This window comes from Stegostoma tigrinum, chromosome 39, assembly GCF_030684315.1.
Source record: "Stegostoma tigrinum isolate sSteTig4 chromosome 39, sSteTig4.hap1, whole genome shotgun sequence".
NCBI classification, from domain to species: domain Eukaryota; kingdom Metazoa; phylum Chordata; class Chondrichthyes; order Orectolobiformes; family Stegostomatidae; genus Stegostoma; species Stegostoma tigrinum.
In genome coordinates this window covers 19075641-19219819 of record NC_081392.1, presented here as the reverse complement: position 1 = coordinate 19219819, position 144179 = coordinate 19075641, and the positions used below count along the sequence as shown (strand labels likewise).

The 144179-nt window shown below is 42.8% G+C and overlaps 2 protein-coding genes across 7 annotated transcripts; one reads left to right on the top strand and one right to left on the bottom strand.

Moving 5' to 3' along the window:
* Positions 1-33271: 33271 nt before the first annotated feature.
* LOC125447785 (glia maturation factor gamma-like) lies at positions 33272-49945 on the bottom strand. The gene is made up of 7 exons (XM_059640932.1): positions 49635-49945; positions 45341-45437; positions 44056-44105; positions 42477-42525; positions 40336-40419; positions 37231-37304; positions 33272-33426 (listed from the first exon to the last, which is right to left on the bottom strand). The coding sequence occupies exons 1-7, from the start codon at positions 49635-49637 to the stop codon at positions 33355-33357; spliced, it is 429 nt and encodes a 142-aa protein (XP_059496915.1). The 5' UTR covers positions 49638-49945; the 3' UTR covers positions 33272-33354.
* Positions 49946-55955: 6010 nt separating this feature from the next.
* Positions 55956-132999, top strand: LOC125447729 (protein Smaug homolog 1-like). 6 transcript variants are annotated; one of them, XM_048522373.2, is made up of 14 exons: positions 55988-56054; positions 68313-68379; positions 69269-69804; positions 89471-89986; positions 104872-105138; positions 111972-112081; positions 112804-112890; positions 114741-115050; positions 117031-117116; positions 118642-118757; positions 122331-122532; positions 125048-125174; positions 126471-126554; positions 129135-132999. In XM_048522373.2, the coding sequence occupies exons 3-14, from the start codon at positions 69609-69611 to the stop codon at positions 129161-129163; spliced, it is 2130 nt and encodes a 709-aa protein (XP_048378330.1). In that variant the 5' UTR covers positions 55988-56054; positions 68313-68379; positions 69269-69608; the 3' UTR covers positions 129164-132999. The 6 variants fall into 6 exon arrangements, with proteins under 6 accessions (XP_048378328.1, XP_048378333.1, XP_048378330.1 ...); XM_048522374.2 differs by lacking the exon at positions 55988-56054 and adding an exon at positions 57188-57248; XM_048522371.2 differs by lacking the exon at positions 68313-68379 and having other exon boundaries at positions 55956-56054.
* The last annotated feature ends 11180 nt before the right edge of the window (positions 133000-144179 follow it).

The following is a 144179-nucleotide window of genomic DNA, read 5'->3' as shown; positions in this document are numbered from 1 at the left end:
CGCACCTCCATTTCCTACCTACCACCTCATCCCACCTCCTTGACCTGTCCGTCTTCCCTGGACTGATCTATCCCCTCCCTACCTCCTCACCTATACTCTCCTCTCTACCTATCTTGTTTTCTCTCCATCTTCGATCCACCTCCCCCTCTCTCCCTATTTATTCCAGTTCCCTCTCCCCATCCCCCTCTCTGATGAAGGGTCTAGGCCCAAAACGTCAGCTATTGTGCTCCTGAGATGCTGCTTGGCCTGCTGTGTTCATCCAGCTCCACACTTTGTTATCCTGGATTCTCCAGCATCTGCAGTTCCCATTATCACTCCCTCTAAACCCTTCCTGGTCATATACCCCCACCTTTTAAATGTTGTAACTGTTCCAGCCTCTATCACTTCCTCTAGCAGCCCATTCCATACATGCACCACCCTCTGTGTGAAAAAGTTGTGCCTTAGGTCCTATATACATCTTTCCCCTCTCACCTTAAACCTTTGCCCCTCTAGTTTTGGAGATCCCCACCCTGAAGTAGAGACCTTGACTATTCACCCCCTCCATGCCCCTCATGATCTTATAAACCTCTACAAGGGTCACACCTCAGCCTCGGCCAATCCAGAGAAAATAGTCCCAGTCTATTCAGCCTCTCCCTGAAGCTCAAACCCTCCAAACCTGGCAACATCCCTGTAAATTTTTTCTGCACTCTTTCCAGTTTAACAACATCTTTCTTATAGCAGGGAGACCAGAATTGAACACAGTATTCCAATAGTGGCCCTAACCAATGTCCTATATGGCTGCAACATGACCTCCTGACTTAAATGCTCATTGCTCCGACCAATGTGTACCAAATGCTTTCTTTTCTACCCTGTCTCCCTGCGATTCCACTTTCAAGCAGATATGAACCTGCGCTCCCAAGTGTGGCAACACTCACCAGGACCTTACCATTAAGTGTATTTGTCCTGCGCTGATTGCTCTGCCAGTGACAGTAAAGGATATTCTATTTGCCCTACGTGTCAGCACATGGGCCTCCAGTTTCAGAGGGACATGGTAAAGACACGAGAGACAGGGCTGGCTGGGTTTGTAATCTACCTGAGGCTCTGTGTCTTCCAAAACTCCCAGCATCAGTGCCTCCAACAATCCTTCCACAGCGGCAGCAGTCTTCAGAAAGGACAAGCACTGTTTGGCCGGCACACACATGTTGCCTCTTCACAGGGGCCTCACTGTGCATCGCTTTGAGTTAGCCTCCACGTCTCTGCACTCAGAAGACAACTGACAAGAAAAAGACAGCAAGAGGGAGAGAGTTCTGGTTGTTAACCATTTGTTATCTGGCTTGAATCCGTTAATGAACTAATCTGGTTTTATAATTATTGATTAAACAATTAATAATGGATGCACCATTCACAAGTAGTTAAGGGTAGTATCAAACAGAAAGACAAAGCATACCATACCGACCCTTTGAAGCTCAGAGAGCCTAGTCTCAGTTTTGTGAAGGCTTCAGGAAGAGGCTATCAGATTCTCAAGCAGAGAATTGAAGCTGCTGATGAGATGTGAAAGAATTTTCTCTGGTGTGAGTTCTGTTAAGGAGTGCTGTTAGGATTAATGAGATTGTACTTCAACCTACATTTTAAAATGTTTAAATTTGTGTTATGTTTAAGTAGTCTGCTTTATTTGATTTTATCCTGATTCCTTTGGAGTAATGCACCTGTTTTATTGTTAAATCTGAATCTGCAGCATAGTCAGTGGATATTCCAGTGAAGGCCACCTGAATCAAATAAAACAAAAATGATTTATCAAGCCATAAAACAGCCTGAGATCTGCCTTGTCCAGTAGTGACAGCTGGGATCATAACATGAGATCTAGAATTGTTTTATCTGTGGTTTACAGAATGTTCCTCAAATGTATATATTAGCAATGACTGTTCCATCATTCAAGTATTTTTATCTTGAAATTATTAATTTTATTATCTGATGGTTTTAATTGAATGAGGAGAAAATGTTATTGTCTGCAATATTTGCGAGCAGGTATCTTTTGCTATTGGGCACACCATTGGCCATCTTAAGCTCCTTAGTGAAAGTTGGCCCTATCAATCTACACGAGTGCGGTATCTCTCCTGTTACAGCCATATTGTAGCGTCAGCTCAGACAAGCTCAGGTCAGAATTCTAAGTCACTCTTAAACAACATTTATTAATAGACGGTACATGGAGATAAGGCTATGGAGCAACATCCCCTGTACTCCAAAGCTTTCACCCTTCTAGCAGAGTATAAGCACATAACTATTGAGATCAAAGTTCCTCAGAGCCAGCTCTCAGAGTGAGCAGAACCGCTGACCCTCCTGTTTCTAACAGCCAGCCAGGGCTCCCTGATTGGACCAGATTGACAGCCCCAATTCGGGATCTCATATTCTATGAGGGCCACCTATTGACCTGGTTACAATCCAGGACTGTCTCTACAATCTTCACCTTCATATACTTGTAATCACATTTGTTTAAGTTTAAAACACTAGCTTTAGACTGAATAGTTGCCTTCAAAAGGGAACTGAATGTGTATGCACAGGAGAACATTATTAGGCTCTGTGTAAAGGTTAGAGAGATAGCAAGATTAACTGAGTGGCTCTTTCAAATCCCAGCACAGACATAAGGGGCTGAATGGACTCTTTCTGCACTGTAACACTCTTCCATTCTCCAACCTGGCCAGAACTGACCATCTGCTATTGGAGCATGTCCCATGGAAGTTTGGAAGTTTGTGGGAATTTGAGTCGAGGTGAAACGTGGCCACTGGCCCCAGGGAGAGCTCAGGGCGAGTTTGTTTCATTGAGGGGATATTCACAACACCAACCTCGCTTGAAATAAATTGTTGGTGCCTGAGGCTGGGGGAGGATGGGCAGTGAGAAAGGTAATCAGATTAAGGAGTTTGATTTGCATCAAAATGCTAAGAAAATGCAACAGAGAGAAGTATTGACAGAGAAATGCTGGACAAAGTAGAGTTTGGAGAGTGTTCAAATCTGGCCGGCCATTCATTCCCAAATCAGACAGAAGGGGAATAATCATTAAATCATTGTCCATGACCTAACTACACCTGGACCAGCAACGTCCCTTTTTCTGGTGATATTTCCTCAGTGATTTCACAGACTTCCTTCATGTGGTGTAGTGTTTTACTAAACTAATCCTTTCATTGATAGTTTTAAATTATCATGCTGAAATGTGTTATCACATATACCTCAAGCTGAACAGAGGCCATTATCTCAAACTAAAGCTAACAAACATTTACAAATTACAGTAACACAGAGCACAGAAAAATGACAAACATTTTTAATATGGATAATAGGAAATGCAGATGCTGGAGAATCCGAGATAACAAGGTGCAGAGCTGGATGAACACAGCAGGCCAAGCAGCCTCATAGGAGCAGGAAAGCTGACGTTCAGGCCGAGACCCTTCATCAGAAAATTAAAACATTTTTAATAGTTGATGTAAGTTGCACATCAGTTGAGAAGCTATGTATGGTTTGATTAGCATTACAATGTACCACTGCACACATTCTCTCAGAAATGTATCTGGAAATCTGTTCCATGGCTCATTGCAAATGTGCACATCACTCAATCTTCTCCCTAGCTCCCATTTTCCCTTCCACTGGTCTCCCTGTCTCCCCTTTCTCCTTACCTCCCCCTCTCCCTAACCACCCGTCTCCCTACACGCCCCTCTCCCTAACCCTTACTTCCCCCTCTCCCTACCACCCCTCTCCTTACTTCCCCTTCTCCCTACCCACCCATCTCCTTACAACCCCTCTCCCTACCCCCTCCCTCCTTACTTCTCCCTCGTCCTACCCACCCGTCTCCCTACACACCCCTCTCCCTACCCACCCCTTTCCTTACCTCCCCCTCTCCCTACCCAACCCTTTCCTTACCTCCCCCTCTTCCTATCAACCCCTCTTCCTACATCCCCCTCTCCCTACCACCCCTCTCTCCAAATCCCTTCCCTTAGTGGAGACAGGGAAACTATCTTCCACTACTAGGTCTCCTTTCCACTAGTCACCCTCTCTCCCTGCCTCCCCCTGCCCTTTGTTATACCATGCTTCCTGCCACTTGCTCTTTCTGTCTCTCCGCACCTCACCCTAATTCCTGTCTCACCCTCTCACTGTCTCTCCTTTTGCCACTCAATATCCTCTCTCTATCTCTCTGTTCCTCCATCTATCTCTGTGTTCCTCCCTTCAGTGTTAGGGGTTGAGTACTCAAGGGGAAAGTACTGACTGAGTAAACAATGCAATGAGTACTGCGGGTAAAGAATGCAGGAAAATCCTGATCTTTCTGTCCATTCTTGGCCTTCCTTGCTGGCTGTGGTTTGCAGTTTGTGCCTCCCACACACCAACGCAGTGGAACTGTGCCCCTTCTTGTGAGCAGTAGTTTGAAGGTATATGTTGGCTCTAACGGAATCTCAGTCTGAGATGTGATGTTCATACCAGGATTGCTGAGGTGTAAGATTATCTGACCGCAGTCCGTGTGAAGTGTAAATCTAGGAGATATTCACATCACAGAATATAATAAACCCTAATGCAAACACCGTTCTCTATCTGCAACATCCTGGCATCAGCTCAGCTCGTACATTCAATAAATGCTTTCCTCCTGGAGTCAATTGAGTGGTTGAGAATCTGTCCGTAATGAATAGGTCAATTGTCTGGCTATTATCTTATCAAGAGATTACTTAGTGAATACTGTCACTGTATCACAGAACTGAACTTGCTTTGCACCTTTTCCCTAATGTTTGCAATCTTCCTGAATATCAGCTGTGAAACTCAATCACTGCTCCATGCTCGTCATGAGGGAGGGGTTGCATAGCAACCAGAGTGGAGCTGCAGGCTTACAACCTACAGGGTAATGGATCAAAACCATTCCCAGCTATTTGCACTTTCTCATGGCCACTGGGAACATGCATGGGGCTGATCCTGGGAACGTTACACTATTGTGCACATGGCATTTTTCTTCCAGTTCTGTCATGGTTATCGCATCCATGTTACACACGGAAACCAGAAGGAAATATTTACAAGAGCTGCTGGTGGTGAGGCGGTAGTGTCCCTACCTCTGAGGTCACACTGGTGCACAAGCGTGTCTCTGAAAAGGTTGATTAAAAGATAAAACCCTTGTCTATGCAATCTATTTGAATGGCCCCAGTTGTTATGATTGTAACGAGATCAGTCAAATGACCTTATAGAATATGAGTTCCCTGATTGGGGGCAGTTAACCTGGTCCAATCAGGGAGCCCTGGCTGACAGATATAAACAGGAGTGTCAGAGGTTCTGCTCACTCTGAGTCCTGGCTCGGAAGGAGCTGGATCAGTGTCAAGGAGTCTCCCTGTGTAAAAAAATGGTGACTTAGTGATGGGATATGAGGCAACTATAACTGGCTTTGTTGCTGGATATTATTTCAGTGACGACGAGGGAAAAGAAATTTACAAGCAACAATCATCTTTGAGTTGGGTAAACATTTCTGGCATCATCATTATTTGGAAAGCTTGACTTAATCGATCCTGCAGGAGACTGGGCCCAGTATATGGAAAAAATGCACTAATTTTGAGGCAAATGGCACTGAGGCAGATGCAAATCCATAAGTAACTCTCCTGACAGCTTGTGGGTCCGCAGCTTTTTCAGTTATTAGGGCCCTAACTTTACCAGCTTCACCAAATGCTAAAACCTTTCCAGAATTGATGGATTTATTTAAGGAATATTATGATGCCAAGATTTCTCCAATTCTGAGATATCCTCAGTTTTACTCAGCAATTCAAGAACCAGGAGAATCCATGTCGTGATTTTTGACAAAGTTAAGACAACTGGCAGAAGCATGTGACTTTTGTTTAACCCTTACAGAGATGCAGAGAGACCATTTAATATGTGGGATTAATGATGGAACCATGCAAAAGCACCTACCAGCTGAAGCCCAGCTGGACTTCAAACAGGCAACTATAACTGGCTTTGTTGTTGGAAAATGTGGCCAGTGGAGTGTATGAGTTGTAGAGCATTCCAATGGAAGAGGATACCCTTGCCAGACCTACAGAGCTTGGGGGACACCACTCGAGTGAAGTTGATTGCATATCCTCACTCGGGGCATACCCTGAACAGAGCATCTCTAGGTGAACCCACAGCAAAAACCCCAAAGCCAAGCCAAGCCTCAGCCAAACCGTGAACATTCCCTTCAGGATCCAGGCCAGCAAACCACTGTAGTTGCTGCCAGTAGGCAAACTGAAGACGGCTAGAGAGTCCTACTACACTTAAACTGAGTAAGCGAACTCATAGGCCAGTATCCAGGGGAGTACACAATCTGCAAAGTACACCTACATCTGGTTTAGAACAGCTAAATTGCTTAGCAACGTCCAAATCAGAACGCACTTCTAATGGCGGGTAATACCAGAGTGACTGTTTCAATAATCATAGAGCCGGTCTTTAACAATATTCGTTCTGGACTCCAATCTTTAAATTTGTGCAAGATCTCAGTTCAACTGAAAACCTATAATGTGGAATAGATTAAGGGGCCACTTTGGGTGCAGTCCCTTATGAGAAGCAGCTGGTTCAGTTACCACTGATTGTAGTAGAAGGCTCGGGCCCAAGCCTGATGGGGAGAAATTGGTTGAGAAAGATTCACCTTGATTGGTCCAACATTTTTCAATTAGAAAATGGCTGCCTGAGTGAAGTCCTAATTAAAAAGTAGAGGCAGAAACCAGGGGGCTGGAAAATGAAGGAATCATCTAACCAATCCAGTCTGCGGAATTGTAAAGCCCAACGGATCAGTTTGCATTTGTGGGGATTTTAAACAAATAGGAAACCACTACTCATATCTGGATAAATGCCCCAGTCCCTCACTTAGAGGACTAATTCACAAAGCTGGCAGGGGAGGGACTTGGTGGGGAGGCTGACCGTCACGAAGCTGGACATGAACCATGTGTATCTACAATTGTAATTAGATGAGGATTCCCAGAAATATGCTACAAATTATAACCATAAGGTTTTGCACCAATATGTGAGACTGCCATTTGGGGTATCATCAGCTTGTGCGATATTTTTTAGTGGACAGTGTGATAAGATCTACCCCAGGTCATTGTTTATCTAGATGACATGCTAATAACAGGGAAATCCAATAAGGAGCATTTAGAGAGCTAGGACACAGTCCTTAGATGTTTCTCCCATGCGAGCATGCACCTTCGAAGGGAAAGATGTGTATTCCAGGTACTCCAAGTGACCTTCTTGTTCACAAAGCAGGTTACACCGTTGGAAGATAAATAAGGGCGATGGAAGCTGCCTTCCTCCTCTGAACTGGGCCTTAGGTCTCTTCTTGGGCTGGTGAACTATTGTGGATAGCTCATACATAACTTGACCTCTATCCTTGCACCTTTGTGTCAACACTTAAAAAAGGGTCAACCTTGGAAATGGTGGCATAGCTCTCAGGGAAGTAGTATAACTATCATCCTCTAAGGCGTTGGCGCACTCTGATCCCAACCAAGATCTGGTGTTGACACATTAACCTCCCCCATAGCATCAGGGTAGTACAGGCTCATTCGTGGCCCAATGGAGCTGAATGCCCAATAGTGTATGCATCCAGGATTTTGGCTATTGCAGAGTGTAAATATTCCCAGATAGAGAGGGAACATGCGGCAGTTCTATTTGGAGTCAGGAAAACTTCCACCAATACCTTTGCAGACATAAATTTGTCATAATAATGGATGACAAACCCCTTCTAGGGCTGCTGAAAGAGGGCAAGGCAGTGTTGTTCATAGCTTCAGGCCACATTCAACAGTGCGTTTTAATACAAGGTGCATACGAGTTGGAACACCATCTGAGAGGACAAGTAGCGAATGCAGATGCATTGAGCTGCCTCCTGCTGGAAGAATCTGTTCTGGTTTTAAACTTTCTGGACACACTCCCTGTCACAGCCGACAATATCAGAGTTTGGACGCAGAAAGATCTGATCCTGGCAAAACAGAAACAGCTGGTGTTGATGAGGAAACCAAAGGGCCGTCACAACCAGAACAGAAATCCTTTTGGGCCCGGAGCAATCAGATCATGGTAGAGGACAGTATATTGTTCCGGGGAGCAAGAGAGATTGTCCCGAGCAAAGGTCTTCACCAGATTCTGGCTAAACTCCTTCAGGGGCAGCTCAGGGTTTCCAAAATGAAGATGTTGATGAGAAGTTCTATCTGGTGACCAGGCTTTGATGCAGACACAGCGTGTTGGTGGGGAAATGCCCAGCGTGCCAACAAGGACAAAAATTATCGCCAGCAGCTCCCCCACATCCGTGGGAATGGCCGGGTAATCCTTGGACTCAGTTACATATCAGCTATGCAGGTCCTTTCATGGGCTCAGTGTTCTTAGTCACTATGGACACCCACTCAAAGTGGCTAGATGTGTTTGGAGAATGATAATGGGAACTGCAGATGCTGGAGAATCCAAGATAATAAAATGTGAGGCTGGATGAACACAGCAGGCCCTGCAGCATCTCAGGAGCACAAAAGCTGACGTTTCGGGCCTAGACCCTTCATTAGAGAGGGGGATGGGGTGAGGGTTCTGGAATAAATAGGGAGAGAGGGGGAGGCGGACCGAAGATGGAGAGAAAAGAAGATAGGTGGAGAGAGTATAGGTGGGGAGGTAGGGAGGGGATAGGTCAGTCCAGGGAAGACGGACAGGTCAAGGAGGTGGAATGAGGTTAGTAGGTAGGAGATGGAGGTGCGGCTTGAGGTGGGAGGAAGGAGAGGAAGAGCAGGTTAGGGAGGCAGAGACAGGTTGGACTGGTTTTGGGATGCAGTGGGTGGAGGGGAAGAGCTGGGCTGGTTGTGAGGTGCAGTGGGGGGAGGGGACAAACTGGGCTGGTTTTGGGATGCGGTGGGGGAAGGGGAGATTTTGAAGCTGGTGAAGTCCACATTGATACCATTGGGCTGCAGGGTTCCCAAGCGGAATATGAGTTGCTGTTCCTGCAACCTTCGGATGGCATCATTGTGGCACTGCAGGAGGCCCATGATGGACATGTCATCTAAAGAATGGGAGGGGGAATTGAAACGGTTTGCGACTGGGAGGTGCAGTTGTTTATTGCGAACTGAGCAGAGGTGTTCTGCGAAGCGGTCCCCAAGCCTCCGCTTGGTTTCCCAATGTAGAGGAAGCCACACCGGGTACACTGGATGCAGTATACCACATTGGCAGATGTGCAGGTGAACCTCTGCTTAATGTGGAAAGTCATCTTGGGGCCTGGGATAGGGGTGAGGGAGGAGGTGTGGGGGCAGGTGTAGCACTTCCTGCGGTTGCAGGGGAAGGTGCCGGGTGTGGTGGGGTTGGAGGGGCGTGTGGAGCGAACAAGGGAGTCACGGAGAGAGTGGTCTCTCCGGAAAGCAGACAGGGGTGGGGATGGGGATGGACCAAATGCATGTTCAGCTGTCCAGCACTAACCCTGCCAGCATTACAGTGATCAGTGAACTTTGGTGATGCCAAGTTAGCAGTAAGGAAAGGCAACCCTGCATTTGTATAGCGCCTATCACAGCCTCCGAATGTTCCCAAGCACTTTGCAGTCAATGAAGTTAATCCATTGCCTTGTAGTTACTACAACAGGCAAGCTGAACCCTGCAACCAGCCAAACACAGCAATGAAACTGAACTGTTGACCCTGTTAATGCTGGTAATGAGTGGGCACCTAGGTTCAAAATTGAATCCAATAAAAATCTGGAAGTAATAGTCTAATGATGACCACGATTCCACTGTTGATTGAAACCTTATTAATTGCCCTTAGGTAAGGAAACTGCAAACCTTACTTGGTCTATAATATGAAGGCTAAGGTAAGGGAACAAGTAGCATGGGGCTGAATGATCTTTTACTGCTGAATATTCTACATGGCACACAACATCCATGGATCCCAAAGATGGGGTTGAACAGCACTGAGTTTGAAGTGTCAAGGGAGGTGAACACTAGAGAGAAAGCTAGAGAGAGAAGTCCCGTGAGATTTGGGATCAATAATCCCAGGTCAATAATTCTGCTAACTCTGCGTTCATCTCACACGTGGAGAATGATCCGAGGAAAGGGTCAGGAGAATTCCAGGCAAGGCCACCCTGGGATAAATCATTGTTATCAAACAAGCTAGTGCTGATGGAGAAGCTACAAAGAAAATCAATTCACAGCTTTTTTAAAAATAAAATTTATCTTCATTGCCAATAAGCTGCTAATGAACTGAGAGAGACAGGTAATCGGAACACAGCAGGGTTTGTCATCCCCGCCGCACAGTTTAATACTGCCCTAGTTGTTTCTCAGCTTGTCTACCTTATTGCTTATAGCAGCGTGTCTGCTGAACTCTTCACAAACACAGAGAAACTGGACGGACTGCCCTCCAACTGATCCCCTGCGTCAGGGTCACTCAAATAAACAGACAGCACATTCTGATCTTTCTCAAGATCACTGATCACATTTCCCAGATTCTTCATCAAGAGAAACAGAATCAAAGCATCAAAGTTGTTATGGTGTGGAGGCAGACAGCTGAACAAAATTGGCCTTTCTGCCTCTGTATTCACAACATAGTTAAAATTTAACTGTCAAGAACCCCACAGTAGTGGCTCAGGAGGTCCCGAACCAGGCTTTTCAACAACCAATCCCAATTTATATAAATGATTAATTCCAAATTGCTGTTTTCTGTCTTAAACAAGAGACTTAGCAATTTATTAAATGCACAATGACTTTAGCAGAACAGAATTAAACATCATCGCAATGTGATTAATGTCCATGTCTTAAACCCGAAAAGGTGTTCAGTCCCCATTCACACAAAAGACAGACAGACAGACACAGTTAAGGGATAAATGAAAGAAAACAAAACAGGCCTGATTACTTAAATTTTGCAATGCTTCATTCCCACTGAATCACCTTTACCCTATATCCTCAATCCCCCTGAATCACCTTTACCCTATATCCTCAATCCCCCTGAATCACCTTCTCAGCAAATCCATCAATCCTCCTTAATCACATTTTCCCCACCTCCGTCAGTCCCGCTCAATCACATTTTCCCCTCAATCACATTTTCCCCACCTCCATCAGGCCTCCTCTATCACATTTTCCCCACCTCCATCAGGCCCCCTCTATCACATTTTCCCCACCTCCATCAGTCCCCCTCAATCACATTTTCCCCACCTCCATCAATCCCTCTCAATCACATTTTCCCCATTTCCCAGGTGTCGATGTAAACTCCTTGGTTCCTTTTCTGGAAACATCCATCAGGGCCACCCTCTTAGTTTGCTCAGGATCAGGGAGTAATATTCCAAACTCAGCATTCTACTCTCTGGGTTTTCCAAAGCTGGTGTGGGAGGTTAGACAGGGAGCTTTCACATCCTGTCATCAGCAGCTAAGCTCATCTCCTCCAGAAAACACAGTTAATAAAAACTAGTTCAATAAAAATTCAATTCTGGTTCCACCCTCAGAGACTGACCATCGCTTCCCAAGGCCTGAATTAATATTCAACATCTGCCATCTTCTGGGCCAGAAGGTCTCTTCCAGGCTTGCCGGAACCAATTCCCAGGTATTGACCTTACTCATAATCAACTTCTGCTATGGGTTTAAAGTCAACTCTTGGGGCTACTGTGTCTGTAATCAATAATCAGGCTGCAATTAACCTCCAGACCATGACCCACAAATAAACAGAATCGTTTTTAGATCCATTCTTTTTCTTACACCACAAATTTTCACAAAGTTCTCATCATCCTCAGCTCCAAATTGATAAAGGAATGAAAATTTAAAAATCAAGAAAATTCAACAAATTATGTGATAAGGTGGAGGTCGGAGAACATGGCGAGACGGTGGGGAGTAAGGAACAGATTAAGGATGTAGCAAAATCAAGACAACACAAAGAAAGCGAACGGGAAGCAATAGCAAGAAGGTCAGTACATAGGATTGAGGGGTATTTATGTTATTTTCACAGTTTCACATTCCAGTCAAGCCCTTATCTGAGCTGCTGCTTTTTTGGAAATCTACATCACTAACTCAAAAGTACACATATGGAGCAGATTTAAATTAGGCTGTGTCAATGAGGGACTGGGTCTCCAATAAGACAGATTCTGCTGGAGGGCGATGAAACCTGGAGGATTTTTATGAATAACTGTGCAAGGGCAGGCGGGATTTCCAATTGCAGCAGCATGCCGTCAATCCTGACAGACACTGCATACTACAATCTGCCCCAGTTAATTAAGTTGTGTTCACAAACTGGCCCATTGTCTTCATTTCGAGCCTCTGCAGACTTGATGAGAGCTCATCAACGCTGATGGGGATCAATGCGGATTCTCAAACCTCCCAAAAGGCGTTGGTTCAATTCCCAGCCACGCCTTCCTTTCAGCTCCATCATCATGTAGGGGTGAGAAATCTCCTCTCTGTGAGCATTGGTGCCTGTTCAAATGTCCAGCTTTGACATCCTCAATAAGTGAGCTTCTCAATGAAAGCCGGGATGGGCTATCTCTGCCACTCAGAGAGTGGCGGCCAGTGCGTTTCACTGACACAGAGATGGGACAAAGAGGTTTCTAGATATTTTCTAACTGGCCTATAATGACCCCCACCCCCTGGATCAAGTGGGGCTTGAACACAGACCTTCTGTCCGAGAGTTGGGGACACTGCCACTGCACAGGGCCCTGCAGAACGATCTGTACGGCATGCTGTGTAACAGATCCAGCATGTGCTGCGTTTAGCCACATGAATGAAGAATGTAACATGCCTGCTTGCCACACCCTGAGTCCGTTGGCTGTGTCTGTAATATTAATTCTTATCACTCTCAGGCATTAAATTAAACATTTCACTTCTGCAATCGATATTGTGTGTGGCAAGGATTTCCATGTGGGTGCATAGCATCACCAAGTGGCAGTGCCCAGGATTTCTACCAATGATCTCTCACAATAGCAACTGGCCCAGAGTGTGGTGGGGCTGGGGAGGGTGGGATATGGGGCAATGCAGGGATCAGGGGCTGAGGGAGAGAGAGAGAGAGAATCTGCTTAGAGCAAGTGAGCAGCATTCTAGAAACAAGAACCTTCATTTATATAGCTACCCTAACATAACCAAAAGCCCAAAGGCCACTGCACGGGAATGTCTCCAGGTAAAATTTGATACTGAACCACGAGAGATTTTGTTGGGTGGCGGGGGGAGTCATAACCTCAAACTGAAGCAGCTGATGACACTACTCCCAGTGTCGGAGTGATTACAACTGAGCCAAGACAAGAAAGCGGAAATGGAGGGAGTGTAGGTCAGAGGCTGGGAATCCTGCAGCGAGTAACTCCCCCTCTGACTCCCCAAAGCCTGTCCCACCATTGACAAGGCACAAGTCAGGAGTGGGATGGAATACTCCCCACTTGCCCTGGATGGGCAACCCTCAAGAAGCTCAACACCATCCAGCACAAAGCAGCTCCCGCTTGTCTGGCAGCACATTACATTCAGCATTCGCTCTGTTCGAAGCTGATGCACAGTGGCTGTGATGTGAAGGGCCCTCTCTGTTAGCACTGTGAGCTTTCCTATTCTCCCAAGATTGACAGCAGTTCAAAATTGCAGCTCAGCACCATCACCTTCTCAAGGAAAACAGGAGGAATGGGCAATGCATGATGATGCAGTGCACAATGCCCATATCCCCTGAACAAATAAGAATAAAACCCCAGGGTCACAGAGATTGCTGGAAGAACTCAGCAGGTCTGGCAGTATCCGTGGAGAGAAATCAGAGTTAACATTTCAGGTCCAGTGACCCTTTGTCAGGACTGGATATTATGGGACTGAAGAAAGTAAGAGAGATAGAGTGAGTGATGTAGTGCATAGGTCAGAAAACAAGATGAGAATTTTAATACCCAATTTTTTTTGTTCTTTTATATGATGTGGGTGTTGCAGGTATCTCCAAATGCCCCTGAACTGAGTGGCTTGCTGGGCTATTTCAGAGGGCAGTTAAGAGTCAGCCACACTTCTGTGGGTCTGGAGTTACATGCAGGCCAGACCCTGTAAGGATGGTAGATTCCCTTCCCTTAAGTGAAACCAGACGACGTTTTACAATATTGCAGAATATTTATAGAGTTGCAGTGGGAGAGAGATCCCCTGAGTTTTGTCCGGAGGGAGGAGGGTAACTTCTTCAGGGTAGGTATCCTTAGAAGAGGCTTCGCAGTGGGGTTAAAATTGTATCAGAGATAATAGGAACTGCAGATGCTGGAGAATCTGAGATAACACGGTGTAGAGCTGCATGAACATAGCAGGTAGAGCTGCATCAGAGGAGCAGGAAAGCTGACGTTTCAGGCTTAGACCTTTCTTCAGAAAAGGGGCTAGGCCGAAAACATCAGCTTTCCTGCTCCTCTGATGCTGCTTGGCCTGCTGTGTTCATCCAGCTCTACGCCTTGTTATCTGAGGTTTTACAATAATTGATCGCAGCCAATGTTACTGAGACTCACTTCCAGATCTCACAGTTTCACAATTAACCTGTCCAGGGATGGAATTACGTACCTTTAGCTCAGGTTGGACTTGAACCTGAGTCTCCTGGTACAGGAATAGGGACACTAACGCTGTGCTACGAGAGCCCAGCTTTTAGTTTTTAATTCATTGGATTTAAATTTCTCTGGCTGTCATAGTGGAGTTTGAACTCAGGGTCCCTGGATTGCTAGCCCAGTAACACTTCCATTATGTACTGGTGACAGAGTTATACTGGACCAGGAGCCAATGCTGGGTCACTGAGCAGACTTTGATGGGAGACCAAGATTCGGTGTGAATTATTGAGGAGTAGTTTAGCCCATGGTTGACTTATGGCCTGCTTCCCAAAACAGGAAAAGTGGGATAGTTGCGGAGTGGAGCATGTTGGTGTTAGGCTGTTTTCTGAAGAGCTGGACTGCAGATGGTGAGGTACTGATAGGGAGAACTTGGTGTGTAAGGGAGAACAGTGAGGAAGACAAGCAGGGAGTTTGAGTGTGGGCAGGGTGGGCACAAGTTAGGGAGGAGGCTTCAACACAAACTGCACTGAAGATCCGTGCCCCGAGCAATCTTCACACCCTCAAGAAGAGTAGCGTGGATCTGCAAGCTGTAGCTGTGACACTATATGAGAGAGTGAACATGCCCGTGGCTCTCAGTGTTGCATTATGGCCCATCCCTCTCTTCAGATCATGTGTCTACACAGAAAGTCTTCTGTGTGAGCGAGTGTAGAGTCACCGTGTTAATTACACTGCTGAGTGTTCACAGTCTTCACAGGATTATCGGAAATTTAAAAATATACATGATGCATCTTACACTATGAGTTTATTCTGAGTTACGCTGATGATGAGAAGTATTCTGAGGTGTTAGAAACTGCCAACACTTTCACACAGCAATTGCTACTTTAAACAAATCTTCCACTTTTGTAAATGTTCTGTTAGCTTCAGTCTGTAAGACCTGCATTAGTCTCTACACCTGCAGCCAGCAAGGTGTCTCTGAGGTAGCTGGGTTGGAGCAGGGTGGGGCAAGCAGGTTGGTCCATCTTGTGGGTTTCATCCCCCCCGCTGCAGATCCTGACCAAGATGGTGCCGGCACCAATGCGCTCCTGGTAATGGTAATGGGTATTGCGGCTCTGTACACAGAGTGGCATTCACTGATCTTTCCACTCCTCGTGTGTTTTATGATGGAACATGGGTCTATGTGCCTGAGGGAGGATGGTGTGTGACATGCAGCTGAAGATTTCCTTACCCATGTTTGACCTGATGTTGTAAGATGTCACAGGATCCAGATTCAACATTGAGAGCTGCTGTGGATCAACTCTGTGCTGACAGCTGACCCCTCCCTGAGGGGGCCAGTACACATGGGGAATGGCAATGGTGGAGCCTGGCACATTGACAGTTAGCTCTCAATAAGTAAGGGTTCGGTGAATTTTAAACAGGTTGGGATCCAACTGATTTATTTCCTAAATAAAAGCAAACAAAAGAACTACAGATTTTGAAAATCTGAAACAAAAACAGAAATTGCTGGAGAAGCTCAGCAGGTCTGGCAGCACCTGTGGAGAGAAATCAGTGTTAGTTTCGTGTCGCGTGAGGAAAGGTCATTGGACCTGAAACGTTAACTCTGATTTCTCTCTACAGATGCTGCCAGACCTGCTGAGCTCTTCCAGCAATTTTTGTTTTTCTGATGAACTTCCTGGTGTTGAATTCTCATTACCTCCAGCTTCTACATTACCCAGGGGCCAAATTCCAAACTAGGTTCTTAATCTGGGCTTCTAGGTCAGGCCTGTTCAATCAATGCCAATCAATCTGTCAAACCCACAGGCTGATACTTTGAACCTTTATATCAATTATTCCTCTCTCCCCCACCCTCCCTTTCCTGGAGTGGGGTTTGCTTTTATCGAATCCTGGCCTCCCTCCAGTACCAAGTGTTCGGTTCCAAGCCCTGGTGTATCACAGCATGGCCACTCTCAGTCTGCGTCCCCAATGTCCTAGTGTGTCAATTTGGATGTGATTTTCATCTTTCATCAGTGACAACTGCAGGCTGTTGCTGACACCACCCCTCGAATACTGTGTGCCATTTTGGTCTCCTTTTAGAAATGCATCAAATGTGATTCTGAGGAGGATTCCTGGATTGATCCCTGGAAGGAGTGGGTTGTTCGAGGAGGAAAGGATGGACAGACTGGGTTTATTCCCACTGGAGTTTAGAAGAGTGAGGGGGTGATTTGATTGAAGTGTATCAGACCCTGAATGGTCTGGACATGATGAATGGGGAGGGGATGTTTCCTGGTGTGGGTCAGTCCAGAACCAGGGGGTCACTGATTTAAAAATGAAGGGTCACGCTTTTAGGACAGAGGTGAGGAGAATGTTATTCTCTCAGGTTTGTGTGACTGCCTTACAGGCAGTGGAGGCAGGCCAATGAATATTTTTTAAATAAGTTCCTGTTAGAAATCAAGATCTATTGGCAGGAGGTGGCAATGTGAAACAAACAGATCAGCCAATGAGCTTATTGAATGGCAGAGCAAGCTCAAGGGGCCGAATGGCCTACCCTTGACTCCTATTTAGTACGTTCATATCACATGATCTTGAATCTCTGCTCGCCCCAACCAAATATTGTCACCTGTTTCTCCAGCTCCAATGTTTATAAAGAAATCAAAATTTGCATTTACATAGCATCTTTCACTACTTCCCAAATCCCAACACTTTCCAGTCAATGCAGGACACCTTGAAGTGCTGTAATGCAGGAAATGCAGTAGCCAGTTTGCCCATAGAAAGCTCTCGGCTGCAAGGTGACTGCAAGGTGAATTCAGTGTTTGAGAGACTGAAGAATAAATGGGGTGATGGGGGGGGAACCAATCTCCCCTGCTTTCCTTGGAATTAGTGTCACATGATCTTTTGTAGCCGTCTGAAATGATTTCAGTTTAACATCTCATCCAAAAGACAGGACCTTTTGACAATGTCATACCCCCCTCATTGCCGCACTGAGAGTGTCAGCTAAACACCAAGCCAGGAAACAAATAAATAAAACAACAACAACCTGCATTTAGGCAGTACCTTTAACAAAGTAAAGCATCACAAGGTGCTTCATTACACAAACGTCATAGCAAGGCACATTAGATACACAGACAGGTGGCCATTCCTTGGGGTTCGGTCTTAACGAGCGTCCAAAGGAAGGAAGGACAGATGGAGAAGCTCATGGTGGGAATTTCGGAGCTTAGGGCCCAGGTATCTTGAAGCTTGGCGATCAGTGATGGAGAGGTTAAAATCAGATTTATTGGGTACACTCAGTGATGTACATTTTTGTCTCAAGCCAGGTTACCTTCCCCAGTGTGGCAATGCTCATGTTATCCCTCATAACATGAGAACTAGACATGGATGATGTGGTATTAAAGAATCCAACAAAATGGTTAGTAGAATTTACAGCCTCCTGCCTTGGGCATGTCATGCCTCAAGTGCCCAAGGTAAGATGGGCTCTGAGAACTTTGTAACCTCAGTCACATGCTATGACACTGTGACAATGTCACCAGCGCATCTCTTCAAGGTATCCTGACATGATGTACCTCTTAAAGGTACACTGACTGTGAGCCACAGCTCAGCATCCAGTCGGTCCTGGCAGAATCTATGGTGAGAGGAATAGAGTTAAGGTTCCAGTTTAATCTAAAACATTGCTCCAGCTGAGCATTCCTGGATTTTCTCTGCTCCTACCTTCCAGAGTATTTTGCTTTTGGTTTAAAATTGAAGATGTTCAAGAGGCTAGGTTTTAAGGAAGGCAGTTATCTCAGCAGGGTTACAGAGAGGTAAGGTCATGGGAGGGTTTCAAAGCAAGGGTGAGAGTTTGAAAATTGATCTGTTACTCAGTTGGGAGCCAATATTTGACTTCTTCCTTTTCTGAAGATGTTTCTCATGTGGTTGCTGACTTGCTCACTGAGCTGGTAAGATTATTCACAGACATTTTGTCACCATACTCGGTAATATCATCAGTGCAGCTCTGGTGAAGCGATGGTATTCTGTCCCACTTGCTACTCATTTGTCAACCCCATATACCAACTAGTTAGAAACAAATCCGGAAGTGGTACCTCCCACAAGAGACACATGAGTAGCATCGCTTCACCAAGAGGTGCACTGATGATGTTACCGAGTATGGTGACAAAATGTGTGTGAATAATCTTACCAGCTCAGTGAGCAAGTCAACAACCCAAGCTATAAATCTTCTCAAAACCCCTGAATTGTTTCTCAAACAGTCATAGAATTAGCCAGTCATAGAATCAGTCCAACTCGTTCATGCCAACCAGATATCTTAAACTGAACAGGCCCCATTTGCCAGCATTTGGCCCATATCCCTCTAAACCCTTCCTATTCATGTCCCCATCCAGATGCCTTTTAAATGCTGTAACTGTACCAGCCCCCACCACTTCCTCTGGCAGCTCATTCCATACACACACCACCCTCTGCGTGAAAAAGCTGCCGCTCAGGTCCCTTTTAAGTCTTTCTCCTCTCACCTTAAACCTATGCCCCTCTAGTATTGGACTCCCCCCACTCTGGGGAAAAGACCTTGTCTATTCACCCTCTCCATGCCCCTCATGATTTTATAAGCCTCTACAAGGTCACCCCTCAACCTCAGACGCTCCAGGGAAAATAGCCCCACCCTATTCAGCCTCTCCCCGTAGCTCAAACCCTCCAACCCTGGCAACATCCTTGTAAATCTTTTCTGCATGGTTTCAAGTTTAACAACATCTTCCATATGTCAAGGAGATCAGAACTGAATGCTGTATTCCAAAAGTAGCCTAACCAATGTCCGGTACAGCTTCAAAATGACCTCCCAACTCCTATACTCAAGGTCACTACGCTGTCCACCTGTGACTTCACCTTTCGAGGAACTATGAACTTGCACCCCAGGGTCTGCTGGAGATACAGGGTACACAGAGTTAATATAAGCTGCATACAGAGTCAGACAAGGCTATACGTCACAAATACAGAAGCTGGACGGGCAGGAATGACCTACAGCTATAGGGCCACTGTAAAAGGACTAAGCTAATTTTTAAGAGATAGTAAGAACTGCTGACGCTGGAGTCAGAGATAACAGTGTGGAGCTGGAGGAACACAGCAGGCCAGGCAGCATCAGAGGAGCAGGAAAGCTGATGTTTCAGGTCAGGACCCTTCTTCAGAAATTGCTAATTGCTAATGATGGTTAACATTATCAGAGTTGGTATTACGGACAGAAGTTGCCCTACCAGAGGGAAAAAACATGGCGCAGTTACTGGGACTGAATTCGCACTGAGCTTAGTGTGCTGCCAGACATAACAGGCTTCACACTTGTTAAGGGTCTGTGACAATGATGGATTCTCACTGTAGTGAATGTGTTCTTGCGGTCGTAACATTATAATTTCTGCAGCTGAGGAAGGAACGGGACCTCAACCAAGCTAGCTGACTTGTTAGAGATGCAGAAACAGCTCTAGTCTTCCTCAATGCAGCTTTCTCTCCCTTATTTTTAAGGAAGGCTCTCCACCATTTAAATCAAGAATTTAATTGAATCCCTCAATTATTGAGGGGCCGAGACACCATCCAAACATGAAGAGATACTGCCATCTGATGGGCCATTGCAGTCATTACACCTCATCCACCTTAGGAAAAATCACGAAAATTTCTCCATCAACACACACTGACCTCTCACTGGGATACAGTTCCTGAAGGAGCTGATTCTCACTGGGATACAGTTCCTGAAGGGACTGACCCTCACTGGGACACAGTTCCTGAAGGGACTGACTCTCACTGGGATACAGTTCCTGAATATGCTGACCCTCACGGGGATACAGTTCCTGAAGGTGCTGACCCTCACTGGGATATAGTTCCTGAAGGTGCTGACTTTCACTGGGATACAGTTTCTGAAGGTGCTGACTCTCACTGGGATACAGTTCCTGAAGGGACTGACTCTCACTGGGATACAGTTCCTGAATATGCTGACCCTCACTGGGATACAGTTCCTGAAGGTGCTGACCCTCACTGGGATATAGTTCCTGAAGGTGCTGACTTTCACTGGGATATAGTTCCTGAAGGTGCTGACTCTCACTGGGATACAGTTCCTGAAGGTGCTGACCCTCACTGGGATATAGTTCCTGAAGGTGCTGCCTCTCACTGGGATACAGTTCCTGAAGGTGCTGATTCTCACTGGGATACAGTTCCTGAAGGTGCTGATTCTCACTGGGATACAGTTCCTGAAGGTGCTGACTCTCACTGGGATACAGTTCCTGAAGGTGCTGACTTTCACTGGGATACAGTTCCTGAAGGTGCTGCCTCTCACTGGGATACAGTTTCTGAAGGTGCTGACTCTCACTGGGATACAGTTCCTGAAGGTGCTGACCCTCACTGGGATATAGTTCCTGAAGGTGCTGACTCTCACTGGGATACAGTTCCTGAAGGTGCTGCCTCTCACTGGGATACAGTTCCTGAAGGTGCTGACTCTCACTGGGATACAGTTCCTGAAGGTGCTGACTCTCAGTGGGATACAGTTCCTGAAGGTGCTGACTCTCACTGGGATACAGTTCCTGAAGGTGCTGACCCTCACTGGGATATAGTTCCTGAAGGTGCTGACTCTCACTGGGATACAGTTCCTGAAGGTGCTGACCCTCACTGGGATATAGTTCCTGAAGGTGCTGACTCTCACTGGGATACAGTTCCTGAAGGTGCTGACTCTCACTGGGATACAGTTCCTGAAGGTGCTGACCCTCACTGGGATATAGTTCCTGAAGGTGCTGACTCTCACTGGGATACAGTTCCTGAAGGTGCTGACCCTCACTGGGATATAGTTCCTGAAGGTGCTGACTCTCACTGGGATACAGTTCCTGAAGGTGCTGACTCTCACTGGGATACAGTTCCTGAAGGTGCTGACCCTCACTGGGATATAGTTCCTGAAGGTGCTGACTCTCACTGGGATACAGTTCCTGAAGGTGCTGCCTCTCACTGGGATACAGTTCCTGAAGGTGCTGACTCTCACTGGGATATAGTTCCTGAAGGTGCTGACTCTCACTGGGATACAGTTCCTGAAGGTGCTGACTCTCACTGGGATACAGTTCCTGAAGGTGCTGACTCTCACTGGGATATAGTTCCTGAAGGTGCTGACTCTCACTGGGATACAGTTCCTGAAGGTGCTGACCCTCACTGGGATATAGTTCCTGAAGGTGCTGACTCTCACTGGGATACAGTTCCTGAAGGTGCTGACTCTCACTGGGATACAGTTCCTGAAGGTGCTGACTCTCACTGGGATACAGTTCCTGAATATGCTGACTCTCACTGGGGGACAGTTCCTGAAGGTGCTGACTCTCACTGGGATATAGTTCCTGAAGGTGCTGACTCTCACTGGGATATAGTTCCTGAATGTGCTGATTCTCACTGGGATACAGTTCCTGAAGGTGCTGACTCTCACTGGGATACAGTTCCTGAAGGTGCTGACCCTCACTGGGATACAGTTCCTGAAGGTGCTGACTCTCACTGGGATACAGTTCCTGAAGGTGCTGACTCTCACTGGGATACAGTTCCTGAAGGTGCTGACTCTCACTGGGATATAGTTCCTGAAGGTGCTGACTCTCACTGGGATACAGTTCCTGAAGGGGGTGACCCTCACTGGGATACAGTTTCTGAAGGTGCTGACTCTCACTGGGATACAGTTCCTGAAGGTGCTGACTCTCACTGGGATACAGTTCCTGAAGGTGCTGACCCTCACTGGGATACAGTTCCTGAAGGTGCTGACTCTCACTGGGGTACAGTTCCTGAAGGTGCTGACCCTCACTGGGATATAGTTCCTGAAGGTGCTGACTCTCACTGGGATACAGTTCCTGAAGGTGCTGACTCTCACTGGGATACAGTTCCTGAAGGGGGTGACCCTCACTGGGGTACAGTTCCTGAAGGTGCTGACTCTCACTGTGATACAGTTCCTGAAGGTGCTGACTCTCACTGGGATACAGTTCCTGAAGGTGCTGACTCTCACTGTGATACAGTTCCTGAAGGTGCTGACTCTCACTGGGATACAGTTCCTGAAGGTGCTGACTCTCACTGTGATACAGTTCCTGAAGGGGCTGACTCTCACTGGGATACAGTTCCTGAAGGTGCTGACTCTCACTGGGGGACAGTTCCTGAAGGTGCTGACTCTCACTGGGGGACAGTTCCTGAAGGTGCTGATTCTCATTGGGATACAGTTCCTGAAGGTGCTGACTCTCACTGGGATACAGTTCCTGAAGGTGCTGACTCTCACTGGGATACAGTTCCTGAAGGTGCTGACTCTCACTGGGATACCGTTCCTGAAGGTGCTGACTCTCACTGGGATACAGTTCCTGAAGGTGCTGACTCTCACTGGGATACAGTTCCTGAAGGTGCTGACTCTCACTGTGATACAGTTCCTGAAGGTGCTGACTCTCACTTACTGTTTGATCATGAGCACATTTGTATGACCATTTGTTTACATCTGTGCTCGTTCATGTCTCAGTGGTTGTTATGTTTTGTGATTCCTATCATTGTAATCCCAACAGGATGCCATACCAGTCTGAGATGATGGGTCACTGGGCAGCCCTGCTCCCTGCACTCCCTGGGGCTTCCGAAATATTAACAACCTACAGCAGGAACCTCGAAACACTGGAGACATTGCTGTAATGGCACCTTTAAAAAATCCTCCAACTTGCTGATGGGAACGACAATCCATCACAGTGCCCTCTCCCAAGCCAAGAGAGAAATTCCTGGCTATCATTTTGGCTGGACGGTGTGTATTGTGGGAGTGCCTGAGCCCAGACTCCTGCAATCAACAACCCATCTGGGAACTAGCTCACAGCAGGAGATCCCAGTGCGGTTGGGAATTCATTAAGGACATTGTCAAAGCTTGACTAAAGGGACCAGCACATGTGGGATCCTGGCTTGCAGCAGATCATCATGAAACAGGTTCATTCAGGGAGGCACCAAACACTTTGAGAGGCTAGGTCAAGAACACACAGAAAAGTCAATGTGTCCGAGACAAGGACACAAGCTTCAAACAACCCACAAACAACATTTTCGAGCTTCATTTTGCCCCCATTGGGGCAGAACCTCTAGTTTGTGCATTGAATGTACCAGCCATGTCAACCCTAATCAAATGGAGTGATTCTCGATCCTGAAGGTCTGCCCACAGGAGTGTGCATGGATGAGTATGAGCCTGTCAATGTCTGTGTCCATCTAAATTCAGGATAAACCTTGTATTTTGAAGCCTCCTGTGAGTTGCTGGCTTCCCAGTAAAGCACAAACACTGGAGCTAATGAGGGGACTGTTTCTATGAAATCACCCTCTCAATCAGTTCACCCAGACCAGCTCTATGTTCCCATTAAACTGACTGTCACTCAGTCACGTCCCCAAAACTCAGAGAAACCGATTATTAAAGTCAGCAGGCAAGAAGATTCCAGAGTGTGGAAGCAGTCCCCATGGCAACCAGTTTCATTCTGCCGTGAGCAACATGTTAACCTGTATAACACAGTGATAATGACTTGAGTTTCTGTTACATCTGATGCATTCAGCACTTCCTAATAGGACGGAAAGTCCACCCAAATTTTACAAGTTTCATGATTTCAATGAATGTGATTAGCAAACAGGCATATAACAAGTGGGGTGTAACATGTTGATTTGTAACAGGTGGGCAAGTAACAAGTAACTGTGTAACAACTGAGTGTGTGATAGCTGAGTGAGTGGGTGGGTGTAACAGGGGGATGTGTAATGTATAGGTTTATAACAGGTGACTGTATAACAGGGCTGTGAAATGAGCAAGTGTGTAATGGATGAGTGTGATAGGCAGGTGTGTAAAGGGCTGCTATGGGCTAAATGTCAAAAGGGTGCTTCCCCCTCCCAGAAGAGCCTTGGACTAAAAAGCATAGTCTCAGAATAAAAGTAATCAATTTAAGACCAAGATGAGGAACACTTTTTCTCAGAGGGTTGTGAGTCTTTGGAGCTATCTTGTTTGAATTTACTGATCAGCCTGTTATTACACACTTCTGGAGCAGGTGGGACTTGAACCCAGGCCTTCTAGTCCAGAGGGAGGGACATTACTACCGTACCACTCCTTTAAGGGACAGAGCAGGATAAACAGGATGAAGGATAGGGTGAGATGAAGAAAGGTGTGGAGCAGAAATTCTAGCACAGTGCAGATTGGCCAAATGGTCTATTTCTGTTTCAGGGATGGTAGGAACTGCAGATGCTGGAGAATCCGAGATAACAAGGTGTAGAGCTGGGTGAACACAGCAGGCCAAGCAGCATCAGAGGAGCATAGGAGCTGATGTTTCGGGCCTAGGCCCTGCTATTTCTGTATTGTGAATATTATTCTATTGCAGAGGTTGTGAGAAGCAGTAAGAAAAACAGAATGTAGAATGGGGAATAAGATAAAGATAATCTAAAAGCTCATTAAATTAATTGAGAAATGTTATGCCATCTGTACACATCACTAAAGCTCTCCCCAGTCAGCTAGTAATTGGTCGAATGCTGTCTGTCTCTTAGTTCTGTTACAAGAAGGACTGAGTGTGACAGTGAGAAAGAAAAAAGAAAACTTCCTTCATCCTTCCCTGGGATGTGGGTTTCACTGGCAAGACCAGCATTTGTTTCCATCCCGACTCGCTTCTTGAACTTTTTTGTGTTTTGTTTGGCCATTTCAAAGGCCAGTTAAGAGTCAATGGCATTGTTGTAGGACTGGAGTCACTTGTATACCAGAACAGGTAAGAAACTCCAAACATGCTTCATCAATGAATAAGAAATAAAAACCTATTTATTTTAACAAATATAGCCTCTCACATGAGTCAAAAACAGACGATTAATTACTAATACAAACATATCTTTACCCCCTTCCATTCCCCATGCACATGCATTTGCTCACATTTAGGAAAGCCAGATGGATGAGACAAACAATATTTTTTATGAATACCTGATGGGAAGGTAAGCGATATATAGAACCTCGTCTTGGACAAAAGTCCAAAAGCTGAGAGGCTATTTCCCCTCATGGGAGAGTCTAGGACCACATGGGCATAGATTCAGAATAAAGGGGTGTCAACTTACAACTGAGATGAGGTAGAATTTCTTTTCTCAGAAGGTTGTGAGTCTTTGGAACTCCTTGTCACAGAGAGCTGTGGGGGCAGTGTTGTTGTTCATATTTAAGGCTGAGATCGATAGGTCCTTGATCAGTCAGGGAAATTGGGGTTGCGGGGAAAAGGCAGGCAAGTGGACAGGAGGAATGTGGGGTCAGCCATGATCCTATTGAATGGCAGAACAGGATCAGGAAGCCAAACAACTTACTTCTCATCAGAAGCAAAAACAGAAGTTGCTGGAAAAGCTCAGCAGGTCTTGCAGCACCTGTGGAGAGAAAGCAGTCTTAACGTTTCGGGTTGAGACACCCTTAACGTTTCGGGTCGAGTGACCCTTCTTAAAAATCTGAGGAATTCTGAGGTAGGGTGTCTCGACCCGAAACATTAACTCTGTTTTTCCTTCACAGATGCTGCCAGACCTGCTGAGATTTTCCAGCAATTTCTGTTATGGTTTCTGATTTACAGCATCCGCAGTTCTTTCAGTTTGTATTTACCTTACTACTTATGATTTTATGGTCGAGCCAAAATGACTTTGTCATCGTTCTTTTTGGAATTTTGGTGACAGCACCTTGTTGATTTCGGTGACCCTAAATTCAGTTGCTGAACTTAAGTCTTGGCTGATTTGGACATTTTCTTCTTTTTCACAAAGTCTTCAATGTTACTTCATTTCCAAAAAAAAAGGCGAAGAAGTGCAACTTCACTTACTACAGGTGTTTGTTTTTGCAAGTCTGTATCCCAAACGAACTCTCTCCGTCCACTGACAGCCGCGTACAACTAATTCAAAGCCTGATGATGTGAAGCTTCTTCATTATTATTCTGATAAACCTGGTGCAAGCAAGTAAACTAAATTATTGAAATCCAGTTTTTTTTTAAATACATGCCTTTGTATAAGCAATAATTGACAGAATTACACTTTGAGCTCTTAGAAAGAACTCACCCATTCCCTGCTAAGAGCAACTCGGGACAGGCATTCAATGCCGGCCAGCCAGCAATACCCATACCCCCGAGTAAATAAAAAAAAGCTAAACACTCCAAATTACCATTTAAAGTAAAATATCTGATACCTTTATGATGGAGAGAATTATAGAGATAAAGAGAAATGTTGTAACTAACAGAATGCAACAGAGTCAGACAGATAGACAGAAACAGAGGGGAATCACTTCCCTCCTTGTAAAGAAATTTTGGATCTTGCGAACTTTAACTTTCCCCATCAGCAAGACACAGATGGAAGCTTATCACATAGAGTCACAGAGACAGAGAGCATGGAAACAGATTCTTCAGCCCAATCCATCCATGCCAACCAAATATCCTAAATTACTCTCATCCCATTTGCCAGCATTTGGCCCATATCCCTCTAAACCCTTCCTATTCATATACCAGAGATAATGGGAACTGCAGATGCTGGAGATTCCAAGATAATAAAATGTGAGGCTGGATGAACACAGCAGGCCAAGCAGCATCCCAGGAGCACAAAAGCTGACGTTTCGGGCCTAGACCCTTCATCAGAGAGCTCTCTGATGAAGGGTCTAGGCCCGAAACGTCAGCTTTTGTGCTCCTGGGATGCTGCTTGGCCTGCTGTGTTCATCCAGCCTCACATTTTATTATCTATTCATATACCATCCAGACGCCTTTTAAATGTTGTAACTGTACCAGCCCCCACCACTTCCTCTGGCAGCTCATTCCATACACGCACCACCCTCCGTGTGAAAATGTTGCCCCTCAGGTCCCTTTCAAATCTTTCCCCTCGCACCTTAAACCTATGTCCCTCTAGTTTTGGACTCCCCACCCCAGAGAAAAGACCTTGACTATTCACCCTATCCATGCCCCTCATGATTTTATAAACCTCTATAACCCCTCAGTCTCTGATGCTCCAGGGAAAATAGCCCCAGCCTATTCAGCCTCTCCCTGGAGTTCAAACTCTCCAATCCCGCCAACATCCTCGTAAATCTTTCTGAACCTTTTCAAGTTCAACAACATTCTTCCTATAGCAGGGAGACCAGAATTGCACACAGTGTTCCAATAGTGGCCTAATCAATGTCCTGTACAGCTGCAACATGACCTCCCAACTCCTACATTCAATGCACTAAACAATAAATCAAGCATACCAAATGCCTTCTTCACTATCCTGTCTACCTGGGATTCCACTTACGAGGAACTATGAACCTGCACTCCAAGGTCTCTTTATTCAGCAACACTCCCCAGGACCATTCCATTAAATATGTAAGTCCTGCCTTGATTTGCCTTTCCAAAATGCAGCACCTCACAATTATCTAAGGAGCGAGGAAGAGACTGCACTGTGCCACAAACCGTGGTCAGAACAATACTAATCGTTGTACCAGATTTTCAGAATACTGACTGATGAGAAAAGCAAGGAAACCTTTCAAAGGTGAATTGGGTGAACACTTGGAAATCTTTTAGCACCATGATTACAAAAGGCAGGGATTAGCTGGATAGCTCTTTCACAGGACTGGCACAGGTACAATAGTACAGTAGCTCTCCACTGTGTTGCTCAATGCGTTTTTGCAGCTGGATTCTAACTATGCAAAAAAACCCCTCAATCTGTGCTTCATGGAGAATGACAGATATCTCACTGCAGCCAAATTGAGAGACTCAGTGGAGAGTAACAACACAATTGCATGGGCTCATGTTGTCTAATTGAAAATCATTAGACTTTGACATTTGTTTTCTACCATATTAATTAGATGTGGGAGAAAGACATGAACTCGTCACTGATACTTGTTCCCAGAGCAAGCACAGGGCCAAATAATGCATAAATGGAGAGACACAGTCTGCCAGTGCATTTCTTTATTAAGCAGTTGCCCTTTTGGGGAAGATCAGCAGTAATCTGATACAGAGACGCAGAGAGTGGCTGTGTCACTCAGCTAGGCTTCTGGCTGTTTTTCACTCTACACTCAAACCGTAATATTATCATCAATTAATGGCTAAATCTACAGGTACCATGAACACACCATGAAAACCAGCTGATTCACCAGTCATACGGCACGGAAACAGAGCCTTCGGCCCAACCAATTCATGCCGACCATAATCCCAAAATAAACGAATCGCAGCGAGTTTTGAGAAGATTGGTAGCTCAGGTTGAGTTTCTGGATGTAAGTTTGCTCATTGAGCTGGAAGGTTCATTTTCAGATGTTTCGTCACCATTCTGGGGAACATCATCAGTGAGCCTCCGGTGAAGCGCTGGTGTTATGTCCCACTTTCTATTTATCTGTTTAGGTTTCCTTGGGTTGGTGATGTCAAAGTGGACTTTGATTGGGACAACACATCCATCCTAGGACAAGCCAAACAGAGACACGCACGAGAATTCCTAGAAGCATGGCATTCCAACCGGAACTCCATCAACAAACACATTGATTTGGAGCCCATCTACCACCCTCTGAGAAAAAGAACAGGAAATGATATCACCAACACGGGAAATGACATCAACACGGGAAATGATATCACCAACCCGAGGAAACCTAAACACATAAATAGAAAGCAGAACATAACACCAGTGCTTCACCAGAGGCTCACTGATGATGTTACCTAAAATGGTGATGAAACGTGTGAAAACAAACCTTCCAGCTCAGCAAGTAACCTAATCCCACCTGCCTGCACTCAGCCCACATCCCTTCAAACATTTGTTATTCATGCACTTATCTAAATCTCTTTTAAACATTGTCATTGTACCCACATCCATTACGTCCTCTGGAAGTTAATTCTACACTCAAACCGCCCTCAGTGTAAAAAAAAATTGACCCTCATATCTTTTTTAACTCATTCTCCTCTCACCTTAAAAATGTGCTCCCTAGTCTTTAAATTCCTCACCCTAGGGAAAAGACACTTGCCATTCACCTAATCTATACTCCTCTATTTAACAAACCCCAATAAGATCACCTCTCAACATCCTACGCTCCAGTGAATAAAGCCCCAGCCGATCCAGCCTTTCTTTATAACTCAAACCCTCCATACCCAGCAACATCCTGGTAAATCTCCTTTGAACCCTCTCCTGCTTAATAATCTCCTTCCTCTAACAGGACGATCAGAACTGGGCACAGTACTCCAGTAGAGGCCTCACCAATATCCTGTACAACTTCAACATAACATCCCAACTCCTATACTCAAAGGCCTGAGCAATGAAGGCAAGCATGCTAAATGCAGTCTTAAACACTTTATCTGCATGTTGCCATCGTGACAACTTTCAGCAAGACCGTACATGCTGGCACTGCGCTTATTTTGTTAATTCAGCACGAGAACAGGAAAAGTCAATGCACTTTGCATCCGAAGCTACGTATGAAGCAATGAGTTTAAATCTTGCCAAGACCTCAGGCCTCTCTACCTCTGCACCCTGCTCCAGCCCCACAATCCTCTGCCATCTCTGTGAATTCTAGTCCCTTCAGGTTCCCCAATTTCCATTGCTCCACCATTCAGCTGGACCTGGGCCCTGGCTCTGAAATTCCCTCCTTCAACCTGGTGGTGGTGAGCTGCCTCCTTGTACCACTGCAGTCCTTATTCTGTGAGTTGACCCACAACGCCCTTAGGGAGAGAATTCCAGGATTTTGACCCAGCGACACTGAAGGAACAGTGATATATTTCCGAGTCAAGATGGTGAGTGGTTTGGAGGGGGACCTGCAGCAAGTGGTGTCCCCATGTATCTGCTGCCCTTGCCCTTCAGGATGGAAATGGTCAAGGATTTGGAAGGAGCTGTCTGAGGACCTTGGTGAATTTCTACAGTGCGTCTTGTGGGTGGTACACACTGCTGCGACTGAGCGTCAGTGGTAGAGGGAGTGGATATGTGTAGATATGGTGTCAGTCAAACAGGCTGCTTTGTCCTGGATGTTGTTGAGCTTCTTGTTTGATGGGGGCAGTATAGAGGGGGCTTTACTTATACTTTTATCTAACTCCATGCTTTACCTGTTTTGGAAAATTGCACAAGCAGAAATTATAATATATTTTTGTTGTTGGAGCCGCACTCATTCAGGGAAGTGGGGTTTATTCCATCACACTCCTGATTTGTGTCTTGTAGGTGGTGGATGGGCTTTCCAGAGTCAGGAAGTGAGTTACTCGCTGCAGGATTCCTACCTTCTGACTTGTTCCTGTAGCCACTGTGTTTATGTGATGAGCCCGGTTGAGTTTCTAGTCAATGGTAACAACAAGGATGCTGATAGTGGAGGATTCGGTGATGGTAACACCACTGAATGCCAAGGGATGATGATTAGATTGTTTCTTCTTGGAAATGGTCATTTGTGTGGTGTGAATGTTACTTGACACTTGCCCAAGCCTTGATCATGTTGTATTTGAACAGGGGCTGCTTCAGTATCTGAGGGATCATGAATGCTGCTGAACATTGTGCGATCATCAGCGAACATCCCCACTTCTAACTTTATGCTGGAGAGAAAGTCATGATTAAATCAGCTAAAGATCGGGCACTACCCCGAGGAACTCCTGCAGAGATGTCCTGGAGCTGAGTTGACTGAGTCCCAACAACCACGATCATCTTCCTATGGGTCAGATATGACTCCAGCTGGTGGAGAATTTGCCCCCAGTACCCATTGATTCCAGTTTTGCTCGGCCTCCTTGATGCCACACTCAGTCGAATGAGGCCTTGATGTCAAAGCTGTCACATTCTCCTCACCTCTGGAATTCAGCTCTTTTGCCCATGTTTGAGCCAAGGCTAAAATGAAATCAGCAGCTGAGTGGCCCAGGCAGAATCCAAACTGGGTGTCACTGAGCAGGTTATTGCTGAGCAGGTGCTGCTTGATAGCGCTGTTACTGACACTTTCCATCACTTTACTGAAGATCATGAGTAGACTGATGGGGCAGAAATTGGCCGGAACAAAAACAGAAATTGCTGGAAAAGCTCAGCAGGTCTGCGGAGAGAAATCAGAGTTAATGTTTCGTGTCGACTGAGCCTTCTTTAGAATGGAAATTGGCCAGGTTGGATTTGACCGGCCATTTTGTACAGGACATACCTGGGTAATTTTCTACATTGTTGTATAGATGTCGGTGTTATAGCTGTACTGGAACAGCTGGGCTCAGGGAGCAGCAAGTTCTGGAGCACAAGCCTTCAGTACTATTGTGGAATGATGTCAGGGCTCGTAGTCTTTGCAGTGCCCAATGTCTCCAACCATTTCTTGATATCACGTGAAGTGAAAGGAATTGGCTGAGGACTGGTATCTGTGATGCTAGAGTTTACTGGAAGATGCTGAGATAGATCATCCATTCAGCACTTCTGGCTAAAGTTTGCTGTGAAAGCTTCAGCCTTTTATTTTGCACTGATGTGCTTGGGCTCTTCCATCATTGAGGATGGGGATATTTCTGGAACCTTCTCCTGCAGTGAGTTGTTTAATTGTCCACCACCGTTCATGATTGGATGTGGCAGGACTGCAGAACTTAGATCTGACCCACTGGTTACCTTTATCACTTGCTGTTTTCGCTGTTTGGTGTGCAAGTCGTCCTGTTTGGTAGCTTCACCAGGTTAACACCTCATTTTCAGGTATGCCTGGTGCTGCTCCTGGCATGCCCTCCTGCACTTTCCATTGAACCAGGGTTGATCCCCTGGCTTGATGGTAATGGTTGAGAGGGTGATGTGTCAGGCCATGAGGTTACAGATTGTGCTGGAGCACAATTCTGCTGCTGTTGATAGCCCACAGCGCCTCATGGATGCCTGGTGTTGAGTTGCTAGATCTGTTCAAAGTCTGTCCCATTAGGCATGATGATAGTGCCACACAACATGATGGAAGTTATATTCAATGGGAATTCTGTCTCCACAAGGACCATGTGGCGGTCACTCTTACCGATACTGTCTTGAACAGATACATCTGCAACTGGCAGATCGATAGAGATGAGGTCAAGTATGTTTTTTCCTCTTGTTGGTTCCCTCACCGCCTGCCGCAGACCCAGTCTAGCAGCTATGTCCTTTGGGACCTGACTGGCTCGATCAGTAGTACTGCTGCCGAGCCACTCTCGGTGGTGGACATTGAAATCCCCCAACCAGAGTACATTTTGTACCTTTGCCATCCTCAGTGTTTCCTCCAAATATTGCTTGGCACGTACGAGTATTGTTTCATCAGCTAACGGAAGGTCATACATAGTAATCAGCAGGAGGTTTCCTTACCCATGTTTAATTTAAAGCCATGAGACTTCATGGAATCCGGGATCAAATGTTGAGAATTCCCTGAGCAACAACCTCCCGACTGTATACCAGCTGCCATCTCTGCAGGGTCCATCCTGCCAGTGGGACAGGACATATCCAGGGATGGTGATGGTGGTATCTAGGACATTTTCTATAAGGTATGATTCCTCGAGTGTGACTCCATCAGGGTGGTGCTCGATTAGTCTGTGAGACATCTCTCCCAGTTTTGTCACTAGGCCCCAAATGCTAGTGAGGAGGACTTTACACAGTCAACAGGGCTGTTTCTACCATTGTCTTTTCCACTGCCTGGGTTAATACCAAGAGTTCATTTCTTTGTTGAGATTTCATAGCAAATGATACAACTGAGTATTTATGAGGGCAGTTGAGAGTCAGTCACATTGCTGTGGGTCTGGAGCCACATGGAGGTCAGACTAGGTGAGGATGGAAGATTTCTTTCCCTAAAAGGCATTACTGAACCAGACAAATCTTTCTGATAATCAACAATGGTTTTGTGGTCTTCAGTTGTTTCTTAATATCAGATATTTTTATTGAATTCAAATTTCATCATCTGCTGTGGTGGGATTCAAGCCCAGAACATTAGCTGAATTTCAGAATGAATAGTCTAGTGGTAAATTGTGTGGTTTTACTTGTACGGGTACAAAAATACAGGAGAAAAAAAATGTAAAATTCATTTAATACATCTTCACCCAAAAAATCAAATTTTCAGAAATGAACACCTTTAAAGACTGTGCCAGTAATCAACGAAAGAATGCCAGTTTCTCACACAACCAATCCTCGGTGAGTTCATCGATGTTCCGAATTTCAAACACCTGTGTCCAGTCAATGAGAGAGAAAGGGGAGTGTGTAAGCACCATTCGTAGACACAGCTTCTCACCAATCACCAACAGCTTACCACTGATTTTGCAGAGCTAAAATCAATTCTCAGTTAGAAAGAACTAAAGGTTTGAATGCTTTATCAAGAACATCACTTGTACATGAGGCTTTTATCATACCATGTTTCTTACCCGGAACTACAACACAATTATTTTGGCATAGGCTGGGGGTGCAATGATATGGTCACTGGGCTTGTAATCCTGAGCCCCAGGCTAACAGTCTGTGGGCAACATGTAAAGACCATACCTTTTCATTTTTCTGTATTTTTGGAATGTGGACTGAAATGGGATAAGAACTGCCTAACAGAGAAGGACGGAAGAAGGAATTACTGTAGATTTGAAAAACAAGTCATTAAATCATTATATGTTGTCTTTACTCTGCGACTTTGTTCAAGCAATGGAAAAAGCTGTTTGCAGATGGGTTGCAGATGACTTGTGTATACGGTGAGATTTGGCCAGCAACAAGGTGCTGATTGGGTAGTGGAGTTGTAAACAGTCGTGCATGACAAAGGTTATTAGCCTAACAACAACTATCTGATTGGCTCCAGGGTAGCTGAACAGCTTGTGGGTGCGCACAATGCTGGCAGAAGCTGCAAGACAGATGACCTATCTTTTTCTCCAGTAAAATACCTAAACTCTAAAGGAAAACAGTTTATTTTCCCTAAACAGATAAAAAAACCGAAGAACCAAATCAGAAACAAAAACAGGAATTGCTGGAGAAACTCAGCAATTCTGGCAGCATCTGTGGAGAGAAAGCAGAGTTATTGTTTTGGGTTCAATTATCCTTCTTCAGAACAGCGTGCTGAGCTTTTGCAACAATTTCTAAGTTTATTTTCCCTCACCAGTTGTTGAAACTGTGCACTTTAACCAATAACTAAGAGACATTGCAGTTGGTTAAGCAACCAACTTTGCCTCCTGCAAATTATTGAAAGGAACCAGAAGGAGTGAAGACTAAAAATGTCCTGACAAGCAAAAGTATCATATCAGCAAACACTGTGGGCTACGAACTCTGTGGGCCATGAACCCTGTGAATTGAGAACCCAGAGGATTTGGAGTCCAGTGGATTGTAAACCCTGTGGACCAAGAACCCCATGAACTGAGAACCCAGAGGACTGGGAGCTCTGTGGGTTGGGAACTCTGTGAATTGGGAACTCTGTGGACCATCAACCCTGTGAATTGAGAACCCAGGGAATTGGGAACTCTGTGGGTTGGGAACTCTGTGAATTGGGAACTCTGTGGACCATCAACCCTGTGAATTGAGAACCCAGAGGATTGGGAACTCTGTGGATTGAGAACCATCTGGACTGGGAACCCTTTGGATTGGGATCCCTGTGCTTCCCCAATTTATTTTTCATTCTATCCAAAACACCATTCTTTTGTCTGTTTGTTTGTGTGGATTTCTTTTTTGTTTGAAGGGGGTCCAAACGTATCTGGTAGACTTATAAGTCAAAAGTTTGTAGTTGCTTACTTGTGTTTAGAATCTATTTACCTCTAATAAAAGAAGAAGACTCTTGTTAAAAAAAAACAGGTTTTTAGTGTGCCTTTTCTGTTGACTTGGGTCTATGTGTCAGATAAATTGGAGACTGCACGTTTTGATAATAGTTTTAACTGTTGTTATAACGCCAGGAAAGCTGGGCATGACTTCCAGTGCCTTCCCCAGTGCAATGTCACAATGAAAGCTCATGGAATTGGAGTTCACTTAACAAACTTGGAATTAAAAGCTAGTGTCAGCTAATGGTGAGAATGAAACTACCATCAAATATTGTAAAAATCCATCCAGTTCACAAATGCGCAGGGAGAGAAGGAACTTTGCTGATCAAGCCACTCTATCCACTATCAACAAATGCCGATATTGTCAGTGACACATCCCATTTATAAAAATCATATAGATAACCCCCAAAGTTATAGGCTGTGTTCCTCATATTCATTTGGATTAGCCTCAAGAGGCGTAGACCTGTGGGGCGGGTGGTGAGAAAACACCCAGTACAGGTGGGCTATTCATACAGTGAGTGAGTACCAATACTACACAAAGTGAATAATCTGTCAACACAGCAACCCGAGTGAGGTCCCAAATCATGATGGAATATGGAAAATGTCAAGTACGCCAAGAAACATTGCAAGTTAATGGAACTGAAGGCTTGTTTTCAGTTCCTTTTAATGATGGGGAAAGGATGTTGACATGACCAGAGCAGAAATACATATTTTCTATTTGTTTCTGGGATACAGGTGCCACCAGATGGCCTGCAATTGTTGCATTTCCTAAGACCTCAGAGGGGTCTTAAGAGTAAACTGCACACGCTGGAGTCACATGTAGGCCAGACCAGGTAAGGACGGCAGATTTCCTTCCCTAAAGGACAGTAATGACCCAGATGGGGTTTTACAGTAATGATTACATGACCACCCTTCTGGGTTGCTATTGAATTCAAATTTCACCATGTTCCAGGGGGAAATTCAAACCCATGAGCCCAAAATATCAACCCACTGCCTCCCCAAATATAACAAAATAAAACTGAGACAGAAATAAAAGTGCCAAGAACTGAGAGAGGACTGAGTGATGTACAGAAGGAAATGAGGTTTGAAGCAGTGTTGAGACATGTTCAGATGCTGTGATATTTCTGTAGATTTTGTGCAACACTGGGCCAAATCTGTTTGTCATGTTCAACTCCTTATGATGTCCTGGTTCTGGCATTTACGAGAATTGTTGTGGTTGAGACCCTGATATTTTCAACATGACACATGACCTCAGAGTGAATTAAAATGCAAAGCAATCCGTCCACTGGAGCACTAGTGTCTGTTTCCAGCCCGATGAAGGAGACCACTGGGATCTATAGGGAGTCTAATATAATCACAGAAAAATCCCAAAGCAAATCAAACAAAGTAAATTGATTTACAATGTGTTGACTGCTGGATTGTGCACAAGATCCCATAAACTATCATGTTTGATGGTACTAACTGGTAGGAGAGTTGACCAGAGGAATTGATGCTTCATGTTCAAGGTGATGCCACATCTCCCTGAACCCCAGCAGAGCAGGGGCCTCCATCAGATTGTAGCTGAAGGATTGCACCTCTGACAATATGGTACTCCCTCAGTCTGGCAAGGGAGAGCCGCTCTAACAATTTGGAAATACTAAGTGGGGTTTACTCCCAGGGTTTAGGACTCTAACACTGGGGCCACAGGCTGAAAAAATTCAGTCCATGTTTCCTCTCTGGCCGCAATGTCCAGGAAAGTTCTTGCTTTGATTACCGGCTTTGTGTGAGTTAGTTGATCTGAACTGGGTCAGCTGTGTAGTGAGGGTGTACACTGGGTTATGGTAAGGAGGCTCTTTCCTCTAACTGACATCCAATGGCCACCAATACATGTAAGCATTGAGAAAAAGTGAGGATCTTTGGATAATCTTGACGATCCTTTGACAAACTTTGGATAAGAATGTGAAGCTTGGTTGAGAATGGGATCGTTGAGTGAGAATGGGAATGATCTGCAGGTGATGGGATTTGCTGAAATCCACCAGACTTTCTCCCCAGTCATTCCCAGAATGGGCACAATTTGTCCATTCAATGGCCCCGCAAACCCATTCTCTTGCTTCAAACTCAAAGAACAGGTTAGGTGTCACACAGCATCCCATGAAACTGCACCCAATGCAAATCATAATCTCCCCAAGCAGAGTAAGCTAATGGGAGTCTTCAATTATAAATGGTATTGGACAGTGTATTGAAAGGCCCCTATTACAGAGGTGTACCCACCTTGGTGAGCTCTCCAAGTTGCACCAGTCTATTTTTACTGCCAGCATACATCATCTGCTGTTGGGGGTTACATCCTGCAACCAATGGTGAGAGCAGTTAGGTATGTGTTTCCAGCCAACATCATGGATTGTTACTTAATGAGTCTAATCAGGATATTGAGAGAGGGAAGGATGACTCCAGGGCCATAGAAGAATAGAGATGGTACCTACTGCAATGGCCATAGAGGAGTAGAGACAGTACCTACGCATGGGACAACATGGGATTCTGGGAATAACTCCACTCTGTAAACCAGCAAGTATCAATAGTACACAACCCGCAGCTGAGTAATGGTTGATTAGTGACACACTTGCATCTCATTCACTCAACAACTGATAGCCTCATTCATGCTTTTATTATCTCTAGACTCAGTTGTTCCAATGCTCTTCTGGCCAGGCTCCCAGCTTCTGCACTTCATCATATCAGGATCATCCAGAAACACTCTCTGGATCCTGGTTTGCACCATGTCTCATTCTCCAATCACCCTGTTGTTCATTGTTCTGCAAATGTTCACAGTTCTCCTATGTCGCATTTTTAAAATTCACATCATTATGCTCAAATTTCTTAGTACTCCTTTTCTCTCCAGCCTCTACACCCCTATATCTGCAACCTCCTCTGTCCCCTACTCCCCTCCCTATCTCTGTAACCCCTGTAACCCCTAGAACCCTCCCTATCTCTATGATCTCACCAGCCCCCAAACCTCTCCCTATATCTGTACTTCCTTCAGCCCCTATACCCCTTAACTCTATAACTTCCTCCAGACCCAACACACTTCCCCAGCTCTGTAACCTCCTCCAGCCCCTATTCCCATTCTCTATCTCTGAAAGGTCCTCCAGCCCCTACAGCTCTCCCTATCTCCACAACCACCTCCCGCCCTACACACTTCTTTAGCTGATTGGGCCCAAAGTGCTGGAATTCACTTCTTACACCTCTCCATTGTCTAGACTGCTGTGATATACCCTTATATCAACTGGTGATGCTCAGGCCTGAATCTAACTCACTCAAAACACGATCAGAGAACTAAAATCTGACCACGTTTTACATGCGAGCTCACAGTTATCTGAGATAAAACAACAGAGGCCGACACACACCAAGTAATTACAACCCCAGTATTGGCCAACGTTCTTTGCAATACCACAACTTTACTTTGAACCAGAGTAAAGCTACCTCTATAGATAACAAAGTGTGAAGCTGGATGAACACAGCAGGCCAAGCAGCATCTCAGGAGCACAAAAGCTGACGTTTCGAGCCTAGACCCTTCATCAGAGGTGATGAAGGGTCTAGGCCCGAAACGTCAGCTTTTGTGCTCCTGAGATGTTGCTTGGCCTGCTGTGGTCATCCAGCTTCACACCTCGTTATTTTGGATTCTCCAGGATCTGCAGTTCCCATTATCTCTAAAGCTACCTCTACACTGTTCTTATCAAACATTCCTAGACAAGTGCAGTACAGTGACAGAGATAATGGGAACTGCTGATGCTGGAGAATCCAAGACAACAAAATGTGAGGCTGGATGAACACAGCAGGCCAAGTAGCATCTCAGGAGCACAAAAGCTGACGTTTCGGGCCTAGACCCTTCATCAGAGAGGGGGATGGGGTGAGGGTTCTGGAATAAATAGGGAGAGAGGGGGAGGCGGACCGAAGATGGAGAGAAAAGAAGATAGGTGGAGAGAGTATAGGTGGGGAGGTAGGGAGGGGATAGGTCAGTCCAGGGAAGACGGACAGGTCAAGGAGGTGGGATGAGGTTAGTAGGTAGATGGGGGTGCGGCTTGGGGTGGGAGGAAGGGATGGGTGAGAGGAAGAACAGGTTAGGGAGGCAGAGACAGGTTGGACTGGTTTTGGGATGCAGTGGGTAGAGGGGAAGAGCTGGACTGGTTGTGTGGTGCAGTGGGGGGAGGGGACGAACTGGGCTGGTTTCGGGATGCGGTGGGGGAAGGGGAGATTTTGACACTGGTGAAGTCCACATTGATACCATTAGGCTGCATGGTTCCCAGGCGGAATATGAGTTGCTATTCCTGCAACCTTCGGGTGGCATCATTGTGGCACTGCAGGAGGCCCATGATGGACATGTCATCTAAAGAATGGGAGGGGGAGTGCAGTACAGTGTTAGATATAAGGTAGAGCTCTGTCTACCCTTTCAAACTGAGCATAATGCTACCACTACAATATCCCCATCAAGCACTCCAAGGAAAGGAACAGCAGGGTTTAGATACAGAGTAAAGCTCCTGCCTATCTTTTAAAGTTAAAGTAAAGCCACCTTGACACTACATCCATCAAACACTCCCAGGACAGGTACACATGCAGTTAGTTATGGAGTAAAGTTCCCTCCAGAGAACCATGATCTGACTGAATTTGGTGATATATTGCCCAGAAGAGCAGCCCTTTAGCGTCTCTGAGTGCAATTAAAGATTTGTTCCCAATTTGGGACTGGCCTGTTCACTCGTACCACACCTGCTGAGTGACAGATGAGAATACCCAAACACATTGCCTTTAGAGTAAGCACAACAAGAGTTTCTGAGGTCAACCAGATTCAACAATTATTCATAGAGTCTTACAGTTGTACAGCATGGAAACAGACCCTTCGGTCCAACTCGTCCATGCCAACCAGATATCCAAATTAATGTAGTCCCATTTGCCAGCATTTGCCCCATATCCCTCTAAACGCTTCCTATGCATATATCCTATCAGATGCCTCTTAAATGCTGTAACTGTACCAGCCCCCACCACTTCCTCTGGCAGCTCATTCCATACACGCACCACACTCTGTGTGAAAACGTTGCCCCTCAGGTCCCTTTCACCTTAAACCTATGCCCCTCTAGTTTTGGATTCTCCTACCCTGGAAAAAAGACCTTGGCTATTAACTCTCTCCATGCCCCTCATGATTTTATAAATCTCTATAAGGTCACTCCTCAGTCTCTGATGCTCCAGGGAAAATAGCCTCGGTCTGTTCAACGCCTCCAAAAAATTCAAACCCTCCCACCCCAGCAACATCCTTGTAAATCTTTCTGTACCCTTTCAAGTTTAAAAAGATCTTTCTGATAGCTGGTCCAGGAGATGAATCTGTGTTCTTACCTTGGGGGCTGCTGAAAATCAAGCACATTGGATAAGACACCCTCTTGTCATGATGCACATACTTATAGCTATAAACTATAAATCTGAACCGTTGTCAAGGAAACAATAAAAACCTGTCTCATTACATGTGGAAAGGATAAAAAGAAGCATTGTTCATTGGGTCTTCAATAATTGTAATCAATAATTACACAGATAATTAATAATACAGTCGCGGCCCCAACAACTGGAAGCAAGAAATTGCTTGTGTTTAAACATTCATATTCTCCACTCGTCGCAATCCAAGCAGTCAAATTGTTCCTCAGTCAATTATCCAGAAATCCTGGTCATACATGTACAGCCAAACTTGACAGTGAATTTGAAAACAGCCACAAGAGACATGAGTAGCTCATCTGCTTTGACGCCATAGTTTGAGCAGACAGGCATCAAACACTCCCAGGACAGGTATAGCCCAGGAGTAAGATACAGGGTAAAGCTCTTTCTATATTGTCCCATAAAACACTCCCAACACAGGGACAGCATAGGGGTTAGATACAGAGTAAAACTCCGTCTACACTGACCCTATCAAACACTCCCAGGACAGAAATATCATGGGATTAGATACAGACTAAAGCTCTCTCTGCATTGTCCCTCATCAAACATTCCCCGGACAAGGACAGCATGGGGTTAGATATAGCCTAAAGCTCTCCCTACATTGTCCCTCATCAAATACTTCCAGGACAGGTATACCCTGGGATTAAGATACAGAGTAAAGCTCTCTCTATATTGTTCCATAAAGCACTCCCAGGACAGGGAAAGCATAGGGTTAGATACAGAGTAAAACTCCGTCTACACTGTCCAAATAAAACACTCCCAGGACAGAGACAGCATGGGGTCAGATATAGACTAAAGCTCTCTCTAGTGTCCATCATCAAATACTCCTAGGACAGGGACAGCATGGAGTGAGATGCAGAGTAAAGCTCCGTTTACTCTTTTAAACAGAAAATATAAATCGCTTACTCTTTTAGACAGTGGAGCAGGTGTTGTTTGAAGAGAGGTGTAGGTGGGATGCTCAGGTTATGAACGTAACAGCAAGAATAGGCCTTTCAGCCCCTCCAATCCACTGTGCCATTCAATGAAATCATGGTAGATTCACTAGCAAGTTGAATTACACATTCCCATCTTCCCCATAAAATATTTAATTCCCCTGTCCAACAGGAATCTACCTACCTCAGTATTTAAAATACTGAATGACATCTCTTCCACCACTTTCTGAGGCGGAGAATTCCAAAGTCACGCAACTGTTTGAAAGAAAAAAATGCATCTTGTACGTGTCCTGGCACAGGGACCTCTAATTTTAAAACAGAGTCCCCTTGTTCCAGACTGACCCACAACAGGAAATCACTCTCATCTCACCTCTTTCTTCCAAGATTGAACTAAGGTTGTGATGCGATCAAGGGCTAAGTAACTTTGGTGAAATCTGACCTGGGCATCAGCGAGCAGATTGTGATAAGTAAGTGGCACTTGATAGCAGTGTTGATTGTTTCCAACACTTTACTGATGTTCCAGAGTAGACTGACGGGGAAGTCATTGGCTAGGGTAGATTGTCTAGGAAACATATTTTCTCCAAACACCATTCAGGATCTTATGCACTTCAATCAAATTACCCCCTCATGATCCTAAAGTCGAGTGGAAATGAACCTAGTCCCATCAAACAACCAACTCCTTTCAGGAATCAATCCAGCTGACCTCCTCTGAACCACATCCGCTACATACACAACCTTCCTTAAATAAGGAGACCAAAACTGCATGCAGTATTCGAACTGCAGCCACAACAAAGTCCTGTACAACTGAAGCATAATCTCCTTCATTTTATCTTCAATTTCTTTCATAATAACGGATAGAATGCCACCAGTCTTTGTGATTACATGCTGTACCTGCACACTAACTCTTTGTGACTTATGTACTAAAACACTCAAATCCCTTTACACCTCTAAATTCTAAAGTTGGACTCTACTTAAATCATACTCAGCTTTTTAAATTCTTGCCGCTGTAGTGAACCACTTCACATTTTCCTACATTATCATCCACCAGCCAGAATGTGCCCATTCACTCAACCAATGTATTTCACAATGAGGTAGGTTTTTTTGTGTTGAAAGGATATCGAGGCTGTCTCTCCGGAAGTTCATTCCTCAGTTCATCTGGAGAAATATCCTGAAAGGAAAAGACTTGAATATAGAAAAGGATTACCACCCTTGCAGTCTTATAACATGCACAAAAGATACCTGGCTGCAGACCGGTGCACACAATTACCCTCACATTATACATTTTTATCTTCATTCATTCACAGGATGAGGGTATTGTTAGCTAGGCCAGCATTTATTGCCCATCCCTAATTGCCCAGAGGGCAGTTGAAAGTCAACCACATTGCTGTGGGTCTGGAGTCACATGTAGGCCAGACCAGGTAAGGTTGGCCGTTTCTTTCACGAAAGGACATGAGTGAACTAGATGGGTTTTTCCAACGATCCACAATGATTTCATCATCATCGTAAGAATTTTTTAAGTGAATTCAAATTCCATCATCTGCTGTGACAGGATTGAACCCAGGTCCCAAGAACATGTACACACAATTCAAATTTACAATGTCTGCTTTGGACACACACATAGCGGCCACTAAAGAATCAGGAAGATCCCTGATTTATTCTAATCTGGCACATCTCACCCAAGATAGAGCATTGCAACACTGGCAGTGGGAAAAACAGAAGGAACTCCTGCAGTGAGGTTAAGTGCTTGTGGGGATCAACAGAGGAAATCCTATTAAGATGTAATTCATTGTCTGGACTCACATGTGAAGAATATTGATTAATCATTAAGTGGTAGAATCAGTGAGATCGCGACTGGGAGCAGAAGGGATAATTCTGTATCTCCATCTTCTGTTGATTTTCCAAATGCCAGAGTGGGAATGGGAGATTGTGTTAGTGTAACAATTTGACACTGAATAACATGGGTTAACAAATCTAAAGGGATGTCTATCTATCTATCTGTATGGATACAGATGTAGAAATAGATATAGATATACAATGTGTTGACTGCTGGAATGTGCACAAGATCCCACAAACTATCATGTTTGATGGTGCTAGTTGGCAGGAGAGTTGACCAGAGGAATTGGTGCTTCATCTATACAGGATATCTATCCTCCTGGATACAATCTGCACTTTGGGTAGCTGACTGCTTGTTTCATCTTCCAGGGGTTTTATAGTTTGATTGGTCATATGACTCCAGCACAATTTCCATCTACAACAAGAACTTGTATTTACATCTATCAACGTAATAAAAAAAAACTGAAGCACCTTCTAGAAGCATCAGCAAACACTATTTTACACTCAGTTACATAAAAACGTGACCAAAAGGTTGGTTGAAGTTATAGGTTTTAAGGAGAAACTTGAAGGAGAAATGTGAGAGATTGGGAGAGGTTTAGGCAGGAAATTCTCAAGCTCAGGGGGCCCAGGCAGCTGTCCATGGTGCAGAGATGAAAATTGGAAATGCATTAGGCCAAAACTGGAGGAGGGCAGAGATTTCAGAGGGTTGAGGTTGGAGGTGATTTCTGAGACTGGGAAGGATGAGGCTATCGAGGGGTTTGAATAAAAGGGTGATAATTTTAAAATCACTATTGCCAGTGTAACACGCACTCTAACATTCCATATATTGTACAAATTGTTAGTTAGATTGCTTCAAGACACTTACCTCGTGCTCTTCCTCCAGCACCATCTGTTGGTTTTCTCTGTCAACTTTGACTAGAGAACAGGAGATAAATGAAATGTTGATACTTGTAAAAGATGAAGTGTCTTCAAGGGGATCAGGGGCAATTGCATAGCACAATACAAAGTGATGTATCATGATTTTAAACAGAACATAATTTTTGCAATGTGGACCTGGTTGACAAGGTGAGTTACTATCCACACTGGTCAGCCCTGAGAAGGTAGGACTGGGCAGTTGGAATCCCAATGCTTACAGCTCTTAAGACAACTGAGTGACCACTTCAGAGTCATCCAGGTTTGTGTGGGACTGGAGTCACATACGGGTCCAGAGTGGACAAGGACAGAATTGGGAATTTTACAAAGGACCTCCTTCACTGCAGATTTAATGCCTGTGAACTTGAATGTGATATCTGAGTGAGATGATGTGAATTTGGACCTCTGGCCTCAGAGTAACCATGAACTCACACACAAAGGGTTCAAGGATTCACTGACTTGGGTAAAGAGGGTGATTTAAGGGTTCAGTTGCTTCCCCTGTCTATTTTGTATGGAAACAACTTTTCCAGAAGCCAAATTCGGAAGTATTTTTCTGGCAATGACCTAGCCTTTGTTGTCCTCCCAACAAACATTACTTGTGTCTTTGGGAGGGACAGTACCCCTCTCATTCATCCTGCACTTCAATGGGCGGCAATATAGTGGTAATAGCATTGGATTAGTATTTCAGAACACAAGGTTAATGTTATAAGTACATGGATTTGAATCCCACCATGACAGATGGTGAAATTTGAGTTCAATGTAAAAATCTGGAATTAAAGCTAATTTAATGGCAATTGTCACAAAAGCCTTTATCCTCCACTGACCTACATGTGACACCAGAACCATAGTGATGTGGTTGGCTCTTAACCGCCCTCTGGGCAGTTAGGGACAGACAAGAGATGGTGCCCTAGCCAACGATGCCCTCATCCCTTGAGTGAATAAAAGAAAAATTTACAGAGGACCAAAGTGCACGCACTCAGGGATACACAGTCACTGGGCCAGCTCCTTCACCCCACAAGAAATCAAGTAGCAATCTGGTAGGGGTAAGGGGTTGAGGGCAATGGGGCAACCCATTACCAGTTCTTCAGATCTGCTCCATTAGCACAGGTATAAAGTGAAGAGGAGGAATCCCTGCTCACTCCAATGGAACACGAGGAGATGCCCGGTGTTGGGGAGAGGGGCTGTAGAGGTAACTGTACGAAGGCCTGGTTGCCATGGCACCGGGAACTCTTACTTACTGATGATGGCGGCATTGGCTGTCTCTTTGCGGAAGCGGAACTTCTTCAGCTTCTCCAAAAGCTTGGGGTCTACTTCACACACAACCAGTGAGTCCGACTAATAAGAAAGAAAGCAAGGGGGCTTACAACAAACATAGCATCGCCCACCATGCACAGAGTATGGGGATGTACATGACATCCATTCTATTTTATTATGTTCTGATTACGAGATCGACTCTCAAATTTCAAAGCAAAATAAGGGGATTCTCCACAGTATTCTTGCCAACATCTCCCTAACCCACATCATTAAAAACAAATTGCCCTGACCTAGGCTGCATGATCGCTCAGTGGTTAGCAAAGCTGCCTCATAGCACCAGGGACCTGGGTTTGATTCCACCCTCAGTCTGAATGGAGTTTGCACATTCCCCTGTGTCTGTGTGGGTTTCCTCTGAACGGTCTGGTTTCCTCTCACCGACAAAAGGTGTGCAGGTTTGGTGGATTGACCATGCTAAATTGTCCCATAGTGTAAAGAGGTGTGCAAGCTAGGTGGCTTAGCCATGGGAAATATAGGGATAGGGTAGGGGAATGGATTTGGGTGGGACACTCTTCAGAGGATTTGATGGGCTGAATGGCTTGCTTCCATACTTAGGGATTCTATGCTTATCACATTGCTGTCTGTGAGATCTTTCTGTGCACAAATAGGCTTCTGTGTTTATACCCGAGACTACACATTATATAAATAGTTCATCAGTTTGGGGTTTCCTGAGGTTGCGAAAGGTGTTATGTTAATCCAAGTTCTTTCTTTACATGTAACTATTTGCCCATGGGAAATTGGTCAGGGTGCCTCTGACTCAGCCCCGACATGTTACACATATAACCTCGCTAGGGACTATCTGTGGTGAAAGGAGCAGAATCAGTCACATCCAGAAACATTTTTCTTCCATTCTTTGTCCTGTTATCATCCCTTCTGCCTCAACTACAGCATCCTCCCTTTATTTGTTTAGTCTCTCCTTCCTTACATGCAATCTCACACCTTCCCTCTTATTTTTGATCTCCCTTTCCTCTTCCTCTGTCCACTTAAAACCTTATTTTCAGGCCATCAACTTGAAACATTTTCAGTTTCTCTCTCCACAGATGTGGGCAGGCCTGCTGAGTGTTTTGATTGTTTTTTTGTGCTTATAGGTGTGATGGCCTGACTGCTGAATTATGGGGAGAGAGAGTAAAGGCATTCAGGGCAGCATATACAGGAAGTGACTGGGTGAACTGTAGAGGGGAGGGACATAAACTAAGACTCGAGAGGATATGAAACTGTTGCTAAACTGGGGAGGCTAGAAACAAATCTGGTTCATTGAAAACAGTAATGACAATGGTTTTTGATGCACTGAAATACTACCTAGTGAGCTCCAAGTTGCATAGTTTCAACAGGTGAAGAGAATTAATCAAACTTTTGCTTGCACTTTCAGCTTAGTCAATTCAGCAAATCAATGCATTCTATAAATGACCAAAACCAAACACATGGACAACCCTCAGTCCTCAATTCTGCAGATGGAGCGTGCAGGCAGGTCAAGGGTCTGTGTCCATGGCCTCAGATTTTCATCCTGACTGTTGCTGATCATTTTCTGAAAGTCTGATTGGGGAACGGATGCTAGAAATGGGAAATATGAACTTTTTTTTAAGAAAGCCGTGGATATTTTAGAAGACTCTGGACAGTTGGGGATCTCTGCCTCCCTAAGCCCCCTGCAATCCTTAACCCTCAAAAACATATACCCCACCACACCACAAACAGTGATTGTATCAAAGTTAGCCAAGTGGAACTTCATAGAATATGAGTTCCCTGATTGGGGCTGTTATTCTGATCCAATCAGGAAGTCCTGGCTGACAGATATAAACAGGAGTGTCAGAGGTTCTGTTCACTCTAGAAGCGGACTCTGAGCTAACTAGTTCCTTATCATGTATTATGCAAGTGTAAATAAAGTGTGACTTGGTGATAGGATAGCGGCCTTTGTGGAGTTATTTCACCAGCCCCTGTATGTATTGTGCACTGTTCACTGTGGGAGGTTCATCACAGACTGCACCCCACCCCCAGACTTGGCACCAAACACAATGAAACACATTAAAATTCAAAAGCCCACTGCTCAATATTTTCATGCAGCATTTGAAAGACCTCCTGTGGTTCAATTCATTAAAACACCAAGTCATGTGACAGTGTGAGCTGCTCAGAACGGGACAGTCTTATGTTCGACTCCAGTCTGTGTTGATCTCGGCTGAATGTATCCAAATCTCTGAGAACAAAGTCCTCACAATCTCTGCACCTGATCACTTTGTGTAAAAGGTAACATTGCCATAGTCCCAGAGGGCTGCTGTCTCATTACAGAGAGACAACCAGTGGTGGTTTAACTTGCAGACCACCATACAACAGGCAAGGGGGGAGGTTGAGAAGGTGAAACCGTAGCCATAGAAGGAATTGAACCCACACTGCTGGCATTGTCCTGCACCAGGAAACCGCTGTCCACTCAAGTGAGTTAGCTGCTACATGCAGTTGATGGTGTAATCCTCGTACAGCCTGTTCTAATGGGAATGTCAGAGTGATAGGGAGCCATAGGCCATTTTCTGTGCCTTTTCCTGAGCTGGGAGGAAGAGGGAGGGAAGGGTAGCAAGGAGCAACAGAACAGGGCGGCACAGTGGCTCAGTGGTTAGCACTGCAGCCTCACAGCACCAGGGACCTGGGGTCAATTCCACCCTCGGGCAACTGGGTGTGTGGAGTTTGCACATTCTCCCTGTGTCCATGAGGGTTTCCTCCGGGTGCTCCGGTTTCTGCTCACAGTCCAAAGATGTGCAGGTCAGGTGCGTTGGCCATGCTAAGTTACCCATAGTGTTCAGGGATGTATAGGCATTAGCCATGGGAGATGCAATGTTTCAAGGATGGGGTGGGTCTGGGTAGGATGCTCTTCATAGGGTTGGTGTGGGCTCAATGGGCTGAGTGGCCTGCTTCCACACTGTAGGGATTCCATGTGAGCAGGGTGGCAGGGCCAGAATCAGATCTGTCTGTGATGAACCTTCCCCACTGGACAGTGCCCAATACATACTATAGGTACAGGGGGTTACTGAAATAACTCTACAAAGGCTGGTATCCTGTCACCAAGTCACACTTTATTTACACGTGCATGGTTCATGGCACTGACCCAACTTGATCAGTAACTCACTGCCTTCAAAATATGCAGCACATATGTGGAGCCACTGGTGTTGGGGGAAATGGAAATTTATTATCAATTACAGCACAACATATCATAAATATATTGAAAGAAATGAAATTGAATTTTCTACAGGAGCTAAGTAAAGAACTTCTCATCTTTGAGCAAGGCTCAAGGACCTGATTGCACCCTGGCAACTTTCTGCACCTTTTCTGGTCAACAATAACAAAGCTGAAATCTTCAATGCTGCAGAAAATCCATAGTGTGTTTCTTTTGCAACTTTCCTCACTATTCATCCCTGCCAGAACTATCCCTTGCTCCTTTGTACACTATGTGCAGAAATAAAAAGAACTGTTTCAAAGAAGTTATGGTCTAAACTTAGCTGCAATCTGTGAAATATACAATAAACATATGAATTAGGAGCAGGAACAGCCCATCTAGGCTGTCTCATCATTCAATAAGACCATGGCTGATCCAATGACTCCATGTTCCTGCCAAACCCCCAATAACCTTCCACGCCCTTTGATTATCAAAAATCTACCAACCACTGCCTTAAAAATATTCAAAGATATTGCTGCGGCTGCCTTTGGAGGAAGAGAGTTTGAAAGACGCACGACCTTCGTATAGCTGTCTTCAATGGGCATTCCCATATTTTTAAACAGTGACACCCCCAACACCCTCTTCTCCAAGTTCTGGACTCTCCCATAAAAGGAAACATTTTCATAAACAGCTTGTCGAGGTTCCTCAGGATCTGACATGAAGTAGGACTTCTGTAGAACTCGGAGGAGGATTGAGAAACATTTGACACAATTAACTCATTATATCAAAGCCATAAGTCAAATGGAAGAAGGGTCTAGGCCCGAAACGTCAGCTTTCCTGCTCCTATGATGTTGCTTGGGCTGCTGTGTTCATCCAGCTTTGCACCTTGCTAACTCAGCAGGTTATAGTCTAACAGGTTTATTTAAAATCGCAAGCGTTCAAAGCACTGCTCCTTTGTACTACTTTTGCGATTTCAAATAAACCTGTTGGACTGCAACCTGGTGTCGTGTGACTTCTGACTTAATATCAAAATATTTCAAAAGCGGTGAGGTAGCCCAAAGATTTAGAAAATGCAAACTGCTCACCATGTTGTCTTTATCTTCACCTTACGGCCTTGACTGCTCAGGATCACACTGGTCTTGTGACAGGATGCTCAGGCAGCTAGTTCCTCAATAAGTTTGACAGTAGATACGTGAATTGCAAATTTGCATTAACAAAAATGCCTCCAAGAAATAAAACTATGGTTGCAAATTTCCAAAACCATTCCACAAATTAACCATCTGCATTTGTAATCTCCCTACATCTCGCAATCAAGAAAACTGTAGCCAGTTTAAATTTGTCGGTTTAGCAATTGTGCCGAGAGTTGCTCCTTCCTGGCATGTGTTAGATAGAGACAAGGCTTGCACAACATCCTGTTTGAGCCACCACAAAGTTGCTTCAAAGAAATTCTCCGGAACAGTTGAAAAGTCAAACATCTCTCCTTAGGGCTTTAGAGTTTTAAAATTAAAAGTGCACTTTCAGCAGAGCAGGTGATAAGAAGAGAAAAACTGGACAGCAATTTGGAAGATAAAAGAAAAATTCTCATTTCCTCTCTCCCTTCTTGGAGGGACCTGTACAAGAAGGACGGATTGTACCTAAACTAGAGGGGTACCAATATCCTGGCAGGGAGGTTTGCTGGTGGCACTTGGGAAGGTTCAAACTAGAGTGGCAGAAGACAGGAACCAGGGGAATAGGTCAGCAAGTGGAACGATTGAGGAGAATGTAAACGTTCGGTAGGTCTAATAGGAAGAATCAATAGGGCAAGCTTAATGAACACGGCAGGACTGGCGGTTTGAAGTGTAATCATTTTAATGCAGGGAGAACAGGTGAAAAGTTAGATTGCAAGTGCAGCAAGTAATTAAGAAGGCAAATATTGTCCTTCATTACTAGAGGGATGGAGTTTAAAAGCAGGGAGATTATGCTGCAGCTGAATAGGGCACTGGTGAAGCCACACCAAAGTACTGTGTGCAGTTTTGGTCTCCTTACTTGAGAAAGGCTGGACTGGCAGATCTTTGTATTCTCTTTAGCCACAGGCAAGGTCCCAGAAGACTGGAGAATAGCCAATGTTGTTCCTTTGTTAAAAGGCAACAGGGATAATCCAGGAAATTACAGAGCAATGAGCCTTACATCAGTGGTAGTGAAATTATTGGAGAAGATTCTTAGGGACAGGATTTACTCATGTTTGAAAAAGAATGGACATTTTAGAGATCAACAGCATGGCTTTTGTGCAGAGGAGGTCTTGTCTCACAAATTTGATTGAGCTTTTTGAAGAAGTGACAAAGATAATTGTTGAGGATAGGGCAGTGAATGTTTTCTACTTTACTGAAGCATTTGACAAGGTTCCCCTGGTAGGTTGATCCAGAAGTTTAAGTCACACGGAATCCACAGTGAGCCTAAGTTGGATACAAAACTGGCTTGGTCATAGAAGACAGTGGATAGTTATGGAGGGGTGTTTTTCTGAGTGGAGATGTGCGACCAGTAGTGTTCCCACAGAATCAATGCTGGGACCTCTGTCATTTGTAATAAATGATTTGGATGAAAATGCAGATGATCTAAATTAGTATGTTTGCAGACAAAATGGGAATTGGTGGAATTGTGGATAGTAAGGAAAGTTGTCAAACAATACAGCAGGATATAGATCATTTTGAAAGTTGGGCAGAGGAATGATAGAGTTTAATCTGGCCAAGGTGATATATTTTGGGAGGTCAAGTGCAAAAGGAACGTACACAGTAACTGACAGGACCCTTAGGTGCACTGATATACAGAGGGACCTTGGTGGACAAATCTATAGCTCCCTGAAAGCGGCAACACAAGTGGATAAGGTGGTAAAGAAGGCACATGGTTTGCTTGTCTTCATTGATTGGAGCATTGAGTATAAAAGTTGGCAAGTCATGTTGCACCTGTATAAAATGTTAGTCAGGCTGCATTGGGAGTATTGTGTGCAGTTCTGGTTGCCACATTATGGGAAGGATGACAGGCTTTGCAGAAGGGCAAAAGAGAATGTTGCCTAAAAGTTGCGTTCTAGCTATAAGGGGAAGTTGTACAAACTTTGATTGTGTTCAGTGGAGCGTCAGAGGCTAAGGGACAACCTCATACAACCAGATAATATTATGAAAGGCATAGATAGAGCATACAGTTGGACTCTTTATCCTAGAATGGAAATTAAATACTAGGTTTTTAAATAATGGTTTAAGATAAGGGGGGAAAGTTTAAAGGAGATGTTCGAGGAAAGTTTTTTTACATCGAGGATGATAGGTGCCTGGAACATGCTGTCAGGGAAGGTGGTACAAACAGATATGATAGCAACGTTTGAGAGGGATTTAGACAGCCACATGAACAGGCAGGGAATAGGGGCATATGGTTAAAGTGCAGGCAGATGGGATTAGTTTAGAATGGCATCACGATTGAAGGGCCCGTTCCTTGTTGGCATTGTTTTTACGTTCTATGTTCGATTGTACAGAAGAGTCTTCATTCAAACTCAGTTCTTCACCTAGTCCAAAACAATCAAAGTGCAGTAATCTACGTGGTGACAGAGAAGAGTTCAATGCTGAGATTAGGTTGGACTGTTCTATGATTGCAGCAAGCACAGATAGAAGGGGCTAAGTGGTCTCTTTGCGCTACGAGTGTTCAATATTCCTACTTTTTTTCTACATTTCTACATTCTTCATCCAAACCAATGAACCTTCATCACTGAAACCAGTCAACTCCACTGGAAATGAACACTTCTTATAGAATTTTAATTAGAAACTATCATCTTCATCAGGGGCAAAGAGTGTTTGTCATCAAAGCAAAGATTATCAACTCAAACTCAAATTAAAACTAGAACCGGTGCATTGTTATGATTTGATTTTATTTTAAATATTTTTAACAAACCTGTTCAACGATGTTGTGAAACGTCTTAGAAATAGGTGAGTCTATAACCATGCATCCCGGCCAACAGATAAGGATACTACCATTGTAACACAACAGTCCTTTTGATTTTATGTTTGCTTAAATGGAAGTCAGCTTAATGTGTGCATATAAACTCTAAGCCCTGCCAAAATCTGCCCACAACAGACCACTGAAGAGTTAACTGGCAATTCTTTACATTTTTGTTTGTGAGATCTTACTGTGTTTATTAAATTCACTCGCAGGATGTGGGAATTGCTGGTTGCCTGTCCTTAGTTGCCCCTTGAGGAGGTGTTGGTGAGCTGTTTCAACATTGATGTTCGTGCTATAGGTAGACCCACAATCCATTAGGGAGAGAATTTTATATTGTTGAACCAGTAACAGTGGAAGAAAAGCGATATACTGAATTTCCAAGATAAAGAGGTGTAGAGCTGGATGAACACAGGCCAAGCAGCATCATAGCAGCAGGAAAGCTGACGTTTTGGATGGTGAGTGGCTTGGAGGGGAACTTGCAGGGGGTGGTGCTCCCGTGTATCTGCTGCCCTTGTCCTTCTAGATGTAAATGGTCATGTGTTTGGAACGTGCTAAGGGGCATTGGTGAATTTCTGCGGTGCATCTTGTAGATAGCACACACTGCTGCTACTGAGCATCACTGATGGAGAGAGTGGACGTTTGTGTATACAGAATGAGTTCCTCCATTGCTATAATGTGCAGTTACAAATATTACCTCAAGTAGAGAGAAGCAAGGAAAGTTGTTTTATGCAGCAAGCTGTTGTGATATGGAATGTGCTGCCCCAAAGAGTGGCTGAAGCAGATTGAATAGGAACTTCTTAATAGGAACTGCATAAATACTTGACAACGAAAGTATTGTAAGTCTGTAGGGAAACAGCAGAGGGAGTGGGCATAATTTGTAATGCTCTATTAGAGAACCAGCACAAACACAATGGGTCAAATGGTTTCCTTTTGTGCTAGAATTAATTATATCCAAAGTGATTTTGGATGCTTGTGATACTGTCAGTCACTGGGCAAATCCAATCCTTATATTTCTTTACTGTCATTGGAAGAAAGCCGGCAACTCAAATTCTCCACGGTACACACTAAATACGTGGCAATGTGGCTCTCCTCTGTGTCACAGTTGCAACCAGCTAATTTTAACACTTCCCATTTTAGCTTCTTAAAATTTTGCCTCAGGCAGCTTGCACCTGAAAGTAACTCCCACCTGGGATTAGTTTTATATTATCTGTTCACTAAATCAGGCTTGTGTTCTCCAGTCACACTTACATTGGGACCTAGCTCACTCACACATGTACCAGTCAAAAAGATCTTGCTGATTTAGTCACATGCAATGCAAAACACATCTTGAAGCAAGTTTAATAACGAGTTGCAACGTCTTTCAAATGAAATCTCACTTGCCTATCATTTATATTGTTACTCTCAGACAATCTATCAAATTGCTTTCGACTAATTGGTTGCAGATTTCAAATACTATTCTGTCCAATTTTTGACTTTATGGGAACCTACTAATAAAGATTCAAGGGAATCAATGATGAAATGGAGGGAGATTGGAACAAAATAAAACTGTATAGGGAGCTTTGCTCTCTACGTATCTAACCCTATGTTCTACCTGCGTAAGGAGTGTTTGAAGAGGACAGTGTAGAGAAAGCATTACTTTCAGTTTAAAAGAGTAGAGGGTGATTTATTCTGTGTTGTACCTACCCAGCTACGGACAGTGTAAAGGGAGCTTTATTTTGTATCTGACTCTATGCTGCACTTGTTCTGGGAATGTTTGATTTTAACATTTTACCAGTGAAATAGGAAAGTACTGTATTCTCAGCACAAACTTTGCATATCTTTATGTGCATTAAAACCTGAATTACAAATTATTATCAACCTAGGTAAATAGAGTGGGCAGCACGTACCAAGGCTGTAATTGATCAGAGCTCTGCTCTCATAGTTTGTCATTTTCTGAAATTAAAACAAAATACAAAATTGTTTCAGCAAGTTATTTCCGACTTTTCATGGAGATTTTGCGTTGGGTTGAAATTTAGTTAACTCACGAGGCACTTGATCGACTGACAATTGATCTTAAGTCACTGCTCCTGAAGATAATCTTAAAAATTGGCAGTCACTTAAATGAATTAAAAGCCACATTTTATAAACATATATTTGGGTTGGTGAGAATGCGGAAGACTGGAGTCTGAAACATTTTCAATGTTTTACTTTGATTCTAGATGTCCAATCTGCTAGTGACCCCCTGCTTGTTATTGGTTGTGTGGCGGTGGTGGGGGGAACAACTCAGTTCGTTCAAGATCCATTCTGTGGGAAACAAATGGTGCATGACTCATGCCTGTGCTCACTGACTTACCAAGACTCCCAATCCAGAAAAACCACTGTTAAAATTCTCCCCCTTGTTCCAACTCTTTCCAAAGACCTGGTCCTCCTCCTTTTTCCCCTATAATCTTCTCCAGCTCTGTAGTACTAATGAGATCCCTCTAATCTGGCCTCTGTTTATTTTCCCTGGAGCTTTGGAGGATGATGGGTGACTTTACAAAGGTTTGTAAAATCATGAGGGGCATGGATAGGGTGAAAAGTCAAGGTATTTGCCCCAGAGTCCAAAATTAGAGGGCACAGGTAAGGAGGAAAGATTTAAAAGGGGCTTGAGGGGAAACCATTTCAGGCTAAAGGTAGCGCGTGTGTGGAATGAGCTGCCAGAGGAAGTGGGAGGCTGGTACAATGACAACATTTAAAAGGCATCTGTATGGGTACATGAATAGGAAGGGTTTAGAGGGATCTGGGTGAAATGCTGGCAAATGGGACTGGATTAATTTAAGATATCTGGTCGATATGGGTGAGTAGGGCCAAAGGGTCTGATTTCGTGATATACATTTCTATGAATATAATCACTCTATCATTGGTAGAATTCCCCTTAATGGGTCTGCTGGAGTGGGAGGGACCCAACTCTGGAAATCCGTCCCTAAAAACTCTTCTCCAAAAGGATAGTGCTCTAAACGTTAACCAAACATTTGTCCTAATACGTCTCACGGGTCTTCTTTCTCCAATTTTGTTTGATGAGCATTTCATCATCTCCAGAGGAAAGACCTTTCGACTTCGATGACAAGGCGCTATTTAAAGTCAAGTTGTTGTTGTTCTCCGGGAGATGTGGCCGAGGGCTGAAGGCGGAGGGAGAGGAACTACAACCCCCAGCGTGACCCGCGCTGACGCTACGGCGCAGCTCCCTGCACGTGTGACGCCACGTCTGGTCCCTACCGCTCCGCCTCCTCCGAAGACAACTGAACGTGATGACGGAGTGGCCTTAGATGGGCATAGTGGGGAGCCAATGGAGACGCGGGAAATGAAGGGGTGGGCCACATCTCCCATCAATGAGCGGAGGTCGACGGCGAGGCCCTATCAAGTTGGTGCGACCCGGCAGGTTTGGCGCGGCCGATTTTCTCCCTCCTTCCCCGCCCCCTCCCCCTCCCGTCGTGGGGACCCGCCATTGAACCCCCCCTCCCCCCCTACCCACCTCAGCACCACAGGTGAGGAGTGAAAAAAAATCGAGAAAATTCGACGGCGAACGGGTAAATAATTGATATTTTTGACTGAATATCGAGCACGGGCTGGCGAATGGGACTCGAACCGGATCGTTTGGATGACATTTATTTTTCTTTTTCCACCCCCTTGAAGAAACGTGTTTGGGGGGGGTTGCTTGAAGAGAGAGAGAGGGAGAGAGTGTCAGGGAACGGGACGAAGAAGAGGAGGATTAGGCCTCGAACATCACTTGAGGGTGGTTGTGTGAAGAGAGGAGGAGGAGGAGGGGAGGGATGGGTTGCAGTACCTTCATGGCGGGCTGAGCGTTGGTGGGGTTTGGCTGTGGGGCTGGACAGAGGGTGTTGACCATTCCCCTGGCCGGAGAGGGAGGGGATTAAAACCACAAACATTTCCTGTCTCAGTATGTGTGGGGAGGGGCTCTGAGCAGAAGCCAGAGCTCCACAGCCTCACGTTTTATAATTTATCTCCCACTCACTCACGAAATAACCTCCTCAGTTCCCAGAGCAAACCTCCTCTTTCCTGGTGGAAAGCCTGAACGTTGGTATGTAGATGTTCTCCCACTTTGCTTCCAGACTGTTTCCATTTCTCTTCTTCTTTTGATTCTGTTTCTGTTTTCGGAGGAATTCCAGTCTGGCATCCTTTAAGTACTCCTCCTAGCTCCTTATGTCTTGTGGGATGGACTCATTGTAGCATTGAAAAAAAAATTGCATAACCCAGCTGAACTGTTCATGTCATCAGTTTCAGATCATTTTGTAGTTTTAAAAAAACCAACCCTATTCTATTTATAATTTTGGTGTTCAGCTGTATCTACCTCAAAGTTATAAATATCATTATGTTGTCAGGAGTGGTTTTTGTGTACACCGGTGTATGATTAGTCTAAACAATGAATTTCACATCTATTCAAAATAGCGTATGCATGAGTTGTTCAATATGGTGAACTACTGACTTCTTTTGTTAGGGGGTTTTAGCATGTTTTGACGTCAAGGTTATCAGATGCTGAAATGTTATGATTAATAGGTCTAACTTTTTTGAAAAGCTCCTTGGCTAAATTTATTAATGAGGTTGTGTTGTGGTTGGCTAACTGCAACCTGTGAGTTACCTGTTGCTGTCACCCACAGTTACCTGCTGATGTGAATTATGAATTAACTGATAGTGAGAACAATTTCCTTCTACCTGAAGGTTGTATGTCATTTACATTCAACACTTTTTGGTTTATGGCTATGGTGAGTACTCCAAAGCATTGTAATGATACTGGACTGTTTAAAGATTTTAAGAATGCTAAGATGATATTTATCATTGACTGATGCTGTACCTTCCCACTTTGGGCATGAAATGTGATCACGTAACAATTCCTCATGAAAAGATACGGTGGATCCCTCTACCTCCCTCCTGCCTGAACAGTGTACCTCAATCCCTGCTTCATCAATCTAACATTTTGCTGTGCCTGTTTTTAGTGAGATTTCTAAATTGGGGGGATTTTTTTTTTGCTTTGAGCTATGAGTGAATGGATTGTATGTCAAGAAGTGTGCCTTGACAGTCTTTTGATTGGGCTTTCTTTGCTGACAAGGCAAAATATTTATTTTGGATCTGAGCACAAACTTTGGAGAGATCTCTCTTCTATTGAGCCGTAGAAGAGAAATTCATCTTAAGTTTTTATTATTTGACAAGTTTCTGGATGTGAGTTTGCTCGCTGAGCTGGATGGTGTTGTGGTTGGCTAACTGCACCCTGTGAGTTACCAGTTGCTGTCACCCACAGTTACCTGCTGATGTGATTTATGAATTAACTGATAGTGAGAACAATTTCCTTCTACCTGAAGGTTGTATGCCAACCTAAACAGATAAATAGAAAGCGGGACATAACACCAGCGCTTCACCGGATGCTCACTGATGATGTTACCTAGAATGGTGACGAAACGTCTGAAAACTAACCTTCCAGCTCAGCGAGCAAACTCACACCCAGAAACTCAACCTGAGCTACAAATCTTATCAACTCATTTGACAAGTTTATCAAGGAAACTTATTTGATGTATTCTGCTTAATATACTGTTTCTGACTTGTACCAACCAGGTGCCTTTTTTGTTCATGTGAGCCTTTGTGGCAATTATCATCAGCTGCTCAACCTGTGAGGTAGCCAGGTCAGTAAAGGGAGCAGGGTTGCTGGCTGGTTTCCTGCCTGTAATCAAAGCTTACCAAAGTAAGTTTTAACAGTTCGGTCCCATCTCTCCATCTTGGTGAGGACCTCAGCCAGTAGTCAACAGTCTTCCTTCTGGAATAGTGCAAGTGCAGTCGGTATGCTGGGTGTCAGCAGTTAGTCGAATCTGGCTCATAGCCCAAAATGTGGGCTTGAGGGCAGTGATATGGAGTTTAGGGTGGGGTGATGTGGCACTTTTTAAAATTCTGGTAGCATTGTATTTGACGAATTCAAGAAACTGAAGGCATAATGACATCAAAAGCATCTGATTTGTTTTAAAAACTTAGTTTTCCTTGTAGGTTGAATATGTTTCATCTCTGCAGTTCCTCTCCAGCATCTATCACCAAGCTTCCCTTTTCCAACTCTTCGTCCTGTAACCCTGACATTCAACTGTTTGTCACCCATCAGTCTTCTGTTGTGGATGGGTGATGAGCCTGACTTTTGACTTTTTCAGAATGGTCAAAGGGGCAGGGTGCCCCTTGTGATAAGCAGCATGATTCCATTTGATTTATTCTCCATCTCTCAACTTGGAAGCAAAACTGGCTGTAGCACTGTTATTCTTGCCTCCTTTGCGATCAGCCAAGATCAGACCTTGGACATTATGCTGCTATATAGCTCAGTTGCACAACAGGGCAGTGATGTAGCAGCTGACCTGACTTATGCTTTGTGGTGCATATCAGTTGTGCTTTGGAAGTTGTTTGGAGTTATTTGTAGGTGAGGAGATATTTAAGGAAAGGCTGATATTTAACTTGGAAGTAATTTAACATCACATGACAGCAGAATACAAAAAAAAAAGTACGTTGAAGCTGAAGTAGTTTTTAGTGTTATCTGATTCTGTGTATAGATTAGAAGCAAGTGCGAGGGCAGGGGTACTGATACTCTATACCCTATGATTCATGATGCACTGCTCATGTGGCTTGCACGAGGGCTGTGTGGACCTGACTGTCACTAGGCTTGATTCCTGATCTGTGGTGGCAGTGAAAGCTCGCATCACTGAGCTTAATACGACTGGATGATGGAAGAGAAAACATAAAACAGGCTGTGTTCCTGGCTGCAATTCAGTGAGCCTTCATCCAAAGTGTGTATGGAAACAGTAAAGGGGTTGGTCTTAAGGGGTTGTACAGTTTCATGACCCAGGCTGCCTTGGCTGTTTCTTTGGGGGAGATTTCAGAGGATTGTCGGTGCTACCAAATTGTATTTCAAAAGAAAAACAGATTTGCATTTATACAGCATCATTCACAAGTCAGAATGTTCTAAAGCTGTTTTAAACCATGAAGACATTTTAAAAATACATAGTGTAGCAGCCAACTTGTGCATAGCAAACTCCACAAAAGAACATCATTACATCTACTTGCTCTGATGAAGGGCCGAGGCCCGAAACGTCAGTTTTTATGCTCCTGAAATGCCGCTTGGCCTGCTGTGTTCATCCAGCTTCACACTCTGTTATCTTACATCTACTTCACCTGGTTTTGAGATAAATACTGACCAGAATTCCTCTCTGAAAAGATCCCATGGTAATATTTGATATCAGGCTGAGAACCAGTCTTTCCTCTTAGCTGAACATCTTGTCTAAAAACTAATGCCTCAGTTAGTACAGCCGAGGACTGCACTTGGAATGTCTGTCAGGATCATATTTAAGTATCTGGAGTGGGACTCTAATCTACAACACTTGGGTTCGTGTGTGAATGTTATCTGCCGAGCCACAACTAAAATCCAAAAAGTGTTCCCAGCTGAACACAGTGAGTACATGGGAGAGGGTCGATGATGTTATGGGTTCAAATCCAATCCATCATTTCCTGGTAGTCAGGAGTCCTAGTTTGCAGGTGGTGGGGTGGTACATAGGCCTGCAAAGGAGCAATGAAGAAATTTTCTTTTCTAACTAGGGACTTCAAAAATGTACTCTTCACAGAATCACAGATGTCTCGTCATACAGAAGAAGGCAGTTCTGCCTATCATCCTGCATTGGCCCTTCAAGTGAGCACCGTTGCCCCGTGCCAATCTCTTGCTATCTCTTCCCCGCACCCCCCCCCCCATACCTTTGTGTTGTATTTTTATCCAAATAATCATCCAATGCCCTTTTGAATGCCTCAATTGAACCTGTTTCCACCTGTCTTTGAGACAGTTCATTCTCCACCGTAAGTACCCTGTGAAAAAACTTTTTTTATATCATCCATTCTTCGTTTGAAAATAATTTAAAATCAATACCCCCTTGTTCTTGTTCCTTTTTCAAGCAGGAAAAGTTTTTCTATCTGCTCTATCCAACTGACTTTTGAAATTAATTTGGTTGAAAAATGCACTGTCTATTTGAGCTGTGTTCCTAGCACACCAATGCTGTCACTTTCGCACTGCAAAATCTAAATTATGTCCAGTGTCCTTGTCTGAGCTCCTTCCTGCCTTTAGTCATCCAGGGGATTTGCTTTTGACAAATGTGAAGTTGTGCCCTTTATTTCTGGATACTGCAGCATGAAAGTTTGAGAGTTGACAAGGCCGTAAGACATAGGAGCAGAATTAGGCCATTCAGCATATCGAGTCTGCTTCCCCCATTCAGTCATCGCTGATATGTTTCTCAACCCCTTTCCCCTGCCTTCTCCTCATAACCTTTGACCCCCCTAACCAATCAAGGACCTATCTAACCCTGTCTTAAATGTACTCAATGACTTGATCTCCACAGTCCTTTGTGGCAATAAGTTCCACAGATTCACCATGATCTGGCTGAAGAAATTCATTCTCATTAGTTCTAAAACGTCGATCCTTCATTTTAAGATTATGCCCTCTGGTCCTAGGCTCTCCTAGTGGAAACATCCATTCTATCTAGGCCTCCCACTATTCTTAAAAGTTTTTTAATAAGCTCCTGCTTATCTTTGTAACTCCTGGTCTGTACTCAGTTTCTCAACAGCTACTCATGTGGCAAGCCCTTCATCACCAGCATCATTATTGTAAACTTCCTCTGGATCTTTTCCAATGCCAACACATCCATCTTTAGATACAGGGCCCAAAAGTGCTCGCAGTAATCCAAATACAGCCTGACTGAGTCTTGTACAGCCGCAACAGTATATTTCTGCTCTTGTATTCCTCCCTCTTGAAATGCGCGCTAATGTTGCATTCGTAACTGCCAACTGAATGTGTACATTAATATTAAGAGAATCCTGAACCCAGACTCCCAAGTCCCTTTGTGCTTGAGATATCTGAAGCCTTTTCTTCCTATCAAAGTGCATAACCTCACACTTTCCGAAACTGTATTCCACATGCCACTTCTTCACCCACTTTCCTGGCCTGGCCAAGTGCTTCTGCAGCCTCTCTGCTTCGTCAACAGTACCTGCCCGTCTACCTATCTTTGTTATCTGCAAACTCAGCAATAATGCCCTCCATTCCTTCATCTACATCATTAATATATAACATAACTATTCATGTCTCAGTATATAGAACATAGAACATAGAAAAGTACAGCACAGTACAGGCCCTTCGGCCCACGATGTTGTGCCGTGGAATAATCCTAATCCAAAAATAAAATAATCCCCTCAATTCACTGCTGTCAATGTGCATGTCCAGCAGTCGCTTAAATGTCACTAATGACTCTGCTTCCACGACTACCACTGGTAAACTATTCCATGCGCTCACAACTCTCTGGGTGAAGAACCTCCCTCTGACGTCTCCTCTATACCTTCCTCCTAACACCTTAAAACTATGACCCCTCGTGGCAGTCAATCCTGCCCTGGTGAAAAGTCTCTGGCTATCGACTCTATCCAGCCTCTCATTACCTTGTACACCTCGATCAGGTCACATCTCTTCCTCCTTCTCTCCAGAGAGAAAAGTCCAAGCTCAGTCAACCTCTCTTCATAAGACAAGCCCTCCAGTCCAGGCAGCATCCTGGTAAACCTCCTTTGCACCCTCTCCAAAGCCTCCACATCTTTCCTATAATAGGGCGACCAGAACTGGACACAATATTCCAAGTGTGGTCTCACCAGGGTTTTGTAGAGCTGCAGCATAACCTCGCAGCTCTTAAACTCGATCCCCCTGTAAATGAAAGCCAAAGCACCATATGCTTTCTTAACAACCTTATTCACCTAGGTGGCAACTTTGAGGGAGCAAAGCACTTGAGCACCAAGATCCCGCTGTTCCTCCACACTGCCAAGAATCCTGCCATTAATCCTATATTCAGCATTTAAGTTCAACCTTCCAAAATGCATCACTTCGCATTTATCCAGTTTGAACTCCATCTGCCATTTCTCAGCCCAGCTCTGCATTCTGTCAATATCTCGCTGAAGCCTGCAATAGCCCTCGATACTATCAACGGCACCTCCAACCTTTGTGTCATCAGCAAACATACTAACCCAACCCTCAACCTCCTCATCCAAGTCATTTATAAAAACTACAAAGAGCAGAGGCCCAAGAACAGAGTCCTGCGGGACACCACTCAGCAGTGACCTCCAGGCAGAATACTTAGCATCTACAACCACTCTCTGCCTCCTGTCAGCCAACCAATTCTGAATCCAGACAGCCAAACCACCCTGTATCCCATACCTCCTGACTTTATGAATGAGCCTGCCGTGGGGAACCTTATCAAATGCCCTGCTGAAGTCCATGTACACCACATCCACTGCTTGATCCTCATCAACCTGTCTCGTGACTTCCTCAAAGAACTCAATAAGATTTGTAAGGCATGACCTGCCCCTCTCAAAGCCATGCTGACTCCCTTTAATCACGCTATGCTTTTCCAAATAGTCATAAATCCTATCCCTCGGAATTCTTTCCAAAATCTTGCTGACCACAGACGTAAGACTGACTGGTCTGTAATTTCCAGGGATTTCCCTATTCCCTTTCTTGAAAAGAGGAACAACATTTGCCTCTCTCCAATCTTCCGGTACGACTCCCATCGAGAGTGAGGAAGTAAAGATCTTCGCCAGCAGCTTAGCAACCTCCTTTCTCGCTTCCCGGAGCAACCTAGGATAAATCTGGTCCGGCCCTGCGGACTTATCAATCTTAATGTTTGCCAAAATTTCCAGCACATCAACTTCCTCAATCTTGATCTGTTCAAGCCTGTTTTCCTGCTCCTCAAAGTTCTCATCCACAACAAGGTCCCTTTCCGAAAACCGAAGCAAAAAACTCATTTAGGGCTTCCCCGACCTGCTCAGACTCCACGCACAAGTTCCCTACGCTATCCCTGATCGACCCTACCTTCTCCCTGATCATTCTCTTATTCCTCACGTATGAGTAAAATGCCTTTGGGTTCTCCCTAATCCTTCCTGCCAAGCCTTTTTCGTGCCGCCTCCTGGCCCTCCTCAGTCCACTTTTGAGCTCCTTCCGAGCAAGCTTATAATCCTCTAAAGCTGTGCTAGACCCTTGCTTCCTCCACCTTACATACGTTGCCTTTTTCTTTTTGACAAGAAGCACCTCTGTACCCGTCATCCAAGGCTCCTTAATCTTACCCCTTCTTACCTGTCTCAGAGAAACAAATTTATACATCACTCGCAACAACTGCTCCTTCAACAGCATGTCTGCTGTGCCCTTTCTGTCTCCTAGTAAGGGGATGAAATGACTGCTATCAAACCTCCCAGCTCGGCAAACACACCAACATCTACAACCAGCGCCTGAGCTACAGATCTTCACTCAAACTCTAAATCATATTTTGGTCACTACCCCCTGTGGAGTTCCTTTACCTTAATCTCTCAACCACGGATGTGAGATTCACTGGTCAATAATTCCCTGGTTTATGTCTACCACCTTTCTTGAAAATGTTACCTGTCTTCCAGTTCTTTGGCCCTTCATATGGTCAGAGAGGAATTAAAAATTTGGGTCAAGGCCTCTGCAATTTCTTTCCTCGTTGCCCGCAACGTGCCAAAACCTCAAATATCTCCCCACTCCCTTGTCAATCTGCTCAAGAACCTCATAGTCCACCTTCCCTAATTCTGTACCTACATCCTCTTCCAAAGTAAAAACTGATGCAAAATATTCATTTAAGTCTACCAATGTTCTCCAGCTATTCCGGAGTTAGCACATTCACCACTTTACTCCTCATACGGTGTTTCTTCTTGACCGTGTACCTTTATGAATTTGAAGGAACTAAGTGACACCTTCTCTCAGACCACCACCAGTATTTTAAAACAAAAATGCTGAAAATGCAACAGGTCAATCAGCAGTTGTTAAAATATCAATACACATTTTGGTGTCTACGCTGTTTTCTTTCAGGTGTTTAAATCTTCAAAACGTGAATCTGTCTATCTTCTCCATCAAAACTGACTAGTTTGTTTCAGAGGTTTTTACTTATTGAGGGTGCTTTTCCTTATTCATACTCTGGCTTCCAGGAGAACTAAACACTCACTCATATGTTCCTGTGCAAAGGAAAACAGAACACATTAGAGAATGACAGTTCAGGTATTTTAACACTCTCCCTTTTATTTCAGAAAAAAGGAGCTTCAAAAGAAAATTGGAAAAAGCTGGTGGTTTTGTGAACGCCATTAGTTTTCTGATACCTCATCCAAATCACCATTCTTTGGGCCAATTTTGAATGTTTGGCTTTTGACTATTCGAACACTTCTCCTGAACTGTAGCCTCTGGTGTTGCCCCAGAGACCTACCTTGGACCCTGCTTGTGACAACATTAAAAATCATGCTGCCAACTTTCAACAATGATATTCAGTTATTTTCCTTATCTCTGTTTCTGAATTGTCCAAAATTGAGTACTGGGTGAATGGACATCTCTCTATTGTATTGAAATGTATATGAACAAAAAATGTACAAATTCTATACCCTAATTTCTGACTGCATTGGCTGTTGGCACCACTTGAAACTGAACCAGACTGTTCAGAATCTTGATATTATATCAGACTGCGATAAGATTTCTATGTTTGCATCATCTGCAAGAATATTTCTGGATCTGTAGGGCCTGACTTTGTCATTTATTCAACTTGTTTGTGGACCAGGCTTAGAAACTGCTCAGTCGATTGTACTCCTATTCCTTAGGCTCTTGTCTGTTCCTGAAATTCTCATTCATGCCTTTGTTACCTTGAGCATTGACTATTCCAAGGCAGTCTGAATAGATAGATTAGATTAGATTCCCTACAGTGTGGAAACAGGCCCTTTGGCCCAACAAGTCCACGCCGCCTGTTGCAGCATCCCACCCAGAACCATCTCCCTATAATCCACACACCCCTGAACACTATGGGCAATTTAGCATGGCCAATCCACCTTGCCCGCACACTTTTGGACTGTGGGAGGAAACCGGAGCACCTGGAGGAAACCCACGCAGACATGGGGAGAATGTGCAAACTCCACACAGACCTGATTCATCTCCAAACTTCAACCCTTCACAAGCTTGGTGTGATTCTAAACTCTGCTCATGTCCTAACTTGTCTTGCTGTGTGACCTCCTTTATATTTGCATTGGCTCAGGATCAAATGGCCTGGCCCCTCCATATCTCTGCAATCTCTTTCAGCCCTGCAACCACACTAGATCTCTGCACTCCATATCTTTTGCTTTCTTGTGCATACCTGATGTTAATCACTTCACCATTGGTAACCATGAATGTAGCTGCCTAGACCCTAAACTCTGAAATCCCCTCTCAATATTGCATTGTTGCTTCCTTTCTATCCTCATTTAAGATGCTAAAGTGCACACCTCTGCTATCTTTGTGGTTTATTTATTTTTTTATATACAATGCATCTTTGAAGTGGCTTAGAACTTGTTGTTATATTAAAGGTGCTATGTCGTTGCTGCCATTTGTATCGAATGATTTAGATATTCTGTAATTGTAATTAATGTCCTGAATCTATTTTTTGTAGTTAATGCAGTGTGACTCCTCTTTCAGTAAGAGGAAATGTAACTAACAATGTAAACCCGCCCCCCTTGCCCTTCCTGAGTCTAGTGACATGGGATCCAGCTTGCACTTAACCCTCACTCAATTAATTTGCTTTTTAGTCCCATATTAGAAGGGGAATCAATCATGGATATCATAGGCAGTATTATTTAACCCTTGCCTAATGTACAAAGACATTTTCCAACATGGATTACAACATCAGAAGTAGGAGCTATTGGAAATTTTCTCTCCCTCCTGGCCAGTGGTCATGGCTGTCGTCTGTGCTTCCTCATTTCCCTGCAAAAACCAACATTCAATGTACAACTGTCTGTCAATTTTAGTATTGTGTTACAGTGCAGTTGCCCATTGAGCTATCAAAGTCGCATTCCATTCAGAAGATGGTGTTTCGTACGAAGTGCTTTTTAAGTAAACTAACTTATCATTTAACCTGAGGGCAAGGTACTTGGTTTGTTTTTATTAATGTAATGCTTAACAAAATGAGCATTTGCTGTGTAAAAATATTTTGAACATTTCTTGCCCTTTCTCAACCAACTGCAGTCCATTAGCTGAGAAGGTAGGTAAATTGTGTTGGCATTTTTAAGGAGTTCCCTGGATAGAATCGTAGTGAAACAAGACCAGTGGATTTGGCTGCACCAGTGGGGTCATTCACATTGAAGCAGTCAGTTTCTGAAGGCTCTTTGATTTTCTTGTTTAACTCCTAAACAAGTTTAAATTTTGAAATGAAATTGATGGCAAGCTGCTTCACAAAACAATGCCCTGTGAATGGAAATATGGCATGCTTTTACGTTTCTATTTAAAGGTATTTTTGTAAATTGGTCAAGAGAAAATAGGCCTAGTTGTTTTAGCACTGCCCACTCCTTGTGCAATTTGAAATCAGGAGCTTGTATTGAAGCTGCTCCATCCTTTTCAGTCTAACTTTATCGTTTCTTTCAGATTATGCTGTTCCATCAGTACCAGATATTCTGTAATACGTTGAGTTTCCCTGCGTCAAGTACCACTCTGCAAAATATTTGCAGGCTGTTGACAGTGGGAGGGTAATAGCTTGGCCTGAACCAGTCTTGATTTGTTCATTCTAGATGGCCACCATCAAGACTGGAGCCGTGATTGATTTAGAAACCTTGGCTTCCCATCTTTGTCTGGTGGCAGGAGCAGTGATAATGAAGCCATTCATAATACACTTCTCTGATTTGACTCATTCCTTGGCATAGAAATAAGGAATCAAACTTTGAGCTGTACTGAGCAAAAAATTCAGCCAAGCCATGGTGGGATTATTTCATTTTAAACTACTTCAAAATCCACATGCAAGCCCTAATTGCAGCGAAATGTACTCTGAAATTAAACAGGATACTTTCTCTTTACAGTCAGGTCTCTGAATAGTGAAAGTCCTGTTTTCTTTCAAGGCAACACTGCGGTCAAGTGATTTGCAATGTGATTTTTATATAGATTTCTCTCTATCCAGTGTATGCCATTGCTAAGTACTGTTTGAATGCTAATGAATGCCAGATGTAGGTGGCTGAAGAATGATGTCATACACTGGAAGTTAGTTCTTGGCTTAATAACTGCTCCAGATGGGACTACAGAGGGGGTGGGTGTGAGATGGGATGGGTGAAAAAAAACTTTTCTTAGAGGAATTATGACTATTAGTTAGCTGTTATTTGTGCATTTGGGGATGAATCATTGAGTTCATTGTCCCTTACACAATCTGATACAAAACCTGTTGTCTGCAACACATTTCTAAAGTTTGTGTTAGCTCAACCATTCAAAGTTATTGGGAGATGTACCGGATGTGATATCTACCCAGTTGATAACTTATTTCTATAAGCTACTTTTGTATGCATTGCTGACATGCTATTAAGTTCTGAACTCAAATGTATTTTCTTGAATTATTTTACAGGTGTTCTAAGTAAATTGGTATTTTCTTCCTGCCACCGTCACTATCTCCCCTCAGTGCCTTGTTCATGTTAAGCTTAAGCTCTCTGACGACTAATGTGCAGTGAGAAATATATTGTGAAAGGAATCATTCCTTTAAATTTCAATACTTCTACTCTGAAGTGCTCCCATTTGAACACCATTTTTATAAAAGAATTTTATGTGCTTATTACATTTGCTCAAATTTGATTTGCCAAAAGAAAATTTCAAGAGTCTGAAACAGAGTTCACATTTCTGCAAGTTTCAATTGTTAGTTAAGTGGGCATGCACCTGTGGATATCCATGTAGCGAACCATGAATTGATGTTTTTGATTCTGTCCACACCTGTGTTAATCCATCTTGTATGTTGCTGCAGGACTGATGCCAGCAACAGAGCACGGGGATTCAAAAAATCAGAATACAGCAGATGTTGGAAATCTGAAGTAAGCTGAAAATACTTAGCAAGTGAGGTTGCATCTGTGGAGATTGCAATTAACTTAAAATTTCAGGCTGTTGAACTTCCATCATGACTGAGGAAAATTTTAAAATGTGATCAGTCTTTAACTTAATGAGACAAGGGTAGGAAAGAGCTCAAAGGAGAAGGTCTGTGGTAGGATGGAGGGCAGGAAAAGTTAACTTTGCAAATGTGAAAGCAAAAGGGAGAGGTAGTGTGAAACTAAAATGTCTAGATGAGGTGTGAATGGCAGATGAACAGTTGCCTTCCAAGAAGACACATGAGAGAAGACAAAACCTGCAAAGAAGGGGAAAAAGTGGGGGCAAAAGTTACGCCTTGAAATTGTCACACTGTGAAAGTTTGTAAGTAGTCTAATTGAAAGATAAGGCACTAATTCCCACTTGCACTGAATTTCATTCTTACAGGAGAGTAAGAATAGAGATCAACTTGAGACGAAGCAGAGAATTAAAGCAATATGGAAACTTAGAGTCACGCTTCTGACTGGTGTTCTGCAAGTTAGTCAGCTTTCTCTCACCTTCACACAGTTGACCTCTTGACGCTTCCTGAATTTGCTTCTCTCTCCACAGATGTTGCCTAATCATTTGCGGATTTCAGCCTTTTTGGTTTTAATGAGAATTTATAAGCTATCACTGTAGATTTTCAATTTTAGCTGCAGTACTGGGAAGGAGAAAAGAGTAGTTATCAGTTTACTACTTAAAAGTTCATCCAGACTGATTTTGGTGGAGACCTAAAAGCAGAGTAAATTGCACAAAGTATGACCAAGGAGAAAAGACAATTATAGAAATTGGCTCAAAAGTGCACTTAACAATGCTACATACAAATTTCTATGTTACTGATGTTTTTTTTGTTTTAAACAGTGACAACATGAATCCCTAACTACAAGAGGCAAAGAAAAATACGAGTGTTGGGCTATCAATGGTCTACTATCGGAACACTCCTGAAATTGTTTCTTCATTCAGTTTTCAGTGTTGACTGTGGTCCCTTGGACTGTTGTATCTTCGGGGGAGGGGGGGGTGGTGCTGGTGGAAAAGTGAAAGGAAAAGAGGATATTGTATTGCCCAAAAATGTTTGGACAGAAAAGACACAGACTCTTGCAAAGCTGGTAATCTTACTACCCATGCTGAAAACATGTGACGTTCTTCTATCAGTTTGGAGCCTGAGAAAGAGAGAGACAGATAATCGTGCAGGCTTGCGATCATGATGTTTCGGGATCAAGTCGGCGTGTTAGCTGGGTGGTTTAAAGGGTGGAATGAATGTGAGCAGACAGTAGCCCTGTTATCCCTGCTGAAGAGGGTCAGTCGGACCCAGGCTCGCTTTCTTCAGATCTGCTTGGAGCATTCGCTGGCCGACTGCACTGACATCCACATATTAGAAGGTGAAGCCAATGATGCTGGTAAGTCTTGTTTCCCTCAATTTTGGCCTCAGTTTTAGAGATTATATGGTAATTTAAAATTCTTGTCTTTGTTTTAATGAAAGCTGGATGTTTGATACCCTGGTATTTTGAAGTACAGACTATTGAATGACAGTTGGCAGCCGGAGCTGATTTAGCCCATTCTCATGGAGGCTGATTGCTGTATTCCAACTGCTGGTTTGGTGGTGAGCAGTTAATCAAACCAGGAGCTTGCTTGTTCATATGACTCTGTTCCTCTTGGATAGTACATTGTGCAGGTGAGCTCTTCAAGTCAGTATTCAAACACTTAGTGTATTTTCATCATGATCAGATGTGAAAAAGCAGGTTTATGGCAAGAAAATGGGAGATTTTAGACAGTTGTTTCTGTATTAAGTAGTTGATTGTGTTAAGAATGCTTTTTTAAAAATTAATTCATGGGACATTTTTTGTCATTAGCAAGGCCACATCTGGTTGCGCACCTTAATTGCTGAGTGAACAGTTAAGAGTCAGTCACCTCACAGTAGTTCTGGAATGACATGTAGGCCAGATCAGGTAAAGACAGCATATTTGCTTCTCTGAAGGTCATTAATGAAACAGATGCATTTCTGCGACAGTCGACATAGTCATCATGAGGCCAGTCTTTAAGTTCCTATTTTCTCATTGTGGCAGGTGATGAAATCTGAATTCAATGAGATTTGAATCCATGTCTCTGGAAAATTAGTCTTGGGGTACTGGATTACCAGACCAGTGGTATTACATCTTTACTGCCACCACTTCCCTTAAACCTCTGACAGACAGCAGTAATGATTTTAACAGCAGTGATAGACGATTGGTCAGATGTAAGTGTGTGTCAATTAGTGAATATTGTGTACAATTGTCTTGTCAGTTAAGGCAATTGTGGGAGGTGGATAAAGTAATCTCAATGCTGAATCATTCAGCCTTTGATTCAAAATACTGAAGTTGAGTACTGCCTGATTGATTTCTCTTGAAGCAGAGAGAGGAAAACCAAATTGACCCTTAAAATCAGTTAAGCTGGACTTCATGTGTCTGGAAGTAGGCAAAATAACAAATACAGTCTGCACTTCACCCTGGTTTTTCGTGTGGCTTATATATGGATATATAGATTATTCTATCATTTACAGTTTAAAAAATTGCGCAAGAGCATTATCGCTTAATTAATGGCAATATATGTGGATTTGGCAAAGCAAAATATGTTAGCCCAAATAATCAATGTTTCAGTCATTTGGTTTTACACAGTTTTTACAATATTAATTTCAAAAGTTGGTTCTTCATTGAGAACCCTAATAATTGATCAGATATTATTGGAAAGCTTTTGCTGTGGCTAATAAACTGATTAGTTGTCAAGGGAGATGGTAGTTTTTCTGAACTTGCCAATAATATATGCTGTATTGCTGTTTTATGAGAAACAGCTCTACGTACATCAATTACATATTTATACGCAAAGCTTTAAATCTTTATACAATCTTGATTTGTATAATCGCCTGAGGTTTTTAAGATTCTTTGATTTTTATTTGTGGATTAATGATTTAGTAAGCTAGTATTTACTGTATTGTTGTGGTAAGAATGGGAATCGACTGTTAAACCAATAGATTTGATGAGTCAACCAAAACCATGGCCACTTCTATCTAAAAGGACATGAGTAGCAGATCCATGGGAATGCCACCATCTGCAGGCTTCACTTCAGGCCACTCCACACCCTGACTTGAAAATATATCACCTTTCCTTCAGTGTCTTTAGGTTAAAAAATCATGGAATTCCCTTCCTGATGACATTGTGGATCTACCTTCAGCACATGGACTGCAGAGACTCAAGTGGGCAGCTCACCACCACCACCACCTTAAGGATAACAATGGACAGGCAGTAAATGCTGACCCTGCCAATGATGCCACATCAGTGAATGTGTTTAAATTTCAGCCTTTTGACTTGGTCCAGCATTCAGTAACATTGTGACTGATCTGTTTCCTAACCCCATCCACTCACTTTGGCTCATTGCCTCAATGTACTTGGCTAGAAAAATAATTGAGTTAGCATCTATGACTTTTTGCGGAAAATTCTACATTTCTGTCTTGATTTTCAAACTTCTTTGCTGAATGTGTCTTGTCTTTGACTGTTAATGCATGTCCTTTTTCCAATGCCTATGAAAATATTTGTCTAAAATTCCTTTCCAAATCGTAAAAAAAAATGCAAGTTTAACTTTGTAACATCAAAGTTTTTAAAGGAGGAAGGCTAAATTGAGCAATTGTGGCTAAATGGTACAACATTTCATACTGCCCAGCATGCATTTATAGAATAAAGATTAGATTTATGGGCTAGGTGAAGAGATTTTTTAAATTTTGAATAGGAGGAGTTAAAATTACAGCACATTGAGCTTTGATCTCAACGTTTTGGGAGAGGAATACATGCAGTAATTTCTTGGGATCTAAGAGAAGAGCTTGGAGAACCACTAACCTCAATAGTATTGATGAATCAGAAAGGACTCTGATTCAAGTTTGGTTATCCAATACAGTCAATTAACTGTCCTGCTGGCATTTCATTCAAATGCCAATCAGTGTGAGGAAAGGAGTATTTTTGTGTAACTTCCTCAATTAATCTGGATTGGAAGAAATCCAAGGAATTCATTATCTTCAAATACCATATTTAATGGATTATCACCTGCGATTTCTGCCACCACCAGTGTAACTCCACAACTAAACAAATCCTCCCCTTTTTCAATATTCTGGAGGAACCATCCTTCTCAGAAAGAGACAACAAGAACTGTAGATGCTGAAGTCAGAGAAAACATTGTGGAGCTGGAGGAACACAGCAGGCCAGGCAGCATCAGAGGAGCAGGAAAGTTGATGTTTCAGGTTGGGATCCTTCTTCAGAAGAAGGGTCCCGACCCAAAATGTCAACTTTCCTGCTTCTCTGATGCTGCCTGGCCTGCTGTGTTCCTCCAGCTCCACAGTGTTATCTTCTCAAACCTGGTCTACACCCAACATCTCCGCTCTTCTGCTTTTATTTGTTCAGCAAGCTGTTACTTGCCAACTGCGAGCATTTCCCTTTCGTACAGCATAATAGATTCTCCCCCCCCCCCCCCCCCCAACCCTCTAATTTGGTGTTCTTATGAACAGTCCTAATAAACACCAGGTGTAAAGTTTCAACAAAATTTGTTTCAGCAACGCTCGAGTTCTGTAAAACCAAACAATTTTTTGTATATCTTCCCCTTTTGAACTACTTCCCATTTTTCCTACCTCTAATGTTTCTTAAAAACCTGTTATATTTTCTCAGTTCTGATTTTAAAAAGCTAGGGTTAAGTTGAATTTGGCTGTTTGTTCGCAGATAGTGCCTGCCCCTGAACATAGTCAGCATTTTCGGTTCTTATTTCAGGTGTGGCACCTTCAACATTTTACTTTAGTATCCTGGAAATTGCTACCATGCTTCCTGCATTGCCATCTGGTTTAATGATGGAAACTCAGCAACAAACCCTTGCACTGCAAGCTCCCACAAACCAGCCTCGTATCATCTTGATCAATGCAACTCTTTCAACATAAGACACCAAAGGAAAATAACCATGCCATTGAACCCATTTGATGGTTTTGGGCCTTTTTGCTGCATCAACTTTACTATGACATACAATTTGCGACATAACTGTGAAATGATTTGACGTATAATGTAAAATGCCAGTTTTACTGTTTTGGGTGAGACTCCTCTGATCTGATTGAATATATGTTAACTGCTTTTATGACCATTTTGACTTTTTGTGAATTTTGGACTATTACACAAGCAGCCTCATTCTGTGCAGAATGATCCCAAAATGTTGAGATCAAAGCTCAATGTGCTGTAATTTTAACTCCCCCCTACTCAAAATTTGAAAAATCTCTTCACCCAGCCCATAAATCTAATCTTTATTCTATAAATGCATGCTGGACGGTATGAAATGCTGTACCATTTAGCCACAATTGCTCGATTTAGCCTTCCTCCTTTTAATGGAAGCTGGTATTAATACAGTACCTGCTGAATACCAGCTCTATCCATGCCAGTGAATGTTTAGTACTGACAACTACTGGTACGTGAATTAATAGTAATTGTTTTCCCTGCGTGTCACCAGAGTGAAATATTTGGATTTTAAATCGTGCCTTCTGTTGGCCCAGCAAAACAAGAACGTTATGAATCCTGAACGTGGCCTTGAAACTTCATTTAGTCAAAATGTAAATGTGCAGTTCCATTAAATTGCAAATAAGTGAGATACTTTGCCCCAGACTAAGGCAATGCATCCATTTAGCTTTATTTTGCTCTTATATGCTGCCTTTAACAACACTTTTTTTGACTGTTTTAGATTCATCCTCTTCTCGCATTATACGTTTCATAAGATTCACTGACCAGACTTTCTTTGAACGTTCAACTGAATGCACTTTGCATTGGGAAGTCATTCCATGACATAGAGTATAAATTTAAATCTTGAAAATTTACAACCTTGATGCAGTCCCTATTTCATTTATCCCTTCCGTTTGGGAATATAATCAGGTGGAAAATGTTGTAGTTTCAAGTAGGAATAATAGGATGTTCAGATTCAATTGTGAAGGTTTATAGAACATAGAACAGTACAGCACAGAACAGCCCCTTCAGCCCACAATGTTGTGCCGACCATTGATCCTCATATATGCACCCTCAAATTTCTGTGACCATATACATGTCCAGCAGTCTCTCAAATGACCCCAATGACCTTGCTTCCACAACTGCTGCTGGCAACGCATTCCATGCTCTCACAACTCTCTGCGTAAAGAACCTGCCTCTGACATCCCCTCTATACTTTCCACCAACCAGCTTAAAACTATGACCCCTTGTGCTAGCCATTTAATGGTTTAATGTGTGGTTCATGTGGCATTCATTTCTCATCGTTCTTGCTTCGATCTCCAATTCTTCAAGAGCCTGTAGGATTAAACACAGTTGCAGAAATCCTAAGCACCAGTGTTGTTCAACTGTTGAACTGCTGTGCTGCCCCCGTGGGCAGACTTGTTTGTGGTTTCATTGAAAGCAACATCTGGCTGTCAGTTCTGATAAGCTATCAATTGCAGTTTCCTCTGTATTTGACTTGTTTTTCTGTCTTTTTTTTTGAGAATTATCATTAAGCATTATTGCATCTGTTAAAATGACAACAGATAATTGTATTCAGGGATGTCTTTGTGGAGAGAAATGAGCCATAATGCATTGTGCTTCAATTGCTTTCCAGCATTATGTAACTCCTGCTTTGGAATTTGAATTCTATTCTTCATCTTGCCCGCCCCACCACAACTTGTCCTCAGTGATTACAGAAACTAATGTGTAAAACTTACAAACCCTTGTAATTCTCTAACTCCATCGATTGATATTCTTTATCCCAAAGGTTAAAAAATTACCATGGACAGAGCTAGAAATTATCACAGAATTAAGTTTGAATGCTTCCCACTGAGCCATGGCAGTATTGCCTCGAGTCAGAAGGTTATTGATTCAAAATGCACTCCAGAAACTTGAGTACAAAATTTAAATGAACACTCCAGTGCATTAGTGTGGGAGTATTGCATTGCGAGAGGAGCCGTCTTTTCGGATAAGACATTAAACCAGGCTCTACCTGTCATTTAGGTGATGTGATTGATCCCTGTTCTGAAAAGATGAGCTGAGTTATCCCTGATCTTTATTATTTATCCCTTGGCCAGCATTGCTGATAAAGATTATCTCGTCAATATTCCTAATAGTTTTAAAATTTTCCGTTATTCTAGTGACTGCTGTTCTGAAATTGTCTGTAAAGCACCCTTGGCATCCTTAAGCCGTGAAAGATTATGTGAAAATATTGAGGTTTTTTCTTTTGAAAAACCCAAAACTAATTATTTGCTCCCCTTCTCTGCAGTGGAGGCATCAAAGTCTAATGTCACTTCCCTACCCTATTACCAACCTCCACCTTTCTTCTCCATCCCATTCCAACCCTACCACCAATCTAGCAGAAACCAAACGTGGAGACTTGGCTGGTCTTACTTCTATACTTTGCTTTTCACTAAATTTGTCAATAGATCATTGGGGAAATGTACTTTATTTAAAGATGAGGTCCGTGTTCATCCTGAAGCAGAAGGTACGCTTTGAATGAAAGTAACTTCTGTGTAATTAGGTAAATTCTTGACTTTTTAGTAGTCTGTCAGGAAATGTTTCGTTTTCTTTATCACAAGATGCCTGGTAAAGATTTTCAGTCCATGATTCTTTTTTAAATATTGCTAATGTACACTTACCCTGTCACCACAAACTTGAAATGAGGCAAGTCAAATTTACAGCTGTACAAATTTTCAGAACTGACTAGAGCTCAATTCTGCTGAGGAGTTTTTAGAAAATCTGGAGTTTTGTTGCTGCCTTTAATATTTAACAACTTGTTGAAATATCTGATGATAAAATGGGTGGGGTGGGGGGTGGAGGAGGTGTAGAAAATGGCTGTGTGTGTGTGTGTGTGAGAGTGAGACTAAGTAAGCCAGGTACCCAGGTGATGTTCCTGGCACCCAGTTCGAATCCTGTTGTGGCAGATGGAATTGGAATTCAACTTCTTTAAAACAAGAGAATTGAAAGTCTAATGATGATCATTAAACTGTTGTTGACTGCGACAAAAAAAAGCATCCTGTTCTGTAATGTCCTTTAGTGCTTCTTTACCTGATCTGGCCTTCATGTGACTCCTGGCTGACCCCTGAAATGGCCTAGCAGACCAGTCAGTTGGATCAAAGGGGCAACTAGGGATGCTGTCCCAAATAGTGATGTCCACATCCATGAGTGAATAAATAAAAATATATTTGTAGGGTTCAGATATTCTCCACTGTTAGAGCAAAGATAGAATTGTTCACCCTGAATTGAATGTTCTAGATCCTTGAAGGTGTTCGTAGCCTTTATTAAAATAAGTATGCAATGTTAACTCGTACTGATTTACAAAATTATTATGCTTCATTGTCCAGAAATGAAAATCCCAATGAACAAATTTCGCTGTTTGTTGATTGAACCCTGTCTGTTTTCAACCTATTTACCATACTAGTGCCAATAAGCCATAAGGAGAATCATTTCAGCCAATATGTTTCTCATGATATTCTTTAATTTGCCATCTCAAATTTCTGCCAACCCTGCATTAAGTGATAGACTTGTACCCACTAACACTTAATCATACTATGTAGCTCAGATTACACTAGCTGCCCTGGATGTATCAGCAAATTTGTACATTCCACATTTAGCATCCTGCCACGTGAAAACTTTAGTATTGTTAGTGTTACCTGGACCTGAAACATGTGATCAAAGATTGCTCACACATTGGTGCTTTTGCAATTAAACTTTAGGTCAGAGCAGGGAGAGCATTTCTGAGACTTACAGGTCTGCACCTAAGCGCAAACCCCTGTGGTATGTTGGGTTTCTATGTAAGGAGCACCTAAGGAAAGCAATCTATTTTGACATAGACATAATCATTTTAAAGCAAGGACTATTGAATTTTAACATCTGTCTCTAACTTCTAAAGGAATAATCTTCTAAAACATTGGAGGTTTGTAAATGAATGTTAAGAACCTCTCCAGTAAACCAATTTCTTCTACAACATCATTACTTTGTCAGCCAGTGTAGGTCATGCATCTACCCACGTGGTGAATTAAATTCCAGGCCTTGTAAACTTGCTGTATGTAAGTTTGCTTGCTGAGTGGAAGATTCGTTTTCATACGTTTCGTCATCATTCTAGGTAACATCATCAGTGAGCCTCCGGTGAAGCGCTGGTGTTATGTCCCGCTTTCTATTTATGTGTTTAGGTTTGCTTGGGTTGGTGATGTCATTTCCTGTTCTTTTTCTCAGCGGGTGGTAGATGGGCTCCAAATTAATGCGTTTGATGGAGTTCCGGTTGGAATGCCATGCTTCTAGGAATTCTCATGCGTGTCTCTGTTTGGTTTGTCCTAGGATGGATGTGTTATCCCAATCAAAGTGGTGTCCTTCCTCATCTGTATGTAAGGATACTAGCGATAGTGGGTCATGTCGTTTTGTGGCTAGTTGATGTTCATGTATCCTGGTGGATAGCTTTCTGCCTGTCTGTCCAGTGTAGTGTTTGTCACAGTTCTTGCAAGGTATTTTGTAGATGACGTTCATTTTGCTTGTTGTCTGTATAGGGTCTTTAAAGTTCATTAATACCGTTTTAGTGTGTTGGTGGGTTTGTGGGCTACCCTGATGCCAAGAGGTCTGAGTAGTCTGGCAGTCATTTCGGAAATGCCTTTGTAGGGGAGAGTGGTTATGGTTTCTGGGCACGTTTTGTCTGTTTGTTTGGGTTTGTTGCTGAGAAATCGGCAGACTGTGTTCATTGGGTACCTGTTCTTTTTGAATATGCTGTATAGGTGATTTTCTTGTCTGCGTAGTTCCTCTGTGCTGCAGTGTGTGGTGGCTCATTGAAATAATGTTCTAATGCAGCTTCGTTTGTGGGTGTTGGGATGGTTGCTTCTGTAGTTCATTATTTGGTCCGTATGTGTTGTTTTCCTTTCGCTGGTTTGAAGTTCCCCATTGGCTGTTCGCTCTACTGTGACATCTAGGAATGGCAGTTTGTTGTTGTTTTCCTCCTCTTTTGTGAATGTTATGCCAGTAAAGGGTATTATTGATGGTCTTGAAGGTTTCCTCTAATTCGTTTTGTTTAGTGATGACAAAGGTGTCATCCACGTAGTGGACCCAAAGTTTGGGTTGGATGACTGGCGGAGCTGTTTGTTCGAGTCTCTGCACTAGTGCCTCTGCTAAGAACCCTGATATCGGAGATCCCATGGGTGTTACGTTGGTTTGTCTGTAGGTTTTGTTATTGAAAGTGAAGTGGGTGGTGAGGCATAGGTCCACTAGCTTGATGTCCTTCCTGGTGAGGTTGGTGGTGTCTGGTGTATGTGTCTTTGGTTCTTCTAATAGTGTAGTCAGTGTTTCTTTGGCCAGGTTGATGTTGATGGATGTGAACAGGGCTGTTACGTCAAAGGAGACCAAGATAGAAGAGGATGAAATAATGGTGTCTTTGGTGTTCTGGAATTCTTGTAAACTTGCATATCACCACCTTGCGTGGAGCAGTTTTTAGAACAGTATTCAAGTCTGAGTGCAAAGTCGTCATTAAAATAGTGCACTTCTTTCTTAGAAAACCAATAAGTATGTCTCGGTTTTAAACTAACTGTCAGCACTTCTACCTTTCTTCGTGTATGACATTTATTAAACTTTGAGAGTTTGTGGCTTGCGGTGTCTGTTACTATAATGTATATTTGTGTTTATTTTTAGTCGCAGTTTAGTGACTTAAGGCTGTGCTATGATGCAATGCATTTTAAATTTCATTTGAAGTACTTTCATACCATGCTAACTCTACAATACATTTAAAATTGGCTTTTGAGTAAATGTAATTATTTCACTCAAGTATGCAACTGTACCAGTTATTCTTTGGAGTTTAGGTATTCTTACCTTGATGCAATTTCATTCTTGCAGGTGCTTATTTTGTTCTACAGTCCTTTTTCTTTAAATTGCATTTAGTGAATTGTTTATAATAAGTGTTGGTTTTCTGGTTTCCTTTACAGATGGGGTTTTATTTTCCTCTACCCTTTCCACTTTTGCTGCGAAGTTGTTTCAGATTCTCCATATTGTCTGATGCGCTGACTCTTTAGATATAATGTGATTTTGTTCTTGGTTTCTGATTGTTGAGCTCCAAGAAGTGGTTAGCAGAGAAAGATTTGAGTAGGTGCGCGCAATCAGTTTCTCTGGAGCTTTGGAGGCTGAGGGGTAACCTAAGGTGTTTATAAAATCATGAGGTTCTGGATGTGAGTTTGCTCGCTGAGCTGGAAGGTTAGTTTTCAGACGTTTCGTCACCATTCTAGGTAACATCATCAGTGAGCCTCCGACGAAGCGCTGGTGCTATGTCCCGCTTTCTATTTATCTGGTTAGGTTTCCTTGGGTTGGTGATGTCATTTCCTGTTCTTTTTCTCAGGGGATGGTAGATTGGCTCCAAGTCAATCTACCATCCCCTGAGAAAAAGAACAGGAAATGACATCACCAACCCAAGGAAACCTAACCAGATAAATAGAAAGTGGGACATAGCACCAGCGCTTCGTCGGAGGCTCACTGATGTTACCTAGAATGGTGACGAAACGTCTGAAAACTAACCTTCCAGCTCAGCGAGCAAACTCACATCCAGAACCTCAACCTGAGCCACAAATCTTCTCAAAACTCGCTAAAATCATGAGGGACATGAATAAAGTAAATAGACAAGGTATTTTCTCTGGGGTAGGTAGTTCAAAACTAGAAGGCATAGATTTTAAGTTGAGAGGGGAAAGATTTAAAAAGGGCGTGATGGGCAACTTATTCAAGCAGACGGTGGTGTGTGTATGGAATGAGCTACTAGAGGAAGTGGTGGAGGCTAGTACAACTACATTTAACAGGTGTCTGGATAGATGGATGAATAAGAAGGGTTTAGCGGGATATAGGCCAAATGGAACTAGATTTATTTAGGATATCTCGTTGGCATGGATGTCTTGGAAGTAAGGGTCTGTTTCCGTGCTGAATATCTCGGATTCCTAGAACAGTCGAGTGGTGAACATTTGTATAACGTAAAGACAGTGGATATGATTAGCTAGGGTCGATCTGAGTGGGATTTAGTGTATTTTTGAAGTGAAATCAATCTCTTTTTGAATAGTGAAACCATATTTGGAATTTCAGAACGCTGCTGATGAGGTACTGCTTTTGGTTTTTTAATATTAGATCATGGAATTGGGAGTAAAAATAAGCAACATTTTTGAGAACTAATTAATAGAAAATGAAATCGGAGTAAACAGATAATTTATGAAATGGTGTATTACATGCTTCAGTGTTACAAATATAAATTTATAAGCGAGTCATTGAGAGAACTGAGTGTATCACTGTTTGCTGACAGCACAGTGCTGGGAGGGAAAGCATGCCATGTAATGTAAAAATACTGGAAAGGCACTTAGACCAGTGGAGTAATTCGGCAGAAGTTGGCAAGTAAGTTAAACTAGATGAATGAGAATTTACAGCTACATTACTGAAATGAGATGACATTTCTTCAGCCAGAGAGTGGTGGGCTTGTGGAATTCATTGTCACAGAGTGCAGTGGAGGCCGGGGCGTCGATGCCTTAAAGGCAGAGATCGGCAGATTCTTCTTCTCAGAAGGAATCAAGGGCTACGGGGAGAGTGCAGGGAAGTGGAGTTGAAATGCCCATCAGCCATGATTTAAATGGCGGAGTGGACTTGATGGGCCAAATGGCCTTACTTCCACTCCTATGTCTTATGGTCTTTGTTACGCAAATTGGAAAAGTGGATCTTTTAACGGGTGAGAGACTCTCAAATGTTGGTATTTTATGAAATTTGGTTGTCCTCTTGTGCCCACATTTTAATTTCATGGTAAGTATAGCAAGCAATTAAAAAGGCAGATATAGTACTTTAGCCTTTTATTGCAAGGAGGTTGAAGGATAAGGGTAGATGAACTGTGAAATTTTAGAATTATGGTCAGCATGAACTGGTTGGACCAAAGGGTGTTTCTTCTGTGCTGATGACTCTAACTTTTGGAACATATTTAAAATGCAATACTACACACTGTATATAACTTTGAGGTCTCTATTCAAGGAAGGATATATGTTTCTTAGGAGATGCACTAAAGATTCATTAGATCAATGTGGCCATATATAGAGAATTTGTATAGAATGAAGTTTGGAAGGATGAGCAGGTAGATTTTTCAAATATGATACAATTGAGCGGTAAGCAGAGTAAGAAACTGCTTTCCTAGCTGCAGAGTCTAGAACTAAGATGCCCTTGCCTCAGGATGAAGACTGATCATTTACGGCAAAGGAGAAATGTCTTTGTACAGAGGGTTGGAACTCTTTGGAATTCTGTATTCTAAAGATGTAGATGATGGATTGTATTTGAGACAGGGGTTAGTAGGCTTTCAGTGCCTGATGTGGGTGAGCTGCTAAGGGGTACGTGAGAAAGAACTGTTGAAGTCTGGCCATCTTGCTGAATAGTGAAGCAGGCTCTGATCTTCAACTCCAATTTCCTGTGTTTATGTATTCTTCTTCTTTAAATATGATAAATTGAGTTGAGGCATTGAGCAACCATAACTTCTTTTTTGGTAAAGCAAACTGGACACGCTGAAGAGCCTAATCCTTTTTTGTGTTCCTGTTGAACTATATAAAGGTTGGTGTCAATACGTTTTGTTTTTGCTAAAGTTTAGATATTTTAAGATGTGATTTATTTTTAAACTTAAGTATCTATAGATATAATGATCCAAATTGAATTACAGACAAAATTGTGATAACAAATTGTGGAGCTGGATGAACTCAGCAGGCCAAGCAACATTTTAGGAGCACAAAAGCTGATGTTTCAGGCCTAGACCCTTCATCAGAGAGGGGGATGGGGAGAGGGAACTGGAATAAATAGGGAGAGAGGGGGAGGCGGACCGAAGATGGAAAGAGGAGAAGATAGGTGGAGAGGAGAGTATAGGTGGGGAGGGGATAGGTCAGTCCAGGGAGGACAGACAGGTCAAGGGGGCGGGATGAGGTTAGGGTTTGGGTATACTGCATCCGCTGTACCTGTTGTGGCTACCTCTACATTGGGGAAACCAAGCGGAGGCTTGGGGACCGCTTTGCAGCACACCTACACTTGGTTCGCAGTAAACAACTGCACCTTCCGGTTGTAAACTATTTTAACTCCCCTTCCCATTCCTTGTATGACATGAGCCACCTGGGCCTTCTGAAGTGCCATAATGATGTCACCTGTAGGTTGCAGGAACAGTAACTCATTTTCTGCTTGGGAACCCTGCAGCCCAATGGTATCAATGTGGATTTCACCAGCTTCAAAATCCACCCCCCAACCCCCGCATCACACAACCAGCCCAGCTCGTCCCCGCCTCCCTAACCTGTTCTTCCTCTCACCTATGCCGTCTTCCCACCTCAAGCCGCACCTCCACTTCCTACCTACTAACCTCATCCTGACCCCTTGACCTGTCCGTCCTCCCTGGACTGACCTATCCTCTCCCTACCTCCTCACCCATACTCTCCTCTCCACCTATCTTCTCCTCTATCCATCTTCGGTCCACCACCCCCCCCCCCCCTCCCTATTTATTTCAGAATCCTCTTCCCCCCCCCCCCCCCCATCCCCTTTTCCTGATGAAGGGTCTAGGCCCAAAACGTCAGCTTTTGTGCTCCTATGATGCTGCTTGTCCTGCTGTGTTCATCCAGCTCCACACTGTTATCTCGGATTCTCCAGCATCTGCAATTCCCATTATCTCCCTACAGACAAAATTGGGCTCACTTATGCTCTGCAGTTTTCTGTCCTTGCCAAATCGTGGACATTCTAATTTGTTTCAGAGGTAGTGAGAACTGCAGATGCTGGAGAAACTGAGATAACAAGGTGTAGAGCTGGATGAACACAGCAGGCCAAGCAACATCCGAGAAGCAGGAAAGCCAATGTTTCGGGCCTAGACCCTTCTTCAGAAAAACGTTTTAAGAAGGAGGGCCTAGGCCCGAAACGTTGGCTTTCCTGCTCGTCTGCTGCTTGGCCTGATGTGTTCATCCAGCTCTACACCTTGTTATCTGATATTCTAATTTGGATGGTTTCATGCACAGAGATTGTGCCCTGAACTTCATCCATTGCAGATTAGAGAGAATGAGCAGATATGGTCTAGGTTATTTTACATCGTTTTTTTTCCCGCTCTTACTTCAGCCGACCTCTTCTGCCCTCTTTTTGGGTGTTGCCACTTGCTGTTGTTTATTTAATGTTTTTATTTGCTTTGGTATTGCTCGTGTGTGTGTGTGTGTGCGCGCGCTTGTGTTTGTGTGGTTATGTAACTAAACCATTTGTGGGTGGTCAGGTACTGTTGCCATCTCGATTCAGCTGTATCTTTCCGAGTACTAAGTATACCTTTCCCTATACATCTGAGTGGAACTTCCCCTGTTCAGTACAATCACTGTTACTGACTTAATCACTTCTATATTACTGCAACAGCAAATACATGTATTCTGTCTTGTCATACCAATGCATTTGTCACCTTGTTTTGATTTTAAACTGTTGCTCTGCAATTAAGCTAAGAGTTTGAAACAATTCAGTCAATATGTGCAGGGATGTCAGTGTTCTGACCTTGACCATGCTGATGTGATTGGGAGGGTTGTTGGTAAGATTAGGTTTGATACTTGGATACAGAATTTCCTTTGATGCTTACCCAGAACAATCTTTGGTCGTTTTTCGTTTCAATTTTTAAAAATATTAGATTTTCAAATTGAAACCTTACAGTACAGAATAATATGAATGGAATTGCAGATCTGGGCTGTAGATAAACTTGGTATGATTATGGCCTTGCCTTTTGAATTTAGTGATATGCATAAAGCATTTGCAACATATTCTTGTAAAATAAGAATTGGGGTTAAATGGAAAGCCTGTGCAATGTTACACATTTAGAGCAAGGTTGTTTCTTTTTGTCCCCTTCACATTTCTCTTTATCCCTTTTGAAAAATACTTTCTTGCTGAGGCAGTTTCGAAAATGTTAGTTACTCAAAAAAAAATTTAGTCTAAATGAGTTGAGAGAGAAAGAAAGAAAGAGGCAGTGAAGAGAAGTACCATGGGAGAGAGTAGCTGAGGGCAGCATGGGAGAGAGAGGGTACAGCCTGAAAATTGTGCAGTGATGGGTGCAGGGAAGTAGTAGAACAATGAGAGATGAAAGAAGGTAGGTTTAGCATGAGTGTCATCATTTAGGAAAGATGGAATGACAATTAGGTGTTTGCAGAAGCACTGTTAAAATTAACACTGGTTTCACTGCAAATGTTTTCCCAGTCTGTAGTAATAACTCAAATTATGGTGCAGCCCATCAAGGGGTCACTAATGGTGTGGGCACACTGGCTGGCCAACCATTTATTATGTCTCTAGTTACTGTTGAGAAAGTGATGGCAAGTTGCCTTCCTGAACCATTGCAGTCCACTTGCTCCAAGTAGACACACAATGCCCATAGTGAGGGAATTCCAGGTTTTTGACACAACAACAGTAAAGGAACAGCAATATATTTCCAAGTCTAGGTGGTGAGTGGCTTGGAGAGGGACCTTGCAAATGGTGGAGTTCCCACATAACTGCCCTTGTCCTTCTGGATGGAAGTAATCTTGGGTTTGGAAGGTGTTGTCTACATATCTTTCGAATTTCTGCAGTGCATATTGTAGCAGTAGTGTGTACTGAGCATCAGTGATGGACAGTGTGGCTCGATTTTTCTTGAGTGGGCTGTGTGTCTTGTTATTGGTTAGTGCATTGAGTTTAGGAGGTTGTATTATAGACAATGGGTGCTGGAGTAGGCCATTCGGCCCTTCGAGCCAGCATCACCATTCATTACGATCATGGCTGATCATCCACAAAGTATCCTGTTCCTGCCTTATCCCCATAACCCTTGATTCCACTATCTTTAAGAGCTCTATCTGTCTCTTTCTTGAAAGTATCCAGAGACTTGGCCTCCACTGCCTTCTGAGGCAGAGCATTCCATATATCAACCCTTCTCTGGGTGAAGAAGTTTTTCCTCAACTCTGTTCTAAATGGCCTACCCCTTATTTTTAAACTGTGTCCACTGGCTCTGGACTCACCCATCAGCGGAAACATGCTTCCTGCCTCCAGAGTGTCCAATCCCTTAATCTTATACGTTTCAATCAGATCCCCTCTCATCCTCCTAAACTCAAGCGTATACAAGCCCAGTCACTCCAATCTTTCAACATATGATAGTCCCGCCATTCTGGGAATTGACCTTGTGAACCTATGCTGCACTCCCTCAATAGCAAGAATGTCCTTCCTCAAGTTTGGAGACCAAAACTGCACACGATACTCCAGGTGCAGTCTCACCAGGGCCCTGTACAGCTGCAGAAGGACCTCTTTGCTCCTATACTCAATTCCTCTTGTTATGAAGGCCAGCATGCTATTAGCTTTCTTCACTGCATGCTTGCTTTCATTGACTGATGTGCAAGAACACCTAGACCTCGTTGTGCTTCCCCTTTACCTAACGACTCTATTGAGATAGTAATCTGCCTTCCTGTTCTTGCCACCAAAGTGCATAACCGCACATTTAACCACATTAAACTGCATCTGCCATGCATCCATCCACTCACCTAGCCTGTCCAAGTCACCCTGTATTCTCATAACATCCTCCTTACATTTCACACTGCCACCCAACTTTGTGTCATCAGCAAGTTTGCTAATATTACTTCTGATGCCTTCGTCTATATCATTACTATATATCGTAAACAGCTGCAGTCCCAGCACCGAACCTTGTGGTACCCCACTGGTCACTGCTTGCCATTCCAAAAGGAACCTGTTTATCACTACTCTTTGCTTCCTGTCAGCCAGCCAATTTTCAATCCAACTCAGTATTTTGCCCCCAATACCATGTGCCCTAATTTTGTTCACCAATCTCCTATGTGGGACTTTATCAAAGGCTTTCTGAAAGTCCAGGTACACTACATCCACTGGTTCTCCCTTATGCATCTTCATAGATACATCCTCAAAAAATTCCAGAAGATTAGTCAAGCACGATTTCCCCTTTGTAAATCCATGCTGACTCTGACCTATTCTGTTCTGTTGCAGCTGTGCACAACATTGGTTAGGCCACTTTTGGAATACTGTGTGCAGTTCTGGTCTCCGCTATAGGATCTGTGTTGTGAAACTTGAGGGGGGTTCAGAGAAGAATTAAAAGGATTAGAGGGTTTGAGCAATAGGGAGGGGCTAAATAGGCTGGAGTCATTCTTCCCTGGAGTGTCAAAGTGTTTCTCTGAAGGAGTGATCTTATAGAAATTTATAAAATCATGAGTATAAGGTGAATAGCCAAGGTCTTTCCCCCAGAGTAGTGGTGTCCAAAGCTAGAGGCATAGGTTTAAGGTGAGAGGGGAAAGATATAGAAGTGATCTAAAGGGTAACTTTTTCATGCAGAGGATGGTGCGTGTATGGAATGAGCTGCCAGAGAAAGTGGTGGTGGCAGGTGCACTTAAAAAGGCATTTGAATGTGTATATGGCTAGGAACATTTTGGAGAGATATGGGACTAGATTAACTTTGGATATCTGGTCAGCATGGATGAGTTGGTCCGAAGGATATGTTTCCATGCTGTACAACTGTCTGCTGTCAAAATCATGCACCAATCCAGGCAAGTGATGAATATTCCGTCATGTTTTTGAATTGTGCATTGTAGATGATGGGCTTTGGGGAGTCTGGTTAAGTTACTTACCACAGCATTCCTATGCTCTGACTTGCTCTTGTACCCACTGTGTTCATGTGGAGTTTCTATTTGAGTTTCTGGTCAGTGATAACCCCAAGGATGTTCATCCGTTTATCTTCAAGCTTTGATGTTCTCTGATAAGAGCTTGATTCAGTTAGTGGTTTAAAGCTGTTTTAATTCCTCTCCCTGCAGTTCAAAACTTACCTGGCCAAGAAAAAGCCAGCCCTCAGCCACTGAAGCATGGCTTTGAGTGCTTTTAATCCATTTGCATTATTTTGACATGAGCCTGTGCTGATTTGAGGGGATAATTAAAATACTGATCAAAATGATAGTCTTTAATTTTCCCTCCAGTTTGTGGAGATCCTCCCACCTCACGCCCCAGCACCCCCCCACCATCTCCTACCCTCTAACCTCATTCCGCCTCCTTGACCTGTCTGTCCTCCCTGGACCGACCTATTCCCTCCCTAAGTCCCCACCTCCATTCACCTTCACAGGCTCTAACCCTGCCTGTTTGAACTGTTGGTCTCCTCTCGCCCTATCTTCTTCTTTATCCATCTTCTATCCACCTCCCCTGTCTCCCTATTTATTTCAGAATCCCCTTCCCCTCCCCCACTTCTGAAGAGGGGTCTTGACCCAAAACGTCGAATTTCCTGCTCCTCTGATGCTGCTTGGCCTGCCGTGTTCATGCAAGTTCACACCGTGTTATCTCATTGGTTTTCCTTCATTCTAATCTGTAATCTGCTGTCATATTTTCTACTTCATCCTCCTACTTGCATGTCTGTATATTACTGAACAAGAATATGCTAAACAGTTAACTGCTTAGTCTTAACAGAGAGAAGCTAAGCCTGACACAGAAAAGTCCTGCAAAGGATTTCGGCCTGAAGCATTGAGTTTTTTTTTGCACCTCCCAGATGCTGTCTGATCTATAGTGCTTTTCCAGCCTCCCACCTATAGACAGACAGCAGAAAATTCCCTGAGAGCTCACTGTTTAGTCTGACACAAAATAGATTACTGGATGAGCGACACACACAAGCTTAAAAAATCAATGTTTAATTTTGTTCCTGATTATTAGTTCTAAAAATCCATCAATGCAATTAGCAGTCTCTTCGTTGAATGTGGACTAACTGGAAAAAAACCAGCATGGATTTGGTAAAAGCCAATTGTGTTAACTAGACTGTTTGAGTTTCTGGATGACATGAGAAGGTCTTTTGAAGGTAATGTGGTTGAAGTAGTGCACATAGACTTCCAAATGTCATGTCATAAAGTGTCACAGGTTTTTTTTCTGGTCAGAAGTCAAACCCTATGGAAATAAAGGGATAATGATGGCTTGGATACACAGTTGGCTGAACAATAGTGGTGACTGGTTTCCCAGGCTGAAAGAAGGTATGGTGGTGGATTCCTTGGGGGCCAGTGCCAGGATCACAGTTAAACTTAGTATTAATGGCTTGTGCTTAAATGAGCGGACAGCAATTTCAAAATCTGCTATCTCACCAAACTTGGAAGTATTGTGAACTGTATGACAACAGTGATATACTTTTTTTTTGAGGCCTAATGTTGAGTGGAGTAACTGGACAGATGACTTTTAATACTGAGAAATGTAAAGTGAGGTACTTTGGCAGGAAGATCAATAATACGTGGCCACAGGAGCATAGAGATCTAAGAGTACACATGAATACAGTACTGACAGTGCAGTTTGCAAAATTGGTTAACATGGCTCATGGGATCTTGGACTTTATTTATAAAGTACTAGTGTACAAAGGTGTGGAAGTTGGGGTGAGCATCTGTCTTTAAAATGCTGTTTGTCCTCAACTAGAGTATTGTGTTCATTTTTAAAAGGTTGTAAATGTATTCACAACAGTGTTTAAAAAAGAGTGACCAGAACAGTTCCAGGAGTAAAGAACTGTAGTTAACTGCATGGATGTGGAGAAGCTGGCCTGTCTTCCTTAGAGAAAATTGAGGAAATTTGATTAGTGTTCAAAATTGGAAGGAAATGTTACAGTAGATGGAGAGACCCTTCCAGTTAGTGGAAGGCTTGAGAGCCAGAAATCAGATTTGAGGTGAATGGGAAAAGAAAAAAGGCGACATGAAATAAATCTTTTAACACTACAAGGGGTTTAAATCTGGAATGCCCTGTCTGTAGGGGTGATAGCAGATTCGTACAAGAACTCTGAAAAAGAATTGCATGAGCACTCAAAAGAAAAATAATTTGCAGCACTACAGTGAAAAGGACAGAGGAATAAAAATCTACATACTAATTTTAACAGATAACACTGATCCAGAGTCCTGTTTTATTTTATACAGAAACTTAAATTTATCAGATAAATTCAGCCTTTTGCATATGTGAGCTGATGGTGTGTTTAATTTCTGAGGGTGGATGGCAGTTAGTGAAAACTTAATAACATAACAGCTTTATTTTGCATGACTTGAATTTCCTTTTATTTGTTTTGTAGCTTTCATCAGCCAATGGCATCAGGATCCAAAGGAAAAGGTTGTTCTGCAGTTGCTTTCCCATCTTCCTTTACTTCAGCCTGGGAATGTGGAGGCAAAGTCAGAATATATGAAACTGCTACAGAAGGTGCTGGCCTATTCCATCGATAGCAACCTCTTCATCGAAGAGAGTAGACAGCTGTTATCCTATGCACTAATCCATCCTGCCACGTCACTGGATGACCGGAGTTCTCTGGCCTTATGGCTAACCCACTTGGAGGAACGCATGTCAACCAACTATAGCTCGCAAAATGTGAGCCCAGCAGACTCTTTGTACACAGGCGTGTACAACCAAAATCAAAGGCAGAATGTTGAAGACAAGCTAAATGAATGGCAAAGTCGAGCAGATAGCAGCATGTGCATAACTGTCCCTGCTTGGCAGGAGAAGCCAATGACCTGTGAGAATGGACATTTGCCTCTGCATACATCTGCATCGGTGCCATCTGCAATGAACAACATTGGAAGCAATACAAGTACAGGTAACTTGATGATCACGTTTGAATCTAAAAGATGTCTTATGCTTGTAGTCTTAATCTAAATGTTTCTGGCATGATTGTAGTATGTTGTCACCTTTTTGGTTACCAAAGATAAATTTGTTGACTGGAATGACCCCAGAAACACAAATGGATATTGTAAAGCCAAATCTTTATCGGTTATTTCTGAAGCTTTTTAGCATTGAAACTCATTAAGCTCTGCCTAATATATTAGGAAAAGGTAATTAATTTGACCCATACTAGTCTATGCATACGGAAAGGTCTGTATCTTCTTGATATTCTTAGTGTAAATGTCTCGATCATTAATGATGGTAGAATGTTGGATTGTGAAGCTCATTATAGTTGTACCTGATAGGCTCCTTTTCTGTGTAACAACTTTTGGCATTATTTGGAAACAGTAGCACTAGCTGAATGGGTTTTGTTTTATTGTTATAACTCTGAAGTTGCTTTTACATGCAAATTAAAAGACAAACTAAATTTAAACACTGGTTCAGTGCCTTGATGGCTTGTAAGCTTTATGGTTACAGCATACCTGATGCTATTCAACCTATAGCACCTTTGTTGGTGCTATCTCTTCAGTTATTAGTTTTGATCATTCAGATTGATTCAAAAAAACACTTTCATGGATTGTAAGCATCATTGGCTAGGCCAGCATTTATTGCCCATCCCAAAAACCAGTTAAGAGTTAGTGTCATTGCTTTGGGTCTGGAGTTGCATACACCAGACTAGGTAAGAATGGCATGCTCCTTCCCTGAAGAATGTTTATGAACCATATGGGATTTTTTTCAACACTCCACAATGGTTTTGTGGCTATTAGTAGACCCTTGGTTCCAAATTTTACTTTTTAAAATTCAATCTTCACCGTCCACCACGGTAGGATTTGAACCCTTATCCCCAGAACATTATCTGGGTCTCTGGATTAGTATTCTAGTGATAATGCCACTAGTCAGCTTGCTGGCTTAGTGGTTAGCACTCCTGCTTCACAGCAGCGGGGACCCACATTCGATTCCAGCCACAGGTGACTCTGTGGATTTTGCACTTCCTCCCTGTGACTGTGGGTTTTCAGGTGCTCTGGTTTCCTCCCACATCCAAAGATATCCAGGTTAGGTGGATTGGCCATGCTAAATTGCCCTATAGTGTTCAGGGATGTGTAGGTTAGACATAGGACGTATGGAGTAGGTCTGGGTGGGATGTTGCAGGGCTAAATGACCGGTTTCCCTGTTTGGGATTTCTACAGCCCGGTGCCTTCCCGAAGAAGTTCCCATAGAGGTATTGCTCGCTAAGCATTTTATGCTCTGGCTTTAGCATTTTGATCCATGGTTTTCAAGTCTGTTTCCTTGCCCCTCCTTGTCTATCTAACATCCTCCAACTGTCCAAGATTTCTCTGCTCCTATTAAACCTCTTGTGTATGCCTAATTTTAGTCGTCTTGTCATGAGGGATCCTTAAAACCCAGTTTTGTGACCAATCTTTTTTTGAAAAATGTACTTGTGTGGCTGAGTGCAAGTCTTCACTGATAATCCTGTGAAGATCATGACATTTTGCTTTGCTAAAGATTCAGGATGAAGGTAGGTTTTTAGAGCATTGCCCTTCATTCATGACTTGGATTCTCTACCTCTGGTTACCGGTTCACCATTTTACTGCCAAAAAAATCTTTCACTCTTCACCCTTTTATTATATATAAAGACATGTGAGAAACCCTTAACCATCCAATAATTAAAAGCCCTAATTTTGTCCCAGAAAGTTTAAAGCTAATTTTAAAACAGCAAAAAAAACTTGCACTACTGGCACTTTTTCAAGTTTTCTGGATGTCTTGATGCACCTCCATAGCCAATTAATTATTTAGTCACAGTTGTTTTAGCTTACTAATGTTTTGAAGTGAATCAGTGCCTGAAATACCTCCTATTGTTGAGCTCTGCTTATACTAAAGATTTTATTGGTATTTGTACTCGAACTATTTACTAAAATTGTCCATTGTTTCTTCCTTGGTTTTGCTTGTGTTAAATTCTTTTCCAATAGTAATAAGTGAACAATCTTATGAAGACTTGTGTTTGGTACTGCAATGTGTAACCTTTTGTTTTCTGTTAGTGGTATATTTTGCATTACATGACTTTCGCCAGCCTGGCAACACATACTTCACCTTAAGAAGGAACGTGAAGATCTTCTCTCTCTCAGGTCTATGTGAGAGATTTGTCCATGGCAGGAAGCTAGCGATAATGTGTGGACCTGGATGAACAAGCAGGCCAGGCAGCATTAGAGGAGCACGAAAGCTGATGTTTCAGGTTGAAGGGTCCAGACCCGAAACATTAGCTTTCCTACTCCTCTGCTGCCTGGCCTACTGTGTTCATACAGCTCCATGCCTTGTTATCTCAGACCCTAGCATTGGCAATTCCTACTGTCTCCATAGGAAGCTAGTGCGTTTTCTGAATCCAGCTCAATCTGATGATGGCTTAAGGACCTAGAAATTGAAAGTTCAGTTGATAAATACACTCCTCAGTGTGGAAGCAGCCAGTTTCCTCCACTATTTGGTTCCCAGTTCTACAAAGTTAGCTGGTGGTATTGGATATCATGGAATTGCATTTTAGCTGGTCCTTCATCTTTCCAAGCCAAATATTTTTGCATTTGAACTGTGTCCAGTGACCCCTACTGGAAAGTTTGTAGAGATTTGGGCAGGATATTATTTATGACTTCACCCTGCCCCTGCCCAACCTGAGTGGATTTCTGGTTAATGATGACTACTTGGGCATAACCTAAGCTGAATAAGAAACTGTCCACTTTTGAATACATTGCTTAAATGAGAAAAGCTAGCAAATTTCTTAATAAAGAAAGACTTGCATTTGCGTAGCACTTTTCAAGACCGTCTGAGCATTTTACGGCCAATTTTCTTTAAACAAACTACAATGTGATAATGACTAGGTCATCTGTTTTTATGATGATTTAAGGGATAATATTGGCCAGAAATCCAGGGAGAACTACCCTGCCCTCCTTTGAAATTTGTTGGGAGGAGAATCTGGGTGCGATGCTGAGAGGAGTGGTATTGGATCGATGGTGGGGGTGTGAGGGCACATTGGGAAATTTGGAGGTTAGATCAGGGATATGGACTAGGTCAGGTATTAGAGTTGGGAGTCGGAGCTCCCTTTAGAGTCTGGGAAGGGGAGAAGGTTGGGTGGGTTTAGAGGATTTGAAGTTGGGACAAGCAAGCCCGGGAGAGTTGGATGTCTGGTCAGGGTGTGAGTGGGGAGTTTATGGTGCTCTGTGTTGGGGGTCAGGTTGAGGATGGGGGCGGAAGAAGTTGCGGGGAGTTAGGACAGGGTATTGGTTAGAGTTTGAGGAGGTCTGTTTGGGGACTTGTGGAGTTTCAAGTTGTGGAGACAGGGAATCTGGGGAGGCAGTTAGGAGTGGGATATCGTCAGGTGTTAGGGTTGGGGGTTGGGATGGATAGATTGAGTCGGGTTGATGGTAGGGACTTGCTGTTTGGTGAGGAACTAAAGTCAAAGATCATGAGTATTGCAGTCTCAAAATTGTTACAATCCATGTCTGTTATTGCAGAAATATTTGCAAAGTTGCAAAATGGAATTGCATACGGAGTCATTAGTGACATTTGAGTGACTGCTGGGCATGCACATGGACAACAGTGAATTGAGGGGAATGTAGGTTAGGTTATTTTATTTTTGGATTAGGAATATTCCACGGCACAACATCGTGGGCCAAATTGTACTGTGCTGTACTTTTCTATGTTCTATACAATGATGCAGCAAGAGCAAGACTTCTAAAGTGTGCTGAGGTGGAGTAACTGCCCACAACGTGGAATGTTAAGATTATCCTTGGTGTCCCAGGTTGAAAGTTTTAATAGTGAGTGACTATCTGGTGACTTCTAATGGGAAGTAGTGTTCAGGTTCATAAATGAAGAATGGATGGGTATAAGTGCTGTGCAATACTGAGATCATGGGATCTTAGCAAAATAGCCTTTTTTTGTAAAAGCAGTACTGGGTTGGCTCTGGTAGACTCACTGCTTTTCCACAGTGTTTTTGAACCAGAAACGTCTGCTGTACCATACTCTAAGAACCATTCATTTATTCCATTGACTCCTCTCCAGGGTATTTTAGCAGTAGAAATACGTAAGCAGTTCAGTGAGTTGTTCCAGCAAACTGCGCCATAGGATAGATTACGAATTTTCACCAGACTTCGCTGAACATGGCTGTTTCATTTGGAATAGGCCAAAGGAGAAACATAGAGAACTGCACTCGTCCCAAAGAAAGACAAAATAAGTGGACAATCATTGGCTGTTCTGCATCTGTTTTTGGTTGACAGGCATTGACAGAGGCCTGGGGGCTGAAGGGCAAAATATGGTCAAAGAAGAGGGTACTAAAGACGGGAGAAAATAACTTATTAAAACAGAAAATGTCTGTTGCAGATGTTACATAATAGAAAACATGTGTGTTATAAAAACTACAGAGAACATTCAGTGCTCAACTGTGCCAGTAGTGTCAGCCTATATATAGATTAGAACAAAAATGCCTGAAGGCAGTATGTATCTGCAGCTGTTTTTCTCCTGCATGCAGTCAAATAAAATTATGCATCTAATGCTTTCTGTGAATGATATACACATGAAACAAGTTAAAATAAATGATTAAAATCATTTATGATTAGATGGCAGTATTTAAAACACATTGGCATCAAACCAGTTGTGATTAAGGTTCTTTTCTCGTACATAATGTATGTACTGAAACACACTTGAAATCCAGAAGTTCCAGTGCTGTCATGTGTTTTTGTCTGCTGTCTCATTTGTGCTATCACCAGACCAGAAATGCAATTTTTGCATTGCTTTCTTCTTGGGATTTTTTCCAAAACATGCCAGAAGATCTGTTTAGATTGAGTGAGTCACAAATGTGACATACCATATAGTAACTGTGAATGCACAAGTTTTGCACATAACAGCGTGGAGTTATTCCAGCTACTGTATAAATCAAACACTTTTGAGCAAGTAATTGACTAACTCCCTGCAAATCACTGTCCCTGTAGATGAGCCTTTAAAATAGTCATTTGTTATCTAGTCATTTTGGTGTGCTGCAAGAACGTGTAGTCTAATCTTCTTTTGACACCAGTAGAAATTGTAGAGCAGAGATCGACTCCTTTGCTGTTGTCTTTTCAAGAGTACCATTGGCATTCCAGTGAAGTATAAGCATGTTCATGAACTCGTTGAGCCTAATGGCTGACTTCTGTGCTATAAGTACTAAATCTTACTGCCATATTACATTGAGGTAAGTGCAGTACTTAATGTGTAAAGTGTTCTGCAGACTCTTGGAGTGAAAAAATTATGCCAATGTGACCTGTTGACTCTTTTCAATTTGGGAAGTATGATTTGTTATGGTGCATTATTCCTAGCTATGATCTCATCCAAGCAATGAGTTCCTGGCCTTTTGGCAGCACTGCTTTGAGCAGGCTGCTAGGACTACCGCAGTGTTTACATTGTGAATTTTCCCTTTTTATGGGAAGTCTCCTTCCTTCAATAACATGTCCCAGTCTAGTGACCTTTCACCATTATTAGAAAATGGTGAACATGAACAAGTGCTCATTGCTTCTCCATAGTACACTGGAACTGTGCTGAATCACTCCTGTCCAAGTGTTTTTTTTAACATTGCTTTTTGGGGAGGATAACTCCACCTCTTAATTTGGAAACAATAATTTAAACCCGTTCACAACCGAGACCTGAAGCTACATTGATGACCATGCCAGCAAATAGTTGGGCTTCCTCCGTTAGGTGCAGGATGATTAGTTATAAATTTCACTGTCAATTGGGAAAGCTCTAGACTTCTTTTGGAGCCTTCAGCTAGCAGATCAACTGAGACCATCACAATGTAATGTCTGATCTATGTGCAGCATTAAATGGCACCAGATGAAGTGACATCATAGCATGGGGAGGATTGATTAACTAATGGCAGAGAAGAGAGATGAATTTCTGAGAAGGGTCATGACTCAAACCGTCATCTTTCCTGCTACTGTGATGCTGCCTGACCTGTGTTCCTCCAGCTCCACACTGTGGTGTCTCTGACTCCAGCATCTGGAGTTCTTGGTATCTCAGATGAGTCGTTCATTGTCAAGCTGTCACTAAAGAATGCCATGTAACTCAGTCCTAGGAACCAATGTTTAGCATCCATAATAGTGATTTGGATGAAGGGCCTGACTATGTGGTAACAGCAATATGTTGTAAGAATGTAAGTCAAGAGCCCAAGATCTACAAAGGGATTTATATAGGTAAAGTGGTTGAACGAAAAATTGTCAATATAATGTGGGGAAATGTGAACTTGTCCATTTTTGCAGGAAGAATAGAAAATTCAGTGTATTACTTAGAACAACTGTGGAATGTTACAACACAGAGGGATCTGGGTATCCTGGTAAATGTTGTATTTGTATACCGTTAAGGTGATTTAGAAGGTATGTTGAAAGGTAGCATCTATTTTAAGGTGATCAGGATTTAAAAGTAGGGAAGTGTTACTGCAAGTTATACAGCCTTTTAGTGCAACCACATCTGGAGTACTATGGGACTGTTTGGGTCTCTTCAAGGATGTAATTCCATCAGGAGCAGTTCAGAGAAAGTTCACTTGTCTGGTTCCTACGATGAAGCGGGTTGTATAAGTTGAGTGTATACCCATTAAGATTTAAAAGAATGAGAGATGATCTTACTGAAACGTACAATCTTGAAAGGACTTGAGAGGATGGATACAAAGGATGATGGAGTGATGTGACAAGAGTCTAGAACTAGGACAGACTTCGGTTTTTAAAAAATGCATCTCAGGTAAAAGCAGAATACAGTGCCGGAGATCTGAAATAAAAACAAGTTACTGGAGAGAAAGAGTTATCATTTGAAGGCGAGGCATGGCCTACTCACTGGACAGTTAACGTAGAGACCCAGGTAATGTTTTCAGGACCCAAGTTTGAACCCTGCTACAGTAAATGATGGAATTTGAATTCAATAGATATCTGGAAATCAGAGTCTAATTATGACCTTTTGTTCAAAAACCCATCTGGTTCACTAATGTCCTTCAGGGAGGAAATTACTACACTTGACTCTAGGCTCACAAAAATGTGGTTGACTTTTAACTGCCCTCTGAGCAACTAGGGATGGGCAATAAATACTGACTGGCCAGTGACGCCATCGTTCTGTGAATGAAAAAAGAAGTTCAAAGACTGTGAAGAGACGTTACATAGAACATAGAACATTACAGCACAGAACAGGCCCTTCGGCCCTCGATGTTGTGCCGACCTGTCATAGCAATCCAAAGCCCATCTAACCTACACTATTCAATGTACGTCCATATGCTTGTCCAATGATGACTTAATTGTACCTAAAGTTGGTGAATCTACTACCGTTGCAGGCAAAGCGTTCCATACCCTTACTACTCTGAGTAAAGAAACTACCTCTGACATCTGTCCTATATCTTTCATCCCTCAATTTAAAGCTATGCCCCCTCGTGCTCGCTGTCACCATCCTAGGAAAAAGGCTCTCCCTATCCACCCTATCTAACTCTCTGATTACTTTATATGTCTCAATTAAGTCCCCTCTCAACCTTCGCCTCTCTAACGACAACAGCCTCAAGTCCCTCAGCCTTTCCTCGTAAGACCTTCCCTCCATACCAGGCAACATCCTAGTAAATCTCCTCTGCACCCTTTCCAAAGCTTCCACATCCTTCTTATAATGCGGTGACCAGAACTGTACGCAATACTCCATGTGCAGCCGCACCAGAGTTTTGTACAGCTGTAGCATAACCTCTTGGTTCCGGAACTCGATCCCTCTATTAATAAAAGCTAAAACACTATGCCTTCTTAACAGCCCTGTCAACCCGAGTGGCAACTTTCAAGGATCTGTGTACATGGGCACCGAGATCTCTCTGCTCATCTACACTACCAAGAAGCTTGCCATTAGCCCAGTACTTTGCATTCCGGGTACTCTTTCCAAAGTGCATCACCTCACACTTGTCCTCATTAAACTCTATTTGTTACCTCTCAGCCCAGCTCTGCAACTTATCTATGTCTCTCTGCAACTTACAGCATCCTTCGTCACTATCCACAACTCCACCGACCTTAGTGTCGTCTGCAAATTTACTAACCCATCCTTCTACACCCTCATCCAGGTCATTTATAAAAATGACAAACAGCAGTGGACCCAACACCGACCCTTGCAGTACACCACTAGTAACTGGTCTCCAGGATGAACGTTGCCCATCAGCCACCATCCTCTGTCTTCTTTCAGCAAGCCAATTTCCGATCCAAACTGCTATATCTCCCACAATCCCATTCCTCCGCATTTTGTACAATAGCTTATTGTGGGGAACCTTATCGAACGCCTTGCTGAAATCCATATAGACCACATCAACCGGTTTACTCTCATCTACCTGTTTGGTCACCTTCTCAAAGAACTCAATAAGGTTTGTGAGGCACAACCTGCCCTTCACAAAACCATGCTGACTATCCCTAATCAAATTATTCTTTTCCAGATGATTATAAATCCTATCCCTTATACCCTTTTCCAACACTTTACTAACAACTGAAGTAAGGCCCACTGGTCTGTAATTACCAGCGTTGTCTCTACTCCCCTTCTTGAACAGGGGAACCACATTTGCTATCCTTCAGTCTTCTGGCACTATTCCTGTAGACAATGACGAGTTAAAGATCAATGCCAAAGGCTCGGCAATCTCCTCCCTGGCTTCCCAGAGGATCCTAGGATAAATCTCATCCGGCCCAGGGTTCTTATCTATCTTCACCCTCTGTAGGATTTCTAATACCTCTTCCTTGTGAACCTCAATGCCACTTAGTCTAGTAGCCTGTATGTGTTCGCCTCGGCAACATTGTCATTTTCTAGAGTGAATACTGTCGAAAAATATTCATTTAGTGCTTCCCCTATCTCCTCTGACTCCACACACAACTTACCATACTATCTTTGGCCCTAATCTTACTCTCTTTTATTCCTTAAATATCTATAGAAAGCCTTAGGGTTTACTCTGACCCTATCCGCCAACAACTTCTCATGTCTCCTGCTCGCTCTTCTGAGCTCTCTCTTTAGGTCTTTCCTGGCTGCCTTGTAACCCTCAAGTGCCCTAACTGAGCCTTCACATCTCATCCTAACATAAGCTGCCGCCTTCCTCTTGATCAGAGATTCCACCTCCTTTGTAAACCACAGCTCCCACGCTCTACAGCTTCCTCCTTGCCTGACAGGTACATACTTAACTAGGATACACAGGAGCTTTTCCTTGAATAAGCTCCACGTTTCTAATGTGCCCATCCCCTGCAGTTTCCTTCCCCATCCTATGCTCCCTAAATCTTGCCTGATGTCATCATAATTGACTTTCCCCCAGCTGTAACTCTTGCCCAGTGGTATACAACTAATCCCTTTCCATCACTAAAGTAAACGTAACAGAAATGTGATTGCTATCACCAAAGTGCTTGCCTACTTCCAAATCTAACACCTGGCCAGGCTCATTACACAGTACCAAATCTAATGTGGCTTCGCCCCTTGTTGGCCTATCTACATACTGTGTCAGGAAGCCCTCCTGCACACACTGGACAAAAACTGACCCATCTATAGTGCTCGAACTATAGTGTTCCCAGTCAATATTTGGAAAGTTGACGTCCCCCATGACAACTACCCTGTCTCTCTCACTCCTATCGAGAATCATCTTTGCTATCCTTTCCTCTACATATAGAACATTACAGCACAGTACAGGCCCTTTGGCCCTCGATGTTGTGCCAACCTGTCATACCGATCTCAAGCCTATCTAACCTACACTATTCTATATCTGGAACTATTCGGATGCCTATAGAAAACTCCCAACAGGGTGACCTCTCCTTTCCTGTTTCTAACCTCAGCCCATACTACCTCAGTTGACGAGTCCCCAAACATCTTTTCTGCAACTGTCATACTGTCCTTGACCAACAGTGCCACACCTCCTTCCCCCCCCCACCATCTTCTCTGTTCTTACTGAAACATCTAAATCCCGGAACCTGCAACAACCATTCCTGTCCCTGCTCTATCCATGTCTCCGAAAAGGCCACAACATCGAAGTCCCAGATACTAACTCATGCTGCAAGTTCACCCACCTTATTCTGGATGCTCCTGGCATTGAAGTAGACACACTTCAAACCAACTTCTTGTGGGTGCCATCTTGTGTCCCTGAAACTTTATTTCGGACTTCCCTACTCTCAACCTTTTCTGTGCTCGCACTACAAATTTGGTTCCCTGCTGAATTAGTTTAAACCCACCCGAATAGCCTTCGTGAATTTCTCCCCCAGGATATTGGTACCCCTCTGGTTCAGGTGAAGATCATCCTGCTTGTAGAGATCCCACCTACCCCAGAAAGAGCCCCAATTATCCAAGAATCCAAAACCCTCCCTCCTGCACCATCTCTGTAGCTATGTGTTCTCGCCCTCTCGCCCTCTCGCCCTCTCGCCCTCTCGCCCTCTCGCCCTCTCGCCCTCTCGCCCTCTCGCCCTCTCGCCCTCTCGCCCTCTCGCCCTCTCGCCCTCTCGCCCTCTCGCCCTCTCGCCCTCTCGCCCTTCCTCACCTCACTAGCACGGGCAACAAACCAGAGACAACAACTCTGTTCGTCCGAGCTCTCAGCTTCCATCCTAGATCCCTGAATTTCTGCCTTAAATCCCCATCTCTCTTCCTACCTATGTCATTGGTGCCTAGGTGGACCACGACTTGGGGCTGCTCCCCCTCCCCCTTAAGGATCCCAAAAAGACGATCAGAGACATCACAAACCCTGGCACCTGGGAGGCAACACACCGACCGTGAGTCTCTCTCGTCCCCACAGAACCTCCTATGTGTCCCCCTAACTATGGAGTCCCCAATGACTACTGCTCTGCTGCTCTTCCCCCTTCCCTTCTGAGCAGCAGGGACAGACTCTGTGCCAGAGACCTGTGCCCCACTGCTCTCCCCTGGTAAGTCATCCCATCTCTTCTCTCTCCCTCCCCTGCCCCGCCCCGCCCCGCCCCACCAACAGTATCCGAAATGTTACCCATCTGCCTTTTTCTTGTACCTGAGGAGTGACTCCTTCCTGTAACTCCTCTCAACAACCCCCTCTGCCTCCCAAATGATCCGAAGATTACATTGGACTCGACATTAACTCTTTCTTTCTCCACAGATGCTGCTAGACCTGCTGAGTTTACCCAGTACTTTTGTTTTTATTATTTAAAAAAAAGAGTCTTCTATGTAAGACTGAGATGAGAATTATTTTCTTCAAGTTTCATTCATGTGAAATCCATTTTGCTAGTCAGCAGTGGAGGTTGGGTAATTAAAACAAAAACAATTCAGCCTTGAATATTTTTGACTGATGAGGGTTATGGGGCATGAACTGGAAAATGAAGTTGAAGCTGTGACCTTTCATTAATTTCGTGCAGACTAAAGGGGCTGAATGCCTTCTGTTTCTTGCGCAAAGTAATCATCAAAAAATCATTAGCGAGCCTCCTTTAAGAGTGGTGCAAATATGAAAGTTGTTATCATGTGAAGTGGTCTAAATGGATAAGCTAGAAACTTTATTGAGGTAAAACTAGATAATAAACTTGAAGGAGCAAGAAGTTGAGGGTTCTGTTGAGAGAATGATCTGAGGAAAAATGAGGTGACTCTTTTGGAGCATAAACGCCAAGCACTATTTGAGGTAGTGTGTGGCCCACTCCAGAAGCAGAACAGATTGTTTGAAGAGCATGTTTCATAATTAAAGTTTCAAATCTTTGAGTCAGTGGTTCTAATGAAATTATAGAAATTGAAAGGAGTTCTTGAAAGCATTTTGAATCATTGTGCAGTTCATGACATTCTGTTGTCCAATTAAGTGCATGAACGGCTCAGAATTCCTCTGGACTGTATAAAAACTGCCAAGTGTCTGATGGTTGTCACTGTTCAGTGTGAAAATACAGTATAGTCAAATACAGGTTCCACCTTATTACTACAGTAACTGCAATGATGAGGGAATTGTTGTTGACCTCAGTACCCATGGGCTAGGCACATGAAAATTAGAACAGTCGCTGATTGATTTTAGTGGCATTTGGTAGAGGTAGTGCAAGGCAGAATCCTACCCTCTAAGGTGTGAAGGCTGGAAAATCTAAGACAGAAGTGTTTTTCCAAATGGGGTGGAGCAGTGGCTCAGTGGTTATCACGGCTGCCTCACAGCACTAGGGACCCGGGTTTAATTCCACCCTCTGGCGACTGTCTGTGTGGAGTTTGCACATTTCCCTGTGTCTGTGTGCATTTCCTCAGTGTTCCGGTGTCCTCCCACAGTTCGGAGATGTGCAGGGTAGCTGGATTGGCCATGCTAAATTGCCCATAGCAACCAAGGATGTTTAGGTTAGGTGCGTTAGACATGGGGAAATGCAGGGGTAGGGGAATGGGTCTGGATGGGATGCTCTTTGGAGGGGTGATGTGGACTAGCTGGGCCAAATGGCTTGTTTCCACACTGTGTAGGGATTACATAGAACGTAGGACATAGAGAAGTACAGCACAATACAGGCCCTTTGGCCCACGATGTTGTGCCGTGGAATAATCCTAATCCAAAAATAAAATAACCTAACCTTCATTCCCCTCAATTCACTGCTGTCCATGTGCATGTCCAACAGTCGCTTAAATGTCACTAATGACTCCATTTCCACGACTACCACTGGTAAACTATTCCATGCGCGCTCGACTCTCTGGGTGAAGAACCTCCCTCTGACGTCTCCTCTATACCTTCCTCCTAACACCTTAAAACTATGACCCCTCGTGGCTGTCAATCCTGCCCTGGGGAAAAGTCTCTGGCTATCGACTCTATCCATGCCTCTCATTACCTTGTACACCAATGATTCTATGGTGGGGAAAAAAAAATGCTGAGCTTCACCCTAAGATTTGTAATCCCTAATGAGCATCATCAATCTAAACTGACCTCATTCAGGACAGCAGCAGCTAAATTCCCAAATAGGTGATTGAAAATTTCAGTATTTTCGCTCCACATCACTAAATGTTAACCCCTGTAATATAGTGCGTACAAGTGTTTTGTCAACACAGGATTGTGGCTTCAACTATCAGATGGTATACTGACAAAACAAACTCATGAGTGAGTGCCATAGGATTAGTAGCACCCAATGAATGGTAACCCAGAAAATGCAGAAGAGGGGAAATTAGCTAAATATAATACAATTTACATGGAGTAAGCTATAATCACCCCTTTGTCCGAGAGACTTGTTCTGTGGCAGTGTTTCTCGAACATCTATTTTGATTGTAAGGTATCTTTTTCAAATGGCTTGTTGATCCCCGACTTTTACAACTTGTTTATGAAATTGCACTATGAAACTACTGCATGTGAAATGTTTTATTACTGCTTTTGAGAGCGCAGGCATTCACTAATCTATCAATGCGATGTATATGCCTATTTCTCACTCCAGCCCCTCTGTCCTTGCAGAGTTATCAGGAGAGTATGCCTCTGGCTACTACTCATTCTAAGTTCCAAACAAGTCATATTGGACTTGAAACTTTTAACTGTTTCTCTTTCCACAGATGCTGCCAGACTTGAGTTTGTCCGACACTTTGTATTTCAGATTTCTAGCATTGGCAATATTTTGCTTTTATTTGAGTGCTGTTCATTCATTTTGCTCTTAACCATGGTGCGCACACTCATCATTTTGAAGGGCTTTTGGCAAGTGTCTATAGACCCCATTGTAAGAGTTATTAGCAAATGTAAGCTTTTGTGAATCAAGATTAATGAAGTACATTTCCCATTCTGTGAATTTTGCATATTTGACTCTTTTGTAAACCGTGAAATGTTATTTGGTGTTCAGTTTGCACTAGCTGCAATCTACTGTTTCCGAGCAGCCCTTTAGTTTTAAATAGAATTGTTTGTTAAACAGAAAATCCCAACTTTTAGTTGAAGTCTGTGTTTAGATGACAGCCATTGTCTGTTTTTCTTTGTGGAAAGAGGTCTTTTCTTTTTAGAATATTCTAGTTCCAATGTTCAGTGCAAAAGTGAGTTTAAAAGATCTACTTTCTATTAATTGTCTTGTGCACCTATTCAAATTTTTATGCGTTTGAGCCTTAGAATTATTGTGAGTGAGACTCTTTTGCTGCTTCAAGTCATACTTTTAGATCTCTGTAGATATGTTGAGTTTCTTGACTCTTGTCTTAAATCTCTCAGCCCAAATAGTCAGTCATTTCAGTGACCGTTCTTTTCACATCTTCCACAAACAGCAGTTGATGCTAGATCAGTTAATTTTAAAACTGAGTTTTTGATAAGCAATGGTATTAGGAGATATGGGCCAAAGGCAAGTTATGTGAAGTTAGGCCACACATCAGCTATGATCATGGTGGAACAGGCTTAAGGTACTGAATGGCCTTCTCCTGATTCTTTTGTTCCCAGTGTACCTCAGCTTAATTTAACAAAAGCTTTGAGAATTACGTTAGAGATGGTGTTTATATGATCAGAGTTAAATTTTATTTCTGGTGTGATACTTGGTGCTATCAGGAGCACTGGGCAATTATCTTTCTGAATCTAGATTTTTTTCAGTTGAGAGGACTAAAGGCATTTCTGGAAGTGGGCCTTCGCATGATTTGCTTCTGAAGCTTCACCTGCACCCCTGTCATTATCTGTTTAACCTGCTGAGGTCCTATTGGTGTTTACAGTAGCTGTGATTCTAAAATATTCAATGGAGATGTATAACCAAATGTGCTAACAACCAAGAAAGAGAAGCCAGCTTGAAATTCAAACTGAGCTAGGAAGCTAATTACTCAGGACTGAACATTTTGAACCTCACATTTTAGGAATTAGTTTTTATTTTGTCCACTATTTGTTGAAGTAGGAGTCAAGTTTCTTCTCAAATTTTTCAAATAAATTAATATTCCGTTATTAATTTTCAGTTCTCCAAGGCCAAACCCAAACCAACCACAGCCCTCTGAAGCGCTCAGTTTCCCTCACACCACCGATCAACATGACAAACCAGTCTGCGGTCAGCGAATGGATGTCTCCAGAAGACCTGCGTACCAGAGCAGTCTACGCCCCATCAGACCATGCACCACTCTCCCCGCAGAGCAGCATAGCCTCCTCTGGGAGTGGTGGCAGTGAGCAGACTGAGGAACAGGGGTCAAGTCGCAACACATTTCAGGAGGAGGGGAGTGGCATGAAAGGTAAGAGGCAATGACCAGCTTATTGGGTCAGAAAATGTGATGGGGCAATGGAGTTTCGGGTGAAAGTCTACATAAGTTAGGAGTAAGCTGAAAATGGATGCAATCATTTCACCCAGATATGGAAAAGCTTATCAAAGTGAAGAAAAGTGATGAGAATTTTTAAAAATCTGGTGGTTAGCCTTTAGTGAATGTAACTGGTCTGCATTGAGGTTAGTCTTTTGCAGTTTGAACCAATGTGTTGGGAGCCTATTAGTGTTACCCATCCACAATAAAGGTAAAGATAACTGAGATGAATAGTTGGGTTGATCTGTGAGAAATCTAGTCATTATTACACTGAATATATTTTGGTTGCTTTGAAATGGGGGTAACTACTGCTTGAGCAGAGCTCTGTACAGTTTCCACTCTGCAACTAGCTCTTGTGCTTTGCCAGCACATAAATTTGAATTTCACTTATCAGTATGCAGAAAAGGTGGAAACGTACAGCTTTTGATTAACTAATAAAACATCTTGGAATAGAGTATTCCATTTGTTGACCTCGTTGTTTGTTTTCCTGTGAACTGTGGCAGTATCATTTGGTAGCAAAATCCTCCCTCCTTGAATATCTTTCCAGAACAGTAAGTGGGAGCAGCATCATGTGCTTGAAACTTGTACTGAAGCTGGAAGTTCAGACTGCTGTCCGGTAGATTGAATAGAAGTCCGAGTTCTGAAGCGAGATCTGAAAGACGTGAAACATTAACTCTATATCTGTCCACAGTTGCTGCCAGACCTGCTGAGTATTCCCAGTTTCTGTTGCTATTTCAGATTTCAAGTGAGCATTTGAATAAAAATGTCTGAAGTTTGGGCACTTTGGAAAGAAAACCTTTACATTGGTATAGCATTTGTCACATTTTCCAATAATGTGTGTCCCTTCTCCATAATAAATTTAATTTGAATTGCAATGACTGTTCAGACAAACATGGTGGCCAACAAATTCCTTGCAGGTACTAATGAGATAAGTGATCTATTAATCTATCCTAGAAGGCTTTGGTTGAGTGAAGAATATTGCTGTGAAACTGGAAGTACTCACTGTTCTTTGAATATTCTACTGGAACAAACAGATTTGGCATTAAAGTAACCTCCTTTCTAAAAGCTGGTTCTTTGGAATTTTAATACCCTGAAGTTGATGGTCCTTGTAAAAAGGCATCATGGCAGTCTTTGATATTCACTTGAATGGTTATCTGGACTTGTACCCAAAAATGTTGTTAACACACTATTTGGCTAAAGGAGAGGGAAACTGGGGCAGTCAGATCCTGAACTCCTGTCCAGTAGTGGGTCATTAAATAATGAGCAGGAATGAACTCTCTGACTGTTATGGTTGAATTAAAAGCCATTGTTTTTGGGCAATATTTAGCACAAATGAAAATCACAAGTGACATCTGTGTGCTTTCAATTTGTTTTTTGTTTGTATTGTGTGGGGTGCTTAAAAGCTGTTTTATTTACCAGTTATGCTGATTAACGTGATTGCATTTGCACCTCAACGAAATGTTCACTCTTGTTGTACAGTGCCCAGAGTAATGTGCCGTGGATTAGATAAAACCAGGGAAGGCATGTCTAAGTAAACAAGATGCGTTAGTAATACTATTTTATGATATCTCATGAGATTACCTGAAATTGCTGCTTTGAGTCAGGCATTTGCATTTCTATTTCAGTTTCTGAACCTATATTTTTCTTTGTCTTTGCTGCCCAATATTTTAAATGACTGGAGGTATTACAAGGTAATAACCCATCCAAGTGTTAAGCTAACATTCATAAAAGTGCTGGATCTTATGTGCTTGGTTTGTAACAGTTTAAAATTTTGTGTTTCTAACATTGGATGCTTCACATATGGTGGTTTTCTCATGTGTTTGTTTGATAATCCTCAACTCCCTTTATTGCCTAAGCTGTATGGAAATTATTTGCCTTTTCTTAACCTAGTAATATTAGGTGTGTTATCAACAGCCTTGGTTATATCTCTGATTCCTCAAGACAGCAAGTGTATTAGGAATTTTTTTGAAAAGCGGGCAGCAATTTGGATGAAACTTTCTACATTACGTAATTAGTATCAACATTTTAGCTTGTCATTCCACTAACTCCCTACAGTAAGTGCTGAATTAATAAAACCTAAACAAGACAAAACTTATTCATTGCTCAGATCTCCTGGTGTTGTCGCCAGGCTTCTTTCGTGAATTGGTGCCAATGTGTTTGAGGAAGACTAGGAAATATGCCAGTATGTAGAGTTTTAACTTATCATATTCAACTTTTTCATTTTATGCATTATCCTTTTGTAGTGCCACTTAGATCCAGACGCTAGGTTTAGATACAGGACTGGTTTGGAAGAGCGCATTCTACAACTGTAAAGATTTATTTGATTATTTTTTGCAGTTCAGAATGCAACCCATTGCAGGGCTCATGCACCCATCATAACATGATTCTGAAACTGTACGAATGGTAGAGGCTCCTTGAGAAAATTATAACAATCCTTATAGAATAAAAATGACTTAAATTCTTCTCGTTTTGTGCTATTCGAGACTGTTTCTTTCTCCCCTGTAATCTTATTTGCACTGCACCTTTTGTCACCTGCCTAAACTTGGACAGCTGCCAGTGTCCAGCTGGAGCTAGGTGGTGTAAGAGAGTAATGTGTGCCCTGCTCCAAGATTTTCTTCTATATGGGAATACAGTGCAATTTTAAGTTTGCAGCATATTCATTGTTTCAATTCAATAATTTGTTTCTGAGATCAGTTAAATTGATTGTTTGCTGTAACAATTTTGATAAAGTTAATTGGTCAGGAATCCATATCTGTGGCTATATTTGAAGGTTACATGCAGTATTCACAGTAATGAGCTATTATGAGAATATCTAATGAAAGTGTTATGTATCAGGTGGATTAAGAGTGCAACGCCAATGGGTTTGTGTCTTGAACCTCAGTTTCTAACTAATGGGTAACTTCTATTCTCTCAATGGCTAGGCATTGACAACAATTTTTCATTCTCTTCCCTTCTCCATTCTGAAACATGAGGAAAAAAATTGAAAGATTAGGTACACCAAATCATTGTTTGTTTCTTTTTCTCTCTCCTCACCCTTGCTGTGTTAGGAACAAGAGAAGGCAATTCCTCCTCCTCAAATTAATTCTTCTGTCATTGCTCCAAATCCTTTGATAGCCATTTAGTAAAAGTCTCTGTTGGTCTTGATCCCAGACATTCACCATTTCCCATTACTTTATGGAGAAGTAATTCCTCATTTCAATCCTAAATTTTTTAAGTTTTAGATTATTCCATCCGAGGAAATGCCTTCTGTCTATCTGCCCTATCAAATTACTTCAGTTACATCTCCCTCTAATCAACTAGACTTGAGGGGCGGCAGGGTGCAAATCAGGTTTTGCAACTTGCCCTCAAACTTAACTCCATAAGCCTCATATTTCTGCCCAAAGATCTTTTTGAGATGTGACATCCAAAACTGAATGTACTGCTCCATTTGGAATCTTACTGAGACTCTTAAACATTACAGGAAGGCTTCGTTTCCTTTTGTATTTCAGCTCCCTTGATATAAAAACTGGCATTCTGTGAGCCTTTTGATGGTACTGTATCTGCAGCTGCATCCTAATTCCAATTTTGCCCTCTTGAGCATTCACTGCTTCAGTGGATTTGAACTCTCACCTATCTAGATATCCGGTCTGGAATTGCCTTCGTGAACTCCTTCTCCCCTTTTAAAAGTGTCTTCAAAATGTCTTAACTATCCTAATACCACTTTTCTTGGTCTCTGTTTGATCATGCTGCTGTGCAGCCTCTTGAAGTGCTTCGCTGCATTAAAGGTGCTATAGAAAATACAAGCTGTTCCACACTAACTTTTAGTGATTTACGTACATGAACAAGCACCCAAATCCCTTCCTAACCTTTTGCCATTAGGAAAATATTCCAATTTTGCCTGCCTTGGTTTCAAGTTCAATTACTGAAAGTGTCACCTTTCCTCACATTGTACTGTGTTTGCCACAGTTTAATGGACGTAATCTCTCTGTAACTCTAATTTGCTGATCACATCCACTCAACTTGCTGTATAAAACATAGAACAGTACAGGTCTCCTCCTCTCCTCCTCCTCCTCCTTCTCCCCCGCCTTGATGATCAGCTACATTCTGCATTTTGTTAATGAGATTGTGAATGTTTATCTTGGGTAAGGCTTGGTTGAAGTTGATGAATATAAGTGTGATATGAAAATAGTGTGTGTAATATGTTTTTGTATTAGCTTTTAGATGCTAGGTAAATTACTGTATGAAGCTCTGGGAAGCAGCGGTGACTTAACACAACACTAGTTTAAGTAGGGAAATGTTAATGGAATTAAGTTTGCATTTCTTTAATGTAAAGTAGAAAGCTAAACATTAGCCACTTTAAATTTGAGAGACATTGGAGGAGGTTGACACTTTCACTGAACCAGTGAGCTTATTCCTTGTAACAATTTCTAATTCCAACAGAGACTAGTTTTAAAAATAAGGAATGCTGTTAAAGGAAACTTCATTAAAGCAGCAATCATGTTATGGATGGAGTTGCATTAAGAGGACATCAAAGCAGCCGATATGCGTAAGCTGAAAGCAGTATCAATGCATTTAAAGTGACTGAAGGAAAAGATGAATAAATAGGGTGAACCATCCAAAAGAGCCTGCTTTATTTAGCGCTAATAGCCTTTACCTCCACATTCCCCACTGAATCTCATGTCATTGTTCTTGAGGAATCAGACTTCTTTCCCCCTCCTAGTTTAATTTCTGTTTATGGTGGTGTATTAACGAGCGGTATGATTACAAATCCTTGGACTATCAGAAGTGATGCATCTAGTCTAATTTAAACTTCCAGCTGGGGTGTAAAAGCGTAATGAAAAAACCAGTTCAAGAATTGGTTAGTTGGACACTCAAGTCAGAATACTGCTGAAGGTCTGAAATAAAAACTTGGTGGAAAGACTTGAGTTTTTGAGGGGATTACATACCCTTACATGGGGGTGCCATTGCCTGCAAGTCCCCCACTCACCTCCAAACAAAAACACTTGCCATCCAGACTTGGAGGTATATCACTGTTCCTTCACTGTCACTGGGTCAGAATCCTGGAACTGACTCCCTGACAGCACTGTGGATGTCCCTACATACCAAGGACCACAGCATTTGTTAAGAAGGTATCTTGCCAAAGCAATTTAGAGGCATTAAATGCAGGCTTGGTTACGGATGCCCACCTCCCATGAAGCAACATGAAGAAAGCTGTAATAAAAAGGCCATTGATCAGTGTTAATGCTTCAGGTCTATGCTTTGAGTAGTCTTTAAGCAAATGGGTGTTACTGGTGGTGAGTGTGGTATCTATGGAAGGGTGAGTTTAGTTAATCTAAATTACTTCTCTAACTCCCCTTATCTTGATTTTTATGACCTCTATTAGTTGCTCTGTGATTGCTATCCTTCGGGAACTGGACTTCACTGAATTGGAAGTAACTAACTAGCTTGAAGGCCTGGCTTCAAATCTACATCTCTAGTTTTGCTTTCTCACTTTCGGTTGATTTGACTCCTCACAATGTTTCGTACTAAGACCAGTGCTTCTCTATTCTGTCATTCGGTCTGGGATAACAAGGTGTAGAGCTGGATGAACACAGGCCAAGCAGCATCTTAGGAGCAGGAAAGCTGACGTTTCGGGTCTAGACCCTTCCGAAACGTCAGTTTTCCTGTTCCTATGATGCTACTTGGCCTGCTGTGTTCATCCAGCTCTACACCTTGTTATCTCGCATTCTCCAGCATCTGCAGTTCATATTATCTTTTGATACAATTGGCCTGAGAGGTGGTTTAGGTGTGTCATTTGCACACTTTCTCACTCCTGTGGAAGACATTCTGATCTGTTGGATGACAACTCAGTGCCATGTTTAAAATTTAAGGACATGATGTCAGTAACCAATAATTGCTCTTGGAGGTAAGCAGCAATCAGATTATCATGTTCTATAGCATACTGCAAATTAATAATGCTGTGAAGTGACAGCATGATGTATAGACAATGATCAAGTTTGCAGAATGGTTATTGGCATTTCTAAGTCTAGTGTATAACTATACTCGTCCTTATCCAATATCATCAATGTATTTCAATTTGGGAATGCCATCTACCTAGGGTGTTTCATTTCTGATGTGGATCACCTGCAGATAGATCAGGTTGATTCATGACCTACAGATCTTTGACGTGGGGCAGGATGTCCCGTGAGGTAGTGGAACTTGGTGCAGGATTTTCTTCCTCCCCTTTCCGAACACTGTGCCTCATAATTTAGGCCTGAAACATGATTCATCTTAATAGGCAAATGTTGCCATTTTGAATGATCTGGAGCAAGCTCCTGCAGTCATTAATATCAATGCCACTTCTCTGATCTGGTGTTAGATCTCTTTGGCAATGGTGTCTTTCTGAGAGAAGTGACTGCTGAGATATGGGAAGTGCTGAGCATACATTTGAGTCTCTTCTTCAACAGTTCTGGAGGTGGGCTATAACTGAACAGATGTGGGTTAATGTTTTTGGATTTGGCAACATTCCGGACAGGCCATGTCTGTAGAACTGAAGCGATTGTGTAGTGCAAATCTACTGCAAAGTGGATAATGACATTGCTGTCTCTCTACGTAGTGTAGGCCCATCGTATGTGTGGGGGGGAGGGGGAGTGGGGAGCAGTGAGCAGTGGTCGCTTCACCTCCTGGATTATGCAACTTAAAACAAAATGAAATCTTTATCATACAGTATTCCAGTGAAAGTAATTTTATCTTGAAACAGGTCATTGAATTTATGCTTTGCCATCATTTTGATTCCATTTTTTGCTTCACAGACGTGCCCACTTGGTTAAAGAGTCTTCGATTACACAAGTATGCATCTCTCTTCTCTCAGCTAACCTATGAGGAGATGATGACTCTGACCGAACACCAGCTGGAATCTCAGGTCTGTTTATAATCATTTTGTAGAGTCATACACACGTCCATGCCAACCAAATTTGCCAAACTAAACTGGCTCCGCTTGCCTGCATTTAGCCTATATCCCGCTAAATCTTGCCTATTCATGTACCTATCCAAATGTTGTGACTGTACCTGCATCTTCCTGTCTACTACTCCTGGGAATTCATTCCACACCAGGTACCCAGTGTGTGAAAAATCACCCCTCAAGCCCCTTTTTAAAATCTTGCCCCTCTTGTTAAAAATATGCTCCCCTAGTTTTGAATGCCCCCCCGCCCTAGGCAAAAGACTTTCGCTCTTTTATCCATGTCCCTCGTGACCTTAAACCTCTATCAGGTCACCCCCTCAATCTCCCACCTTCCAGTGGGAAAAGGGTCCCAGCCTATCTAGCTTTTCCTTACCTCAAACCCTCCAACGCCAGCAACATTGAATTTTTTTTTCTGAACCCCCTTCTATTTAATAGGATCCTTCCTATAACAGGGCAACCAGAACTGTACAAAAATTTATGATAATTGTATCAGTTAAACCTCAAATGATGGAAGTAAAATAAGTTACAGCGGAGGATTTTAACTATTGCAAACAGCAATAAAAAATGGGGAGCAGAACATTTTAATTTGTTTTCCTCCTTTTTTCTTCCTGTTTTCTTCACTGCTCCCTTCTCCTCCCATTTTTTTTCAACTAATTAAATGTCTTTTCTATTTCTTTATGCAGAATGTCACAAAGGGAGCACGGCACAAAATAGCCTTGAGCATTCAGAAGCTACATGAGCGACAGGGTGTGCTGAAATCCTTAGAAAAGGTAGGTTGAGTTCTTCCGAAATTGCTTTTCCTCTGCAAGTAGTGGATGTAAGCTTATGGATAAAATCAGGCCTCTGACTTATCCCCCAAATGTCCAGTTGTGTGAATCCAGGCTGAATATTGATATCATACACTCACCTTCAATGTTGCTGGTCTTAACCCTGATCTCTGGTGTTCACATCCCCTTTTCTGCAAGGAGCATTTGAAAGTGATCAAGAGCAAGAATTTCTTTCCTTGATATTTGGCTCCCAAGAAGCACTGAACTGATTGCAATTCTCAAGCTTTCATTCTGTTTGTGATTAACTACCAATACTGTCATGGTATGGGATCTTACTGCAAAGTGTGGTGCAGTAGCACACTGAGCCATGGCATTTGAGGAATATTAGCGAGATGAATTGTGTTTCTGGCGAAAGGCGTTTCTCTCTGACATCACTTCATCTTGACACCACAGTAATTGAGAGCTTGATGAGCACAGTGTCCTCCTGACTGAAGCTCAGTAGTCATTACCAAAGAAAGTAAAAGTAAAAATTAACCTCTTGAGACTGTACAGCTCATCATTCAGGCATAATACTTGAGTTTTAAAAAATCTGCTGGTTTTGTTCTGATGTCCTCTAAACCCTGTTAGGAATATCTCCTCTAAACATGAGTTGTTTATTGCATTATCAATAGTCTGCATAATATCAGTGAAGTCAAATGTATTGTTATGCAATACCCCTGTAGACTCAGTTATAGAATTATATATTCTATAATATACCAGTTAAACTTGTATGAAATGTCTCATCTGCAAGTCTGTATCAGATGTTTTTATTTCTTCTATGTCCAGATATAACTAATGCACCATTTGCTGATGGTCCTTTACATGAAACTGTGTACCATATAAATAACAAGTTGTTAATTTCTCTTTCTGAAAATGTGGTGTTTTTGTTGGTACACAATGCTAGGCATTATTTTGTAGTACCATTTGTAATGATCTGATTGCTGTCCTGGCTAAAATCAATGGATTCTGTCAGACCAGGAGTCTTTTGGTCTTTTCAGTTTGGTACCTTCACTCCACAAGAGATGTATTGAATCCCTACAGTGTGGAAACGGGCTCTTCGGCCCAACAAGTCCACACTGACCCTCAAAGCATCCCACCCAGACCCATTCCCCTATAATCCATTTATTTTACACACCCCTGAGCACTATGGGCAATTTGGCATATCCAACCCACCTAGCCTGCACATCTTTGGACTGTGGGAGGAAACCCACACAGACATGGGAAGAATGTGCAAACTCCACACAATCGCCAGATGGTGGAATCAAACCTGGGTCCATGGTGCTGTGAGGTGCTAACCACGGAGCCACTGAGCCACCAGTAACACTTGTTTGGGGATGGTTTAGTGGTTTTGTTTGCATCAGCACTTGGATTCTAGACTTGACTTGCCCCAGTTACAAAGAGCTACTATGTATCAGATCTTCAAACAGTCTTAGCTATTACTCACACTGACATAGCTATTAATAGCTAAAAGTGGGCACTATGTTTCCCCTTGGGACTGGGGCTTCGCTTTGAACCTGTCTTGAACTGATGCGCTAAACCTGTGCTCCGCTTCTTAGACCTCAGCTGTGTGAACCTCAACCCAACATCTAGTAAACTCCAGGTCTGTCACATAGAAGTGTGGTTCTACATAGATATAGCTCTATTCTGTTTTGCTGTCATTCACATGAATCATGTGCACAAATATTAACTTGTTTAGAACACCGTTGCTAACAATTCAAACACTGCAAAATCATGAAATTTTTGAAAATCATTTTAGTATATAATCCAAGGAGCCCAGTGATTGAAGTAATGAGTATTTGCTATACTTTCAATAGGACATTCTTGAGGGAGGAAATCTTCGAAATGCCCTTCAAGAGCTGCAGCAAATAATTATAACCCCAATCAAGGCTTACACAACACCTCAAATGACCCCCAAAGAAGGTCACGAGACAGGCACCAATAGCTCCTCCAATACTATACCTGGACTGGGCACAGACAGCCGAACAACCAAAACTGCTGCTGAAAAGGATTCTACATCTGATGGTTTTCAGTCCCAGAGTGTGCCAACATGTGATGGAGAATCAGCAGCAGCTCCTGTATCTGAAGGTGATATTCCTGGACAGTTCACCAGAGTCATGGGGAAAGGTTAGTTCTCAACTTTAATTATTGAACTCTAGGCATAGCTAAGTAGGATTAAAGTGATCCGTGCCTTCAAGAATAGAATGAATTTCTGAAAGTAAAGGGAACAAAAGTAGAAATGTGATTACAAGTAATTAGGTTCATAGTTTTGTATTCCAGTCCTCAGAGAGCAAGATCAGAAGTTTCAACATGTCTCCTTTTAGATTGGTTCTACAGTGGCATTTTTTTTAGTTTCCACTAAGTCCTTATTGTTTCTGACTCTTGATTTTTGACACTGCTGCCTTGTGGTACATCATACCGTCAAAGACAGGCTGGTAAGGGTATTGGGGAAAGCTGTAGTTTTAAAGTTAACCCCGTCTTGCTGCAGATTGCCGGATAGTGTTCAGGGCTCGGGCTTTTTTAATCTCCTGAATTATTAATAATTCTGCATTTGGGTTCTTCTGTACAGTTTTAATTGTCTTGCCTGCAAAAAAGCATTGCAGAAGGCTTGGCAAAGACTAGCACATCAGGCATTTGGAGGATAAAAGTAGGACTGAAATGGGCTTTTAGCAAGTTTATGTGACAAACTTTTGTGATTGTTGGCTTCATTTTGAAAGGGTCTCATTTTGATTTTGTAAGCCATTGCAGGTGTTAATTACAGCAAATGTGGGCAAAGTGGTATTTCAATTTAAGGAGCATAGTAGAGAAGGTACAGCACAGACAGAGGCCATTTAGCCCAACACGTAGACACCAGCTGAATAAACTAATAAACATTCATTTTAACCCCACTTAACCACACTTGGTGCCTTGCAGGTTACAGCATTTTAGGTGCAAATCCAGGTTCGTTCGTGAATAGTTTTTCCATCTCCACCAGACAGGGAGTTCTAGAAACCCATTATCCACTGGATGTCCCTTCTATTCTTTCTATCAGTCACCTTAAATATGTGCCCCTGCCGATTGATGCCTCTGTCTTTCCCGTCCACCATAGCCAGACCACCCCTTAACTAATTCACCCTTCGCCCACTTTTCTGAGGAAGGCAACTCTGGCCTATCCAGTCTTGCCACATACCTGCAATTTTAAACCTCTGGCGATGCCCTTGTAAATCTCCTCTGTAATCTCTTCAGAACATTTATGTCCTTCCTGTAATGTGGTGGCCAGAATTGTGCACACAACTCCAGCTGTGGCCTAACCATTGGCTTGTTTGTTTCCAACATTGCATCCCTGTTCTTATTGAATAACTTCCTGAATGAAGGAAAGCATCCCATATGACACCTTTATCTACCTGTCATTCCACCTTGAGGGACTTGAGTCCAAAAATCTTCTACTACTTCTACCCCTGTTGATACTTTCCTGTTTTTATTGTGTACACCCTCGTTTGGTTTTGCCATTCCTGAATGCGTAATGTCTTCACCAGATTGAATTCCATTTGCCACATTTCTGCTTACCCAGCTGTATCATTGACTTCTTCCTGATGTCTACTGCTGACCTCTTTGCTATCAACTACCTCATCAATTTTTGCCTGCAAATTGCCAAATCATGAACATGCTGAATAGTGTTGATTGCACCTATATTATCTCCTCCTTTCCATCAGTGTTGAAATCAAAATTCTTTCCTATGTCTTCTACTCCAATTAATTTTATCACCCGTGGCTCCAAATTGTAATGCTCACCAATTCTCTTAATGTTTTGTTGTTCTGAGTATATGCTGACTTTAAAACCTAAGCAGCTAATCACTGCTTCCTAGGGGGTTCACTTCCTTTCATTTGACAAGCATTGGCTTGTCATGTAGATTCCTCAACAGCCTTGTCCTACGTTTTCTTGAACCCACAGGTTGAGTTCCAGCTGCTTCTGGGGAAAAAACCAGTTAAAAACAGACTGTTGTGCACTCTTAAAGTGTAACAGTTTCTATCAGTAGATGCTTGACAAGGTGAAAGAATGCAGACTTTGTTTATTCATGGATGTTAGCTGGGTACAGACTTCATTTTGCATCTGCCTTGTTTTCTACAGTTTGCACTCAGCTGCTGGTGTCCAGACCAGATGAAGAAAATATAAGCTCTTACTTGCAGCTCCTCGAGAAGTGCCTGGCTCATGAGGTGAGTACTTGTGCGTTTTATAATGGGAGTGCCATCCTGTGGTAAAGGCATGAGATGGAGAAATGCAATGGGGGTTACCATTCTGTGCTAATGATCTGTCTTGAAATGTCCCTTTACAGTGACTTGACCTGTTTTCCTTTTTCAGAAGAGACTCCTATGTTCCGTTCTGAGTCTAAACTAATAACAATGGCCTTCATAGAATCTGAAATGTAGAAAGGACTATTGATCCTTGTCAAACCTTTTTCAAACCACCTCTTGTAGGACCAAAGACCATGCTTTTATATTGTAACTTCCAGAATGTTGCAAAGTGATTTGCAGCAGATAGATTATTTGAAATGTAATTCCTTGCTTTGTCCATGGCAATTAACGAGCACACAGCAAGATTCTGCAGGTCAGCAATAGAATGAATAACCAAATTTTGTTTTTGATTAAGGGGGGAGCTGTTGGTCAAGAAACCAGGATGACTTCCTGTTTTTCTTTGGATAATGTATTCTAATATTTTGCATCCACTTGAATTGATTAACAGCTGTTTGTTTTATTGCTTCATTCAGTAGCACTGCATCATTGTTAATGTTAGATGTATCAGCCTGAAATTATTCATTGTATTGAAGGTTGTTGCCATTACTATCTAACTGAAAGTTGAGAATGCTATCTGTGAGCTAAGCATGGATGCAGACTTGAAGATTGGAGTATGGTTTCTGGGTTCAAAGGATTCTGAAATGTCACCAGCTGGCCATTCCTTATGTCTTCGATGAGCCTGCAGATGGATCTTTCCAGTGAATCACTAGATAATCATCAAAGACAAAGCCCCCAAAGGTGCATCTTTATGACTAGCCCTGCTAGTCACCTCAAGTCCCAACTCACCTCATGCCTTTTAAAATGTATGCTAAGGTCTGCTGATTCACCACATACAGGACTTTTTCTCTCTGAAAAGCTGACATTTATCACATTGTCTGATACAAGTATGATTAAGCAATTCAAGCAATGTTTGCAATTCAGTATGACTTAATCTGACAAATTCTGAACATAGAATTTAATGCATTTCATTCATGCTAATTGTTCCTTTTTCTATATTGCACTTTGTTTTAAATCTTCCCACCCTTGGGAAAAACTTGCTGGAATAGTTCCCCACCCAGCCCAAATTAACTCTATTCTTCCGGCCGCTCTGAGCTAGGTGTGTGGACTAGGACATGGGTTTTCTTGCAGTTAATGGGGAGTACTGTGGAATGACTCTTTAACACTGATGGGAGACCAGTGTGATTCATCTGGATGCAACCTTGCAACAATTCCTGCCTGGCTGCAAAAATGTGACACCCGTTAACTGACTAGTTTTCCTTGTGTCTGTTCGCAATAGCACAGCCCTGCTCCAAATAATCTGCTGCAATGCAAGGAGCACACATTACTTTATATGAAGGACAGCAGAATGAAACACTCTGGGGTCATGAACGATTTGAGTGAAAATCAGTAACATGGACATTGCTCAAACTGTATCTGCTCCTTTTGAATCCCGTTTGTGTAATTTCAGGCTTTTACTGAAACACAGAAGAAAAGGCTATTCTCATGGAAGCAGCAAGTGTTTAAACTGCTGAGGTCTTTTCCTAGGAAGGCCTTGCTAGAAATGCCAGGTGTTCGGCAGCGAAGGTAAGTTTTCTGCATCACAAATGCATCTGTTTGGGGATTTTGGTGGGTGCAGTTCATTGTGCTGGAAATCCAAAATAAAAGCTTCACAGCATGGCTTGCAAGATCTGAAACTTAGGCAACATTTTTGGAAGAGACCCATTAACTGATTTTTTGCTTCTGATAGAGGGTTTTCAATTCTTCTAGCCCTGCTTTGCATTTCCATAAATTTACATCTTTCTTATCACTTTGGCTTTTCCATGTAAGTAAGGACTCTTTCTGTCTCAGACTGCTACAACTGTCTCCTCTGTGCCAACCCTTGATGTTCCCTTTTGTAGTTTTCATCCCAGGAAGTGAAGGTATTTTCAAAAAAAGTAAGAGGGAAGTAAATGCAACAAAACTGACTGGGTGCTGATTGCGTAGGGAATCAAGTGGAAACTGTCTTGTTGGCAAACTCAAATTTAGTGATTATCAAGCCTCCAAAATGTTAATTTAGAAAGTCCAAAGTGCAGACTTTGGGTATGATGTGAGTGCGACATGAGTGCAATTCCTTGTTTTCAGTGAAGTTTTATTAGTTGTCAATATGAAACGAGGTAAGAAATTGTCATCACACCACTAGAGTCATACAGCACAGAAACGGACCCTTCAGTCCAATTCATCCTTGCTGACCAGACACCGCAGTCGGATCTAGTTCCCTTTTCCAGCTTTTGGCCCATATCCCCCTCAACCCTTCTATTCGTGAACCCATCCAGATGCCTTTTAAATGCTGTAATTGTACTTGCCTCCACTTCCTCTGGCAGCTTGTTCCAGACATGCACCACCCTCTGCATGGAAAACGTTACCCCTCAAGTCCCTTTTTAAATCTTTCCCCTCTCATCTTAAACTTGTGTCCTCTATTTTTGGACTCCCCTTCCCTAGGAAAAAGGCTTTGGCTATCCACCCTAACCATGCCCATCATGATTTTTATAAACCCTTACCAGGTCACCTCTCAGTCTCTGCTCTAGTGATTAAAAGCCCCAATCTATTCAGCTGTCCCTATAGCTCATACTGTCCAGTTGGAGCAACATTCTTGTAAATCTTTTCTGCACCCTCTCAATTTTAACAATATCCTTACTATAGCAGGGAGACCAGAATTATATCCACTATCCCAGAAGTAACCTCCCCAATGTCCTGTACAGCCTCAACATGACATATCAACTCCGATACTCAAAGTTATGACCGATGAAGGCAAGCATGCCAAACATTGCCTTTGTGACCCTGTCTACCTGTAACTCCACTTTCAAAGTCCTGTGCACCTACACCTCTAGTCTTTGTTCAGCAACACTCCCCAAGGTCCTTTATACAAGTCCTGAATGCAACACCTCACATTTATCAAAATTAAACTCAAGCTGCTGCTCCTTGTCCCACTGACCTGTCTGTTCACAGTCCCATTGTGCTCTGAAATAACCACCTTCTCTGCCCTCTATGCCACCTATTTTGCTATCATCTGCCGACTTGTATATTTTTATATATACATATATCAGAAAGTTTTGGCGTGTATTTGCACTTGAAATAGATAGATAGAATTGCAAAGTCCTGAGCATGATTTTGAACTTGTCCGTGTTGATACAGTTGTTGTATCTGACCGGGTTGTCGATACTGTGAAGGGGCAGGAATCTCTGGTTCTGTGATCCACTTGAAGAACTTCTACAACACAGGAGGACATAGTTTTAAACATATTTACTTTGTGGTTCTGACACAAACTTTGAATTTGTCATTGAGTTCTGTACAGTGCTTTTCATTTAAATTCTTTGCTTTGGTCTTTATTTCTGATCCTGGCAGAATGGCATATTTGAGGCAGTTTCATGGACCATTTTTAAGAGCTGAGCACCAGGTGCCAACTTGATGCTGGATTTTTCAGAAGGCGTCTTTAAAATGTGTTACTGTACATTGGTTTATTCAGTTAACTTGGCCATTATACACAACAGGGAAACTAGAGAGTTGTATTGGGAAGTGAGTTTATGCTGTTGATTCATGTGGTTTTCTGCAGTAACTTTTAAGCTTAGTACATTGAATTTGATTGTAAAACCTTTTAGAGCACAAAAAAGAAAAGTAGCTACCATGCGTAAACATCCACCTGTTTGACTAATCATGTACTAGATGTTGGATTTAAATACTGAACCTGAGGGCGGTGGGGTGCGGTTCAAAATAAGTTTCAGCAAACTGCACTGTAACAGTGCAAAAGCATATGTGATTCTGTGCCAATTGTCAGACTTCAAGTCTGTGCATCCTTTTCAAACCTATGCCATTCATTAACTGATGCTTGTTGTGGTAGATGAAAACTAAAATTTGTGTAACAATCAATTATCCTGGTTGTTGGTAATGAGTAACAAAAGGATTTATTAAATTGTGATGTTTATCAGCGTCAGGAGAGCTCCTGATTTCCAATTTTTACATGAGACTTGCCACCATATGATTTATTATCATCAAAATGTACAGTGTGAGCCACTTGTAGCAGACTTATCTATGCCAATTTGATTTATGTAACATGTCTCCAACCCTGAACAAATCAGTCCATGGTGTGTGGAGGTAACATACCAGCATTGTGTCCTGCCTGTGTAATTGTGAAATAAAGAAGACTATTCGATGAAATATGGGATTTTTTTGCACAATACATGTTTAAAACAAACCAGTGTTGGAAAACTGCCTTTCTGGACCTGAGTCTCAAATATATATGATAACAAGGTGAAGGAGGATCTAGGCCCGAAACATCAGCCTTCCTGTGCCTCTGATGCTGCTTGGCCTGCTGTGTTCGTCCAGCTCTACATCTTGTCTCAGATTCTCTACATCTTGTCTCAGATTCTCTACATCTTGTCTCAGATTCTCTACATCTTGTCTCAGATTCTCTACATCTTGTCTCAGATTCTCTACATCTTGTCTCAGATTCTCTACATCTTGTCTCAGATTCTCTACATCTTGTCTCAGATTCTCTACATCTTGTCTCAGATTCTCTACATCTTGTCTCAGATTCTCTACATCTTGTCTCAGATTCTCTAGCATCTGCAGTTCCTGCTAACTCATGTATTTGACATTTGTGTGTCAGAATAGACAGACAATGTGCATTTCTGATCCATGCATTTGGTTCAGATGGACTCCATTTGTCCATAATACTTGTTGAAATTCAATCTGTGCTGTAAATGGAACATACTGTTGGAGAGAAAATTATACTTGCATTGATGTAGCACTTCTCAGGATGACTCGGTGCTTCAAGGGCAGTGAGGGAAGAGTCACTTCTGTAATCTTTAAATTTGACTCGTTCCAGCAAAGTTTCACCAAAAATAACGTTGGTTGAGGGATAAGTATTTGACAGGACTTTAATATGAGCTCCCCTGCTTTTCATCAGAATAGTGCTGTTCAGTCCTCTCCATCCAGTCAAGGTATTGAACTGAGCCTCTGTTTATTATCTCGTTCATCAGCATAAGTAAAATAGGTTTGGATGGACTACTGTTCGCCCACTGGGGGCTGCACCTTCGGAGTGGAGAAATGATTAGCCATTCAGTTTCCTGTCCTCTGAATAATGAAATTCATAAGTGTTTGTTTTTTTTTCCCCTTTTCCAGCTGGGGTTTCAGTCAGTCAAGTTCACTCCCCACAGCCGGCTCTGTGGTTGGTGGACTAGGCAGGCGAGGCCAACGGCCGTTTCAGGTGCCTCCACGGGGTCTGTCTGCAAACCGGATGGGTCTGATTGGCACTTCAGCTGCTAGTCTGGGTGGTGTTTCTCCAAGGCATACGCTTAATCCATTGACAAGTCAAGGCAGGCAGGTTAGTAAAATTCTATGTTGAGGAAAATGGCTTTGCCACACTGTATTGCAATTTAAGTTGTTTATTGGTGGGAATCAGAAATGCTGATGTTCTGTTCACCAGTTCTGACTTCTGATAATGAGTGCAAACTTTTAACGTGTTAAATATAAATGATAGTCAGAATTCGGTGGTCTGCTATTTCTAGACAACATTGGTGAATGCAGCAGTTGTTGGAGTATGTATTGATCTTACTTCTCAACCACAATTCTTTTACCAGCATCTCAGTCATAATGCATTAATTGTTCCTCCATTTGCCTGATTCGGTCCAAACCATGTGATGGACAAAATACAGTAATATTTTCTTGTGCACGTATCAGTGAATCAAAGAAAAGAATCATTTTCATTTCCTTCTCTTAGTGTTCAGTGACCTTGAAGGAAAACAACAAATCTCTAGAAAATAAGCCACTGCTTATTTTAAAAAGTGAAACTAAAATTTGAAAATGCTGTGTTGCTGTCGAGAGCTAGGAATGTGAACTTAAGTAACATGTTTAATGACCTGTATGTTCAATGTTGCCCTTCTTTGTTCAGCCAATATACACCTGTTGTCTGTAACTCTTTGCCCAGTTTCATTCACCATTTTGGCATCTTGCATTTCACACCCGCTTGCTGTCACAATTTTATCCTCCAAATGCAGATGCACCCAAAAAATGAGGGTTGTTACTTTAGCTTTTCATGCTTTGAACTGTGCTTTATAGTGACCCAAAGGTGTGTGAACCTGTGACTTATTGCCATGAAATTGGGTGTTGGTATCTTCCACTGCCTCCTCGGGGTGAAATTTGGGAAGTTTAAAAATTTTAAAAACTGTGACTTGCATCACATCTGTCTTTAGAATGTGGATGCAAGAATAGCTACATTGAAAATACAAGCAGGAGTGAGCCATTTATCCTTTGAGGCTATTCTGAGATTCAATATCATTATGACTGACCATTTAGCTCACTATCCTGTTCCTGCTTTCTTCCCATGTCCTTTTAATGCCTTTAGTCCTAAGAACTATATCTCCTTGAAAGCATTCAGTGTTTTGACCTCTGCTGCTTTCTATGGCACAGATTCCGAAGGCTCATCACTGAGTTAAGACCTTTCTCCTTATCTCAGTCTTAAATGGCTTACCTTAGACTGTGATGTTACAGTTAGTTCCCTCATCTAAATCATTTAGTATGTAACATGAACTACTGGAATCTATACTCGGACCCCAGCTGTTCCCAGTATATATTAATGATTTAGCCAGGGTCCAAGTATTGATCCGAGCAGTATTCCAGTATTTGTTGCCTGCCACACTCTAAAGACTTGCTTATTCCAGTTCATTTCCTGTCTGCCCATGTAAGTACACCACCCCTGACCCATGTGCTTTAGTTTTACATATTAATCTCTTCCCCGCTTGTATCAGCTTTGTCAGTGGAATCCTCAAAAAATTCATCAAGCAGGATTACCCTTTCATGAATCCATTCTAATTATGCCCGATTGTGCCTCCATTTTCCAAGGGCAATGCTATTAAATCTTCTAAGTGCAGTGAGTGAAAAACCAAATCCAGCTCTGGCATAACTTCTCATTGTTTAGGGATGTAGACGTCGCTGGAAAAGCCAGAATTTATTGTCCACACCTGTGCAACTGAGCAGCTTTTTGGCCTTATTTCAAAGAACGGTTGAGTGTTTAACCCATGTGGCTGTTGATCTGAGGCTCGCAGGCCTGACCGGGTAATAGGTTTCCTTTTGGAAGAAAACATTCAGAAGTGGGTTTTTACAAAGTTTCATTGTCCCATTTCAGATTTATTTAGTCAACCAAACTTAAATTTTCTAGCTGCCTTGTTGTCTCCAAGTCATTAGCCCAGTGATATAACAGTATTTGAATACCACATCCTCACACGATAGGTCAGTCTGTTCTTAAGTGATCTGCATTGTTCAGAAAACCCTCCTGAATTTTCTTTCTCCTCTGAGGGTTGTGAGACTTTGGAGCTCTCCGCCTCAGAAGGCGGTGGAGGTAGGGTGATTGAATATTTTTATAGTGGGGATAACCTTAGATTCTCGTCGTTGGAAGCACTAGAAAAGCCATGATCTTACGGCAGAACAAGCTCAAGGGACCAGTTGGCCTACTACTGTTCCTAGTTCATTATTCATAAATGTGGACATTGGCCACGGAAGAATCAGGATCAGTTTTCTGTCAAGAACAACTATCTCATCTTGCATTGGAAATTTGTTGCTTGAATGAAGTTACAAATAGCTGACATTGCAGGTGGAACTATAATCCAGCAAGTAGCACCTTCAGCAAAGAATGGTGAGGCAATAATCACCAAGTTCTTATTAACAATTCAGTTACTAACAATTCTTATTAACAATTATTGAGATTGTTTGAGGATGTTAGAAAGAAAATGGGCTTTGGAGTGTCTTGAGTAGTAATTTTTTTATTCCTGTTATTAAAATGAGGAAAATTAGATCAAGATATCACCTTCCAGCTACTACTATGTTTTTCTCTATTCCTGCAGAACCTATGGTTTGCAAACCCAGGTGGTAGTAATAGCATGCCCAGTCAGAGCCGCAGTTCTGTGCAACGGACGTACTCGCTACCTGTGCATACCTCCCCACAGGCCATCCTGATGTTCCAGCAGCCAGGTTTGTCATGTTTCACCTCCAATTCCATCTTCAGAGTGGTATGTGTCACTGTAAATGTAATGAGATGCAGTTTATTTGCAAGACAGGTTTTATGAGCCTTTCCCTGCTGCACATTTTTGACTTAACCAACTGAAGTACCTGAAAGCAATTGCTATTTTTAACAACAATTTGGATGAAAGTGAAGGATGTCTGAAAATTATTTTTAAACAGGCCATTTAGTCATCCTCGGTCAGTTTAAATTGCAGAGAACTTACCTTTCCCATCCTGCCGTCAAGCATCACTATGTACAGTACAATAAATTAATGCTTTGCACGCTGTGATACTGAGACACTCAAGTCTCAAAGTCTCTGATCTGTGCTGAGAGAGTTCACCCTGTAGAGGAAAGTTTGCAGGGCGAAAGGGAATGGACTAATGGGATAGCTCTTTTAAAACGGAGTGCAAGCATAATGGGCCAAATGGCCGCCTTTACTATATTATTCTGTGATTCAAAGTTGAGCTGCTAAAATTGATCTTGAACCTTAAACTTGATTATGGGGAAAGGTTGGTAAGATGATAATGGCTCCTGCTCATAATTATTGTCTACTTACTCCCATATCCACAGATGGATGAGAACATAATTAGTCTTCATGTTGGTGTCCTGTGTTATCAAGAGGTTTGCTCATGCTGTTCACGTTCACAGGCACAGGACAAAGTTTCGTCCTACTTCAGGAGTGTGCTGGGAGGTCTGAAAGTGAATGCTGCTCCCATCCCACTCCGAAACCCAACCAGTCACTTAAAGAGAAGTGTGGAGCTGGAGGAACACAGCAGGCCACCCAGTATCAGAGGAGCAGGAAAGCTGACGTTTCAGTTCTAGACCCCGACCTGAAACGTCAACTTTCCTACTCCTGTGCCAGCCTGCTGTGTTCCTCCAGCCCCACAGTGCGTTATTTCAGACTCCAGCATCGGCAGTTCTTACTGTCTCTCAGTCACTTAAAGGCTTTATACCAATTGTAGGGGAGCTTATGTACTACGTAGGGAGGCCACCCAGTAAAGGTGGGTGTTGGAAGACCCGATAGTAAAGCAGATCCAGTTTTCCAGCTGCTGGGTGGGGGTGTGGGTGCTATCACTGTGGCCATTATATCCAGTTCGAGAAATGAATATTCAAGTGCTGAAAATTTCTGTGACAGCAAATTTTGTAGTGTTTTGGAAAAAGTGAAGAAATTAAGAAATGAGAAGAAACTGCACTGAGAGAAAGGCTTTGCATTCTGTTACATGACTCAGTAGAAGTTTTACTGAAGCTTTCTGATGTTTTTCCAGAATGCCAAGTGCCAGTGACAGAACCAGAGATTAATACCAGACTAGAATCTCTGTGTCTCAGTATGACCGAGCACGCGTTAGGAGGTAAGTGATGTGTGTCAGTGGGAATTCAAGTACTAGTTATACATGTCTTTTTGTGGTTATGTGGAACGTTCCTTGTTTCAGTCCTATCAACTAGTTTCTTAAAATTATCAATGTGCAGGAGGCAGTAGTCAGTGTCATTTCTGGCTGTTACCCTGAAGTGAAGCGTTTAATCAATTATCATTCCAATTTCATGTCCTTCACATGGTCCATCACCAACTTTTCCTTCCCTTCCTTGACTCTATGCCTCCTTTTCTGGGATAGCGCTGTCACCAAATATGCACAATAAACAATGACTCCCACCATTGGCTCAACTGCAGTTCCTTGCACTTGGGGTCCTGTTGGGACTGCCAGTTTCTATAGTCCTTCTGATGTGCATTCCTTTTGTCCTCAAGGATTTCCTTCCTCTCACTATGCTAGGTGGGGTATTTAACTGGGTCCATCCCATCCTCCAGAATATGCTTTCATCTCTTCACTTCTCACAATAGTTCTTCTTTGCCCTTTCCTTCCATCCTGCCAACCTCTATTCAATAGGTCTTCCTCTTCAAATTTTGGCTGCTGCCAACAAGTGCATCTCCTCTATCCCCGCTGCCACCACCTCTGTGATACCACCATCAAACACATCTGTTGTATCCTTTCAGCATTCTGAAGTGGTCTCTTACTCTGACATCCTGCTCCATTCACTCCCACCCTCTCACCATACTACCTTTCTTTTCGACCACCCACCACCCAAGGCCCCAAACGCACTTTCCAGATGAAACAATGTATGTGTACTTTAGTTTTATACTATACACATCACGTTCAACGTGTTCACTCTGTAACGAAGAGATGGAATGCAGATTCCTTCTGTTCACACCACGCACGTAAACCTGAGCTGGGTCTAATGTCTTTTCTGTTCTTGTCTTTTCCCTCACGCTGACCTTCCCATCCCCTATCTCCTGCAGTTTAACAGTGAAACTCAATGGCAGCTTATCTTGCAAAGATGCTTTTTTTAACTTCCTGACTCAACATCAGAAAATTTCAGGCTATGACCTCTAGTGTCTCCTCTTCCCCCAACACCAAAAGAAACATTTTTTTGCAGCTTTTTTCTCCCCTCTGGTTTTAACTTTGGTTTTCTCTTGCTTTTTCTTTTAGATGACAGCTCTTCATCTGCCATTCACACCTCTTCTAGAATTGTATTTTTTCTCTTTGTTCATGCACTACCAATCCTGTTTTTGCCTTTTTTTTAAAAAATTCACTTGTGGGATGTGGGTGTCATTGGCGGCCAGAATTTATTGCCTGAGCCTAGCCACCCCTGAACTGAGTAGCTTGCTAAGTCATTTAGGAGGGTGGTTGACACTCAACCACACTGCTGAAGGTTTAGAGTCACATGTGGGCCAGACCAGGTGAGGAAGGCAGGTTTCCTTCACTGAAGGACCTTTGTGAGCCAGGTGGGTTCCTGGTCATCCATAAATTTCTTAATTCCAGATTATTTTTAATTGAACAAAAACAAAGTTGCTGGGAAAGCTGAGCAGGCCTGGCAACATCTGTGGAGGAGAAAACAGTTAACGTTTCGGGTCCAGTGACCCTTCCTTCCGGAGGCTTTTTCCAGCAACTTTATTGTTGTTCCTGATTTACAGCATCCGCAGATCTTTTGGTTTTTATTTTTAATTGAACCCAGGTTCCTAGAACATTAGCTGAGTTTCTGGCTTAATAGTCTAGCAGTAATACCACTAGACCATCGACTTCCCATTTTCGTTTCTTCCCTTTCCATTTAAACTCTCCTGTCTCCCAACACGCACAAACATACTCATTTGTAATTTTTCTGTCCCTCCTTCCTTTCACTCGAATAAAATCTGTTAAATTTTCACCTTTTTCCAATCTTGATAACGTATCAACCTGAAGCATAAATTCTGTCTGAGCGCAGTGCAGCTGAGTAACTGCAGCATTTTGTTTTTATCTATCTTGATCAGTGTTTGGCCCCAGACCTGGTTCACAGTCCGTCAGGAGCCAAATGTAAAGAGATGTATTTGTGATGGTTGCCATGCTATTCAGACACACTTTGTGCCACAGCAACAGTGAATGTAGTGAGTCACCAGTAAAGGGTCACTGTCCTTTTTAAAACTTTTTCACATTGTTTATCTTGATCAGAAATATGATTTAACCTCAGTTGTAAAATAGATTAATATATATTTATCTCATGATTATCTGAAACTTTATTATGAATGTAATACTTGCATGCTTTGTTCAGTCATAAATCAAGCTGTCAGTTGTTAGTTAAGACTTCTATTAAGAATTATTTTAAAAGAGCGAGACATCAAGATTGTAAAGGGTGGTGTGGAGGATATTGTTCACTAACTAGGAAATGAAGGCGTAAAATGTTGTAAGGTCAAGGACTGACTAAGGAACACACATTTCATGAGAGGATCTTTGTTATGGGAAGCAGTAGAGTGAGCCTTGATCTCAACACATTTGGAATGCAAAAATGATTAAATGTGTTGGGTGGCATATTTAATGTGTAGCGGGAAGAATGAAATTCAGAGGAACTAACAGCAGTACCCTTGGCCAATGTTTAACTGAAACAATTTTCTTTTATTTTGACAGATGGAGTGGACAAGACATCAACTATTTAGTACGCTGTACTTAGCTTGTGAACACTTAATGAGAGACTGACATTACACAGCAGCTGCAGGAAATGCCACTGAAGTTTTGAGGGTCACTACACCTTACAAATGTATATCTTCGCTGATCTTTATTTAACCTTCGGGGAAATAGACCGATATCCAAACTACTTCCGGTCCATTTTCCAGTATATTTTTTGTTTTAAAGTTTTTTTCAGTACCCAACTGGTAAAAGGTTCTGAACCGGTACAAGTAAATCATATAGCTCAAATTTTAATTTAAATAAAACTGGGAATTAAAATGAAATTAGTGATTGACAGTGTAAGGTGGTGAGCAGTGCTCATGACAGAAAGAGAGGAGACGGGAACTCTTGGTTGATATTACAATGGTCTTAACAGAAACCTGTACGTGCTGTGCTGTCATGCAGGTCTGGTACCCAGTATGGACAGTACTAGGCAGTAGTACAGGTCTGGCTTTTGCATCTGTCTATCACTAATTTAACCTAAAGCCTCTGGTCAACTGTCAGTAATGCATACAACTTAACTGTTAAAAGTTTTAGAATATGTAAAAGAGGTGTTCTGTTCTGAAACCCACATTACTTTTAAAAACAAAAATCATTATCCAATTTGCCTTCAGTTAAGATGCTGCAAAGAGGATTAATCACTGGTGAACAAAATGAGGAAACAACTGACTTTTTTTAATCTGGTGTTGCTAATATTCACCTGCATATTTGTGCATGTATTGACAGCAGAAATAAATCTGTGAACAGGCTACTGCCTTGCACAGTTTTGACTGAATTCTCTCCCTCGACCCTTGTTCTCCATAATTGATAATGTTCAGTTTCATAACTGTTGATGCATTGCAGGGGGCGTATCACAATGAAGCCACCCTACTCCCAACCTTTTTTTAAACTTATCAGGGTTCTTGAAGGAGCCTCAATGTGTCTCACTTAATAGGCTGTGGGTAATTTCTTCTTTTGTTTGTTTTGGAATTTTATGGATACCAACTCAATATTTTGGGAATTTGGAGCAGTGAGATCTCACTGACTTCCAGAACACTGGCAACAGGCTGAAGAGTTTGAGGTGATAGGAGGACTTCAAAGTGGCATTTGGCTCTTCCAGTCAGATTACTACTGTTGCTTGGAGTTAGAAAAACTTGAAAGAACTAAAATACCTTAAACAAGTCTTGATGAAGCAACACCTGTGAGCAAACAGACTGTCTATCTGTCTAAACTACCCTGTCGGAGCTGGCATTTCCAGAGCTTGACACACTTTAACTAAGGAACTGTTTTTGATATTGGATCCTGACTGTTAAAAGACTAGGTTCTGATTTTTCCCCAGTCCCTGAAAAAGAAACCGGAAATTGGCCCTTCCTTCAACCCCCTCCACTATAGTGTCCACCTTCATCTCAGTAATCTTGTGAACCCAGACTAAAATATAGCAAAAAAAAAAATTTGGTCTGGTACCAGAATAGCTGAGAAACTTACTGCAGAAATTCTGGGGTTAAACCTGTAACACTCCAACTGCAGAAAACTCTGCTTGCAGTGTCTTAGGATGGAATTGAAAGTCTATCCTGATGCTTTATAGTAATCGTGTCTAACACGAATTTTGCCATATTTGCTGGACTATATTTGCCAATGGATTGCAGGGAGGGGCAGGGGAGAAGATTGCATGAAACTAGCTTTGCTGGTGCACTCTAGATTTTTTTTGATTAATAAATGCAGCAGACATTGATCTTTACCTGCTGCTTTAAACACCAAATAAATTTGCAAGACCAGGCATTCTCAGTAAGACTATGTACTGAGAATTCAGTTGTTGTTTGTTCCTGCTGTGTAAATACAGAAATCTTTTATAGCCAAATAGTGGGATACTGATATTTCACTATTTTAAACGTGTTTGCATTTCATGTCACTCATTTGTCAGTGAGGAATATATAAACTTAAATATGTAGGTAAATTGTTGTTTGTGCAATCTCCTGCAACCCCGCCCAGTTGGAGAGTTGTGTTTGCAGGTGGAAAGGAACCAGTCTCTATCCTCATTTGTCCAAATGCAACATTGACAACTAAAAAAAATCCTTGTTTTCTACATTTTTGTAATGTTGGTGCTTTCAGAACATAATATTTCTTTCTGTAATGATGCAAGAAAGGTAACCTTATTTTTTTGAAAAACTTAACAGAAGCGAGAAGTTAGGGAGATGTGTAACTCTCCCTGATCGCTTACAGTTGCATTTAAAGAGTTCATAGGTCATAATTTTCTAGCATGAGGCACAGAATGGGGGGAGGGAACGTGTATGTTCAAAGAAGGAAGGTTTCATGTATATAGTAAATGTATGTATGGAAAAGTGAGATTAATTCTCGAAAGGGTATCAGTTATATAAGGGCCTGTTTATATGAATCACATTTTGTTTTTGGAGTCTTGTGGCTTCAGCAAAGAAGTTTTGTGTTTACATTTTAGGAGGGGGGCATGCACAACACAGGCATGACTTTAAATGACTTTGGATATCATAATGGTCCTGTCGCACTGATCAATGTACATATTCTCAACTTGCCTCAGGGCTGTTCTAGCTGCCGTCGTCTTGAAGAGGCGAGTACAGGGGTAGGAAGACCAATGCCCGCTCCCAGAGCAGACTCTAAAAGAACAAAGAATTTGATTGCTCCATGCAAGGAATCACCTGTACTCGTAAACTCACTTTTTTTGTTTGCAAAATCACAATTGCTTTGTCCATTTCTCAGTACAGTTGCTGAGTGGCTGCCATAATTAAAACAAGAGTATGGGGCAGCTGGTCATCCTGTCCATGAAAAGAATGGACTTGAACCTTTCCTATTCACCTGATTTCCTGTTCAGATACAATAAAAACCAAATTCTAGTAATATAATAAAAGATATAGTGGCAAGTACCTACTTTTCCATGAGATCCAAATGGACTTGTAATTTGTACAACGTTATTTTGCACAGCATTAGAAATCCCTTTTGAGATTTGTGCCTTTTGATTTTTGCAATTTCTGCAATTTACTTTTACAACTCCTACCCGACAGCTGCGGGAAAGGTTTTTAAAAATTATACAACTAAAGCCATGGGTACGTTATAAAACTTGGGTGCCTTGTTTGCCAAATGATCTGGCTGATTGGCCTGACTGTAAAGATGCTGCTCGTATTCAAATCTGTGTGTGATTTATCCAGACTCTGAAGGGAAGTTAAAATGAGGGTGGTCATTTATTTCCATTCCAAAATACACCAGATACAGTTCCTGCTACAGAATGCAAGGGTTAATATTCCCAACTCCTTTATCTTTCCATTTTTTTGGCTTAATACAACAACCTATCTGTTGCAGTTTATATTTTTATAATTCATAAAATGAGATCCCTAGATGTGTTTTGCATCACTTAAGTTTGAACTTTGCTACGCTGCTACAGAGTGTGGCTCGGCTCAGCACTGCACTTAGCTCAATGTGCTGACCGTTTCTGTTGCTGGGCTGTGGAGATTCTGGCTTTGTTTTTGCTTGCAATGTTTCCCTGACCCTTTCCAGAGGCTACAGTTTGATATACCATCTCCAAAAACAGTTTATGGCTGCAGCCAAGCGCTGAAATTAGCAGCTTTTTATATTACTTAGTGTCATGGATGCCAGATTGCCTGAGGAAAACCAGGACTTGTTACCATTGCACTTTATTTTTTAAGAAACAAGGACGATCTGATCATTTTATGTTGGGCTTAAATATTCAACTTCCATCATTCTTTACAAAGTTGGGTGCCAAGTGTGGTGATGCAAGACCAGTATGGAGTCCCCAAAGTGTGATTATTTTCCAAACTGCATGTAAAGCTAATAAATAAATTGTTATTCAGTTCATGTAGAAGGCACTGTTATGTAGTTAACTCTTTTATCACCTCTTCCCTCTTAAAACTGTTTGCTTCTCAGTTAGCTGGAGTCTGTAGCCCTGCCATAGCTCCCGATTATACACGTGCAAATGCAGTGAAGTAGCCTAATACTTGGCCTTTTTGATTTGTCATTTTTTTATATTTCCTCAGCCCCAACCCAATTCTGTCCCTCTTCCTATTCAACTGAACTCTGAAACCAGTTGGAGCCTTGCCATTAATGCATGGTGAGTTTGCAAAGTTCACTCCCTAAAGGATATTTCTGCAGTGTTGGTAAAAGGCTGACGTGTGACTAACTGGGGAACAATGTCACAATCTACATTATCCCAATATCTTTGCTAAAATGAAACGGTACAGAAATAAAGACAGATGCCCCAAAAGTCATTGTTTAAATTCTTTCTAATTTTCTATAAAATGTACATTTTGCCTCTTAGATTTAGTGAATTTTCGCAGACTGTTGACTGGTATCAGTGTTACAAGTGCTGCAGGGGACACTAAGTCTTGATGAGTTGAATGTTTAAATATTTTTCCCTTTCCTGTAGAAGTGTTTTCACAGCAGCCCAGCTAGTAAGGGAAATTTGTGGTGGTGGAAGGGGAATCTTTGTATGTGTTGCATATAGCTGGAATGTCGGAGATGCTAATGAGTAACTCACCCATTCCTTCCTTCTTCCCCCAGCCTGGCCCCCATGAGAGACTGCAGCTTGCATAAACATTAGGCATCACTGTTTCATTATAGTTTTTTTAAAGCAAAAAATGCACCAGTTTTAAACATTGGGCCCTGATGAAGGTCGCTTTCCTTCCCCAAAAACAATTCCTATTTTAAAATAATTTTGAATCATTTCTCTGTTACATAGACACATTACAATTTCAACTTGATTGATTTAAATTAAAAATACAGAACATATCTACTAATAGGCATGCCTTTCAAAGCAGTCGATGGGTAAATCACACAGAGAATTTTCAGAATTCAGTTCTGCAGAAGTTTCAATTTGCTGTCTGCATCTTTTTGTGTTCAGCCAGTGCGACAAGGCAGCAATTTAGTGTCAAGCCAGTTAAGGAATCTTCCCTTCTCCTTTTCCTTTTGGATCAAGTAAAATAAGATTAGGGTTTTATAAATATCCCACTTTACCACCCTTGAGCGTATTGGTTTGTTTAAGAGATTTCTTTTTTGGTATCAACAGTTGTACAGCTGCCCAGAACATTACCATAGCAACAGCTTCCTGTTTTAGAATAACACTTGAAATTAGAGGCTTGAACTGGGTATAGAGGGGCAGGCTCCCCTGTAAGGCTCAACCCTGTTCCTATTCGGACATCTGCATACTATATGATGCAGCCTTGTGTATCTTGTGACTGAGTGCAATTGAGGTATATATTGCACCATCTTCTGGACACATTGGCAAAAGAAACAAACAGCCACTTCAATCTGTTTCTATTCCAGACCTTGTTTTGTGGATAATTTGTAGCAGCAGTTACACTATTTAACTGACCCATTAATAGGTAATATCCATTTAGAAAAATGCAGACTGACTCAGCATCTAAAATAAACCTTATTGCAGGCCCTGATGGGAGACTGTCTCTCTCAACTTTTTACTTTTTTTTTCAAATCTTGGAACTGGAAATGGTTCATCTCTTTGCAGTTTGTCCTACATTTAACAAGGCTTTATATGACTTAATTCAGGGTTTTCTGAATCCTTCTACCAGGCTTGTTTTCATCATCCATTTGTGTATCAAAGATTATTACTGGTAGATTTTATGCCATGCAGTCTGATTTTTTTAAAACCAATTCATGAAACAATAGTTGAAAACCCACGAGGGGGCAGTCAGTGACATTAAACCTTTTAAGGTTTCAAGCTTTACCATACATTTTGCTTTGAAATGTGATGTTGAATTTAAAGGTTATCTATTTGTGGTTACTGTAAAGCTTAGGGGAAGGAAGGACAGACAAGACCCTTAAACAGACTGGCTCAGTAAGTGAGTTCAATTCTGAGTCCTAGGCTCCACACAAAGCTAATTTGGTCTGAATTCAGAGGGGGAGGTTGGTTGGGGAAGGGTGTGGTATCTGCTGTGGAACCCTGCATGAAATTACCCAACCAGAATTCTTCAAATTGCAGAAAACCAACTTTCTCTGTCTCCCTTTGTCACAGGGTTACAATGATCAGTACCTGTCTGAAGTTGGGTGTAATAGAGGATGGTTTGTTAATACAGGCGTGAACCGTAAGGAACTAACTAAGGTCTGAAATGGATCAAACTGGAATGGGATCTAAACCAAAGTCATTTAAAGCATTGTGTTTGAAGGTTCACTTCCCCCCGCCCCTCTTGTACAAGCTACGATACATGTTTAAAACACAAGTTAAGTTACCCTTTTTTTTCTATTATACAATTATTATTTTTAAAAGCCTTTGCAGCAGGTTTGCTTCCTCGTGTAAAAGGGAAGTTGTACTTTCCAAGACAGAATTAGAGAGGGCTTTGGGTGGGCGGGAGGGGGGGTGGGAGGGAGTGGAGTTTGAAGTATGAGAGAATAGAGGAATGTTAAAGCAGTGTTGAAATGTTTCAAGTCTGTAGCAGCTGAGTTTGCGCTGCTGGAGGAGGGGGGGTGGGTGGGGGAGAATTTTAATAGCCAAACTTCGGAATATGCCTGTTCCTTAAACATTTTTGCTTTTTCAAGGCCAGAACAGACTCATTCCTGGTTTCTAAAGTTTCACTTCACGTTCTTTTGGCACCTTGACAATTAAACATGCTTGAACATATCCATTTTTGGGAGCACAAAAACTGTGGGGCCCTTCACTTCTGTTGCACACAACTTTACATCCTGGTTAATGGATCAGAGGTTGTTTAGTTTTGGCATAGCCATTAATGTATTTCTCGGACCAGGAATCCTGGTGTCATTTGGACAGATGTAGTCCTGAATAAAATTTTTGTTTATATTGAGTAGTTATTTCATTTGCGAAGCATCAGAAAGATCATTTGCATAAACTTTTTCAGAATGTCCCAGGTTTGATATCTGGGCTAGGCTGATCTGTGGGGTAGCTGTTCCTCAGGAGATGAAATCCAACTGTTTTCTCATTCTTGAGAGCACCTATTCCCCTAGTCCTGGAGACTATGCATGGATGTTTGGGTCAGAATGGAAATGACCTTGGCTTGTGCCAGTTGCCTCATTCAACTGATGTGTCAACATTGCTGTGTCAGTTTTTTGATGGAGCAGACAGTTTGTTTAATTGTCTCTTCTGAGAGAGAAAAGGAGAAAATGGACATTGCACCAGTTCTGGGGTCACATTCTGAATGAATTACTTACATGCAGCTGCGCTGTGGGAGAAATTGGATTTGGATTCCAAAAGCCCCTGTTGTGCAGTGAAGGTTGTTTATACTCTTCACACCTGTAAAGAAGCACTTGGTGCTCATGTGATTAAACACACAGTAACACGGCGTGATTTCTCCCCCCCCCCCCCCCCACCCCCCCCCATCGTCTTGAATAGAATTTGACCCAATCATTATCTCGTTTACTAAACTTCAATTGAAAGAAGTCTACCCCAGAGTGAAGTTTCTAAAGGAACCAGGAATCTCTGCTCTGGTGTAAAGTTAGGACATCACTTTGTGTTCTGTCTGATGCCAGGAAAATAATTTTCTTACTAAACAATAAATATCCAAAAGTGCTTAAAAGTTTTGTATTTTTTGTTTAAAAACCTTACCAAATGAATGGAACTGTTCCTAAAAATTGTTGCTTAATATAGAAAGCACAGAGGTGGGGTTGGTCTTTTTGATGTCAAACTGAATTTCAGATGAATATTGATTTCTGAAATGTACTACATCCTTCATGCACCCTCCTTGCTCCATTACTTCTGTTTCTCCTCATCTTGAAGCCACAATGGTACCAGAGTGTGGTATAGATCTTGATGCAGTGAACAGGGAAAGAGTGGATGCAGATACACACTTCAGAGTATCAAAAAAAACCCTCCAGCACTTTACTGAACAAAGTTTTCATTTTTTATGTTAAAATGCACTATAGGGGAGGTATTAAAGACTCTGGGTGATTTGCAAGTTAAAAATCTATAACATTTAACTGGTGTGTATAAAAAAAAATATTGTAATTGAATGGGATTGGGTGCTAAGTTCTGGTACACGGTGGGGCAGATGCCAATGCTTCAGAATGCTAACAAGTATAGTTATAAAGGGCAAAATGGGAAACCAGTCCATTGGCATCAGTTTAAATATTGCAGAAGTATTCAAGAAAGTTGAGAGTTTAAGTGTGACCATCTGTTTATGGAGATGTAAGTGCTGGAGATGGAACTCCCAAGAAAATGAGGAAATCCTAAGAGTCAATGGCTCGAGACTTAAGTGCAAACCCACTGAAAGATGGATGATGAAAGGGAAGATGCAGAAGGGCAATTAACCAGCATTGAGTTTTTTTTAAAAAAGGGAACCACTGAAATATGATGGGATGGAAGATAAAGTGAACTGCACAAATGATACTAAGTGGAAGTGCCAGAACCCCCCACAAATATTTTAAATGAGCGGAGTCTTTATGAATTGGGGTAAAGTCTCAGATTTTTGTTTTGCAGCATCCTTCCTACAATTGTATATCGTACAATTAGAGATCCTGAACCCAAGGGGCTGTTCGGGAATCTTTTACACTTGTTTTGCAGTAGCCCTCTATCAGCACGTTTTAATTTTTATGCCAAATGCTTATATTTTCTACATTATTACATCCAATTTAAATTTGTAGTGTCGATAACACTTCCTTGTTTGTGCTAGGATTGTTAAAACATCTCCACAGCTATCGATATTTCCCAAATAGTGTGATCCTTTCAACGGTACGTATTTTGAAAGTTGTTATCTACACCTGGCAACACAGATCACCAAATCCATTGATACAGAAATCACTTCCTTGCCTGATTCCAGTTTTTGTCCTACTTTTTCCATAAATGAAAAAACCTTGGTGCGCCATACTGATCCAATGCAAACACTCTTCTACCTCACCTCAGTTAGATATCTCAACTAGGCTGCCAGTGTGGGTACTGGATTGTCAGATTGCTGTCTCTTGGATGAAACCTTATTGGGTAGGCAGAAGGAGCCTTAGTACTATGTGTTTTATTTCTTTAAAAAAAAGCACTATCTTGAAGAGCAGAAGAATTATCCCAGTGACCTGACCACTCCCTTAATCAAAATTTCAGAAAGGGTTTAAAAACTGAAAGAACTGCAGATTCTGTAAATCAGAAACAAACAGGAATTGCTCAGCAGGTCTGGCAGTATATGTAGGGAGACATCAATTAATGTTTTGGGTTGACTGACCTCAGAACGGTCACTTGACCCAACTGTGAGTTCAAACTACCTGGACCTGTTGAGCTTTTCCAGCAATTTCTGTTTTTGGATTATTTGTTTATTGACCAGTTACCATTTGAGTGTTTGCTGAGGCTATTGGATGGTATGTTTCCTGAAGTATAACACTGCACCTCATTGGTTGTAAAGTGCTTTGAGACCTGGTGAATGTGCATTTCTTTTTCCTCTATGAATGTGCCATGGAATGTCACCAGTCTTTATTCTGAGTTTGCTGATATCTGGTGATTGATGTGGGCTTCAGTTGACTCTGACATCATTGGGTTATGAAGGAAAAAAATCACGAGTTCCTCTTTTCTATCCATTGGCCTTTATTTTCCCTAATCAACTTGTTCAGAGATGTTGTTACACATCTCTGGAACAGATGGGCTTGAACCCAGGACTCCTGGTTCAGAGATAGGAACACTATTTAGAAAGTGGTTGTTAGGACTTGATTAGACTTTGTATCAAATAGCATTCCACCACTCATTGTTTAGATTCTTTGAGAACGATTGGCTATTTTTTTGGAGGGAATTAAGTGACTTTCATGAGCAATAATGGCTGAATGGCCTTAAGACTGGAGCAAATGTCTCTTTTGGAGAGCACACCTCCAATTTAATTGCAGGGATGGGAGGAAGGTGAATTACCATATTTATCCCAGTTGAAGTACTCTGGCTTCAGGCAGGAGGAACATGCGTGGCTTGAGTTAAATTTTCTTTTCCCTCTTGCCACAGAGACTGCTCCTAGACTGCTGATTAGAGGGCCTCCAAGCAGCTAAGTTGCAGTCTGAATGGAGACCTACTTCCCTTGAGCCTCCAAAATGAAGATCGGACTTTCCAGATTTGCTTTTGCCTTGAAAAAAAAAGGAGCCATCTTAGGCAAAAAGAGTAGAGCTGAGGGGTTAGGATAGTGTCAAATTGAGTGGAGAAATATTTAGTGGGTGACAAACTAGTCGATCCCAGTTCTGTGCAAAATGTGAATAGCCAGATGTGGAATGAATGTTACTTTGTGAAAGGCCAGTGTAATGCGAGACTGGAACATATTTCAGCAGTAACCTTTTTGTTCTGCCAAGAGAGAATTCCTGTGATGATTGAAAACTGCTGCTTAATAGGTTTGTTTCATTTTAAATATTTATCCTTCATATTCTACATAAGACTGTAAAGAAAATGGAATTCCTTGAAGTATTTATCCGAACAGACTGGAATAGCCAGGATATTTGCAATTCCCAGATTGGGGAAACACTGAGGCAGGTTTCTGATAGCTCCAAACATGAGAGAGATACTACTGCCACCTCACATGCTGGCATGTAGTTTTCAGATTCTGTGGGTCATCTCTTTTTGGATTCCTCCACGTTCAGTTTTAATTTTTAATCCTGTCTGTTAATTTTGTTCACATTCATGTTCGAGTGTTAACATGTAGATTGTTAATTTAAGAGTGATAAACCCTTGTACAACAGAAAGCATTATCACTTTAAAATTGATAGTTTGCTAGCCTACTGGCTGAAATGAGAGATTTGTGCATATGAAGACATACAGCAAGCTATTGTGCCAGAGCAGCAGAAAAGAATGGGAGTGGTGGGACCAGTCTAGATCTTGAGATTGGAGCTCAAGACCAGATGTACTGCAGAACGTGACTGATTTTTGTCACCTATTTGTACTTCAAGGGAGCAGCCTGGCTGAATGAGAGAAGTGGAGATTGTCCATGCTGCCTGGTGGCTTTTTGCTTTAACAATACACTCATTCCCTTGCCCTCGTTGGACACTATTTGCCGTTTAAAATTTAATTTTTGACACTCCAATTTAAGCAATAAGATGTTCAGATCACTGTATGAAGGTGATCACAAAAACCTTTTTTAGCTACAACTTGTTTTTGTTGTGAAACGTTACATCTGCAAGAGTGTAGTTGGCTGTGAAAAGATGGTAAAACCTGATTCTGTCTCTCTCGCTGAAGAGCTGCTTGCACTTGTCATTGAGTTCTTTTATCCACACTTCTATTCTAATTAAGGGAAACTAATATGTACTTACAGGCCAGAGAGGATCTGTGCAGCCTCAACCACCTGATTTTTTTGCTTTGCACGATTTGTAGCTGGTTTCAACTGTGTGGCCTTTGCTGACTTCTCTCATTCCAAGTAAAACTCCAAAGGTCCTTGATAACGAAGTGTGAAGCTGGATGAACACAGGCCAAGCAGTGCTTCAGGAGCACAAAAGCTGACGTTTCGGGCCTAGACCCTTCATCAGAAGATCATCAGAGAGGGGCATGGGGAGAGGGTTCTGAAATAAATAGGGAGAGGGGGAGGCAGACCGAAGATGGATAGAGGAGAAGATAGGTGGGGAGGGGTTAGGTCAGTCCGGGGAGGACAGACAGGTCAAGGAGGCGGGATGAGGTTGGTAGGTGGGAAAGGGAGGTGTGGCTTGAGGTGGGGGGGAGGGGCTAGTTGAGAAGAACAACAGGTTAGGGAAGTGGGGATGAGCTGGGCTGGTTTTGGGATGCAGTGGTGGGAGGGGAGATCTTGAAGCTTGTGAAGTTGGTGGGGTGGTATGTGAGGATGAGGGGGATTCTCTCAGGGCGGTTATTGCGGGGGTGGGGTGTGAGGGATGTGTTGCGGGAAATCCAGACCTCCGACTGAGGATGAATGATCAGTCCTAAGCAAGGGGCTCACCTTTGTCCCTTTCCACCCTCACATCAACGAATACCAGTCATGTTTGGACATCGAGCAGTTTTTCCACCGCCTTCACCTCCATGCTTACTTCTCTAACTGGGAGCCTAACCCTCCCTCCACTGACCCCTTCACCCACCTCCAACACAAGTCCTCCTCCTGGACACCACCCCCAGGACTCCTACTCTCCCTCGACCTCTTCATCTCCAGCTGCCGTCGAGACATTAACCGCCTCAACCTCTCCACCCCTCTTACCCACTCCAACCTCTTGCCCCACAGAACGGGCAGCCCTCTGCTCCAATCCAAACCTCCCCATCAAACCTGCAGACAAGGGAGGCGCAGTGGTAGTATGGCGCACTAACCTCTACATTGCCGAGGCCAAATGCCAACTCTCTGACACCACCACCTACTGCCCCCTTGATCATAACCCCACCCCCGAGCACCAAACCATCATCTCCAATACCATCCATGACCTCGGGACATCCCATCCACAGCCTCCAACCTCATTGTTCCCCAACCCTGCACGGCCCGCTTCTATCTCCTTCCCAAAATCCACAAACTCGCCTGCCCTGGTCAACCTATTGTCTCCGCCTGCTCCTGCCCCACTGAACTCATCTCCACTTATTTGGACTCCATTTTCTCCCCCTTGGTCCAGGAACTCCCCGCCTACGTCGGTGACACCACCCACACCCTCCTCCACCTCCAGAACTTTCAATTCCCTGGCCCCCAACACCTCATTTTCACCATGGACATCCAGTCCCTATACACCTGCATTCCTCATGCAGATGGACTGAAGGCCCTCCGCTTCTTCCTGTCCCACAGGCCCGACCAGTCCCCCTCCACTGACACCCTCATCTGCCTAGTCGAACTCATCCTCACCCTCAACAACTTCTCTTTCGATTCCTCCCACTTCCTACAGACAAAGCGGGTGGCTATGGGTACCCGCATGGACCCAAGCTATGCCTGCCTCTCTGTGTAGGTTACGTGGAACAGTCCCTCTTCCGCACCTACACAGGCCCCAAACCCCACCTCTTCCTCCGTTACATTGATGACTGTATCAGCACCGCCTTGTGCTCCCAAGAGGAGCTCGAACAGCTCATCCGCTTCACTAACACCTTCCACCCCAACCTCAAGTTCACCTGGGCCATCTCCAACACATCCCTCACCTCCCTGGACCTCTCTGTCTCCATCTCAGGCACCCAGCTAGAAACTGATGTCCATTTCAAGCCCACCGACTCAGCTACCTAGAATACACCTCCTCCCACCCACACCCTGCAAAAATTCCATCCCCTATTCCCAATTCCTTCGCCTCTGCTGCATCTGCTCCCAGGATGAGGCATTCCACTCACGCACATCCCAGATGTCAGCATTCTTCAAGGACCGCAATTCCACTCCCCTCCCGCAGTGGTCGAGTACACCCTTGACCGTGTCTCCCACATTTCCCGCAATACATCCCTCACACCCTGCCCCCGCAATAACCACCCAAAGAGGAGGATCCCCCTCGTTCTCACACACCACCCCCCCAACCTCCGAATACAACGCATCATCCTCCGACACTTCTGCCATCTACAATCCGACCCCACCACCCAAGACATTTTTCCATCCCCACCCTTGTCTGCTTTCTGGAGAGACCACTCTCTCCGTGACTCCCTTGTCTGCTCCACACCCCTCCAACTCCACCGCACCTGGCACCTTCCCCTGCAACCACAGGAAGTGCTACACTTGCCCCCACACCTCCCCCCTCACCCCCATCCCAGGCCCCAGGATGACTTTCCACATTAAGCAGAGGTTCACCTGCACATGTGCCAATGTGGTATACTGTATCCATTGCACCTGGTGTGGCATCCTCTACATTGGGGAAACCAAGCGGAGGCTTGGGGACCGCTTTGCAGAACACCTTTGCTCGGTCCGCAATAAACAACTGCACCTCCCAGTCGCGAACCTTTTTAACTCCCCCTCCCATTCTTTAGATGACATGTCCATCATGGGCCTCCTGCAGTGCCACAATGATGCCACCCGAAGGCTGCAGGAACAGCAACTCATATTCTGCTTGGGAACCCTTCAGCCCAATGGTATCAATGTGGACTTCACAAGCTTTAAAATCTCCCCCTCCCCCATTGCATCCCAAAACCAGGCAACTTGTCCCTGCCTCCCTAACCTGTTCTTCCTCTCACCTATCCCCTCCTCCCACCTCCAAGCCGGACCTCCATTTCCCACCTACCAACCTCATCCCACTTCCTTGACCTGTCCGTCCTCCCCGGACTGACCTATCAACTCCCCACCTGTTCTCTCCTCTCCACCCATCTCCTCTCTCCATCTTTGGTCCGCCTCTTCCTCCCCCCCCCCCTCCCTATTTATTTCAGAACCCTCTCCCCATCCCCCTCTCTGATGAAGAGTCTAGGCCTGAAAAGTCAGCTTTTGTGCTCCTGAGATGCTGCTTGTGTTCATCCAGCTCCACACTTTGTTACCATATGAATATGCATGTTCCTACTGAATGGCAGTGCAGGCTGAAGAAGCCAGACATGTTCTTGCTTCTCACTTTTCTCCCATAGGTAATTTCTCATTCCATAACTGACCTTTATGGTGACTGTCAAGCTAGGTGCATTTTTCAGTCTCCTCTTAGTGCCTGATGTATATGGTCTTTTTAAGTACAAGCTTCTAGAGATTCAGACAGATTAACCTCTCCCCACTATTCAGAGTTGTGAGGAAAATCTGTGACTCAACATCACAAAGGCTGCCTCTGCAACCTTCCCATCTTGATGGGAGCTCGAATCACATGGCTCGTGTATCCAGGTACAAATACTGGTTAACTATCCTTAACTGCTAAACTTTCTTTTCCACCTTGAAACTAAGCTGACATCTAAAAGCACAACTTTGCCATGCAACCTGCTCATTTTGGCGACTATGTCTATAAACTATCAGTGCACGTGCATGCTGCTGTCATTGTCTCCTAGTGGAAACACACTGTGCCTTCTTTCTAATAGAACAGTCTGAATCCCCTTTACTCTGTCCTTTGAGACAGCGTATATTATAAATTTTAATCTTAAATTGTATGCCAACCAATATCATCATGATCATCCCCACTCAAACTGGCTGCCTCTAATGTTCTAAACGAAGATCAATCTTGCCTGAGATTTGTTCACACAATGTGTATGTTACAGCCTGAAGATGCTGTCCAGTCTACTCAGATTTTCTG

Excerpts from the sequence above, each read along its gene's own strand:
- LOC125447785 (XM_059640932.1), bottom strand. Across the intron at positions 44,106-45,340 it reads AGCCAATGCCGCCATCATCA|TCAAAGTTGACAGAGAAAAC; the intron begins GTAAGTAAGAGT and ends CCTGTTCTCTAG. Across the intron at positions 42,526-44,055 it reads TGCTGGAGGAAGAGCACGAG|GATATTTCTCCAGATGAACT; the intron begins GTAAGTGTCTTG and ends TTTTCCTTTCAG.
- LOC125447729 (XM_048522371.2), top strand. The coding sequence starts at position 69,609 with ATGATGTTTCGGGATCAAGTCGGCGTGTTAGCTGGGTGGTTTAAAGGG. Across the intron at positions 89,987-104,871 it reads TGGAAGCAATACAAGTACAG|TTCTCCAAGGCCAAACCCAA; the intron begins GTAACTTGATGA and ends ATTAATTTTCAG. Across the intron at positions 118,758-122,330 it reads CCAGGTGTTCGGCAGCGAAG|CTGGGGTTTCAGTCAGTCAA; the intron begins GTAAGTTTTCTG and ends CCCCTTTTCCAG.